The 132476-nt window shown below is 42.9% G+C and overlaps 2 protein-coding genes across 2 annotated transcripts in view; one reads left to right on the plus strand and one right to left on the minus strand.

The window, feature by feature from the left end:
* Positions 1-44219, minus strand: part of LOC129456512 (EMI domain-containing protein 1-like) — a 110774-nt gene extending 66555 nt beyond the window's left edge. Inside the window, exons 1-3 of the mRNA XM_055224038.1 lie at positions 43827-44219; positions 12224-12337; positions 11545-11651 (exon numbers count right to left, since the gene is read on the minus strand). Of these exons, the coding sequence (XP_055080013.1) occupies positions 11545-11651; positions 12224-12337; positions 43827-43999 (394 nt within the window). The 5' untranslated portion in view covers positions 44000-44219. The remainder of the gene's footprint in view (positions 1-11544; positions 11652-12223; positions 12338-43826) is intronic.
* Positions 44220-58825: 14606 nt separating this feature from the next.
* Positions 58826-118689, plus strand: arid3c (AT rich interactive domain 3C (BRIGHT-like)). Its single transcript, XM_033972440.1, has 8 exons — positions 58826-58861; positions 59260-59787; positions 96522-96594; positions 113664-113847; positions 114379-114623; positions 114712-114951; positions 117534-117623; positions 118505-118689. The coding sequence occupies exons 1-8, from the start codon at positions 58826-58828 to the stop codon at positions 118687-118689; spliced, it is 1581 nt and encodes a 526-aa protein (XP_033828331.1).
* The last annotated feature ends 13787 nt before the right edge of the window (positions 118690-132476 follow it).

Genomic DNA, 132476 nt, shown 5'->3' on the forward strand with positions numbered 1-132476 from the left:
GGCGCTCTCGCGCCAATTTAGTTTCTATCATAATGAGTAGTTTGAGGCCCGAAAGTTTTACAACTGATTCGAATTTGAACCAAAACGGACTTTGCTTACGCAAATGGGAGCAAATTTTGAAATTTGAAAATTGCAAAAATTCCGATGGAATTTTGCGGCTTCGCCGCACGGAAACCATAATAGGGATCATCATAAATTGGATAACTTTTGATGCCCCATTTGTCTAGACGCCCATTGACTCAATGTTGACGCTGACATGCTAGCAACAACAAATATGCATGCCCCATGCCTATGGCATGGGTTGCTAGGACACAGGAGTCTGTGCAAGGTGCGACGCGGCCACGAAGTTGTGCGCGAAGACAGTCGCCCATACACTCATCGTTGTGGAAGCAATAGGCCCTATGGGCTCGGGCCTAATAATAAACATCTATGTTAATATTTTGTTGCACAACCTTTTGAGGTAATCACTGCAATCAAATGATTTCTGTAACAACAATCAATGAGACTTCTGCACCTCTCAGCAGGTATTTTGGCCCACTCCTCATAAGCAAACTGCTCCAGTTGTAGCATGTGTCAGCTCCTTTCAAAGATGCGCATTAGGATTTAGGTCAGGGCTCATAGAAAGCCACTTTAGAATAGTCCAATGTTTTCCTCTTAGCCATTCTGCGATTGAGACCAAGCTTTCTGACACTGGCCAGCACATTTCTCTCTAGAATCCCTTGATAGTCTTGAGATTTCATTGTACCCTGCAGAGATTCAGGACACTCTCTGCCAGATGCAGCAAGGCAGCCCCAGAACGTAACAAAGCCCCCTCCATGTTTCACAGTAGAGACAGTGTTCTTTTCTTGATATGCTTCATTTTTCCATTTGTGAACATAGAGCTGATGGGCCTTGGCAAAAAGTTCCATTTTTGTCTCATCTGTCCACATAGGACATTCTCCCAAATGCTTTGTGGCTTGTCAACATTTAGTTTAACAAATTCCAAACTCCTTTTTTATGATTTGTTTTCAACAATGTTATCATCCTTGGTCCTCTCCCATTAAAGACACTTTGGCTCAAACAACGACGGATGGTGCAATCATGAGTTTATTTTTTTAAATAATTCTGTTGAAACATGGTTGAAAAGCAATGTCTGACTCTCATTGGTTAAATTTCATAGAATTTTTATTTATTATTACTTTTATCAGATTCAAGTTATTTCTGTGACAATTGTGAGTTTTTCTTTCATTAACCGAAGGGTACCAATAATTTTGTCCACGTGTGTATACGCAAATTGAAACATTTAGACATTTCTTTTGTGTTCTGCATACGCTTGAAATAAAATAAGAGGACGTAACTCTTCCCTTGTTTGAGTGAGATGCCCTGCTCTTACTCTGGGTACTGCCCTCAAAAAGCACCAGGAAATAATAAATAAACCATAACAACAATATCTTCAGAAAGTGGACTGTATGAATCTTTAATATGCTTTCATTGTGGAGTGCTGCAAGTTGAGTTTGACTAATGTACAGGATCTGGGTCAAAAACAATAAACTGCTTAAAGTGAAAAAGCATGGACAGCCCTATGAGAACTGACCTTATGCCCTATGCATACTGGCCCTATGCAGATCAGATTTATGTGGATTGGACTTTGCAAAGGGTCAGTCTGCGCGAGTGGCACTATGTCCTATGCAGATTGGATCTATATCCTATGTAGATTGGCCCCTATGCAGATTTCCTCTCTCCTAAAGCATGTCTTGGGACCACAATAACTGTCAGCAGAGTGTATAAAAAGAAGCAGGTGTCCCATGTGTCCAACAGAAGAGTGGCCATCACATTCCCTTGCACTACGCTACACCCATAATAGAAATTCCATAGCTATGATTGAAATGGGTATCGCAACAAAACACAGACAATTACAGTTAATTTCTCAGAGACAATGGTATTTATGAACCTGTGGGCACATCTCTGATCCTGCCGTACACACACAAGCAGCTACTGATAAATGTGGCGGACGAAAACCAGCATCATTTGAATTAAATGTCCCAAAATGTTCATATTTCAGGAGGCCTTACCCGCGGGGTTTACAGCATGAAGGGGCAGCATACAGTAAAATGCTGTGTTTATCTGAAGAGCAAATCAAAGAATTGCAACAAAAAGAAGAAATACATTGTTTTGGCTCATTGTAAAATGTAGAAAATGTGTGATATTGCGTAAAAACATAACCCTAAAAATATTCTACATGTACAATTTAATCATTTATGAACATTTGATTTTATTAAATGAATTCAACTTCCAAATCACTATAATATATATATATATATATATATATATATATATATATATATATATATATATATGCTTGCAAACTCGATGAGGTTGTAGAAAACCACCCTTGAGGCCAATGGCAAGCCACTTGCACAAATGACCATCAAATGTGGTTTTATACCAAGAAGACGCACTGTCCCCACTGCTGTTCTGCACAGGTCTGAATCCCCTCAGCCGAATCATCAGCAACACTGGCTATGGATACCGACTCAGGAATGGGGCTACCATCAGTCACCTCCTCTACATGGACGACATCAAGCTGTATGCTAAGAATGAGCGAGACATCGACTCACTGATCCACACCACCAGGATCTACAGCACAGACATTGGAATGTCATTCGGGCTGCAGAAGTGTAGACGAATGGTGACAAAAAGAGGGAAAGTAGTCCACACAGAAGGGGTCTCCCTCCCAGAAGGGACAATAGCAGACATTGAGGACAGTTACAAGTACCGTGGTATCCCACAAGCAAATGGCAACCTTGAAGAGCTTGAAGAGGAAACAAGGAAAGCAGCCACGGCCAAATACCTCAGACGAGTAAGGCAGTCAGCTCAATGGAAAGAACAAGACCCAGGCAAAATATATATGTTTTGTTTTTTAGCTCATTGGTTTCTGTGATGGTTGAGGTAGGGATCGCTCTCAATGTAGAATTCACATCTTCTAGGATGGTACTTCACTTATTCTCTGTAACTGGCGTCAGGGTTGTCTTGTGTTCATTCAGGCCATGATCTTATCTTTCAGGTCGGTCACTGCCTTGCTCAGTGCAATACTTATTGGGGCTTCATACCCAATCTCCGGTTGGGGAGTTGATGTTAACTGGTGTCCTGGCTCCCCCTTGCCATAGCATTTGTGTTGTACCTCATCAATCTCAAGTTGTGATAGCAGTTGCCGTTGGCGGATGTTGGAACACTGAGCTACTAGTTGCTGAGCCGTAAGCTTGGACTGCAGGTTTCATGTAACCAGTTTCCCCACATTCTGGGAGAAATGGTTACAATGTGCGTACGATCCTGATCCAGAAGGATCCCTCAAAGGGTACAGTCCCATCCAACTATCAGCCAATAACCTGTCTCTCCATGAAATGGAACCTCATGTCAGGCATCGTCGTGGCTAAGATAACTGGGCACATGGATCAATACATGAGCACAGAACAGAAGGACATTGGCAAAGATACTAGGGTAGCCGAACACCAGACCAAACAGTCGCCCGAAACCCATAAGACGAACCTGTGCACTGCCTGGATTGATTATGAGACAGCCTACAATTCAATGCCACACACATGAATCACTGAATGCCTGGGGCTGTACAACATCAACAGGATTCTAAAAGCCTTCATTGCAAACTCGATGAGGTTGTGGAAAGCCAGCCTTGAGGCCAATGGCAAGCCACTTGCACAAGTGATAATCAAATGTGGTTTTATATCAAGGAGACGCAGTGTCTCCACTGCTGTTCTGCATAGGTCTGAACCCCCTCAGCCAAATCATCAACAACACTGGCTATGGATACCAACTCAGGAACACCATCAGTCACCTCTACATGGAGGACATCAAGCTGTACACTAAGAAAGAGCGAGACATCGACTCACTGATCCACACCACCAGGATCTACAGCACAGACATTGGAATGTCATTTGGGCTTGAGAAGTGTAGCCGGATGATGACAAAGAGAAGGAAGGTTGTCCACACAGAAAGGCTCTCACTCCCAGAAGGCTCTCCCTCCCAGAAGGGACAATAGACATTGAGTACCTTGGTATCCCACAAGCAAATGGCAACATTGAAGAGGAAATAAGGAAAACAGCCATGACCAAATACTTCAGATGAGTAAGGCAAATCCTAAAGAGTCAGCTCAATGGCAAGAACAAGACCCAGGCAATAAACAGCTGCACCCTGCCAGTAATCAGATAACCAGCAGGAATCCTAATCTGGCCAAAGGAGGAGATACAGACCATAGTGTCAGGACCTTAAGACCCGAAAGCTCTTGACCATACATGGTCCATCCCAAATCCAGCACCCTGACATTGTACACACACACACACACATATATATATATATATATATACTATGTATGTTTTATTGTTGTGTGAACTTTGTAACACCATTAATGTAGGACAGCTAGACCGTCTGTACTCAACTCTGGAGGAATTGGCTTTTACGCCCCCTCCCGTTTACCCCCCTCTCCATCCCCATTGGCCTGTCTCATGTTTGGACTGTACACGTGTGATAAGCTCCTCTGAGACGTGCAAACAGATTACATTTCCGCGCTCATCTCCTCACAGCTGCGCCAGCCCAAGCCGAGCAGGGTGCAGTGCTGAGATATGGCCTGGGGGTAGAACAAGCTAGAATCCCCACCTCTCTCCTTCAAACACACACACATACTATACACATGCAAAGACTGACAGCATGGTACATTCAAGTGGTTGTTTATAAATGCATTGTGTTTATTCAATAGCCGTGTGAACCATTTAGCAAATATGAAGAAAGCCAATGTATATCACAAGTACGTTTAAAGAGGGTGTATTTTCCTCCTATGGAGTATTAACTGCTAAAACATATTTAGATTACCTGGTTATCCTTTATTGTTTTGAAAATTCTATATTTGCCGAAACCAAAAACAAAAAAAAGTTTCACTTTCGTATTTGACACCAAGTTCCCCCCTCCATTTGCTCACTCCCCCTTCAGAGCGTTATCACAACACAATCAGTGTGCATCCCGCACATCACATCAGGTTAGTGAATTTGCTGTGCAGTTTTATATAATGCTTTTGTATATTTATGAAAAATTATCATGTGGGAGCATAGGACACATAGGCTTGTAGGTGGAGCCTTGTACAAAAGGCATGGGCTCATACTGCTAACCGTAAAGAGGGCTCGAATAGGACCCGGGAGATATCGCTAAATTAGTCAAACGTGCATGGATGATATATAGAATGTCTTCAGGCATGTTTTTGATGATAGGATGTATATATAAGATAAGATACAAGTTTGGGTCGACAGTGGCTCAGTGGTTAGAGTGTTGGTCCCCCAACCCGAAGGTCAGAGGATCGAGTCCCGCTCGGACCAAGTTCTGTCGTTGTGTCCTTAGGCAAGACACTTCACCCACATTGCCTAGTATGAAAGTGGTGTGTGCGTGAATGATAGGTGGTGGTCGGAGGGGCCGATGGCGCAGATTGGCAGTCTCCCCAGCGCAGCTGTGGCTACAATAGTAGCTTACCATCACCAAGTGTGGAAATGAATGCATTGAAAGGCATTATTATTATTATTTATAACACATTTTAATTATATCATATTCATCTTATTTTTATTATTACCTACTATAAAAAATAGCAACTTTCCTTTTGGTGGACAGAGACAGATGACCCCCTTCCCGAGTCGTGGCTGTCGGATGCTGGAATGTGCACAGCTCTTTCTTTGTGGGGGTTGAAGACCTAAAGCAGTCCTGTTTTGCAAAATTGACTTTTCAGAGCTCATAACCATGTCATTATTGTTTCCCCTTCTCACGTGATTTGATTTGTATTTGCATGTTTTAGCAATCTTTAATCACAAATTTTCAAGACGGCATATTGCAAATAAACCCCCGTTTTCACCGCCACTGGTAAACGGCCAATGCTCTGTACTTTCTTCCTTCTCCAATTATATATTCTTAATCAGTGATACACATAGGATTAGGCAGCATCGCGTAGTCATTTTCGTACAAATGAAAAAAAAATCCACTGCTCTCTAGTGTGATGTGCACCTATGCATTGGAGGGTTTGACAACTTCACGGCTCTGTTGTGAGGACTTCAGCTCCTACTGGGAACTGCAGTTTTCTAACACAGAAGTCAGAACTTGTTTCTTTTATTAAGTCATTTTAGATGAACATTGTGATTTAAAATGTGCAAATCACAACAATGATTTGAGCAAGGCACTTGTTCTAATTGTGATTTTTGTGTTGCAATTGCTATTCAATTTGTGACTTTGGTTTTCAAATCTAATTTTAATTGACTTCATTTCAGAGCATGTTTGCAGAGGCCTAAACTAGCAGTTTCTGTTTTTTGTTTGTTTGGTTGTTGTTTTTTTACAGGGTATTTGACTGGGCAGAGGAACTTCTGTTACTGAAATAATATCTTTTGTGATTTGACAATTGCACTTAAGTGTGATTTTGATAATGTTGTGTCTGGACATATTGTGGTGCCTTTATATAAAGTGCTTTCAACAGCCTTATGTGAGTGTGCACAACCCATTTGACCCACCCTGCCTCTATGCTGCCAGCCTATGCCAGCTGGAATGCTGTGGTATTGTGGTCAGACTGGACTGGAGCCACATCTACAGGATTGGCCCCAAACCCACATGAGAGGCCCCAACAAAAGGGCCCCAGCCCATAGGCCCCCAGTACAATGTGCCACATCCACATGCATCTGGCCCTAGTTCTTGACCACATTCACTTCAAACAAAGTCACGTAAAAAGGTGCGGAGGTTCATAAAGCATCTTGTGTAACCAGTCTGAGTTTCAGTTGTTGTGAACATCCCTAGACCTGATTGTATGAAGGATCTCTCCTCTCAAACTAGTCTCAAGTAGAAGTGGGCTCAAGTAGAAGTACAATGCAAAGTCGATGAAAAAATGACTCCAGTTATGTTAACTGTGAGTTACACTGTACTGCTGTAAAGAGGGGAGAATAACTGCAGTGTGAAGGCTGAGGAGTGTGATGCCCCTGTAGTTTGAACACAACCAACCCCCTTCTTACACAGACGGACAACCACCCTGTCCAGCGGTACTGTCCCAGACTGCCACGCGATGTTACCAGCTAAGACAGCTCCACAACAGAGACTTAAAATACTCATTATAGATCTCATCCACCCCTGCAGCATTGGCACTGAGGAGCTTACCAACCACCTCAGTTACTTTAGCCAAGGATGGAATAGTCCGCCTTGGAGTCCTCAATCTCTGCATCCTCCTCAGAAGACATGACAGTGGGACTGAGGAGATCCTCAAAGTCTTCCTTCCACCATCCAACAACGTCCCCAGTCAAGGTCATCAGCTCTCAATCCGCATTGTAAACAGTGTTGGTGAAGCACTGCTCTCCCGTCCTGAGGCGTTGTACTGTTGGTTGGCCTCAAAGAAATTCTGACAAATAGTCCTACTCCATGGCCTCCCCAAACTCCTCCCTGCCTTAGGAGTCCCACAAGCCAACAGGGCCTGATAGGACTCCTTCAGCCTGAGGGCATACCTTACCTCCAACGTCCACCACAGGGTTTGGGGATTGCCATTGTGACAGACATCACAGACCTTACAACTACAGCTACAAGCAGCCACATGGACAATGGAGGTGGAGAACCTAGCCCACTCTGACTCCATGTCCCCAACCTTCCCTGGGATGTGGCAGAAGCTCCCCCGGAGGTGTGAGTTGAAGACCCTGCTGACAGAGAGCTCCACCAGATGTTCCCAACAGACCCTCATGACACGCCTCATTTGCTAGCCAGTCCAACTCACAAACAGGTGATGATTGGTTGACAGCTCTGCCCCTCTCTTCACACAAGTGTAAAAGACGCGGCTGAAGGTCAGATCATCGACCACTGACCTAGGGTGTCCTGGTGCCATGTGCCCTTGTGCTTGAACATGGTGTTTGTTATGGACAAACTGACTAGCACAGAAATCCAATAACAAAATATCACTCAGGTTCAGATCAGGTAGGCCGTTCTTCCCCATCACCCTGGGCAACATAGCTCCTAGGATCATTCGGGTAGACAAACTTCCCCACCACTATAAGGTGTCAGTTCAAGGGGGAGCTGCTACATTCATATGTTTTCTCTATTGTCTCCATGAAGATGATAATGCTGTGCCCAGAATATTCCACAGTACAGAATTAAATTATTAATCTATCTTGCATTTACAGGTTTACATTACATTACATTTTTATAACATGCATTCTTACAGAGCCTGTCCACAGAGCTGACAAGTAACTTTGACTGCTAGTGTCATTTGCTGGTCTGCAATCAACTAAATTTAAGACAAAACTGCAACAACGCAATAACATCTCCATGAAGGCAAGCAAAAAAGTTACATAGTGCACCTTTAACTGAGCAACACCAGTATTGCTTCCACCCACCGAGTAGCAGCCCCCCTCACTCTCCCACTGCTGGCATGGCACCCACAGATGGAGGGTCTGTCTGGGGCTTAAATGACAATGACAACTAAAAGAACTCAAGTCTGCATGCATTAGAAAGACAGAAATCGAGAACGAGAGAAAGAGAGAGAGAAAGAGAGAGAGGAGGAGGAGAAAGGAGAAAGTGTGTGCTGCAGAACACACGGGCGGCCTTAAGGAAGAGCACGTTCCAGCAGAACCAGGGAAATCGAAACCAAGTCCAGCCCCAGTACTTGCCTAGTGTGTGGGTCAGGTGGCTCCTTAGTCAAATCCAAACCACCAGTACCATCTCAGAGGTTATCAAGCTCCAATTACCAATATGTGATTTGAAAAGCTCATTCACAGTTACAATAAGTCTATTAAACAAGGTCAAACCAGGTCAAACTCACAATACATGGCAATATAAAATAACAAAAAATTAGGGAAAGAAGTACAAACCAAGGGTACTTTTTGTGCATTGTTTGCTGCTTAACCCCTTAACGTTTCGACAGCCTGAGCCTTTATGTTACAACTTTAGTTGTTTGCACTGTTGTTCTGATGCTGCTGTTGTATATATTTTCTACCTATAAGTATTTTTATTTTATTTTTTAAGCATATGTTTTTTTTTTACTTTGTGCATGCCCTTATTTGTATTTGTATTTATTCAGTGTGTTTTATGTTGCACTTTATCACCGAAGTATGTTCCTATTTGTGAACTGTGTTCACAAACGATGGCAATAAAAATCTTCTGATTCTGATTTACAGCAATGTACATATATTTCTGCGTCACCCACACAAACAATCTAAACATCAAATGAAAGCTACAGCACTCATTTTTCTGAATATGCAAACCATTTTCACCTTTCACCACAGTGCTGACAGGAACACTGTTTTTACAGAGAAGTCAGAAATGTGGATTTGGACATCACTTACCTTTGAGCACTCTGTTTCTGTCAAACATGAACATATTCACTGTCATGATGCCTCTAGTATCTGTCTCTCTGTGTGCCTTCCCCTCCCTCTCCTGTCTGAGCCTGGAGCTGGGCGGAGTTCCCGGCTCCTCCCGCGCGCACCTGGAGCGCATCAGCGCAATTACCTCCACCGTCTGCGGAGCATATGAGGAGCTGGAACTAAATACTCGGCGCGAGATCATCTGCGTTTCCTCACCCTGTCTGTCCTGTCGTTGTCTGCGGGATCCTACATGTGTCTTCGCCTCCTGTCCTGTCTTGGTCTCCGGCTTGTTTCCCATCACCTGCTCTGGCTCCCGCTCGCTGGATTACTCCTGCTCGGTCCTTCCTGTTCCCGCGTCTTGTCCTGTTGTGCTCCAGCCCTGGATGTCTCCTGCCCGCTCTGCCCTACGCCCGTCTGGTCTGCCTCCCGCTACCTATGTCAACTAACAAACTTGTTATCTTGTGACTGACACCAAAGTTGGCCAATAAGGTGGGGATTGTGGGTTACTGGAGCCCCAGACCAAGAATCAGTGCTACAGATGACTGAAAGAGTACGCCCCCTTGTAGAATCAAGCAGTTACATTACACACATTTAGTGATGTTTTCCCCTTAAAGCCAATGAACAGTGGAACACAACAATGCATGGCATGCTATGGTTTCCCATAAACAGACGGAGTATGCTGAGCACGAGCATAATGCTGGCATTAGCTAATGCTAATCTGCACCATCGGCCCCTCCGACCACCACCAATCATTCACGCGCACACCACTTTACTACGCTATGGGTGTCTTGCCTAAGAACACAATGACAGAACTTGGTCCGAGCAGGACCAACCTTCGGGTTGGGGGACCAAAGCTCTAACCATTGAGCCACTGTTGCATAAGTCACACAGGGTGGGTGTTTGTTAACCGTTTGCAGTGTGGTTTGTAAATATATATTTATTTTGACCCATACCACTGTCTATATTTTATATACAAATATACATTTTATATTGTTTTGATATGCTATATAAATGTACAGTAATAGAGCAACTAGGTGTGCAGATACAGATTCCTCTAAGTGTAAGCTTTCAGTAGAGCCCTCATTGATGTCTGTGGGTTGAAGCATTCAAAAGTTATTGAATTTTTTCCAAACATTCTCCAAATGTCTCCATTTGGATAGGTTTGGAGAGGCCTGGATTTACTAATGATAAAATGAGTGTAAAAATCTCATTTTTATATATATTGACCTCAAATTTGAAATATGAGTGGTCAACAATCTTTTCAGTTGAGATACAGTGTATTTGTGTCCCCTAGCTTTCTACACCTTAATTTTAACAAACAAAAATTAGGCGAGGATGAGAAAAAATATTTTTTATGTGTATAAATGCTTACCAGACATACTTACAGTGATTCTGACACCTGTGGGTAAAACTAGGGTGTTACCTTTACTAAGACCCCAAACTTGTGAATATACTACTAAGGGTTCAATAATGGTTATCATTTTAATTTGGAGAGGTCAGAACAAAGGCAATTTCACCAAAATTACCCTGAGTGGTAAGAGGTTAATACCTTTTCTTAGTTTCTGTTATGGTTCAAATTGGAGTGAGAAGTCAGTCTCAAGTCCAAATTAAGTCCCAAGTCAAAGACAGGCAAGTTCACGTCAAATCCCAAGACATCTACTTTGAGTTTCAAGTCCTTATTCCAAATAACTAAATACAGCTTGTGTTTTTAAAAAAATCTATCAAACTGAACAACACCAACACTCTCACATATATACCATGTTCATACTAAGCAAGGTGGGTGAAGTGTCTTGCTTAAGGACACAATGTCAGTTATTCCTCTGATGCCCCACTGTGGCACCTGGTATTCCCAGCAGTCTTCCATTCAAGTTTCCAGTATTGACCAGACCCAACATTGCTTGGCTTCGGAGCTCTGATGTGATCAGTCTTTAACAAGCCAGAATGGACACAAGTCACTGACAGTATGTCACAACTGAGCATGAAGTCATCTTAAGTCACATTGCTCAAGTCTGAGACCAATTTATCAAGTCCAGTCTCAAGTCTCAAAATAGTGATTCAAGTCTGACTCCAGTCTAAGCCTCCACACAAATCAACTCTGTATGCTTTGGTCGCATTAGTACAGGAGGAAGAGGGCAGAGCATTATCCACTCCACAAAAGGTCACTACAGCTTTAGAGTATGTCTATGTATAGACTCACCCTGGTCAGTGCAGGCGGCGCCGCTGTAGCCTGGACAGCACTTCCACTCCAGAGATGTTACCGAGCGGTACACAAGCTTATAGGATGGCCGCACCACTGTCCGGTAACTGGAATATACACAAACATGTGCATTTATATGCTGGAGCTCCCTTGGCTGTAAGTTACAGGAACAATCAGCAACAAATGTCTTATCCCCTGTGAACCCTATGCTCACAGAACCATGCGTTTGTGAATACAGTTTGAGCTCAGAATGAGTCCAGTGATGGATTATGGGTTTAGAGACTGCGCAGGATAAGTCCACATTTTTATCTGTGATACACCTAAATGGGCAAAATGCAAATGGAGCATATTTTGAGTGCTCAGAAAAGACAACTTTGAATTAATAGAATAATTAAACAAGTGCGGATTAAGCTAAATCCAATGTATTGCAATGTATACATGTATATATATGTTTGTGATGAGGAGACAACAGTTTAACATGAGGGTTAAGACAAAGAAGATACATTAAGCAAACATTTGAAACTAGCAAATACAGTTGTGATGCTGAGGGAGTGTATGTGTAATGCAACCTAACCCTGTAGGCCATCATTCAGACAACTTATATTTGAAACTTTAAATAAATGTATATCTTAGTAAAATAGTGATAATGCAAATTTGTATCCATTTGTTGAGTCCTGACCTGCCTCCGGAGCACCCCTGGGGCCAGCGACAGCTCTGGTACACCCTCTGCAGCACAGTCCCATTGTGCACCTTACACGTCACTGTCTTTGTCACCATGTGGGGACACCAGTTCCTGTGAACACAGAGAACATGTTAGAGATAGTGTGGCAACAGAGGACACGTTAGAGACCGTGTGGCAACACAGAGGACATGTTAGAGAGCGTGTGTGCAATTCAGATGAGGAACATGAAGTGTTTTGGTCAACTTCAGTACACAGTACAATGAATGACAGAGAGTACACTAAAAGTTTGAATGGGCTGGCACAGACCTGCTATCGCAAAAAGTAAGTATAAATATAGGTTATGATCCGTATGGTTTGGAGCAGTCAGACTTTTGTTACAATCTGGATGATTTGCTGTCATGATGCCTGTCTTCCTGTCCTCCTGTGCTGTGTTTCCCCCTCCCTCACCTGCCTGTCTCCGGAGCTGGGCGGAGTCCTGACTCCTCCCGTGCGCACCTGCTTCCCATCAACGCAATCAACACCACCTGCCGTGGATAAGAGGGGTCTGGACCAGTCACTCGGCGCCCGAACGTCCGTGTGCTCTACGTGAATATGCTCTTGGCTTAACACTTTTTGATCCTTGTATTCCCGTGTTTTATTGGAACCTTTCTGCTCTGCTCCAGGAATCCGCCCGAGAACCAGCTCCGGATCTCCCCAGCCTCTGCACCTCTGTTCTGGTATGGGCTTGTGTCTCCGTGTCTCGTCGTGCACCCCTGTCTCTCCATGTTTACGGACCCGCACCTATGCTCCCCAGCTCCTATGGATTACGACTTATGATTTACTAGACTTTGAACTAAGCTTTTGAACTCTTACCTTTGTTATCACGTGTGTGAATAAAGACATTGTTAAACATCGTGAGTCTGCACCTTTGGTCCTTACGCCACGCTGGTTACGACATTTGCCTTGCATTGAGGTGATGAATATAATAAATACTGCAGACCTCTTATTATACTGCTACCCAGATGAAAGTCTTTAAAAGCCTGGAGGCATACAACTATTTTGTATCTGGTTGGGTCAACCATCTAGGTTCAAAGGAACTTTAAATGGCTGTCACCTTGTTTTTTTCCCCGGGTGAGTAGGCAGTTCAATTCAATTTAATTTTCTAAATCCCAACAGCGGTTGTCTCTTGGGGCTGAACCAACAGAAAGTAAAAAAAATTAAAGCCACAAGCGTCATCGAACGGCCCTCGCGGGTCGTGCTTCGCACTCGGCCGACCCGCCACTCCCTGTGGGTGGCGCTTGGCCACTTGTCCCTTTTTTATTGCGGCTTTGGGCTGCACTTGTCACCAAACAAGTCAAAACACATTGGAAGTGCTGATGCATAATATGCAAAAACATGGGTTTTCCAGGCATCGCCATGGCAACACCGTGCAAAATAAAAACTTGGCCCCCCAAGCCTTTTTTGACGGGGACGACCTGAAGAATCACTGTGCCAAATTTCACATTCCTCAATAAGCGAATAAGTCGTTATAAGACTTTGAAATGTACGAAAATTTGGAAATTTTCCCATTAGGATAACATGGGCACTTTGGCGCATCGCCATGGCAACCAAGTGAAAAATATGACTTGGGTCTGATTGACTTTTTTGATCAGAATAACATGACGAGTCATGGTGCCAAATTTCACATTATTCCATGAAACTAATATTTTTCCCATGAATGGGAAAAATTGTGAGGTTTCCCATTAGGATAACATTGGCAGTTTGGCACATCGCCATGGCAACACGGTGCAAAAGACGACATAAGGTGTGATTGACTTTATTGATTGGGATGACACAATGGAATTTTGTGTCAAATTTGGTAACATTTGGGAAAACTAAATTTTTGGCCTTCCATACAAATATATTAAATGTTCTGTAGGGGGCGCTATCGCGCCAATTTAGTTTCTATCATAATGAGTAGCTTTAGGCCTGAATGTTTTACAACTGATTCGAATTTGAGCCAAATCGGACTTTGCTTGCACAAACGGGAGCAAATTTTGACTTTTGAAAATTGCAAAAATTCCGATGGAAATCGTAAAAGGGATCATCATGAATTGGATAAGTTTTTATGCCCCACTTGTCTAGATGATGTACCGTGATTTACCGCCCTGCAGGTGAAGCGCCTTCAGAGGAGTTGATTAAAATGCGACGTCAGCGAAAATGCCGAGTCAGCATTTTGGAATTTTCAATCCAAGATGGCCGACTTCTGGTGCGTCAGAGGGCGTGGCCATAATAATATTTTTGGTTTGGCATCAATTGAAGAATGCGTGTACTGAATTTCGTGGCTCTACGCCAAAGTTGATGTCGGGACGTCTCCCATTGACGCAATGTATTTTGACTTTTGCATGGGGCGCTGTCGCGCCATTTTTTTATGCCCAATGATGCACCACATAAAAAAATAAATTTTTCGGCAGACCTGAATTTTGGGCAAAATTTGGTGAGTTTTTGAATTTGTTCAGGGGGTCAAATTACTGCTCAAAGAGCAGAAGAAAGAATAAAATTAAAGCCGCAAGCGGCATCGAACGGCCCTCGCGGGTCGTGCTTCGCACTCAGCCAACCCGCCACTCCCTGTGGGTGTCACTGACGCGCCACTTGTCCCTTCTTTATTGGGGCTTTGGGCTGCACATGTCACCAAACATGTCAAAACACATCGGAAGTGCAGATGCACAAAATGGCAAAATTTGGGTTTTTCCAGGCATCGCCATGGCAACACCGTGCAAAATACAAACTTGGGCCCCAGACTTTTTTGTCGGGGACGACCTGAAGAATCACTGTGCCAAATTTTGTGTTTGTCGTTGACGGTAATAAGTCGTTATAAGACTTTGAAATGTACGAAAATTTGGAAATTTTCCCATTAGGATAACATGGGCTCTTTTGCGCATCGCCATGGCAACCCACTGAAAAATATGACTTGGGTCTGATTGACTTTTTTAATCAGGATAACATGAAGATTCATGATGCCAAATTTCACATTATTCCATGAAACTAATATTATTCCCATGAATGGGAAAAATTGGGAGGATTCCCTTTAGGATAACATTGGCAGTTTGGCGCATCGCCATGGCAACACGGTGCAAAAGATGACATAGGTCTAATTGACTTTATTGATTGGGATGACCCAATGGAATTTTGTGTCAAATTTGGTAACATTTGGGAAAACTAAATTTTCGGCCTTCCATACACATTTTTAGATGTTCTGTAGGGGGCGCTATCACGCCAATTTAGTTTCTGTAATAATGAGTAGCTTTAGGCCCAAAAGTTTTACAACTGATTCGAATTTGAGCCAAATCGGACTTTGCATGCGAAAACGGGAGCAAATTTTGACTTTTGAAAATTGCAAAATTTTCGATGGAATTTTGCGGCTTCGCCGCACAGAAACCATGAAAGGGATCATCATGAATTGGATAAATTTTGATGCCCCACTTGTCTAGATGATGTACAGTGATTTTCAGCCCTGCAGGTGAAGCACCTTCAGAGGAGTTGACGAAAATGCGAGGTCAGCGAAAATGCTGACTCGGCATTTTGGAATTTTCAATCCAAGATGGCCGACTTCCGGTGCATCAGAGGGCGTGGCCATAATAATCTTTTTTTTTTTGGCATCACTTGAAGAATGCGTGTACCGAATTTCGTGGCTGTACGCCAAAGTTGACGTAGGGACGTCTCCCATTGACGCAATGTATTTTGGCTTTTGCAGGGGGCGCTGTCGTGCCATTTTTTTATGCCCAATGATGCACCACATAAAAAAATTAATTTTTCGGCAGACCTGAATTTTGGGCAAAATTTTGTGAGTTTTTGAAAATGTTCAGGGGGTCAAATTCCTGCTCAAAGAGAAGAAGAAGCGGAATAAAAAATAATAATAATAATAATTAAAGCCGCAAGCGGCATCGAATGGCCCTCGCGGGCCGTGCTTCGCACTCGGCCGACCCGGCACTCTCTGTGGGTGGCGCTGACGCGCCACTTGTCCCTTTTTTATCGCGGCTTTGGGCTGCACTTGTCACCAAACAAGTCAAAACACATTGGAAGTGCTGATGCACAAAATGCAAAAACATGGGTTTTCCAGGCATCGCCATGGCAACACCGTGCAAAATACAAACTTGGCCCCGCGGACTTTTTTGTCGGGGAGGACCTGAAGAATCACTGTACCAAATTTTGTGTTTGCTGTTGACGGTAATAAGTCGTTATAAGACTTTGAAATGAACAAAAATTTGGAAATTTTCCCATTAGGATAACATGGGCGCTTTCGCGCTTCGCCATGGCAACACGGTGAAAAATATGACTTGGGTCTGATTGACTTTTTTGATCAGGATGACATGAAGAGTCCTGGTGCCAAATTTCACATTATTCCATGAAACTATTATTATTCCCACGAATGGGAAAAATTTGGCCCCTCCCAGAACCGCCACCTTAACGTGGTGGAGAGGTTTGAGCACCCGAATGATCCTGGGAGCTATGTTGTCGGGGGCTTCATGCCCCTGGTAGGGTCACCCATGGCAAACAGGTCCTGGGAGACGGGTCTGACTAAGAGCGGTTCAGAAGCCCCCCATGAAGAGAAAAAGAACAAGGCCAGTTACGTCGCCCGGACTGGCGTTACCGGGGCCCCACCCTGGAGCCAGGCCTGGGGTGGGTGCTCGGCAGCGAGCGCCTGGTGGCCGGGCCTTTCCCCACGGGGCCCAGCCGGGCCCAGCCCGAAGGAACGACGTGGGGCCGTCCTCCCGTGGACGCACCACCTCCGGGAGGAGTCATGAGGGGCGGGTGCGGAGAGATCCGGGCGGCAGTCGAGGGTGGGGACCTCGACGACCGGATCTCCGGACATGGAGACTAGCTCTGGGGACGTGGAATGTCACATCGCTGGGGGGGAAGGAGCCTGAGCTTGTGCGGGAGGTTGAGCATTACCGGCTAGATATAGTCGGCCTCACCTCCACGCACAGCTTGGGCTCGGGAACCCAACTTCTTGAGAGGGGTTGGACTCTCCATTTCTCTGGCTTGCCCGCGGGGAGCGGCGGCGAGCTGGTGTGGGCTTGCTCATTGCCCCACAGCTCAGCTGCTGCGTGTTGGGGTTCACTCCGGTGAACGAGAGGGTCGCGTCCCTGCGCCTTCGGGTCGGGGACAGGTCTCTCACTGTTGTGTCGGCCTACGGGCCAAACAGCAGTGCAGAGTACCCGGCCTTCTTGGAGTCCCTGGGAGGGGTACTAGACAGTGCACCAACCGGGGACTCCGTTGTTCTCCTGGGGGACTTCAACACCCATGTGGGTAACGACAGTGACACTTGGAGGGGCGTGATTGGGAGGAACGGCTTCCCCGATCTGAACCCGAGCGGTGTTTTGTTATTGGACTTCTGTGCTAGTCACAGCTTGTCCATAACGAACACCATGTTCGAGCACAAGGGTGTCCATCCGCCCTTTTGCAATTTTCAAAAGTCAAAATTTGCTCCCGTTTTCGCATGCAAAGTCCGATTTGGCTCAAATTCGAATCAGTTGTAAAACTTTTGGGCCTAAAGCTACTCATTATTACAGAAACTAAATTGGCGTGATAGCGCCCCCTACAGAACATCTAAAAATGTGTATGGAAGGCCGAAAATTTAGTTTTCCCAAATGTTACCAAATTTGACACAAAATTCCATTGGGTCATCCCAATCAATAAAGTCACAAGGGTGTCCATACGTGGCACCAGGACACTCTAGGTCGGAGGTCGATGATCGACTTTGTTGTCGTGTCATCTGACCTCCGACCGCATGTCTTGGACACTCGGGTGAAGAGAGGGGCTGAGCTGTCAACTGATCACCACCTGGTGGTGAGTTGGATCCGCTGGCGGAGGAGGAAGCCGGACAGACCTGGCAGGCCCAAGCGCATTGTGAGGGTCTGCTGGGAACGTCTGGCGGAGCCCTCTGTCAGGGGGGTCTTCAACTCCCACCTCCGGGAGAGCTTCTCCCTGATCCCGGGGAAGTTTGAAGACATGGACTCCGAGTGGGCCATGTTCTCCACCTCTATTGTCGATGCGGCTGCTCGTAGCTGTGGTCGTAAGGTCTGTGGTGCTTGTCGCGGCGGCAATCCCCGAAGTAAGGGATGTCGTCAAGCTGAAGAAGGAGTCCTATCGAACCTTGTTGGCTCGTGGGACTCCTGAGGCAGCTGATGAGTACCGGCGGGCCAAGCGTACCGCGGCTCGGGCAGTCACAGAGGCAAAAACTCGGGGTTGGGAGGAGTTCGGGGAGGCCATGGAGGAGGATTATCGGACGGCCTCAAAGAGATTCTGGCAAACCGTCCGACGCCTCAGGAGGGGGAAGCAGTGCTTCACCAACACTGTTTACAGTGCGGGTGGAGAGCTGCTGACCTCGACTGGGGATGTTATCGGGCGGTGGAAGGAATACTTTGAGGATCTCCTCAATCCCACTGTCACATCTTCCGAGGAGGAAGCAGAAACTGGGGACCCAGAGGCTGAGGTGGTTGGCAAGCTCCTCGGTGGCAAGGCTCCGGGGGTGGACGAGATCCGTCCTGAGTACCTCAAGTCTCTGGATGTTGTGGGGCTGTCTTGGCTGACACGTCTCTGCAACATCGCGTGGCGGTCGGGGACAGTACCTGTGGAATGACAGACCGGGGTGGTGGTCCCTCTGTATAAGAAGGGGGACCGGAGGGTGTGTTCCAATTACAGGGGAATCACACTCCTCAGCCTTCCCGGTAAGGTCTATTCCAGGGTACTGGAGAGGAGAATCCGACCGATAGTCGAACCTCGGATTCAGGAGGAGCAGTGTGGTTTTCGTCCTGGTCGTGGAACACTGGACCAGCTCTATACTCTCCATCGGGTCCTCGAGGGCTCATGGGAGTATGCCCAACCAGTCCACATGTGTTTTGTGGATCTGGAGAAGGCATTTGACCGTGTCCCTCGTGGTGTCCTTTGGGGGGTGCTCTGGGAGTATGGAGTCCGGGGCTCTTTGCTAAGGGCTGTCCGGTCCCTGTATGACCAGAGCAGGAGCTGTGTTCGCATTGCCGGCAGTAAGTCAGACCTGTTCCCGGTGCATGTTGGACTCCAACAGGGCTGCCCTTTGTCACCGGTTCTGTTCATTATATTCATGGACAGAATTTCTAGGCGCAGCCAGGGGCCGGAGGGAGCCTGGTTTGGGAACCATAGGATTTCATCTCTGCTGTTTGCAGATGATGTTGTCCTGATGGCTTCTTCGAGCCAGGACCTGCAACAGGCACTGGGGTGGTTTGCAGCCAAGTGTGAAGTGGCTGGGATGAGAATCAGCTCCTCCAAATCCGAGGCCATGGTTCTCGACCGGAAAAAGGTGGTTTGCTCTCTCCGGGTGGGTGGTGAGTCTCTGCCCCAAGTGGAGGAGTTCAAGTATCTCGGGGTCTTGTTCACGAGTGAGGGAAGGATGGAGCGGGAGATTGACAGGCGGATCGGTGCAGCATCTGCAGTGATGCGGTCGCTGTATTGGTCCGTTGTGGTAAAGAAGGAGCTGAGCCGGAAGGCGAAGCTCTCAATTTACCGGTCAATCTACGTTCCTACCCTCACCTATGGTCATGAGCTCTGGGTAATGACCGAAAGGACAAGATCGCGGATACAAGCGGCTGAAATGGGCTTCCTCCACAGAGTGGCCGGGCGCACCCTTAGGGATAGGGTGAGGAGCTCGGTCACACGGTAGGAGCTCGGAGTAGAGCCGCTGCTCCTACACGTTGAGAGGAACCAGCTGAGGTGGCTTGGGCATCTGCTCAGGATGCCTCCTGGACGCCTCCCTAGGGAGGTGTTCTGGGCATGTCCCACCGGGAGGAGGCCCCGGGGAAGACCCAGGACACGCTGGAGGGACTATGTCTCTCGGCTGGCCTGGGAACGCCTTGGGGTCCCACCGGAGGAGCTGGAGGACGTGTCCGGGGTGAGGGAAGTCTGGGAGTCCCTGCTTAGACTGCTGCCCCCGCGACCCGGCCCCGGATAAGCGGAAGAAAATGGATGGATGGATGGGAAAAATTTGGAGATTTCCCATTAGGATAACATTGGCAGTTTGGCACATCGCCATGGCAACACGGTGCAAAAAAAAGCATGGGTCTGATTGACTTTATTGATTGGGATGACCCAATGGAATTTTGTGTCAAATTCGATAACATTTGGCAAAACTAAATTTTCGGCCGTCCATACAAATATATTAGATGTTCTGTAGGGGGCGCTATCGCGCCAATTTAGTTTCTATCATAATGAGTAGCTTTAGGCCCAAAAGTTTTACAACTGATTTGAATTTGAGCCAAATCGGACTTTGCATGCGCAAACGGGAGCAAATTTTGACTTTTGAAAATTGCAAAAATTCTGATGGAATTTTGGAAAACTTCCATTCATTTTAGCAGTAACAAGTATGGCCCATGCCTGCGGCATGGGGGCTTGGATAGGGCTCGATGCCAGGAGTGTGTTTGGGGACATGCGCGCTTCGCGCTGCGTCAACGTGCTAGCAAGAACAAATATGCATGTCCCATGCCTACGGCATGGGTTGCTAGGACACAGGAGTCTGTCCAGGGGGCGGTGCTGCAACGACAGTCTGCAACGATCGTTGCGGAAGCAATAGGTCCCTACGCCCTGTAGGGGCTCGGGCCTAAAAAATAATAAAAATAATAATATTTTTAGCAAAAACAATATATCCGAAAACATTAGAAACACATATTATAAGTATTTTGAAAGTTCTCAACTTTCCTCACGTCACCGTGGGGTCAATGGCGAATGACGGGCGCGTCAGCGCCCGTCATTCGCCATGACGTCGAGGTCCGCCATTGACCTCCCATTGATTTCCATTCATTTTAGCAGTAATAAAGATGGCCCATGCCTGCGGCATGGGGGCTTGGATAGGGCTTGATGCCAGGAGTGTGTTTGGGGACATGAGCGCTGCCACGCAAGCAAGAACAATTATGCATGTCCCATGCCTACGGCATGGGTTGCTGGAATACAGGAGTCTGTGCAGGGGGCGACGACTCCTGCTATTCACTCCTGTTGACGCATGTCAGCGTCAACATTGAGTCTATGGGCTTCGCCCATTGACTCAATGTTGACGCTGACATGCTAGCAACAACAAGTATGCATGTCCCATGCCTACGGCATGGGTTGCTAGGACACAGGAGTCTGTGCAAGGTGCGGTGCTGCCACGCGCGCAACTTCGTGAAGTCAGGCCCTACGCCCTGTATGGGCTCAGGCCTAAAAATCAACAATGAAACAGGAACAGAAAAGACCATTTGCAGATAGAGTAGTGAAATATCTTATTTTAGCTAAATAATTAGCATAGTAACTATCTATATCTATATTACAATAGTCATTTATGATGCTGGTCTTTCTAAATAATTCTCCAATAAAAAACTCTGAAACTATGAGTTAACACATTACATAATCCTTACCTGTTACTAAGTGGTCACTGCAAACTCTACCATTGTCTGTTACTGCACCTTCTGTTTTTATTCGGAGATTGTCAATCCACTTTCGTTGTCTTTTTCGGTAAGTTTTTATTAAATTAACTACCTGGTGACGAACCCCTTTTGGGACACAAAAAAAAGTTTCTCTCTCTCCCGATTAGAACAGTTGCAGCAACCGAAGATTGGGCGTAATTTAGGTCAACAGAGGTAAATATCGGTTTACAATTTGGTGCATTATTCATTCACTCTTCACTTTGTGGTGGTAAACTACTAATGTAGGCTGCCAATCTGCAGCATCAGCCCCTCCCACCACCATGGAATGGAGCATTCAAAGCAATCAAATCTTCATGGAGACAAACAGGTTGCAGACACTGCAACAGAAAAAGTTAAATAATTCACCTTTAACTTGTATTTTCCAATCCATTTGAAATCCTCCTCGCACTCCTGTTTTCTCTCTCCTTCGCTCTGTCTTTTGCTCAACCCCAGTGCATTGTGGGAGGTGTTGACAGTGGGGTCCGTGTTTGCTTTGGGCATGAGGCAGGACCATGCTGAAAACAGGCCTAGAATAGTACATGGGACATAATCTGAAAATATGATGCCATCAAAGTGACTGTATCCAATTTTGGCCACTTATAGTAGAAATCTAGGCTTACACTTGTAATGCACTTTTTCAAAGCCTCTCAAAGTGCTACACTATAGTCATTATTCATTCATTTCCACACTTGGTGATGGTAAGCTACTATTGTAGCCACGGCTGCCTCGGAAGCAAGGCTGCGAATCTACGCCATCGGCCCCTCCGACCACCACCTATCATTCGCACACACACCACTTTCATACTAGGCAATGTGGGTGAAGGGTCTTGCCTAAGGACACAACGACAGAACTTGGTCTGAGCGGGACTCGATCCTCCGACCACTGAGCCACTGTCGCCCCCTAAATGAGACAACTGTGCGCTGTCTACATCTAATTATAAAGTGTTTCATGTGAAAAGCTCTTAAACTCATCACAGTGAATAATGAGGATGCTCTGAATGCGTAGGGTAAGTGAAGAATAACTTTGGACTAGGGTTGTCAAAGATACTAATCGAAAACTAAAATCCAAACTACATACTCATTTCAGCAGGTATTGATATTAAAAAAGTCATATTCAAAGGACTAACAAACCTTTCCTGAATTATTTTTGGAATGATCTTGAGCTGTATCAGAGTATAAGACCACATAGACTAGTATAAACACAGATGTGTAATCCCTCAGTGGTCCATGAGTCCACATTGGCATATAAAAGAAAGTACTATAGAATGTGATTTTCAACATTGAATTGTTGTCTAAAGAAAGTTTTTTTTTGGTTTTGTTTTAAATGTTTCGTATTGAGTACAGTGTTTCCCCCACTCCAGCAAAACTTGTGGCACATTGGCTTTCCTTCACTGCTAACAACAAAAAGGCAAAGAGAACCACGGAGCTTTGCCATTCATCTCTCTCTCTCAGCATGGTCTCGCGTAAGTGTGTGAGTGTCACTCCTCTCAGAGACAGCCCTCCTCGCTTCGGAGCACAGAGCAATAGATGAAGTTCAGTGACAAATACTTAACAAGCGTTATGTTGCAGATTCAGCAAAACTGTTGTATTAAATGTGGATAATAAAAACATTACAACACAAGGCTTGTCCCAGTTTACTGACAATGTAAAACACATGTAAACACCGCAGAGCGAGGGTAAGATGAATTTTAAGGGGGTATTTTAACAGGACAGGATTCAAGCGTAGCGGGCCGCCACACATGTATCAAGTCTATTCTTAATGAAATTGAGTTTGAAATGTTTCTGAACTAGTTCAGTTTTTTGTGTTTTTAAGTCAGTAAATATAATGTGCAATGCCTTTAAAACAATTGTGGGGCCGAGAACTTTAAGGACTTTTGAAATATAGTGTAAAATAAAAACCTACAAAAATATATGAAACTGTGCAAGTCCATATTAGGGATGCACTGATGCAGGTATTGGCCCCACAAACACAGGAAAAGTACAACTCAAAGTAATAGCATTTTAGATCAGTCTATTACACACAATTTGATTAATTATGTAATATAAAATGTGAATGAAGTTGTTTCAAACCTCAACCTGCATATTCTGAGCTCTGTCCTATCAGAGCAGGTGATGCAGTGCTGTTATGGGAGTTTGTGAGTGTAAAAAGACAAAGATCGAACAAAACAAGCACATTCAAATAGTCTTTGCCCCAGAACTTGTTAGACCCCTCTTGTCCCACATGGGTGAGAACTGGGGATATGAGAGGGAGAACCACATTATATCAGCAGTATAATAGTTTAAAAGTCAGTTGAGGTTTTTAACCTTGTAAGCCTCATCCGTCACTGCCCTTGCTTAACACAAGGCTGAACTAGCACACTAGCATGACAAATAGGCCATTTGAACAACACAGTGCTCAGTGAGGACAGACGGAGGTTCCATATGCTCCTGTCATGTGTACTATAAAGCCATCCAACAGTGTGCATGGGGCCAGACACACCAATCCACATACATACATGCACTGTGGGTGGGTATTAAGCACATTGTGGGGATTGCACATCATACAATATTTAATAGTTTTTACTTATTGGGTACTATTTCTCATAAGAATTCAAAGAAGACATATTGAGCTTGTGTCTGCTATAATCTGCGACACCCAAGGTGTCATAGATTTCTTTCTTTATTTGTCAGGGGCATGTACAAATTAATTACAGTGACAGTGAGAGTCTTGAATACAGAAGAATGTACAAGTACAATTAAGTCCCCTTGAAAATCTTTGTTTAAGGGACTGTTTAAGTTTATGCCTATCATATACTAATGTCAAAATAATCTGTTCATAGCCCAAAACAAATTAAAAAACGTGTAAGCTGAAGCCACGGCTTACTACAGCTTATTTAAATTTGTACACACTCACACATCATGGGTACCTGCCTCCCTTATGGAGACAAACATCAGGTCCCCATGACGTAAATCCTTTATTATTAGATCAACACAGCTTGGTTTAAAATTCAGATATGGCTTCAATAGGTTAAGGTTAGGGTTTAGGTTAAAGTAGACCTATTATGCAAACTGAACTTTTCAGAGTAACCATGTTATAGTTGTTTCCCAACACCATTTACTCATCTGAAGTTTGGTGTCTTTGATTGCATATTTTCGAAACACCATACTGCCCATCAATTCATGTTTTCAATGCCACAGGCATGCGCCCACTGCTCTATACTTACGTCGTTCTTCAATTATATTTTCTTAAATGGTGATACATGTACGATTCGACAGCGTCACGTAATCCTTTAGGCCTGGGGTGTCAAACTCATTTTGGTCTGGGGGCCACATACGACTTAATTTGATCTCAAGGGGGCCGGACCAGAAAACTCACAGCATAAATACTAGCAATAAGTAGAAACATTTGTGCAGCAAAACATGTAAAATATTTTTTTTGAAGAGAACTGTTCCTTTATAAAATATTAAGAACAACCTGAAACTGTCTCATTTTTGTGCAGTACAACTCAATACAGTAATTTTGAAAAAAAAGAATAAACATTTAGATTTTATTAGAGCATGTGCAGATTAATACAGAAATGATTTGAACTCAACATTCTGCACATAAAAACAAAAACTAAAAAAAAGATCCAGACCTAAACTCATCAGCATTTTACCTTTTTATTTTACAGGATTTAGTCATGCTTTGTTTTTGATCCAGAAACTTGGCATTTTTTAGCCTGCACAAGTGCATCAATATCAGGCATCATATCCTAAGTAGCTGCCAATTTCAAAATGTCATTTAAGTGCTTGTGTGTTAGCTTTGAGCGCACCTTTGTTTTATTAAGGTTCATTATTACAGTTTCAAAGATGATGCTATTTTGCTAGCAATCAGGGAAAAAATTTTTAAAAATTCAATTGTTGCTGAGTGTATTTTTATTTCAAATCACCTGAGGGCCGGATCAAGTCTGTAGGCAGGCCGGATCTGGCCCCCGGGCCGCATGATTGACACCCCTGATTTAGGCACAAATGAAAAAAAAAAAAAAAAATCAGCTGTTCATTAGTGTGATCTGCAGCTATCTATAGGAGGGGCCAACAACTTCAGAGCTCTTTCTTGTGATGATTGATGTTTATGGTGATGTCAGCTCCTATTGGGCACTGCAGATGCAGAAGTTTAAAATGTTAAAATTATACATATATTTAAAAAAAAAAGAAAAAAAAAAAAGAAAAGATCCATAGATTATGACTATACAGAAGACACAAGCAAAATAACTTATTTTTAATATTAGGCAATTAAGTGGCTATGGTCAAGGTTAGAATCGGTCTCCAGGAAATTAATGGAAATCAATGTAATGTCCTCAAGAAGTAAGGAAATCCAACGTAAGTGTGTGCGTATGTGTCTATGTGTGTGTGGAGATGGGGGGTGGTGCTGTGTGTTCCTCTGCCAGTGCTTTGTGGTTACCCCGGGATAAAAGTATGGAGGTCCTCATGTTTATCACACAAGCCCAGGCTCGGTGGGAGGAGCAGGGTTATAGCCCTCCATGTGAGACAGGAGCTATAAGGACCAGGTTTAAAGCCCCCACATGAAAGGGACAGGTGCAGGTTTAAAGCCCTCCTGAGAGACTGAGAGGGGCAGTCAGAAGCAGGTTTAGAATCCTCATGATAGACAGACAGGAGCAGGATTAGAGCCCTCATGACAGACAGACACAGACAGACGCAGACAGATATGACAGAGTTCACATGGAAATCCTTCACAGCCGCTACACATTTGTCATGGATCACACAGGTACAGGACTTGAAACCAACCATGGAGATATCACATTTGGTAAAGTTGGCCAGCAGCACAGCCAGAAGAAAAAGGCTTGTACATGCTTTTAGTGAGGGGGGAAACCTGCAGACAGAGGAAGAACTTGCAAACTCCACACAGAAAGCCATCATGCTACCTGAAACTACTAGGTAGTTCTGGCCTAATGGCACAATCATATGTGATCAATCAATGCAAATAAAATGATTTTTAAAGAACAATTTACAACCTTAAAGAACCTCAGTGTTAAAGGAACTGTTCATAGTCAGCGCTCTTACTGTTGTATAAAAAGAACTACAATCTCAACTGAACTGAGCTGCAGAGGCTGCACTAGCACTGATTAATGATTGGCTGCAGGTGTTGGGGTTTAGGTAGTGACCATTCAGATCAGATAGGGTCCTTTTAGGTTTAAACCAACTGGATTTTGGCATTGAACTGGCAACCCAAATGAGAGACTCATGTGAAGCTCATTCTGCTTTCCGATTGGATAATCGTCTTGAGAACCAACACACCAAATTATAATCGGCAAATACAATCAACTTGGCCATCATATCCAACACTGTAATTAAGAATAAATCAGCATTACAGTTGTAAAAGCTATTTTTGATTTGAACATTTTTAACTCATATCTGGGGGCACAGATAGGTCATGCTTATGGAATTTAAAATCAGAATCTCACAAACAGATATCTAGAACTAGGTCAGAGCAACAAATAGCATAACCTATATTGTTTCTATGGACTACTACAAGTAAGTAGTAGCAGGTAACTAATCCTATTGGTTGTAGATGGAAAATGTCTGTGCAGGCCCTGAACTTTAGGAGTGTTTGCAGTCTGGAGCCCTGGCACATAGAGGTTCCCAGGCTGTGGGGATACTCCACCTGGACAGCTAGCATCTGCCGTGGGCATGGGGGAAGCAGAGAATGGGTTTACGGGCTCTCTGCTTTGTTTTTGCTTTACTTATGCAATTATAGGCCAGAGGAAGTACCAACCACAGCCACTCCAGCACAACATTTGGATTACAGAGCCCAGGCCTCAGGCTAGCATCACAATGAGAGGAGAGTGAGCGCTCCCAGCTGCACAAACCAGCTCAGAGGTCTGCCGGCGGCATAAATGATGTGTTTATGTGACATGATTGTCAAAAGTATTGAAAATTTGCTGCAAATCCAAACTAAAACTATTATCAAAACTTGATACTCATTTGAGCAGATAACAATACTAAAAAGTCACATTCACAGGACAGAAATTAACCTTTCCTGAATAGCTTTAGAATGACCTTGAGCTGTATCAGAAGTATAAAACCACATAGACTAGTTTTCGCCTGTGGACCACTATAGCCTTATTTCCACTGGTTCTTTTTGGAGCAGAGCATTATGGGCTGCAAGTATCTCTACTGTCTAAAATGAAACACAGTGCCCTGCTTGAGGAGTCTGAAGCGGACCCTAGAGGGTAGTAGCTCCCAGAGGGGGCCAGCATGGTACAGCTCTCAAATTGCTTTAGTTAAGGTGTGGTTAAAACAACCAAACGAGATGACTGGGCAAGAGAGAACACAGAGTCAGGCAAAAACAATATGGCCAACAAACAAATATAAAATAATTATCTCTCACCAAAAGCTGACTTTATCTTGTGATAAACTGCCGTATTTCCAGTGATGAAAACTTATATGTTGAGCTGACATCCTCATGTGTCTCACATAGCAGAGCTGTGCCCCTGAAGCCAGAGCCATGGCCGGAGCAAGGAAACGCAACTCATTTGTAGGGAGTCGCACCAAACAGATCCCCTCCAAGGCGGCCCCAAGCAAAACGTGCCAGTGGAAAAGAGGCTTAAGGTATCCACCTGGACGACTGAGGAATTACACAGATATGGTAATTTAAAAGAATGTACTATGATTTAATGATAAAAATCACATCCAATAGAAAGAGTATCCTTATTATCATTGTGTATCGGAATTGGTATTCGAGTCTATTCCTTAGTATCCAAATGGAATTTGAAATTTTAGTATCATGACAGCACTATTATGTGAGCATAGGCAGGGTTCTTCATGATGGATTAGGGTGGACCTCGTTTTCAGAAAATCTAAGGAGCCAAGGCACAAGCATGAGGAGCAGCAGTTACATTTGAAGTAGGGCTGTCTATAAGATTAATCACAATCAAATTGAAATTGGAATGGATGCAATTAGCACTTTTTTAAGTCAACAAACTCTCCTGTCTTATTCTGCATAAAAACGTCTAACACTGTAGTTTAGATCTGTACAAACATGTTCGGAAATGTGATTCTTGTATTAGTTTTTCAGTTCATTTGTCAGTCTTTTTGTCAATTCTCCTGGACGAGTTCAAAATGTGAGCTAGTCCGATTATTAATTGGCCCACATTGCACTATTTTCTGATATATGTTATAATGTCGTTTCCTCATCACATACTTCGCACGAGTAAACCCTGCATATTTAGGCTGAGTTCTTCTCTCATGCACTCCACCTTGTGATGTCATGTGGTAATACAGGAAGGGCTCCTCTGTGTTTTTAAACTCCATACACCTTCACTAGAATATGGATCATTTAAGCCAGTCATGCCCAAACTGCGGCCCGGGGGCCAAATGCGGCCCTCAGACCATTTTTTCTTGGCCCTCAAGCTTCCAGGTGAATTGGCCCATATTACCTTAAACCAGTGGTTCTTAACCTTGTTGGAGGTACTGAACCCCACCGGTTCCATATGCACATTCACTGAACCCTTCTTTATTGAAAAATAAAATATAATTTTTTTCAAATTCAAGACATATGTATGTTTTACTGGTGCACAAAATAAACCATGTATTAACATCACTGTGTTCAAAGAATAAAACCAATACAATGCATAAACTCACAACAAATTACATACATACCTTTTAACAAAGACATGACCTTTTTTAATACTACCGCACTGAAATTATTTAAATTTTGTATTGTATTATGTATTCCAATAATGAACTTACTGTATTTATGCTTTTTATTATTTTTTAACATTTTAACACACACCCATCATCTAATTTCCATTAGGCTACAATAATGAATATTTACTGCAAATCAGTGTGACTTCTGTTGTTGCCTTTGAGAGACCAGGTCAGAAATGCATGGCTTCACCTTGGCCACTCTCATGTCATTTTCACAGCAAAGTCTGTTCCTTTTCTTCGTTTTTATGTCGTTTTATGTTTTTATGCTGTTCGAAGAGACAGTATTCAATGACCAATACACACTGAGAGGAATCTGTATCTCTACACCCAGCTGCTCTATTACTGTACATTTACATATATCAAAACACAATATATATAATATGTATTTGTAAATAAAATATATTCAAAACAAGTGGTATGGGTCAAAATAAATATATATTTACAAACCACACACTGCAAACAGTGAACAAACACACATTGGAAACTAAAAATACACTGTACATGTGACATGTGTCATTCTGTGACTGATTCTGAGGTTGGAGGATCGAGTCCCGCTCGGACCAACATCTGTCATTGTGTCCTTTGTTTTGTCATTGTGTCCTTAGGCAAGACACTTCACCCAAGTGGTGTCTGCGTGATGATTGGTGGTGGTCGGAGGGGGAGGGGGAGGGGGGGGGCGGGGCGCAGATTGGCATTAGCTAATGCTAATGATTACACCTAATACACATTTGACCCACAATTAAGTCAATAGCAGAATAAACCACGCTTACCGATCAGGAACAGCATCCAGTCCATCCAATCATAAGGTCCTCTGCTCCTGAGTCCACCGTGAGATCTTCACTCGGTTCCACGGACCGCTCCGGGTCCGAGATGCCTCTAGTTTAACTTGTACAAACATCCACAGTGTCCTTGGTCGCGTACTTCCTTTGTTTTGTCCGTTTCCTCATGTTTAAAACGCAAAACTGCTACAAAACAGTGCGTACAACGCAATTACGAGCACGTAATTTTACGCGCGGATCTTTGCCCGAGGGCGGGCCGTGCACTTAGAATCTTCAGCGAGTTTTCACTCCACGTCGGCCACATCGGCTAAAACTATCAAATAGTTAATGTGTCCCACTGAGGATGTGAGCATGAATAAAGGTCTAGTGGTTCAATCTAACTTGTAATAATAACGCAGATTTAAAGTATTCACTCTATTGGCGACCTATCTAAGGCCCTCAATCGGCCCTCAGCTTTGGCTGTGTTTTTATATGTGGCCCTTAATGAGAAAAGTTTGGACACCCCTGATTTAAGCTCTGGAATTCCCCATCTCTGCTGATCAAAAGGTAAAAAGGTAGCTGTTAACTTGAAAACTACTGCTAAATGACATTACAAGGTGACGTAGAGCATTCTGAGCTTTGGAGATGTAGACAGACTAATAATAAAGGGTTGCTCAAACATGTGAAAGAAGCAAAACACAACTTTGTTTTAAAACAAACCTTTAAAACAAAAATCACTAGTCCTAATTTGAAGAAAGCTCATCATAACACCTTTGTCCATCAATATTTTCAAGTAGCACAATGCAGCGATCATTTTAGACAAATTGGTCGACAATGTTGATAGCTTTCAGATTCTAGTATGTGCTGAAGTCATATTCCCAGATGAGGCCATAAAATATGAAAAAGGTAAATTCACAGATGTTGAACCTGATCATTTCTATTTGTGACTAGACCCTACAATTTCTATTTATCACATCTACAATTTTACAATATACAGATGTGGACAAAATTGTTGGTACCCTTCAGTTAATGAAAGAAAACTCACATTGGTCGCAGAAATAACTTGAATCTGACAAAAGTAATAATTAAAAATTCTATGAAATTTAACTAATGCTTCAACAGAATTACTTAAAAAAAATAAACTCATGAAACAGGCCTGGACAAAAATGATGGTATCCTTAACTTAATATTTTGTTGCACAATTGTTTGAGGCAATCACTGCAATCAAACGATTCCTGTACCTATCAATGAGACTTCTGCACCTCTCAGCAGGTATTTTGGCCCACTCCTCATGAACAAACTGCTCCAGTTGTCTCAGGTTTGAAGGGTGCCTTTTCCAGAGGGCATGTTTCAGCTCCTTCCAAAGATTCTCAATAGGATTTAGGTCAGGGCTCATAGAGGGCCACTTTAGTATAGTCCAATGTTTTCCTCTTAGCCATTCTTAGGTGTTTTTAGCTGTGTGATTTGGGTCATTGTCCTGTTGCAAGACCCATGACCTGCGACTGAGACCAACCTTTCTGACACAGGCTAGCACATTTCTCTCTAGAATTCCTTGATAGTCTTGAGATTTCATTGTACCCTGCACGGATTCAGGACACCCTGTGCCAGATGCAGCAAGGCAGCCCCAGAACGTAACGTGTTTCAGCCCCAGAACGTCCATGTTTCACAGTAGAGACGGTGTTCTTTTATTGATATGCTTCATTTTTCCATCTGTGAACATACAGCCAAGGTGCCTTGGCAAAAATTTCCATTTTTGTCTCATGTCTCCATAGGACATTGTCCCAGAAGCTCTGTGGCTTTTCAACATGTCTATCCATCCATCCATTTTCTTCCACTTATCCGGGACCAGGTCGTGGGGGCAGCAGTCTAAGCAGGGACTCCCAGACTTCCCTCACCCTGGACACGTCCTCCAGCTCCTCCGGTGGGACCCCAAGGCGTTCCCAGGCCAGCCGAGAGACATAGTCCCTCCAGCGTGTCCTGGGTCTTCCCCGGGGCCTCCTCCCGGTGGGACATGCCCAGAACACCTCCCTAGGGAGGCGTCCAGGAGGCATCCTGAGCAGATGCCCGAGCCACCTCAGCTGGTTCCTCTCAATGTGTAGGAGCAGCTCCAAGCTCCTCCCGTGTGACCGAGCTCCTCACCCTATCCCTAAGGGTGTGCCCGGCCACTCTGCGGAGGAAGCCCATTTCAGCCGCTTGTATCCGCGATCTTGTCCTTTCGGTCATTACCCAGAGCTAATGACCATAGGTGAGGGTAGGAACGTAGATTGACCGGTAAATCGAGAGCTTCGCCTTCCGGCTCAGCTCCTTCTTTACCACAACGGACTGATACAGCGACCGCATCACTGCAGACGCTGCACCGATCCGCCTGTCAATCTCCCGCTCCATCCTTCCCTCACTCGTAAACAAGACCCCGAGATACTTTAACTCCTCCACTTGGGGCAGAGACTCACCACCCACACGGAGAGAGCAAACCACCTTTTTGGTGGTTTGCTTTTTGGCCTCGGATTTGGAGGAGATGATTCTCATCCCAGCCGCTTCACACTCGGCTGCAAACCACCCCAGTGCCTGCTGCAGGTCCTGGCTCGAAGAAGCCATCAGGACAATATCATCTGCAAACAGCAGAGATGAAATCCTGTGGTTCCCAAACCAGGTCCCCTCCGGCCTCCGGCCTGGTCCCCTGGCCGGAGGGGACCAGGTCCACTCCGGCCCCTGGCCGGAGGGGACCTGGTTTGTCACCGGTTCTGTTCATATAATGAACAGAACCGGTGACAAAGGGCAGCCCTGGCAGAGTCCAACATGCACCAGGAACAGGTCTGACTTACTGCCGGCAATGCAAACACAGCTCCTGCTCCGGTCATACAGGGACCGGACAGCCCTTAGCAAAGAGCCCCGGACCCCATACTCCCAGAGCACCCCCCCAAAGGACACCACGAGGGACACGGTCGAACGCCTTCTCCAGATCCACAAAACACATGTGGACTGGTTGGGCATACTCCCATGAGCCCTCGAGGACCCGATGGAGAGTATAGAGCTGGTCCAGTGTTCCACGACCAGGACGAAAACCACACTGCTCCTCCTGAATCCGAGGTTCGACTATCGGTCGGATTCTCCTCTCCAGTACCCTGGAATAGACCTTACCGGGAAGGCTGAGGAGTGTGATTCCCCTGTAATTGGAACACACCCTCCGGTCCCCCTTCTTATACAGAGGGACCACCACCCCGGTCTGCCATTCCACAGGTACTGTCCCCGACCGCCACGCGATGTTGCAGAGACGTGTCAGCCAAGACAGCCCCACAACATCCAGAGACTTGAGGTACTCAGGACGGATCTCGTCCACCCCCGGAGCCTTGCCACCGAGGAGCTTGCCAACCACCTCAGTGACTTCAGCCAGGGTGATGGACGAGTCCGCCTCTGGGTCCCCAGTTTCTGCTTCCTCCTCGGAAGACGTGACAGTGGGATTGAGGAGATCCTCAAAGTATTCCTTCCACCGCCCGACAACATCCTCAGTCGAGGTCAGCAGCTCTCCACCCGCACTGTAAACAGTGTTGGTGAAGCACTGCTTCCCCCTCCTGAGCCGTCGGACGGTTTGCCAGAATCTCTTTGAGACCGTCCGATAGTCCTCCTCCATGGCCTCCCCGAACTCCTCCCAACCCCGATTTTTGCCTCTGTGACTGCCCGAGCCGTGGCACGCTTGGCCCGCCGGTACTCATCAGCTGCCTCAGGAGTCCCACGAGCCAACAAGGCTCGATAGGACTCCTTCTTCAGCTTGACGGCATCCCTTACTTCCGGTGTCCACCACCGGGTTCGGGGATTGCCGCCGCGACAAGCACCACAGACCTTACGACCACAGCTACGAGCAGCCGCATCGAAGAGAGAGAAGAGAGGTGGAGAACATGGCCCACTCGGAGTCCATGTCTCCACCCTCCCCCGGGATCAGGGAGAAGCTCTCCCGGAGGTGGGAGTTGAAGACCCCCCTGACAGAGGGCTCCGCCAGACGTTCCCAGCAGACCCTCACAATGCGCTTGGGCCTGCCAGGTCTGTCCGGCTTCCTCCTCCGCCAGCGGATCCAACTCACCACCAGGTGGTGATCAGTTGACAGCTCAGCCCCTCTCTTCACCCGAGTGTCCAAGACACGCGGTCGGAGGTCAGATGACACGACAACAAAGTCGATCATCGACCTCCAACCTAGAGTGTCCTGGTGCCACGTGCACCGATGGACACCCTTGTGCTCGAACATGGTGTTCGTTATGGACAAGCTGTGACTAGCACAGAAGTCCAATAACAAAACACCACTCGGGTTCAGATCGGGGAGGCCGTTCCTCCCAATCACGCCCCTCCAAGTTTCACTGTCGTTACCCACATGGGCGTTGAAGTCCCCCAGGAGAACAACGGAGTCCCCGGTTGGTGCACTGTCTAGTACCCCCCCCCTCCCAGAGACTCCAAGAAGGCCGGGTACTCTGCACTGCTGTTTGGCCCGTAGGCCGACACAACAGTGAGAGACCTGTCCCCGACCCGAAGGCACAGGGACGCGACCCTCTCGTTCACCGGAGTGAACCCCAACACGCAGCGACTGAGCTGTGGGGCAATGAGCAAGCCCACACCAGCTCGCTGCCGCTCCCCGCGGGCAACGCCAGAGAAATGGAGAGTCCAACCCCTCTCAAGAAGTTGGGTTCCAGAGCCCAAGCTGTGCGTGGAGGTGAGGCCGACTATATCTAGCCAGTAACGCTCAACCTCCCGCACAAGCTCAGGCTCCTTCCCCCCCAGCGAGGTGACATTCCACGTCCCCAGAGCTAGTCTCCATGTCCGGAGATCCGGTCATCGAGGTCCCCGCCCTCGACTGCCGCCCGGATCTCTCCGCACCCGCCCCTCATGGCTCCTCCCGCAGGTGGTGGGTCCACGGGAGGACGGCCCCACGTCGTTCCTTCGGGCTGGGCCCGACTGGGCCCCGTGGGGAAAGGCCCGGCCACCAGGCGCTCGCTGCCGAGCACCCACCCCAGGCCTGGCTCCAGGGTGGGGTCCCGGTAACGCCAGTCCGGGCAACGTAACTGGCCTTGTTCTTTTTCTCTTCATGGGGGGCTTCTGAACCGCTCTTAGTCAGACCCGTCTCCCAGGACCTGTTTGCCATGGGTGACCCTACCAGGGGCATGAAGCCCCTGACAACATAGCTCCCAGGATCATTCGGGTGCTCAAACCCCTCCACCACGTTAAGGTGGCGGTTGACACTACATGTCAACATGTAGTTTGGCAAATTCCAATCTGGCTTTTTGTTTTCAACAATGGTGTCCTCCTTGGTCATCTCCCATTAAGGCCACTTTGGCTCAAACAACGACGGATGGCGCGATCTGACACTGATGTTCCTTGAGCTTGAAGTTCACCTTTACTCTCTTCTGGGCTTGTTACCATTCGTATTATCCGTCTCTTTGATTTGTCATCAATTTTCCTCCTGCAGCCACGTCCAGGGAGGTTGGCTACAATCCCATGGATCTTAAATTTCTGAATAATATGTGCAGCTGTAGTCACAGGAACATCAAGCTGCTAGGAATTGGTCTTATAGCCTTTACCTTTAACATGCTTGTCTATAATTTTCTTTCTAATCTCCTGAGACAACTCTTTCCTTTCGTTCCTCTGGTCCATGTTGATTGTGGTACACAACATGTCACCAAACAGCAGAGAGACGACCTGTAGCCCTATATATAGGCCCACTGACCGATTACAAGATTGTAGACACCTGTGATGCTAATTAGTGGACACACCTTGGATTAACATGTCCCTTTGGTCACATTATTTTCAATCTTTTCTAGGGGTACCATTATTTTTGTCCAGGCCTGTTTCATGAGTTTATTTTTATTTTTTTTTATAATTTTGTTGAAGCATGGCTGAAAAGCAGTGTCTGACATTCATTGGTTAAATTTCATAGAACTTTTATGTATTATTATTTTTTGTCAGCTTCAAGTTATTTCTGTGACAACTGTGAATTTTTCTTTCATTAACCGAAGGGTACCAACAATTTTTCCACATGTGTATCTGTACTGGCGCATGATGGATTTTGATAAAGTACATGAGGGGGAAAAAACTCATAGAGGCCCTTAAAGCCCCAAGATGAAAAGGATATCATCATCTTTCTTCATTATTACTTTTACTAAGGGAGCAGACAAGATGAGAGGTGCTTCCTCCCGGGTTCAGAGGTCGGGGGCCAAGCAAGCAGAGGACGGGATGATGGGTAAGGATGCTCTCAGGAGACCCTATAAAACCAATGTAGTTCTTCAACTGCAGACAGAATACTTCCCTCAGTACATATACCATCTAATGATCCAACCAGGGCTGACCTCTTCACCTCCTCACTGGCATATATGAGACACAGGGCAAAATAATGTATGATGAAGTCACTTCACCTATCACACAATCAGTGTGCATCCCGCTAACGAAACTACTGCACATCACATCAAGTGTGTAAAGTTAGTTTATTGTATATTTATGAAAAAGTGCCATACTGCTAACTGTAAGGAGGGTTGGAATAGGACCCAGGAGAGATCACTAGATTACTCAAACATGTATGGATGGCATCTAAACCCCTTCAGGCATGCGTTTTATGAAGGAATAACATCATAATATGGTGGAAAGTGCCAAAAAGTCAATTTTACAGAATACCCCCCTTTTAAAGCGACAGTATATAACTGTTCAGTTGGTGGAAAGTCAAGTGCATGATTGTATGGAAATAGAAAGTTAAAACCATACTCCAGCACATTCTTCATGGAGATAGTAAAAGCCAAAAGAAAAGTCTGTCAACTGGACAAAAAGTTCTAGTAGTGAAGACATTTTGCTGCTCATCCAAGTCGCTTCTTCAGTTCTGGTCAGATTACTGGTGGATACTGCCTTATATCTATCTGAAGATAGGAGTTAACTGCAGTGAAACTGAGAGCAGCTTCTGTTTAGTTTCTGTTTGTAGGCTAGGTCTATTGAGCTACACTATGTAAGCAGTGGGCCTGAGTCCTACAAATTTTTGTCCAATTGACAGATTTTTTTAAAAAATTTTTTTGACAGACTTTTGGTTTTTACTGTCTCCATGCTTTTATTTTATTGTATCTATTTTTGTGGCAAAACGTTACAATAACTGCTGCTTTACACTAGACTGGTCATCTTCTCTAGCAGATCTGATGTATAGTGTGTGTGCATGTTCCTGTCTGGTGTTTAATCCTGTGTGTAGTGTGATCAGCCCTCAGCCCTGCTCAGACGACAGCTCTGCTCAACTGGATAATCAGGGGACTTTTTGTCCAGTTCAGTCCAGTCACAAGACTCGGCTCAGGTCCAACTGACCAGACTTACCTCAGCTTTCTTTCAGTCAATCAGTTCTCATGCAGGTGCACAACATGCCAGCACAGTGTCTTGCACAAGGACATGACATAATGAGCATCAAGCAAGATTTGAACCATGAACCTCCTGGTCAGATGGTGAATAAGACTTAATGACTTTTGTATACATTACCACAGACCACCTCAGATTCAAAGTACTACATAACATCATTAATCTGTCAGCCTCAGGGTGACAGTTGCTACACCAGTGCCTCTGTAGTAATATCTAATATTGTCAAGCAACTGTCAGTGTGCAAGTGATACATAAGGCATTATTTATAGTACACTAAACTAAATAGCTTTAGTTTTTTCAATGGCACATTTTCTGAAACTTAACGTAAATCTGGCAAATCTTTTGCACATTGCATACCTATTCACACAAGACACATTTCAGAATGAAAAAAAAATCAACTTTGTGAACAAAACATAAAACACTCTTATAAAAAGGACACTGTGGTTAAAATATAAACAGTCATAAACTTATGAGCATTTGCTCCTTGAGTCGCAAGTTTTGGAATTTGTGCCGAAATTTTGACTTTAGTGTCAAAGTGAAAAAACTAAACCAAGGAACCATACTTTCTTACAATTTGCTTTTTTACAAACTAACTGGCTATAGTATCAAACTAATAATCCAAGTGTTCAAATGAAATGTGAAGGATGCAGTGCAGAACAAGACCACTCTCTCATAGACATTATTGAAGTCCCCTACTACTGCATCATATGGTACTGTGTATGTGCTGCCTGCTCCACAAACATCCCTGATCAGTGCACACTACAAACAACAGGTGTGCCCTCACCCTCTGACCCTGGGCTCCGGGGTTCAGGGCCCATCCTGCTGTAAACTGTCCTGTCTCAGGAGCACAGATGTGGGGGACGTCCCAGCTGTGTTTTGTAAACAGAGTCTAGAGGAGATGAAGCAGGGGACCCAGTCCAGTGAGGAGTACAGACAGGACACAACACTACAAGGACAACATCATCTGTCTGTCCATCCATTTATCTGTCTATCTAGCCAACTAACTATCCCATCAGGGCTGAAAAGTGAAATTAATAGTTAATAAACAGTGATTGAAATAATCGTCAACTAGTCTAATTATGGCATAATAACAAAGCAGAACACATACAGTGTTTTTTTGATGAAAAAAACAAAACAAATTTATCTGTAAGTAATGTAGATGTTCACAAGTGGCCTTCATTTAACTTCATCTGGGTTAAGTAAAAATCTCATGTTCACGGAGCCTTTTGTGATCTATTGACAAACAGTCAACAGAAAATATATGGGTAGATGAAATGATAACTATCATTTTATTGTTTGTTGTTATTGTCTATCATCATCTATCGTCTCTCCATCTATATATCAGTCTACATGACAGATTTATGGCACAAAGAAGGGACAACCCACTGGTCTGTGATAATCTTTATTGGCGGGGCATTTCCTGAGGACAAAAGACACACTCAGTCTCTATGGGGAGACTTTAGAGTCCACACTTTACAGAGACAGGAGCACTCAGCCCCTGTGCACGTTGGACGGGGCGGCTGAGTGGTTACCCCTCATGCTCGGGCCTTTTTGTGTGAAGTTTGCATGTTTGCATGTTTACATGATGTTGATCCAAGATGGCGCCACGTACGGTCGCCCTGGTGATTTGGTTCTCTGTGTTTTTTGTTTTTGTGTGTTTGTCCTGTGTTAGCGTGCTCTTACACCCGGGAAGAGCTCTTATCAATTAGAACAACAACTCCTGCTGATCTACTGCCAGTTTTTTTAGTGCCTGCAGTAGATTTTGTTCACTCTTTGGCCAAAAGAGTGAGACGCCAAAGATGAGAAAAGTGGGCAGGGACGCGACGCTCGCACGCCCTTACCTGGGATTTTCCTATCCTAACGTTCGCTCACTCAGCAACAAGACAGACGAACTGGCGCGGCTGATGAGGAGAAACAAGGACCAGTGGGTTGTCTTATGCTTTACGGAGACATGGCTCAACGAGCGTATCCCGGACTGCGCGCTTCATCTGGAGGGATTCCAGCTCCTCCGCGCGGACAGACAACAGGGACTCTCCGGGGGAAAGATGAAAGGTGGAGGTGTCTGTTTCTACATCAACAACGCCTGGTGTACGGATGTGACTGTGATCTCCCAACACTGCTCTCCCGCCGTGGAATATCTGTTCATTAACTGTAGGCCTATCTATTCTCCACGTGAGTTCACTTCATTCATTCTGGCCGCAGTTTACATCCCTCCGTGCGTGGACACGCACGAGGCCCAGCGCATGCTCGCGGAGCAGATTCTGAATGTGGAGCGAACCTTCCCAGACTCTTTACTGATCATCTTGGGGGATTTCAATAAGGGAAATCTGAGATAGGAACTGCCCAAATACAAGCAGTTCATTAAATGCCCGACGAGAGAGCAGAAGACACTGGATCATTGTTACACAACGGTCAGTGGAGCCTACAGAGCCATGCCCCGCGCTGCTCTAGGATTCTCTGATCACGTCATGGTTCAACTCATCCCCGCTTACAAACAACGGCTGAAACTCTCCAAACCTGCTGTGAGGACTTCTAAGAAGTGGACCAGTGAGGCTGTGGAGGAGCTTCGCACGTGTTTGGACACTACAGACTGGGATGTGTTCAAGGCTGGCACAGACAGTTTGGATGATAACAGACACTGCGACGTCATACATTCAGTTCTGTGAGGACAGCATCATTCCATCATGCACCAGGGTGACTTTTAACAACGACAAACCCTGGTTCACACCCAGACTGAGACATCTGAGGAGGGAAAAGGAGATGGCTTTCAGGGCAGAAGATCGTGAAGGCTACAGGCGTTGCAAGTATGCGTTTAGCAAAGAGGTGGAAAAGGCTAAAGCAAAGTACAATACACGTCTGGAGCAGCATTTCTCCACCAACGACTCTGCTTCTGTCTGGAGGGGGCTTAGGCAAATCACCAACTACAGGCCCAAAGCCCCTCCAGCCGTGGACAACAAACAACTAGCAGAAAAGTTAAACAGCTTTTATGCGAGATTTGAAGTCTCACCCCCTCCCCCTCCTCTCTCACCATCATGGACATTACCTCCAAAACCCACCTCGGACTCCCCCTCCTCCCCCACTGCCCTCACAGTTTTGGAGCAGGACGTCACTAAGCTTTTCAGGAAGCAGAGCCCCCGTAAGGCCACGGGACCAGATGGTGTCTCTCCTTCCACCCTTAGATACTGTGCTGAGGAACTGGCTCCTGTCTTCACGGACATTTTTAACACCTCTCTGGAGTCATGTCACGTCCCAGACTGCTTCAAGCTGTCCACCATCGTCCCTGTCCCGAAGAAGCCCAGGATCACTGGACTTAATGACTACAGACCTGTGGCGGTGACGTCTGTAGTCATGAAGTCATTTGAGTGCCTGGTCCTGCACCACCTCAAGTCCTTCACCTCCCCCCTCCTGGACTCTCTGCAGTTTGCCTACAGAGCCAATCGGCCTGTAGACAACACCATCAACCTGGCCCTTCACGTCATCCTCCAGCATCTGGACTCCCCGGGAACCTACGCCAGGATCCTGTTTGTGGACTTCAGCTCTGCGTTCAACACCATCCTCCCTGCTCTGCTCCAGGACAAGCTCGCTCAGCTCAATGTGCCTGACTCCACCTGCAGGTGGATCACTGACTTTCTGACGGACAGGAGACAGCACGTACGGCTGGGGAAGAATGTCTCAGACACTCGGACTATCAGCACAGGAACTCCATAGGGCTGTGTACTTTCTCCCCTGCTCTTCTCCCTGTACAACTGCTGCACCTCCAGCCACGACTCCATCAAACTGGTTAAGTTTGCGGATGACACCACCCTCATTAGACTCATCTCGGACGGCGATGAGTCTGCCTACAGGAGGGAGGTGGACTGGCTGGTGTTCTGGTGCAGCAGCAACAACCTGGAGCTTAACGCCCAGAAGACAGTGGAGATGATCGTGGACTTCAGGAAAGTCACAGCCCCCTGCCTCCCCTCACCCTGACGGACTCCCCCATCACCACTGTGGACTCTTTCCGCTTCCTGGGCACCTGCATCACCCAGCAACTGAAGTGGGAGCTGACCATCAGCTCCCTCATCAAGAAAGCCCAGCACAGGATGTTCTTCCTGCGGCAGCTGAGGAAACGCAAGCTGCCGGTCCAGATGATGGTGCAGTTTTACACGGCCATCATTGAGTCCATCCTCACCTCCTCCATCACTGTGTGGTTTGCTGGGGCCACTGCCAGGGACAGACAGAGACTGCAGCGCATTGTGCACTCTGCTGAGAAGGTGATTGGCTGCAGCCTTCCATCGCTACAGGACCTGTACGTCTCCAGGACTCGGGGGCGAGCAGGCCGTGTAGCAGCTGACACTTCTCACCCTGGACATGGACTATTTGAGTCACTTCCCTCTGGCAGGAGGCTATGGTCCATTGAGACCAGAACCTCTCATCATAAGAACAGTTTCTTCCCCTCTGCCGTTTGTCTCATCAACACTTTATAATATTTGCACAAAACTGGACACTTTATAACACCAGTCACTTTAATAAGTCATGTTTGCACTGTTGTTCTGATGCTGCTGTTGTATATATTTTCTACCTTTAAGTATTTTTATTTGATTTTTTAAGCATATCTTTTTAACTTTGTGCATGCCCTTATTTGTATTTGTATGTATTCAGTGTGTTTTATGTTGCACTTTATCACCAAAGTAAGCTCCTAGTTTGTGAACTGTGTTCACAAACGATGGCAATAAAAGGATTCTGATTCTGATTCTCCCTGTGTCTGGGTGTTTTTCATCTGGACACTCCGGTTTCCCCCCCTAAACCCAAAACATGCATGATAGGTAAAATCCTCCAGCTAAGGCAGCCCTGACAAGACTAGCTCAAAGTCTGGAAGCGCGCATGCGCACACACACGCACACGCACACCCCCCCCCCCACACACACACACCCCCACACACACACACACACCCACACACACACAATATTGATACGATAAAAACCTGTAACAGTCTACATGAAGATGTGAGACAGGCCTCTACTTTGACAATGTTTAAATCCAGGCTGAAAACAGCTCTGTTTAGCTGTGCATACAACTGGAATGTTTTTATTCTGCACTCTTCTGTTTTAGTGTTAATTTTATGATGATCATTTGTGATTATTTATGTTTTTTGTGTAATTTTAATGTCCTTCTTATTCTGTAAAGCACTTTGAATTACTTTGTGTACGAATTGTGCTATATAAATACACTTGCCTTGCCACGCCTTGCTAATTAATTCATTAACAGTAGGTCTATAGTTGAGGGGACTTGCAATAATATTTCTATTGCACTAAATAGATCAGCTTATGAAACATGAAACATATGCTAGATAAGTGCTATTTGAAAAAAATCTCCTTATCTGTTTTTGCTAAAAGTTGTAGTTTAAATCATGCAGTCCTCTCTTGTCTTGTGCAGGCAGACAGACTATACAGGGGTATAAGTGGCCCTGTACTGTTTTGCGTGCTCCCGGTCACATCCACCACAACTATGCGCTGACGGTGCGTTCAGTCTGTACCATAGACTATGTAACTGTCCCCACAGCTGTGCTCAGGAAGTGCATGTCACCAGAACAAAGCACCGCAATGGAGATGGATGTTTACTCTTCTTTAAGTCATGGTTTACTTGTGATTTATTCACATTTATTTCATTTATTATTGGTTTAAGATTGGATAAGACCTACTTTAGTCCTGCTTGCTTTAATACCTCTGACTGGTTTAGTCTGGCTTTAGAACTGGTGTAGATTTAGAGTTTAGACCAGGTTTTTTCTTGGGTTTAGTCTTGGTTTAGCCCTGGTATAGACGTAGTTTAGCCCTGGTTTAATACTTCTCTAACTGATTTAGTCTGCCCTTAGAGATTAGACCTGGTTTACTTGGGTAAGTACTGATCTAAATGTCAAGCTGTAAAGATTGGTTTAGTCCTTTTGGTTTAGTTCTGGATAGTCCATAAGTTTTGCTTTTAGTCCCAGTGTAGTCCTGGCCATGATTTGTAACTGATGTTTATGTATGGTTACTTCAACCCTGGTTTGGTGTGACTTGAGACCTAGTCCTGGTTTAGCTTTAGTGTAGTCCTGGTGTAGTCCTGGTTTATTCCTGGTTTAGTTTTGGTATAGCTATGCTTTATTTCTGGTGTAGTCCTGGTTTATTACCGGTTAAATCCTGGGATACTCTTGGTTTAGTTTTGGTGTAGTTGTGGTTTAATCCTGGTGTAGTCCTGGTCCAGTTCTGGTTTATTCCTGGTTAAATCCTGGTGTGGTCCTGGTTTAGTTCTGAAGTAGTCCTAGTTTGGTCCTTGTGAAGTCCTGGTTTAGACCTGGCTAAGTCCTGGTTTAGAACTTGATGGATGTGCATACAAGCGTTGTGTGTCTTACCTCTTGTGATATACGGATCTTTGCACTCCCGCCGAGCTCTGCTCCTTGTCCTTCCAAGTCCCGTCGGCAGTAGAGCTCACCCAAAGTACCGCTGCGATCCACACCACCAGCGTCCTTCGCCACCAACACCTACAACTCCAACCCGCGGGCAGCGAATACTCCAGCTTCCCCATGTGATCCACGGCACAAGCGGCAGTTCAGAAGAGCGCCCCGAAAACAAGAGGCTAAATTCGGTTCAGAGCGGAGGAAGTAGCCTATGTCAGTGCGCTCCGGGACTCAACTTGGACCGCACATCCCGTTCATGCACGAGTACACTTCACACACTGCAACGGTAAGGCAGTTTCGGGAGCGACAGCTCGTCTTATAGCGTGGGCAGCTCCTCCTTCCGTCTCCTCCGCGCTCAGTTTTTGGAGTGCTTTTAAAGTGCTCCGGTGTCTTCGGGTTCGGCCCACTCCACTCAGGACAATGGTGGAGTCCTGGTGGGTTAGTTGGGGGGGGGGGGGGGCTCCTCTCCCTTCTTCCCCTTCCCCCTCTTCTCTGGGTACAATGCGCGCGTATTAGGCGGTGCCACTGTCCATCCGTCTGCTCGCACTCCAGGCTGAGGTTTGGGAGCTTCAGAAGTTATCTAACGGTGTTCCTGAACTTGGCATTTTACCCTAGATGATACAAAATCTATTCATTTTAAACCGTATATAGCCTGACCGTTTGAAAAACGTACTACTGTCGTAATGACTCGTAGATCAAAAGGAGCAGACACAGGACCCAAAAAATGAACAGGGTTTTTTCAAAGAAAATGCAATGGCTGGGTGTTGGGAGCTGGGTCAGAGGCTGAGATGATCAGTGGGTCCAAAAAACGGGGCCAGGAGAAATGAGCAGTCTTTGTAGTCCACAGGTTGAAGCTTAATTGGTGATGGGCTGCAGGTAACCTTGGTGAGGGTGGTGCCAGACTCTCCGCCCAACTCGAGGCACACAGAGACAGACGGGAGGGGGGAGACAACATAAGAACACAGGGAAAAATTGGAATCCTGATAACTACAATCACAACTGAACCTGTTTTGACAGTGCCTTAACCTGCAGATAGAGGACATATACAAGTTTTTCTCATTCTCACTATATGGACAGGCCTTGCCTCAAGTGAAAGGTCAGAACCTCCTAATGATTGGCTGCAGGTGCTGACAACGTAACAGTACTCTTGCTTGAGTAAAAGCTGTGGTTCCTCTTCTCACTGTAAGTCTACAAGTGACAAAAGCTTTATGTTGACAATATGAAATTATTTAAACAATTGTGTTCCTTGCACTCCTTCCTATATGATTTTGTATTTCTTATTTTGGTATGTCTATTCTTTGAAAAAATATGATTTTGTTTTACATGTATATCAATGTGGAATATGCAGCAGTTACATAATGCAGACATTAGCAAACACTACCAAATAGATTTTAAAAGTCAAGAAAACTGAAAGGTCTAGGCCAGGGGTGTCCAAACTTTTTGCACAGAGAGCCAGATTTGGTGAGGTGAAAAGCTGCAAGGGCCGAACATTCACCCTGATCTTTCTTTGAACCATTAATATTAAAAGCACATGAACTTTTTAATTATTTTTTACCTTTTATTGCAAATGGCTTTCACCTTTCAAAAAACAAAAATAATTATACACAGATTATAAATATGAAAAAGTGAACTTTTAATCTGTGGTTTTAATTATCACAATAAAATAAATTCAATGAGATTTTCCAATTTATTCACCTCAGAAGGCAAACAAATAAAAAACTGAGACTGAAACTGAGTGACGGCGGTTTGGGCACACAAAACGTCACGCAGGTGAGTCAGTCTTGTCCTCGCACGGTTCTTGTTAAAGTTCATAACCGAGAACCAAACAAACTCAGCTTTTTCTTAGCAAATGTTTGAATTTTTTTAAAAACCTGTCTTTATCTAGTTGACGATAAATGTCAGAGCGCGACCTCGGAGCACGGCCTGGATCCGCTGCCATCTTCTGGTGAAATATAATATTGCTTGTACATGTGTATTTTGCATTGGTCAACAGTGCAGTGGGCCACACATAATTATTTTCATTCCAGAGGCTGAGGGCCAGTGGAACTTTGTACATGGGCTGCAATTGGCCGGACTTTGAGTATGCCTGGTCTAGGCTAATGCTAGCTTGCTTGTGACTTTTATGTGTGAGAGACTTGTTTAACAGCACAAATCAGCTCACCTGTTGGAGTGTCATCTAAATCAGTTCTTTATGGTCAAATTGTGTTAAATTTAAACTAAGATTAAAGTCTAACTTGAGTAACAGAGCTTCAGACAGATCAGCGCCTATAGTTAGCATCACACCCCCAGGGGATGTTAATGACATCAGCTGCAGCTGAGTATCAATAGGGACATAAGGATCATCTCTTATCGTAGCACCTACATACACCAAACTTAGCAATCTTGTACTGAGCGTGATTTTGATACAATCCGATAAGGGCCACAGTCTCAGTGGTTAGAGCAGTGGTCCCCCAACTTGAAGGTAAGTGAAGCGATTCCCGCTTGGACCAACTTCTGTCATTTTGTCCTTAAGAAAGACACTTCACCCACATTAACTATCAATGTATTTGAGAGGGGCATTATTATTATTAGGCCCGAGCCCCTATTGCTTCCGCATCGTTGCAGTCTGTTGCGCGAAGCACGCAACTTCGTGTTCCCTGTCGCCCCTTGCTCTGACTCCAGTGCATGTTTGCATGGTAGTGACTGTTAGCATTACTGTGACGGCAAACTCTGCTCTGATCTTTGACAGCTGTGAAAAGCACTTATAACCTCAAAAATGCAAACCTTTTATTATTAGCTAGTTCTGATTTTCACATTTTTAAGACAGTAAAAATCAGCTTTAGTGCCTCTAAATGTGTATTGATGTGTTAATGTTTTCATGTTAATGTTATGAGTATAATTAGGCTCTAGCAGAGAGCCACACTGCGACTGGGTGCTGCCAGAGGCCTCAGACAGAATGAGACCATCTTCAAACCCACTTATTTTTAGCTCTGTATTTGTGTGGAATCACAGCGGAAGTGCTGGATCATCAGCGGCCCAGTGTGGAGGTGCTACAGCAAGGAAATATGTGCTCTGGATTTCACTGTTCTTCAATGCCTCTGGAATAACCTATCCAGACCAGGAGACCAGGAGATCACTTCAGATCCTGGTCTATAGGTTCATGAGCACCTAGCTTGAGGCAAAAAAGAAGCTTTACAAACAGAAAAATTGCATTGTGCATCTTTAAGTACTGAACATATATTTAATTATTAAGGCATTGGTATCATATTGGATAGGCTGTAATGAGTTTAATTTGCAATTTTTTTATTTTATTTTTTTACATAGAAATAACAAAAAAATACTAAAACTTCAGCTAATTCACTCAGTCAATTCTCCTTCCTGCTGTTGTCCCATATAAATCTTTATATGCTACAACCACAATTCCAATGAAGTTGGGATGCTGTGTAAAACTTAAAAAAGTTACAGAATACAATACAAATCCTTTTCAGCCTATATTGCACTAAATAAACTACAAAGACATGATATTGTAACATGTTTCAATGAAGCTGGGACAATAAAGTTGAGGATTGCTTAAAACACACCTGTTTGGAACATTCCACAGGTGAACAGGTTAATTGGAAACAGGTGAGTGTCATGATTGGGTATAAAAGGAGCATCCCCAAAGGGCTCAGTCATTTACAAGCAAGGATGGGGTGAGTTTCACCATTTTGTGAACAACTGTGTGAGCAAATAGTCCAGTAGTCTAAGAACAATGTTTCTCAACATACAAGTGCAAGGAATTTAGGGCTTTCATCATCTGCGGTCCATAATATCATCAAAAGATTCAGAAAATCTGAAATCTCTGCATTTAAGCGGCAAAATAGAAAACCAACATTAAATGCCCATGGCCTTCAATCTCTAGGGCAGTACTGTATTAAAAACAGACATGAATCTGTAAAGGATATTACCACATGGGCTCAGGAACAGTTCAGGAAACCATTGTCAGTTAACACAATTCGTCGCTACATCTCCAAGTGCAAGTTAAAACTGTACCAAAGCGAGTGACGCAAAGGGAGTGATGCAAAGTGGAAAAGTGTGCTGTGGTCTGATGAGTCCACATTTCAAATTGTTCTTGAAAATCATAGACGTCGTGTCCTGCAGGCCAAACAGGAAAAGGACCATCAGGGCAAAGTGTTATCAGGGTAAAGTTCAAAATCCAGCATCTGTGATGGTATGGGGGTGTGTTAGTAGCACATCTGAAAGGTACATACAGGTTTTGGAGCAACATATGCTGTCATCCAAGCAACATCTCTTTCAGGGACGTCCCTGCTTATTTCAGCAAGACAATGCCAAGCCACATTCTGCACGTGTTACAATAGCGTGGCTTCATAGTAAAAGAGTGCGGGTACTAGACTGGCCTGCCTGCAGTCCAGACCTTTCTCCCATTGAAAATGTGTGGCGCATTATGAAGCGCAAAATACGACAACGGAGAACCTGGAATGCTGAGCAATTGAAGTTGTACATTCAGCAAGAATGGGAAAGGATTCCTCCTGCAAAGCTTCAACAATTAGTGTCCTCAGTTCCCAAATATTGGAACGTGTTCCAGTTCCAGCTTTATTGGAACATGTTGCCGACATCAAATTAAAAATGAGTGAATATTTGCATAAAAACAATAAAGTTTATCAGTTTGAACATTAAATATCATGTCTTTGTAGTTTATTCAGTTTAATATTGTCGTAATGGCAGGCAAATCGGACCAAATAATGCAGCACTCAGGGAAGGTTTACAGTGTTTATTTACAAGTAGTGAAAAAGAGTTCAATAATGTGGGTGGATCTGGTGGGAAACAGGAGACAGGGTGCAGGCCAGGATCCAGGGGCGAAGTGGACAGCGCAGCGGAGCAGACATTGCGGGCAGCATCCAGAGACGTAGGGTGCGGGGAACAAGACGAGACAAGACTGTACCAGGATTAGGAGGCTGGGCTGGAGCAGAGCCGGGATGGTCCAGAGAACGGGATCTGAAGGGTCGCATACAAAATCCAGTGAGCAGGATACAAAGAGCAAAAATAGCATAAAGGCAAGCTAGAATATTCACGTGGACACGCGGACGATCTGGCACCGGGTGTCTGGTCCTGGCTCCTCTTATCCACGGCAGGTGGAGATGATGAGCTGCAGGTGCGCACAGGAGGAGCCAGGAGCTCAGCTCCGGCTCCGGCAGGTGGGGGAGGGAACTAACAGGGCAGGAGACAAAACAAGGAACAGGAACAGTGCAGATCGTGACAAATATAGGTTGAAAAGGATTTGCAAATGATGATATTCTGTATTTTTTATAAGTTTTACACAGCATCCCAGCTTCATTGGAATTGGGGTTATAAATAAAATGATTAGTCAACTAATACAAATTTTTACCAACTAAGACTCTTTCAACTGATTAATCAACTAAACGAGTAAAGACCTATAGCTCTAGTATTTGATCAATATTGCTATAGTTGCCATATTACTTGGTATCAGATCGGAACAAAAGCACTGATGTCACCAATCACCCAGTTACTACTGGGAATTAAACCTGTGAGCTTCTTAATGCAAGGTATAAAATGTGTTTTGATCTCCTTTCTTTCAAATCAGCTTGAAAAAAATATGAAAAGAGAGAACAAATCAAAATATATACAGTTACTGCATTGCCTTGGACTAAAATAGTAGTGTGCAATTTCATCCTAAAAAGCTTTGGGACAGAATGTACACAAACTTAGACTGTGCCAAACATCCTTTTACATCTGCATTTTGGCATATTTTTGGGTATGTTTTTTGGGCACATTTTTGGGAATATTTCTGGGCACAGTTTTGCTCATGTGGCTGACCTTGGCTTTGTTTTTTTGCAGCATTGGTGGAGCAGACTACGTGAGGTTCACTTGGTTCAGACATACCCCTCTGTGTCCCCTCGTTGACCTGCATGCCACCTGCCTCACACCTCATGGGCTCAGATCTTCTTCTTTATATTTATTTATACAAGGGAAACCAATGAGAACACTTTTCATGAATGCCCTGTTCAAACTACAATAAAAACAAAATCCGAACTGTTGGATGAGTGACTAAATGTAGGCCTATTCACTCAACTTTTGTTAGAATTCATGGACAACTGAGGGATGGCACATTCTACTATAAAAATAACATTTTATCTTATTTTCTTTTTATTTATTTTATTATTTTAATATATTTTTAATCCATCAATTTTCTTCCACTTATTCAAATCTAAACTCAAAACTCATCTGTTTAGAAAGGCCTTTTCACCCTGACCACTCTGACCATAACTGCTTTGTCTTTTAATCTATATTTGCTTTAATCTATATTTGTTTTTCAATGTATTTTTAATCATTTTACATTGTTTCAATTTGTATTGTGTACGTATGTATGTACGGCGACCTTGAGAGCCTTGAAAGGCGCCTAACAAATAAAATGTATTATTATTATTATTATTTGGGGCCAGGTCATGAGGGCAGCAGTCTAAGCAGGGACTCCCAGACTTCCCTCACCCTGAACACGTCCTTCAGCTCCTCTGGTGGGACGCCAAGGCATTTCCAGACCAGTCGAGAGGCATAGTCCCTCCAGCCTATCCTGGGTCTTTCTCGGGGCCTCCTCCTGGTGGGACATGCTCAGAACACCTCCCTAGGGAGGTGTCCAGGAGGCATCCTGAACAGATGCCCGAGCCACCTCAACTGGTTCCTCTCGAAGTGTAGGAGCAGCGGCTCTACTCCGAGCTCCTCCCATGTGACCGAGCTCACCCTATCCTTGAGGGTGCGCCTGGCCACCCTACGGAGGAAACCCATTTTGGCCGCTTGTATCAGTGATCGTGTCCTTTCGGTCATTACCCAGAGCTCATGACCATGGGTGAGGGTAGGACCGTAGACTGACCGGTAAATTGAGAGCTTTGCCTTCCAGCCCAGCTCCTTCTTTACATCACTGCAGAAGCTGCACCAATCCGCCTGTCAATCTCACACTCCACCCTTCCCTCACTCTTGAACAAGATCCTGAGATACATGAACTCCTATACTTGAGGCAGAGACTCACCACCCACCCAGAGAGGGTAAGTCACCTTTTTCCATTGAGAACCATGGCCTCAGATTTGGAGGTGCTGATTTTCCTCCCAGCCGCTTCACACTCGCCTGCAAACCACCATGTGCCCGTTGCAGGTCCTGGCTCAATGAAGCCATCAGGACAACATCATCTGCAAACAGCAGAGATGAGATCCTGTGGTTCCTGAACCAAACCCTCTCTAACCCCTGGCTGCGCCTAGAAATTCTGTCCATAAATATAATGAACAGAACTGGTGACAAAGGGCAGCCCTGGTGGAGTCCAACATGCACCGGGAACAGATCTGACTTACCGCCAGCAATGTGAACACAGCTCCTGCTCCTGCAGACAGCCCTTAGCAAATGGCCCCAGACCCCATACTCCCAGAGCATCCCCCAAAGGACACCATGAGGGACACTGTCAAATTCCTTGTCCAGATTCACAAGACACATGTGGACTGGTTAGGCACGATCGGGACGAAAACCACACTGCCCCTCCTGAATCCGAGGTTCAACTATTGGTCTAATTCTCCTCTCTAGTACCCTGGAATAGACATTACGGGGAAGGCTGAGGAGTGATTCCCCTGTAATTGGAACACACCCTCCGGTCCCTCTTCTTATACAGACGGGACCACCACTCCGGACTGCCAATCCAGTGGCACTGTCCCCGACCACCATGCAATGTTGCAGAGACGTGTCAGCCAAGACAGCCCCACAACATCCAGAGACTTGAGGTACTTGGGATGGATCTTGTCCTACCCCGGAGACTTGCCACTGAGGAGCTTGCCAACCACCTCAGTGACTTCAGCCAGGGTGATGGACGAGTCTGCCTCTCTGTCCCCAGTCTCTTTTTCCTCCTTGGAAGACGTGACGGTGGGATTGAGATCCTGAAAGTATTCCGTCCATCCCTCGACAACATCCCCAGTTGAGGTCAGCAGCTCTCAACCTGCACTGTAAACAGTGTTAGTGAAGGACTGCTTCTCCCTTGAGGTGTCGGACGGTTTGCAAGAATTTTTTTGAGGCCGTCCAATAGTCCTCCTCCATGGCCTCCCCGAACTCCGCCCAATCTCGAGTTTTTGCATCTGCAAACGCACGAGCCGCCGCATGCTTGGCCCGCTGGTACTGATCAGTTGCCTCCAGAGTCCCATGAGCCAACAAGATAGTCCTTCTTCAGCCTGACGGCATCCCTTACTTCCGATGTCCACCACCGAGTTTGGGGGTTGCCGCCGCGACAAGCGGAGGATCATACACCGAAGCACACAAACTCAAATATTAGTTTAATATTAGTATACATTATTTTCCTACACCTGAACATTGCAACTACTCTAATTGTAGCTTGTTAAAGGGCTTATATTTTCTGATCTGTGTTATAATGGTGTTTGCTCATCACAGGCAGACCTGGAGTTGTGTTTTGTTTCATTCACGCATGTTTAACACATGCACCCACATTAGGCTGTGTTCTTTTATCAAGCAGAAAACACTGTGTTCCACCTTGTGATGTTATGTGGTGCAGGAAGTGCTCCACTCTTCACTCATCTTCACTAGAATCATTTGGATAACTTCAGCCCTGCAATTTTCAATCTTTACTGGTAAAAGGTAAGCTGTACTGGTGTTCAGTGTCACATTGCTTAAATAATAGTGTTTGCTTGTTTTATTCATGGTTCATGGCTAACACCATGGCTAACATCAAATTTATGTTTTAACATAAGCATTATTTTAAGTTCTAAAACATAAGAGGCCAAACCAAAGGTAACCAAGAGCATGTTTAAAGGCTGATAACAATAACGATGAGCTTGAATTGTACGAGTATAAATTGAGGAAGTATGGCTATTTTAAGTCCAAAAAGCACATTTAAATGTAAGATTTGGAGAAATGCTTTAATAACTCGTAACATAACGTTAAACGTTTCAGACAACAACAGATTTTACATATTATACATTGCGCTCATTAGTTATCACAAAGCTGATTAGCCCTGAGTAAGCTTTTAAACTTTTAATATTATTTTTTTTCAGAAGGTCTATTGGAAATATCAATGGGACATTTGGTTTGGGAACCAGGCAGTGGGTGGTCACTGTTGAGCTCCATATTTTATAAAATTTTGTACCTTTATTCGTCCAGTGAGAGCACTTTTTTCATGGGTGTCCTCTTCCCATGCAGAAAAAATACAAACAAAAACAAGCAAAACAAATAAGTACATTTAAAACAGGACACATTTGCATTTGTGTCACCAAAGTATCCACTCTTGCTTGTTCTTGAAATATATTACATTTTTGTGAAACAAAATAGTCAAAAGCCCTTTTCCCCATCTCAGTTCTGGTGCTGCCAGTCCTTAGACTTATATAATCATGTGATCTTGTATTAAATGTTCTCATATCAATGTTCAACAAACAAGTGAGATATTCTAGCAGTATATGAAGTAGTCTATACTGAAATATAAATATATTTTATACAGTGTTGTTCTTTTCCGACAGGTAATGTTGCCAACTCAGTTTTCCATAGAGTGTACAGTGATGGGTTTTAAATTCATCAGCTATTATGAAACAAAGGGCTGAGTGAAAGAATGCATCTAAAAGTTTCAAAGTAGAGGCTGAAGTTAGCATGTATATTACAGTAGATGTCCATAATCCAACACAGAAAGAAAGGTTCTCGCAGCAATTAAAAATTAAATGGAAAAAGGTATATTTACATGAGGGCCTGTGTTATGTATAGAAACCACCACCAGAGGGGCCAGATCCAGGTGGTGCACTGAGGAGTGACCTAATATCCCAGTTCTACATTAGTTTAGTGCTGTGAAGGCCATATAACCTGTTCAATAGTTTCGACTTGAAGCACACAAAAATGTGGTGTGACTGGAGAAGGTGTCCTCTGCTCCTTTAGGACTGGAGCTGCTGATGGTTCAGACTGGAGCAGGTGTGAGAGGGCTTCTCTGGTCCCTCACCTCAGCACAGAACACCAGTCATATGATGTCACAAGCACCTGGTTGGCCTCTTGCTCCACTGTCCCTACTATTGACACTTTGCAGTGACATCACACTGGGGGTGTATCTAGAGTGGAATGTTCAGCAGTTACCATAGAAACATAATGCACACATTAGCAAACACAGCCAAAAAAAAGTAAAAACAAACTCAAGAAAAAATACAAAATGGATTTATCCAACACATTTTAGGGGCCTGTGATCTATATGAGCGTTCATGGTCACATTTAGATGTTTGATTTTCGATTAAAAGGTGAGAGTGACTAACTGAAAAACTCTTGCCTAATGCCAGCTAGCTTGTGACTATAATGTTATTTGAGAGGGACTTGTTTAACAGCACAAATCCGCTCACCTGTTAATGCTAAGTAAACCAACTCTTTATTTTAGGATTGTGTTAATAAAGCTCACCTTAAAGTCAAAGTATCAATAGCACCAGAAAGAGGCACTCACAGATCGTAGATCACTATGAAACAACAGAGGAGAATGTCAGTAAGACAAGGCAGGAGACAGGTAAACAGGGTTGCCTCTCCACAGAACTGACCTGTAAATTTGCATTTGGGGTTAGCTATTTAAATATACAATTGTACGTTCAACATTGCATCGGTTCTGTGCGCCCCTTTGTGGTGATTTCAGTAAGCTGCATTGGGCTCATATATTTGTGACGCCATGGTCCATAATGTCTTTTGGAGCTAAATGTGTATGAATCTCTGATATCTAATATCTCTAATATCTTTTACAATAAGATGATGTAATCAGCATGTAATGTAATCATCTTGTACACACACATGATAGTCCTGATAGTACCGAGTCCTTTCCTTCATGGTTGGTTCAGGTGGTCATTATGTACATGCCCTTTGGCCATATACAGGAACAGTGCAACTTTTTAGACGTCCACAGAAGCAGGTGTGTATGTGGCTTATGTCAACAATATGAAATGATTTGAACATTTGTGTTTCTTGCAGTGCTCCTTTAGATGTAACTTAGTTTGCCTCACTTTTGTGTTGATCTTTTGAAAATACCAGAAACACCAGCAGAGGTCACCAGTGGACTGCAGACTCCTGTCGCACTACCAGGGAGGCCACCACTTATTTAATAAATGTCTACTTTTTAATTGACTGATTTAAAATTTAAAGGTGAGATTTACAGAAAAGTAATAAGGCTATTACACTGGATTTATATAGCACCTTTTAAGACAACCACAGTGCTTTACATTGTATTATTCGTTCACTCCACCATCTATTGTGGTAAGCTAGTGTAGCCACTGATGTCGTGGGGCAGACTTTTTACACTTTGTTTATTGTATTTATTATTTATCTAAAACCCAAGCACTAACCAAGCCCAGCACCGCTTAGCTTCAGAGATGGGACCTGATTGGGCATTGAGCAGAAGAGAGGTAGGGGTAGAGAAGGGGGACAGGAATATAGGAGAAGGAGAGGAAAAGAGTAGGAAGAAAGTGGAGAGGAGCACATGAGGAGAGGAGGGACAGAAGAGGGAAATAGGAGCAGAGGGGCAGAAGAGGAGTTAAAGAAGGGAGGAAGAGAAGAGGGGAGTAGAGGTGGAGAGGAGCAGAGGAGGCGAGAGAACAGAGGAGGAGACTAGGAGAGGAGAGTAGAAGAGAAAGATAGCAGAGATGGAGAAATCATTGGCTCAGTGGTTAGAGTGTTGGTCCCCCAACCCGAAGGTTGGATCGAGTCCCGCTCGGACCAAATTCTGTCGTTGTGTCCTTAGGCAAGACACTTCATCCACATTGCCTAGTATGAAAGTGGTGTGTGCACGAATGATAGGTGGTGATCGGAGGGGCCGATGGCGCAGATTGGCAACCTCGCTTCGGTCAGTCTGCCCCAGGGCAGCTGTGGCTTACCATCACCAAGTGTGGAAATGAATGAATAATGACTATAGTGTAGCGCTTTGAGAGGCTTTGAAAAAGTGCATTACAAGTGTAAGCCATATATATATATATATATATATAAAATGTATGATGAAACCGTATATATATATATATATATATATATATATATATATATATATATATATATATATATATATATATATATATATATATATATATATATATATATATATATATGGCTTACACTTGTAACTGTACTTAACACAATATTCCTCCCAAAAGTTTGGACCATGTATGCCTAAAGTATAGTAAGTAAGTAAGTAAAGTATACCTATAGTTGTCATTTTATTCCTTCAATTTAATTTCCTCATCACAAAAATACCTGGAGTTGTGTTTTGCTTCATTCACACATCCACTAATGGACATCATAAGGTGGGACATATAGACAGACTAATAATGCTGGAATGAAATAAAACACACCTCCACCTTCTTTGATGAGGTAACAGCATTCTAACATGGCTTAAAGCTCACAAAAATCCATTTTGTGTGGTATAAGACCTTTAAAGTACAGATATGTGTGTGTGTGCATGTGTGTGAGGAGAGGGTCGGGTGTGACAACATAATGAGCTTGTTATCATTAGCCAGAATAGTCAGTTTGACGGAACCATCGACTGACCGCTGACCGCACATACAAATAAGTCTCCATAGGGGACAAATATCCTCCATTCAATATATGGCATCTGCAGTAGGTTCACAATCCTGTCTCACACTCTCCTGTCCTGTTTCACTCTGGCTGAAGTTCCTGCAGTTCAATGCCCTGAAGACAGTGGAGATGATCGCAGACTTCTGGGAAGTTACACCTGTCCCCCTGTCTCTTGCCCTTGCTGTCTCACCCCTGTTGTCCTGTATCTTCCTTGTGCCCTGTCTCAACCATGCACTTGTACTAGGATGCTCTCCTGTCTCACCCCTGCCGCTATCTCACCCCTGTCTTACATCTGTTTCACCCTGCCCCCTGTTTCTCCCCATCCCCCTGTCTCTCGCTTGCCCTCTGTCTCATCCTATCTGTGGAGAGCAGGAGCAAACATACAAATAGTAAAACTGTATGTTTCTTCAGTGTTTTTTGAGCGCTAAAAAACACCTGTAATTGAATAAATGCAAGATGGAAGTCTGATGCTGCTGTGGAACATTTCAGGTAAAGCCATAACAATATCAATTGAAGATATATTTGGACTATTAACAAAAAGTGGGAATAAGGTTTAAGCAATCTTATTGTGTTTTCATTATATTTTTGAATGCAAATTTGAATTTCATACTTTTATCAGATGTGTATATTTGTTTGCAAAATAAAATTATTTAAAATAAACATCAAGCAATATTGTAAAAACAAAACAAAAACAAACAAACAAACAAAAAAATCACTGTGTAATTTCTGAGCTTTTGCACAAGAAACAAAAACTGGCACAATGTTCAGTGTCCTCTCTGTCACTGCACATATTTATAGTCATACAGGAGTAATGATTACTCTGAAATACATGTGTATTTCTCTTCATGTGACAGGAGAGGGGAGTGTAAGAGCAGTATTTTCTCTGCCACAAGAGAGCGCGGTGTCCCGTAAGTCCACCGCCCAGAGCCTGCGTTTCTCTCAGGACGGAGCCTTTTAAAGGTTGAATTAAAGCAACTATATGTAGCCTGCGATGTTAGTTTTCAGAAAGTTACAACCATCACAACTGAACCTGTGTTGCCATTACCTTATCCTGCAGAGAGAGGACACATACAAATTTTTCTCATTCTCAGGATATGGACAGGCCATACCTCATGTGAAACCTCAGAACCATTGTTCTCGACCGGAAAAAGGTGACTTGCCCTCTCCGGGTGGTTGGTGAGTCTCTGCCTCAAGTGGAGGAGTTCAAGTATCTCAGGGTCTTGTTCACAAGTAAGGGAAGCATGGAGCATGAGATTGATAGGCGGATCGGTTCAGTGTCTGCAGTGACGCCTGTCGCTGTATCGGGATCAGAAAGCCAAAGCTCTCCATATTACCGGTCAGTCTACTTTCCTACCCTCACCTATGGTCATGAGATTTGGGTAAGGACAAGATCGCGGATAAAAGCGGTAGAAATTAGTTTCCTCCACAGAGTTGCTGGGCGCTCCCTTAGAGGTAGGGTGAGGAGATCGGACTATAGCCGCTGCTCCTCCACGTTGAGTGGAGCCAGGTGACGTGGCTCGGGCGTCTGCTGCGGATGCCCCCTGGACGCCTCCCTAGGGAAGTGTTACGGGCACGTCCCACTGGGAGGAGGCCCCAGGGAAGACCCAGGATACGCTGGCGGGACTATGTCTGTTGGCTGGCCTGGGAACGCCCTGGGGTCCCACCAGAGGAGTTGGAGAATGTGTCTGAGGTGGGGAAGTCTCTGCTGTTCCCACGATCCTGCACGGATAAGCTGAAGAAAATGGATGGATTGTAAAATTTGTTTCTTAGTTAAACTTGACCTTTGTTACTCTTGTGTTTAAACCTTGCACATTACCTTTTATTTAAATATTTTAGATTCATTTTGCTTAGTTTACCTCTTACATTCCTGTTCATTAAATGACTTCTTAATTTTTATCATTTTTCCATCTTGTTTTTTGTTACCTCCCTGACCCTAGACAATCTGGATCGTAACAGACGGACATCAATGTCATTAAAGTAAACAAAACATTTACATGGGACCCATAGCTAACCACAAGGTGAATTATGGGTTTACCGCTTTTTCTTTTCCCCCCGCACAATTCTCTCTAAACTTGAAACACATCATCGCTCGCACGCACAGGCAGAGATGAATGAAGTCTGTGCGTAAAACTCGCGCGCGCCTGGGACTCTCTGGAGGCGCGTGCATCTCAATTGGTACCGTCACACGCACGCGCACCGATCTGACGTGGTGACGTGGTGGCGCGCGAAGCCTCTCCGCGCTGACACTTGTTGCCAAAACCAGATTGAGACAGCCTCGCGCGTACCACACCCCGGACCGGACCAACAAGATCCCACAGAGATCTCCGGACCTGAAAGAGGACTGAGCCCACCGCCCTCCCCCCGGAACTAACCGGGGACCATCCTAGGACTAAGCCTACAGCAGTATGGTCGATAACACCAGCGTGGCCAACTCTGCTTTGGTAAGAGCTCCTCCGCACGCTCTGTCCGCGCGTCCTGTTCCCTGTGGGGACTCCCGCTCTCGCGGTAGATCGGTGTATTTTGGCTGCGCTCATGCTCCGGAACGCTGCGGTGACCCCGCTGTGGCTCTCCTGTCTCGCTTATCGCAACAATTTAAAGAGTATTGTTTTCCTCTCGTCTGAGTTTGATGGGTTTTCGCTTTACACGCGTCACTTTTGGTTGATCATTGCATTTATCTGATGTCAGTGACAGAAAAACCTAACGTAACTTTCTGTACATCACTCGTTGTGTGTCTGAGCGCAGCTTTTGGTCTTTGAAGTTATATAAAGTTTAAATGAAGTAATCTTTGTGAGACTCTCACTGAAGCACACACCGGTCTGACTGTTCACTCTGTCCGCAGCCCGGAACCTTTTCCAGCGACAGCCTCCTGTCCTCGGTCCCTATGCAGAGTTCAGCGGTGGCTCACAGCGCGCCTTCCGGCCCGGGGCCCGGCTCTGGCCCCAGCTCTGGCCCCGGCCCGCAGCCCGGGGGCATGCGGCTGGAGGCAGTTATGGAGAACCTGCAACGGCAGCAGGCGGTGCGGCTGCGGCAGGCGGAGAAGGAGCTCCAGAGTCAGCTTCAGCACCAGGCACTGCTGCGGCACTATCAGGCGACAGTGCGCTTCAGCCCGGGGCTCACACCGGGGCTCACGGCGGGACTGACACCGGGGCTGGCCCTGGGGCTGCGGGTAGACTCTAGAGCCAGCAGCGAGGAGCGGGACGTGGAAGACTCGGAGGAGGACGAACCGCTGGAGGAGGAGGAGCGCTTCCCGCCGCAAAGCATAAGCCGCGGGCCGCTCATCAGCAGAGTCCCGCTGGCCCGCTCCATGCGCCCGGAATCCCCGCAAAACGCCAGCCACGAGTGGACATACGAGGAGCAGTTCAAGCAGGTAGGCACGCGCCCAAGCTCCTTTTTAATATTGACATATCTCTGTGCCAGGCGCACAGTAATGTGTCTGTGCGTTGGACCAGGACGCACTGATTTTTGGAGGATCCTTTTAGGCCCCACAATTCGTGCGTGCTTTGGAGAGCATGTTTAAAGCCTGCAGGTCCCGAGCGTGGAAAAAGAGGGGATGAGACCACCCGCGGAGGGTGAGGAGATTAAAAAATAAATAGATAAAATAATAAAAATAAATAAATAAATAAAAAAAACTTGTGCAAAAAGACTGAACGGACTAATACAAGAATCACATTTCAGAACATATTTGTACAGATCTGAACTACAGGGTTAACAGTTTTTATGCAGAGTTTTTTTTTTTTTTTCACTTAAGAGACTGCAGCCTGATAATCACTCCAATTCAAATAGTGATTTTAATTTAATTGCGATTCATCTTGCAGCCCTAATAGTTGACAAATCTAAAATATACCAAGTATTTTTATACTAGCTAAATATATATATGTTATTTGTATTGCTTTCATTTCAAATAAGCATCAATATAAGTTTTGCCTGTTGTTCCCTGTTGAATTTATGAAGCACAAAGAGGTTGGCAGCTTGATTGCCGCTACATTCTTCTGCGATAGTGTCTGGGGCCAGTACCAACCTGGAAAAAGAGATGTTTAATTTCAGAAGGGCTATCCTGGATAAATGAATGGTGATATAAAAAAAATCTCTTGTACCTTCCCATCCAGGATTTGATAAATAGAGAGAATAGTGGAATTGTTGGTACCACTATATATAATTATCTACACCTTAAAGAGGGGATAGATAATTACACATAACACATTTAGATCACCATGTTACCTTTTATTGTATTGAAAATGCTCATTTTTGATGCTCTGAGTCTCCCCTCACTTTGCTCCTCCTTAAGAGCAAACACAATCAGTGCGCATCCCACTAATGAAACTACTGCACATCGCATCCATTGTAGAGTATTGTTTTGTATCATGTTTTTGTACATTTATGGAGAGTTGTCATGTGGGAGCATGGGTGACATAGGCTTGTAGACAGAGCATTGGACTGTATCTTACAGCTAACCATAAAGAGGACTTAAATAGAACCCGGGAGAGATCACTAAAATACTCAAACATGCATAGGACATCTAAAACCTCTTCAGGCATGTTTTAGATAAAGGGACAAAGTGATAAAATGGTAGAAAGGTAAAAAAAAAAAAGAAAAGCATAATAAACAAATAATAAATAGCCTTAATAAAGCATGAACAATGACTTAAATAATAATGAACAGATAATTTATTAAGTATGGTTGAACTATTTGTTCATCATGAATTAAAAGCACAGTATGTGATTTTTACCATCTTATAAACTCGCTAATGGTTTGCAGTGGTCCAAAGTTTTTCCTCACTTACCTTATGCATTATGAGCATCCTAATTACTGGATGCTTAAGATGAATAATTTGTTTTGAAGTGACAGTAAATGTCTAGCATTCTAACATGCACTTCCTAATTATTGGTCAATGAAACGTTTAGATGCCAATACATTGCAGACATATGTTGACCTCAAGAGCTGCTGATACAATATTGTACAATACAGTAGTACTGGGGCAAAACACATTTTGCTCAATTATATAGGGAAAAAATGAGTAGAGGCCATACACTGTACATAAAAGGACATAACTGACCCGCTACTTACACTTCCAGCTCCATTAACTCCAATTTGTTTTACACTGAAAAATTGTCACCCCTTTCTCTGTAACTGCTGCAGTAAATCTTGTCATTTTGGTCTAAAATGTTTGTATTAACGGGTTCTTCATTATTCTGGTATTTTTGTTTTGCTCTTGTGTCCATAACTCAAGATATGAATATTAATTACAGACAAATTAGAATCCTTCTTTTCCTGATATTGCTCCCATTAGCATTAGCAACAGGTATGATTGACAGCGTTGCTAAGTGCTCACTCCTTGGTAAACCAGCAGAGTGAACAAGAAGGGGTGTTACCTTCAACAGCCTCACTCCAGATTTGTTCTTTGGTCGCTATGACACTTGCAGTCAGAGTTCCAACTATGGCTCCAAATTGGGCCTATAGCTGCTAACCTTGATGAGCATCATTTGACTGGAGCTGAACGGTATGGATCACGTCACACTCCTTTACTCCACTTCTTTATACAGTCTATGGTAAAGGTCTATTAAGTCTTTGTTCATGGCTAAGGCTATTTACAGTGAAGTTATTATGAAGTGTAACCGGATTGTTTTTCTCTCGCCTGAACACTGCTGGTAAAGAAGAGGAGGTAGAGAGGCAGGTGGTTCTGATGCTGCAGTGGAGATTTGTTTACTCATAATTGTACACTGCCTGGCCAAAAAAAAGTCTAACTAACTAAGTCTAAATTTAACTAAGCATGCAGTTGGTCAGGTCTAGGTTCAGTAACAGTATGTGCTCAAAGAGTAAGGTCAGCTGACTACCTGAATATACTGAATGACCAGGTTATTCCATCAATGGATTTTTCCTTCCCTGATGGCACGGGCATATTCCAAGATGATAATGCCAGGGTTCATTGGGCTCAAATTATAAAACAATGTGGTGGCCAATTCATGAGTGATAATATAAATAAATAAATATATATTGTCAGCTTTTCCCGGAGGCACACCGCAAACAAAAGTCCAGTAGGCTCAAGTAGATCCATAAACCAGGTTCTTTATTTCGGCACAGGCATCATTCAAACTGATTCAACATCATGATCTCTTCATCTCCTAATTTTACATCTCCAGAGTGGGCTCTATATACTAGTAGCACACGTCACATTCTCTTAATGATTAGCTTAGAATATACAGACATGTACATGTTATCTGGGTTCAATGAAGACAAAGTCAGCATGCTGATCTGGTCTTTCTTAAGAAACACACGTCTTGCACGTTTTGGTACAAAAATGCACATAGCACTTCCACGTCCATGTATGTTCCAAGTACATTATGACATCATCGTGCCACACTGGCACCCACAAAAACATACAGGTCAAAGTATAATATATCAAGTATAATAATATCATGTTACATGAAACATTAATCTCACAATCCCCCCTTTTGATCACATTAAAAACATGTGATCACACCAAAATTAAAAACAAAACACTACTTTCACATAATAATGCATTCAACTTAAAGTTCCCCTAATGAGTAAAATATTAGCATTAGCTTTAGTCACTGCATTATAACACATCCCAGCCCTTAGGCTAACATAAAACATAAATTAACACATGACTCTCGGACAGCAAATAAGAAACAAGGAGCACTTACTAGGATTCAGAATTTGGATTTTATATCTTTTAAAACAAATGATCAATCTACATAGTTTTGACCAAACTTAGTCAATTGGTTCAGGACATGAGAATTGAGACCTTACGGAGAATAACGAAATTTGTGACGAGGGAACTTCTTCATTAGGACAGTGGCCCTGCACATGTCTTCGACCTCTACCAGCAATCTAAGACATGGCATGACACAACATCCAATTATGACTAAGATAACAAACATTTTGTAGAGCCAATTTGACCAAGTGTTTTCAGATGCGCCAGGATTTTTAGCAAATTCCATGGACAAAGACTTAAGGTGGTTCAGATCCTTAGTAATACTCCCATCAGGAGAGGTATTATTTAGTATATAAGTACAGCATTCTGCTTCAAACTTGATACATATTTATTATTCTTTGGCAAGTAACATATCTAAGGCAATCCTTTGGGTTTGGGTTTAGATTGATAAGACAACGACCTCTTAAATGCATGATTATTTCTTGAGTTAACTCTGTATGACAATTTAATTTGTTTTAAATTTAGTGAATTTGCTACACCTTATAGTGAATAGAATAATTAACATAATTGATGCACAAACACCATGTTTTTGATAGAATGGCATACAAATGTAAATTTGCACATTGCAACCACCAAATATCTGCACAAGCAGTAGTGTGTTCAGTTAAAAGCAAATTCTCCATAATTATCAGAAGATAAAGTCTAATAACAGAAATCGTTAGTAAAACTTTCCATTTCATTTTTATCATTACTTCTTGTGTCTATATGTATAACTGCATCTTTAAGGACACAAGTAGCCATTCCCATAGTCCAAGATGGTACATCTTTTAAAGCTACTACTGGTAATTTATTATATAAGTGATAGCATTCAGTTTTATCAAATGATTTTTAGTGAAGAGGTTAAGTATACAGGTCAGGTCTTTTTCATTAGAATATGGTATTGATGTAGTATTTGAGCAGTATACTGTACCCATTTTAGCCAAGTATTTTCATTCATTACATATTTCAGTTTTGTTTGTTTCAATTTGTTTCAATTTTATTTCTCTGGTTAAATCATTTTCTGGAACAGGTTTATTAGGTTCAAAATTGTTGTTTAGATGTAGCCTTCAAAATTTAACTTTATTTTTCTATTGCAGGTACAGTATCAAATCTGGAACACTGGAATCCCATGGAATATTCCAGAGTCATAAAATGTAGGATTTTTGATAGATAATATTAAAGGATTGCATCGTTGAGTAATTGATTTGCGCCCTCTACAATGTTTTAGGTTCGTTTGATAAGAAGCATAATTTTCCTATTTTTTTTAAAAGTAATTCTCTGTTGTAAGTCAGTTTCAAAATTATCTTTCTCTTTATTATATTGTCCATTGGTGCTGGTTATAACTCTGGCGATCTCTATAACTTTATCATCGTAAACATTGTTTTTGTCAGACATGTGTCCTTACAGACAACTTGTACATTTATTGCATGATCTATAGCAGGTACATCTCGCACACAGTCTAGCACTTCACATACTGTAGATTGAAGAGTATGTTGCAAGTTTGTCCCTTATAACAATATTTTACAAGTTTTGGTGTCCTTCTCTTTACTCTTTTCAGTGCCCATTGTCTCTTACCTGTATTATTGGTTGTCAGCTTGGTTTAATCGAGGCTTGCCATTTTGATTGTTGGCTGTCCGAGGCCATTCTCAACACTTCAATGAATAAGGGGAACGTACAACACTAGAACAACAGAAATTAGCATAATTAGCATAATCAAGAATACACATGGAAAATTTTCAAAACATTTTTCAAAAAATATGGCCTATACTCTCCTTTTCCTTCGTCTTCTTCTCTTTTCCTTCGTCTTCTTCTCCCCCTTTTCTCCTCCTTCTCTGGAGCCCTAGTGGTAGCAGGTGGTCGGGGTTGCTCCTCAGAGTCACCGTGTCCAGTGATGTCCGGATTTGGTCGACTTTCTTCATCCTTCACAAGTGTTCTCTTGACAGTGGCATTTATTCGTTCACAACTCCTTGACTTATGCCTTGTGGAATTCCAAATTGTGGAAAAACATCAGCAGTTAGGTGTTTGACTGCTTTCTTCTTTAAGTTCAGTTTGGTATTTCTGCAATTGCAACTTCACAGTAGTTAGTCCCCACTTTTTCTGTTCTTCAGTCTCCTTCTTTGTGTGTTGGTAGTAATGTTTGTTTAGGCTCCTCACTGAAGCAAGGGAGGGGCAGCTCAATCTCCAGGCAGCCAGTGCTGGCTTTCACATATCTCTGAGCCTCCTCAGACACTTGTTGCACAGTGCTGTGCACAGTCACATTGAACTGGTCGATGACGTAAATAAACATATCTACAACAGACTCAAAGACAGGGTTCAGCTGTTCCATATCCAGGGTGGACACTCGGTCTGCAATGTCCTTCACAGCAGTCACAACTCATCTGTATGCTGTGTTCACATTGGCCAAAAGACCATCCAGATAGTCAGAGTTGATGGAAACGACAAACTCTTGAGTTTTGTTTACAACCGCTTTCAGGGTCTCGCTGATCTTGACCAGCGTAGTATCCAGGCTCTCCATGTTGTTCACGAAGTCCACATTTGGTCAGAGATGCCTTTGCCAGTTATTTCGACATTGTCGATGATTTGACCAAAGGTCATCACATCTCCGATTGGCATGCGCAGCTCCATAGTGTTAAAGGTGTTCACAAAAGCATTTGTAGTAGTACTCCATGTTGTCATAGACAACTTGGATGGTGGTGCGAAGAACAGTAGCAATGCTGGTGGTCATATCCTTCAGAACAACAGGCAGGGTGGTCATCTCCTCAGAGCCAGGAAGACAGAACTGGGTCTCCCTGAGCACTTTGATGGCAGCATCCAGGAAAGCTTGGACATTTTCTGGAACTCAACAATGAAGTTGCGGAAAAAGATTAAGAGCTGGCTGAGCTGGACGTCGTAGTTAATGTCAGTGTTGTAGGCCTCATTGATTCTGGCCACAATAGTGTCTCTCCACTCCAGCACATTGCTTATCAGTAGGTTGTTATCAGTGAAGCTTTACAGAGAGGACAGGACAGCGGGGTACTTGTACTCAAACAGCATAGCTTTGGGGCCTCCATGTTGTAGGCCACCTGAAGAGTCATCCTATCACTGTCTTTGGGAGTGGAACACAGTACCAGGATGTCAACATCAGCATCTGTGTTGTCTTCATTCCAGCTTCGTGACCTTTGCTTTTCTTTGATGTTTTACTGCTAGTTATTTCTTCAAGAGTTGGATATATTCCCACAGCAGGTTCTCTCAGAAGTTCTTCCTTTAAGATTACCCCTTCTCCTTGTAGTAGTAATCACTTCTTGATTATGTCTTGAATGATGGACTGGTTTTCTCGAGCCTTCTTTGGATTCTGTTTCTTCGTGAAGTGCCTTATTTTTCCAGAACTCTATTAATTGGTTTAACGTGATTTAATTGGGACATTGTGATATTTTAGTATTTTGTTAAATTACCTTCTCAGCTGCTGTATAACAATTTGGATATTGCTTTGATTGAATTCAAGACGTAGAGTCTATGATTTTTATAGAATAAGTCACTATTTAATAAACGGTTTACTTAGATAGCGTGCGAAATCTATCTAGGAGCCAGCATTGCCTTATTATAGTTCTTAATTGAGATTATTTATTTTATTTATTTAATTTTTTATTATTATTATTATTTTTTTAACAATCTTAATATTTTCTTAATTTTATTTATGCATTATTATTTATTTTATAAATTTAACAAGCTTAATATTTTCTTGATAACAGTTTTATTTCACATTTATTAAGCATTTATCTATATCTTCTAATAACATCTAATGATATCAACTGTTTTCTAAATTCTTATTTATTTAGTCAATTTATTTATATGAATAACACTTTATAAGAACTATACCCCATCTGGCCACAACAAGATACAGTCACTAATAAATGCCATCCAATTTTATCCTAATTTAATCATTTCAACTGTCTTCTCTATTTTGTGTTTCAACATCCCAACTCGAGGTAGAGGCTGAAACAGGAGGATTTAAGGTCATGACCTTAGCGTTCCCTGTCAAACGCAAACACAACAATATAGCCATGACCAATATGGATCCTAAAGTTTAAAAGATAGCAATAAATGCAGCCAAAGTGTAAATAACACTTCCTTTCTTCTTTTAGATCTTTTAATATTTTAGTGATATTTGCTAAATTTGACGGACACTGTTTTAATTTTACAGTGGCAAGATAATTCATGTCCATTCTGGGTGTAATTCATTTGGACAGGTTCGTTTCCTTGAGATCTTATCATGTTGATAAAAATTGCTGCTAGCGTTACATATAGTTTTTTGGGTACCACATTTTTATGTAAACTTGATTAAAAGTTTTGTTTTCTTTTTAGTGTAAAGTTTAACCACTAAGTGTATTTTTTATAAAACTTGCTTTTTTTCTCTCTTCGTGCTAAGCCATAAACACGGAAATGATTAACTTTTTTCTAATCACACTTTACCTGATCAAAGTCTAAACTTGCTACTTATTATTAATTCCAGTGCTTTTTTTCTCTCTTCGTGCTAAGCCATAAACACGGAAATGATTAAATTTGTTTCTAATTACACTTTACCTAATCTAAGTGTAAACTTGCTACTTATTATTAATTCTAGTGCTTTTTTTCTCTCTTCGTGCTAAGCCATAAACACGGAAATAATTACAAATTTTACATAGTATTAAAGTTATAACTTAATTAATTTCACACAACGTCCCAAAAAAAAACATCACATTAATTTAGCATTAAACCAATTGACAGAAATTCTATGAAAAAAGGCCTCTGTCGTACCGTCTTTCTGGAGAGCTCATTTTTGCGATGTCTTTCTCAGGCGTTCTGTGGAGGAGATGATTTGCCTGTGCCTCCAGGATTATCACGTCGGGGGTCACCAAACTGTCAGCTTTTCCCGGAGGCACACCGCAAACAAAAGTCCAGTAGGCTCAAGTAGATCCATAAACCAGGTTCTTTATTTCGGCACAGGCATCATTCAAACTGATTCAACATCATGATCTCTTCATCTCCTAATTTTACATCTCCAGAGTGGGCTCTATATACTAGTAGCACACGTCACATTCTCTAAATGATTAGCTTAGAATATACAGACATGTACATGTTATCTGGGTTCAATGAAGACAAAGTCAGCATGCTGATCTGGTCTTTCTTAAGAAACACACGTCTTGCACGTTTTGGTACAAAAATGCACATAGCACTTCCACGTCCATGTATGTTCCAAGTACATTATGACATCATCGTGCCACACTGGCACCCACAAAAACATACAGGTCAAAGTATAATATATCAAGTATAATAATATCATGTTACATGAAACATTAATCTCACAATATATATATATATATATATAAACATAATAATAGTTTCTTGAATACATATTGAATGTTGCAAATAGTATAGTCTATTGACCTAAACTTTTTTTTTTTTTTTTTTTTAATCCAAACTTTTTTATTTTATTTTTGGTCAGTGTCATGTAATTTGTAGTCATTTTCTAAATAGAATTGTGTGTGCGTCAATTCAGTCCTTGGGCCCCATGTGCTATGGGGCCCTGATTCTCTCATAAACGGTTCACAGCAAGCTTCTCAATTAGAGGTCTTGACTTGAAGAGGGACAAGATGCTCATCAGGTAAAATCAGATCTGTCTTTTTATTTATTATCTTTTCTATTTGAGTGTAGTTAAAGTACATGTGACTTTTTTATAATTTCATTTTTTTTTCTAATTCTGATGGTATGGTGGGATAGAAAAGTAGAAAACAACTGGTTGGAAAATACAATACTTATGTCATCAATACAAAAAATTCCATCCAAAAATGCAGAGATAATGTACGCACAAGGAAGGCACTTTTCTGACATTTTAAACCTTCATTTGATTAAATAAAGGCATTGTCATTTATTTTTATTTGTCTAATTATAACTACTGTGTAATGTAGACTAAAATGTTTTGGCCGTTAAAGTTAAAATTATGGTTGCTAAGTAATAGGTATGGAATTAGTTTTACATATGTCACATTTCCTGCCCGTGTCTAACCAGAAGGTCAAATTTAATAATTTATTTATTTGCTTTTTTAGAGTTGACAAAAATCACTTTTTGTTCATCAAATCCATAGTATATTTATGAATCACTCTGATCTGAGCATAGCCACTAAATTCATACCTGATATAAACTCAGTTGTTATCAAGAATTAATCACAATAATTTTGATTTCCACCAACTCAACTCAGATTTAAACTTGTAATAACTAGGGTTGCTCAATTTTGGGGGGAAAAAGCAAATTGTGTTAATATTTTGATATATAGTTTTAAAAAACATGTCTGTAGATGTCTAAATTACAGAGTTAGCAGCTTTTGCATAGAATACGTCTCCATAAGTCTCCATGGAGACACAGGGAGGGCATCTGACACACAGAGAGATTACAGATATAAAATTTCCCACTAAAAAGACAGGATATTGTGTTCTTTGCAGAGGACAATCTGTTATCAAAATAACTGCTGCCAGAGATGGTTGTACTCAGTTTCGTTTACTCAGTTACATTTACTTGAGTAACTTTTTAAAGAAATTGTACTTTTGCTGCATGCTTTTACTCCTACTTGAGTAACATTTTAATCGAAGTAACAGTACCCTTATTTAAAAGTGTTGGTTACTCTTCCCACTGTGAGTAAGTCTACAAGTGACAAAAGCTTTATGTGGACAATATGAAATGAAAAATATTATTTGAACAATCTTGAACATGTTTCTTGCACCGCTCCTTCAGATATGATTTATTTTGTATCATTTTTGTGTCTATCCTTTCTAAATACCAGATTTTGGACATTATTGAATGTGTGGTTCTTGAAATTACATTAACTTCAAATTATAAATCAGTTATGTCCAGACAGTTACTCTTTAAGTCACTCTTACTGAGGTAACAGTTTTGAGTAAGTAGTAGCTTAGGTCATGGGTGTCCAAACTTTTTGGGCCAGATTTGGTGAGGTGAAAATGTGTGGGGGCCGCTGATCAATTTTTGAACCATTAATATTAAATGCAAATTATTTTTTGCATTTTATTGCAAATGGCTTTCACCTTTCAAAACTAATTGAATGATACACAGATTATAAATGTGAAAAAGTGAACATTTAAACTGTGGTTTTGATAATCACAATAAAATCTCTAGATTTTATTAGATTTATTTATTAGATTTTAGAATGTATTCACTTCAGTAGACTAACAAATAACTTGCCTGCGCTAATGTGAAGGGTGAAACTGAAATCTGGACTGTCAGGTGTGGCTCAAAGACAATGATTTTGACGGCCAAAACGTCACACAGGTGAGAGTCAGTTAGTCTTGTCCTTGCACGTTTCTTGTTAAAGTTCATAATCGAGAATGTCTTCTCACACAAATATGTCAAACCAAACAAACTCAGCATTTTCTTAGCAAAGGTTTGAATTTCTTTAAACATGTCTTCATCCAGTTAACGACAAAAGTCAGCGAGAGCACAGTCTCGGCGCACGGCTCGAATCTGCTGTCATCTTCTGGTAAAATATAATATTGCTTGTACATGTGTATTTTACACTGGTCAACAGTGCTGACAGGCCACATATAATTATTTTCATTCCAGAGGCTGCATGCCAGTGGAAATTTGTACATGGGCCCCCGGGCCGGACTTTGGGTATGCCTGATGTAGGTGAAGGGCCTTGCTGATAACCTTGGCTGGACTCTGATCCAGTTACACTGGACGCTGTAAGTAACCATGGAAACAAGCACCAGCCCCTCGTAAATAGTCACTTTGTTTGCCCTCCCTAAAATGTAATATGCGATAAGTGAAATGCATTGCATAGTTTAATGCCATGACATAACGATAAACACATACATTTATTACTTGTTTCCATGGAGATTTTACTTTCTTAAAAATGGCATTAGACAGAACTATCTAGCATTTATTCAACTGTGAGTGTTTTCATGGAATTAGTTTTTTTTTTTGCTCACTGTGTTTGCTAAATGATTACTGCAAATGTCCTTCCTTATTATAACCTGTTTCTTCATATAATTATTGATAAAATAACATGTAGTTCCCAATACTCTGTAAATATAACAGTATGTGGATGGGTATGCTCTCATTCCAGATGGAGGTCTAAAATGACCTGCGTGGCCCTGGTGGTCAGCGGTCACACAGATCTGGTGTAAATGGAGTTAATTCAATCGGAGATGCTGTCCCGCATTCACACAAGAGTGGCCATGTTGAAATGTGGGAAGTGAATGGTACTGACATAAAAATCACATCTCAATATTTTTGTGGCACAATACGCAGACAATATTGGCCACATGGGAACATAAAAGAAAGTATTATGATTTATTCTGTTGTCTAAAGAAGAAAGAGAGAAAGTTTTATTACCATCATGGTATCATAATCAGTAGTCTTTCCAGGGCTGCAGGGGGCCAGTCCAGCCCTGGCTGCAAATGTGCCTAGCTTACACTAAAGTTGTTCAAAAAGACTAGGAACAGTAGGTATTGCTATTAAAAGGCCATATACACAGTGTAGTAGTAAAAACTAAAAGTAGAGTTTAGTGTTCTGTTCCACTTTAAGATGGATAAGACATTATGTTATCTTCATTTATTCAGTCAGTATTACACAATCAGTAAGCTTAGGACTGAGCTTATGGGTGTTTTCCCCACATGTCCCTGAACACAACATCAGCTCTACAACTAAGCATCACAAACTCATCCTGTCATAATCTCACTCTCTCACAACCTCACCTTGTCACCCTCTCACAATCTCACCCTGCCATCGTCTCAAAAACGCACCGACTCACAACCTCACCTTGTCACAACTTCACCCTGCTACCCTGTCACAACCTCACCCTGTCACAGCCTCACCCTGACACAATCTCACCCTCTCACAACTTCACCCTCTCACAACCCCACTTTTCACAACCTCACCCTCTCCCAACCTCACACTGACACAACCTCACCCTCTCACAACCTCAACCTCTCACAACCCCATCCGTTCACAAACTTACAACCTCACCCTCTCACAACCTCACCCTGTCACCTCACCCACTCACAGCTTTACCCTGTCACAGCCTCACCCTCTCACAACCTCACCCTGTCACAATCTCATCTTGTCATAGCCTCACCCTCTCACAACCTCACCCTGTCACAACCTCACCCTGCCACCCTCTCACAACCTCACCTTGACACAACCTCACCCGCTCACAACCTCATCCTGCCATCGTCTCACAAACGCACCGGCATACAACCACACCCTGTCACAATCTCACCCTCTCACAACCTCACCTCATCACAACTTCACCCTGCTACACTCTCACAACCTCACCCTCTCACAACCTCACCCTGTCACAGCCTCACCCTGATACAATCTCACCCTGTCACAATCTCACCCTCTCACAACCTCACCCACTCACAACCCCACCCTTTCACAACCCCACCCTTTCACAACCTCACAACCTCACCCTCTCACAACCTCACCCTGACACAACCTCACCCTCCCACAACCCCACCCTTTCACAACCTCACAACCTCACCCTGCAACCCTCTCACAATCTCACCCTGACATGACCTCAGCCACTCACAATCTCACCCTCTCACAACCTCACTCTGTTACCTCACCCACTCACAGCCTTACCCTGTCACAGCCTCACCCTCTCACAACCTGATCCTGCCACCCTCTCACAACCTCACCCTCTCAACTTTTCACAACCTCACCCTGCCACCCTCTCACAACCTCACCCTGACAGAACCTCACCCGGTCACAACCACACCCTGTCACAACCTCACCCTCTCCCAACCTCATCCTGTCACCTCACCCACTCACAAATGTACCTTTTCAGAACCTCACCCTCTCACAACCTCACCCTTTCAGAACCTCACCCTGCCACCCCCTCTCAAAACCTCACCCTGCCACCCTTTCACAGCCCCACCCCGTCACAAGCTCACCCTTTCACTACCTCGACTCTGTCACAGCCTCACCCTGTCACAACCTGCCTTATTTACAGTGGCCACTAATTCCGTCATGACCCTATATCTGTGATGAAGTTAATTTTGATTCATATATCTACAGACGTGGACAAAATTGTTGGTAGCCTTCGGTTAATGAAAGAAAAACTCAGAATGGTCGCAGAAATTACTTGAATCTGACAAAAGTAATAATAAATAAACCAATGAAAGTCAGACATTGCTTTTCAACCATCCTTCAACAGAATTATTTAAAAAAATAAACTCATGAAACAGGCCTGGAAAAAATGATGGTACCCTTAACTTAATATTTTGATGCAATCACTGAAACTCAATGAAACGATTCCTGTAAGTGTCAATGAGACTTCTGCACCTCTCAGCAGGTGTTTTGGCCCACTCCTCATGAACAAACTGCTCCAGTTGTCTCAGGTTTGAAGGGTGCCTTTTCCAGACAGGCATGTTTCAGCTCCTTCCAAAGATGCTCAATAGGATTTAGGTCAGGGCTCATAGAGGGCCACTTTAGAATAGTCCAATGTTTTCCTCTTAGCCATTCTTGGGTGTTTTTATCTGTGTGTTTTGGGTCATTGTCCTGTGGTGAGACACATAACCTGTGACTGAGACCAAGCTTTCTGACACTGGCCAGCACATTTCTCTCTAGAATCACTTGATAGTCTTGAGATTTCATTGTACCCTGCACAGATTCAAGACACCCTGTGCCAGATGCAGCAAAGCAGCTCCAGAAAATAACAGAGCCTCCTCCATGATTCACAGTAGGGACAGTGTTTTTTTCTTGATATGTTTCATTTTTCCGTCTGTGAACATAGAGCTGATGTGCCTTGGCAAAAACTTCAATTTTTGTCTCATCTGTCCATAGGACATTCTCCCAGAAGCTTTGTGGCTTGTCAACATGTAGTTTGGCAAATTCCAATCTGTCTTTTTTATGATTTGTTTTCAACAATGGTGTCCTCCTTGGTCATCTCATCAAGTCCAATTTGGCTCAAACAATGACGGATGATGCGATCTGACACTGATGTTGATGATCTTGAGCTTGAAGTTCACCTTTAATCTCTTTAGAAGTTTTTCTGATCTCTTTTGTTACCATTCATATTATCTGTCTCTTTGATTTGTCATCAATTTTCCTCTTGTGACCACGTTCGGGGAGGTTGGCTACAGTCCCATGGATCTTAAATTTCTGAATAATATGTGCAACTGTAGTCATAGGAACTTTAAGCTGCTTGGAGATGGTCTTATAGCCTTTACCTTTAACATGCTTGTCTATAATTTTATTTCTAATCTCCTGAGACATTTCTTTCCTTTGCTTCCTCTGGTCCATGTTGAGTGTGGTACACACCATGTCACCAAACAGCACAGTGATGACATGTAGCCCTATATATAGGCCCACTAACTTATTACAAGATTGTAGACACCTGTGATGCTAATTAGTGGACGCACCATGGATTAACATGTCCCTTTGGTCACATTATTTTCAGTCTTTTCTAGGGGTACCATCATTTTTGTCCAGGCCTGTTTCATGAGTTTATTTTTTTTAAGTAAGTCTGTTGAAGCATGGTTGAAAAGCAATGTCTGACTTTCATTGGTTAGATTTCACAGAATTTTTATTTATTATTACTTTTGTTAGATTCAAGTTTTTTTTTGTGACAATTGTGAATTATTCTTTCATTAACTGAAGGGTACCAACAATTTTGTCCACATGTGTATGTACCTTTTCTAACTTTTATTTAAAGATGGGGCATAATGCAAAAATTGACTTCTTGGAGGTTTCTACCATGCTATAATGTTATTCCCTCATCAAAAGCATGCCTGAAGAAATTTTAGATGTCATCCATGTATGTTTGCTTAGTGTATTTGAACCTTCCTACTGTTAGCAGTATGAGCTCATGCCTCTTGTACAAGGACCATCCTGACAAGCCCATGTTACCCATGAGGAGCATGTTACCCATGCTCCTCCATTTTTCACAAATTTACAGGATCCCATCTCTGCTGTAAGAGTATGATACAAAATAATACATCACAACTTCACAAACCTGATGCGATGTGTAATAGTTTCATTACTGGGGTGCATGCTGATTGTGATAGTATTTTGAAGGGGAAGTAAGGAGAGGGGGGATTCAGAGCGTGAAAATTGATAATGAAACTTATTAAACTATTTAATACATTGATTTTCACAAATGTTTCTGTGATCTAAAAATGTTGTGTTTGCAATTAATACAAACATACTAAAGAAGTGTAATACATCTGGCATACTGGGAAGCAGCATGGAACGTGTTGGACGATAAGCTACACAAGTGATAGTTAAGAATATGAAGATCGACTCGAAGGAGATATCGGCCTGCTACCTGCTTCCCTGAAAGCTCAGCAGTGCCAAACCAGCAATAGTAGTTTGCATTGTGAACAAAAAGTTCAAAACCGATCTACTGCCCCAGGCATGTAAGCTAAAGGCAGCATGTACATCATTGAACAGGTTATCAAAAAGAATACAGATGAGAGAAGCACAGAGTTTGTGGAAACAAAAGAAGATACAAGCGACATGGACTTGAAATGGTCATTTTCTGATTCGCTTGAATGGAATGCCAGAAGATGCACGAGTAATCACGGTAAGAGATATCAAAGATTTGGAACAATTCAAATAAAACTGACTGCGTGCTGTATGGGGTAATCAATCCTGTTGACTGCTCATCTGAAGATTCAGAAAATGTATGTCTTTACTGTTTCAAAGCAGGGCCTGTCAGTGAGCCACAAAACTAAGCCTATAGCTCCTATTCCAGATTCTAATTATTTCAAGAGCCTTATGCACAGAAAAGGTCCAGATCTTGTTTTCAATTAGGAAGTGTTGTTTTACTTACTTTAATTAGAAATCTTTGTAATCTTAAATTGGCTAAAACGGCACTCATTCTTTGGAATGATGTTGCCTGTTCTCTTTTTTCATTTCAAACAAATATATTTATCATTATTTAACTGTTGTCTGGCCTTTGAACATATTTTTATTCACAATTAGTACTATTTCACTATCATTTACAGCCATCCACATCAGTCGGTGCCCAAGGATTATAATTTATTTGAATACCAATGTCTTTCTCATGGGCACTATGCTTTGGGCTAACATGAATGAGCGACTGGGTTTACAGTCATCACAAATAATGTAGTTGGAGAAAAAATACTAAATTGTCTGCATTTGCATCATTTCCTTTGAATCCTTTGACACTTTTATACATGGCACTCTACTTTGGTCTTCAGCCCCTCTTTTCACTTGTCCAAACCACCTAAATCTAACCTCTGATTTGCTTTTCCTCAAACTATGGAATAAATTAGTAAAAGTACTTGTAGCTGTTGATCAGAGCCACCTTGGACTTGTGACACATATAGCTCTCCAACTGCACAGCTTTGTATGACGACAGGTTCCGTGTCATCCAGAGCCATTTTGGCTGACTGGGATTCAGAATACTACATAAAAATGTGAGTATAATCACCAATGAATGAATGAGTTCAGATGTACGTGACTGGCAGGTGGATTAGCCAATCAGGGACACTTATAGTCTGCCCCTATTAAAACAAATATGGCTGCTTATGAGGGGGAAAAAAGAAATAAAAAAAAAATCTCAGGACTCCTGAGAAAATCTGTTTTTCCATCTTAACCACGGTGCCATCATGTCTCTACTCTCAGTCCTACACTCTTGCCTATGCATTTCTGTGTTGAGGGGTTGTAAAAGGGATTCAGTTTGGCGTTGTTGAAATAATATATATATATATATATATATATATATATATATATATATATATATATATATATATATATATATATATATATAATAAAGATAGATAGATAAATAAATAAATAAAATAAACAAAAAATGAGACCCCCTAAAGACAAAATGGCTGTACAGGTGGAGGTCATTTTGCTTCCTTCTTAAGACAATATATCAATTGTTTCAGGTTTGGGTGGACGCATAATCAATACTGCTAGAAGGGACAGACAATTCAGCTCCTCTAGGATGGCTTCAATACATAATAATAAATAATAATAATGCATTTTATTTATAAAGCACTCTTCATTCCATAGAATCTCAGAGTGCTACAATAAAACAAGATCTTTAAACCAAAACATCAACAATAAGCTTTTCTAAATATAAAGGTCTTTAGATTCGCTATAAAAAAGCCCAGGCTCGGTATGGCTCTCAGCTGGGCAGGGAGGCAATTCCAGAGTCGTGGTGCAGCTGAACAGAAGGCTCAGTCCCCCGTTGTATGGTGCCACATACATGTCAGTGATTAATTTGCTGTTTCTTCATCTCCAAAGCAGGGAGGAGACTCCAGGAGACAAAGTATGATAGAGGAGATAAACTGTTGAAGATCCTCAACCTAGAGTCCCTATCTGCTATATTATTCAAGGAGGATCAGGATGAGAGTTGCCAGAGCCGTAGGAAACTGGTAGTGAGTGTGTCTGACCAACCATCAGAGAAAGACTTCATGGACTTCACCTAGCCTTTGTTCAGACTCACCTGCGATCTCTCTGGTCTTCTTCTGTCAGGCCAAAGCAGGCACACTATTAGACAACAGTAACATAGATAGCATCTAGTGATCATATGTGAGAATTCAACATGACTGGGTCCATTCTAATTATGAATGGTAGCTTTAAATAATGATTTGGTTACTAATATTTTATTAGGTCTTACTATTGTAATGTTTTTTTTTTTACTATTCCACCCACCTAACTAGGACTACCACAAACTATGATTGCTTTCTATTTATTCAAATTTGTGCAAATAATTTCTTTAATCCAGATTAGCATTATAGTGGTTTTTTTTTATTTTTTTTTTTTAGGTGTTTTAGATGCTACTAAATCAAAACTCTGGCTATTCCAATCCAGGTATTAGTACTACAGAATTAAGGAAAACCATCCCTGCACTTGCCACTCCCCTCTGAAGGTATGTGCTCAGTGGGTAATCTGTGCAAATCTGCGCAAATCTGCGCTAATCTGTGCTAATGCTTCAGAGCTCTCACCTCTGGGAATGTGGGCCACAGCACCAGCTTCTGGAGCAGAGGGAGGGTACAAACAGGTCAGGTACCAAGATCAGGTACCAGCCCAGGTACCAGATTAGCACCAGAAGATGGCTGTGGTCTAACTCATTTCAAGAAAAACTAAAGTAAAAATTAAAAAATGGGCCTGCTTAATACTTACATGGAAGACAGAACAGTAAGTGCCACAGTGGGGAAGCTGTGACTACAATAGTAATTTATCAACACTGAGTATGGAGTGAATAAATAATGCTCCGTAAAGTGGCTTTGAATGTCTGGAAAAGCACTCAGACCAGGGCATTTTTACAACTATAATTTTCATGCTTGGATGTAGATCAACATCATTCTCATGCAGGAAAAGTGACATTTTTGTTTGACCCTTCTTAAAATCAACAGAATCACCAGCCTCGTCAGCCTCTCCATCTCCTCCTCTTCTTCATCACTGCCAGGGTCTTTTGTATCATCCTCTCACATCACCGAAGTTTCCACCTGTGTCTTTGAATGCCAAAGTAAATTGCTGGACAAATATTTAGTTGTGAAATTCTGTCTTGTTGAACATGATTGGTTTGTCTGTACTGTACCCTGAGGCAGTCCTCCTCATTGTTCTCCTTTATAAATCCCTCATAGAATAGGATTCATGTGAGAGAGTGAGAAGTATGTATGCTCCACACAAAAGCCTTTCAGATGTCTCTATTGAGAAGCGCGTGCTGATGGGGCCTTTGTCTCAGCTCTGTACACTGTGGAACTGATCAACCTGAGCAAACGGCTTTGTGCTTCAAGGACACATGCAGCATCAGGTATGTGATCCAACAGAGAGGAGGGTGTGCTAAGACAAGGATGTCCACTGTCCAGTGTCCACACATGCATTAAGTAGCAAAGAGAAGCAAATGTTCAGAGAGAAGAATGTCCAATAACCAGCCAAACATTATGTCTGAATGTAGAAGGGTCTGGAACTAGACTATAATGGGCATTGAACAACAGTCCCAACTTGTGATGGTCTAACACAACCACTGTTTTGTAGCAAATGCAGAACACATCTCCTCTTACTATCCACGTACCATTTAAATAAGAGTTTGGTGCGTCAGTTATTGATTCTGCAAAAATAAGCGCTATTTCTCAGTCCTCTGTGTTATTATTTTATTTATTTTTTATTGTTTGTTTTGACATGAACGGCTCGTGCATTTCTTTGATTGGTTAATCCACCTGTCAGTCAGGTACAGCCTAAATTAGTGAGACTCAATATGGTTCCAGATCAACATGTCTTTGTAAAATTTTGTCAAAGTGTGTGGTTTGGCTGTACAGGCACATGACCTGCCTCCTTTATGGGGACAAATGACTGATCCCCATGTCCTTTATTATTATATCAACAACATGAATTAAAGTTAGGGTTCAGGTTAAGGTTAGGGTTTAGGTTAAGGTTAAGGTTAAGGTTAAGGTTAAGGTTTAGGTTAAGGTTAAGGTTAAGGTTTAGATTAAATTTAAGGTTTAGGTTAAGGCTAGGGTTTAGGTTCAGGTTAGGCTCAGTCTCTAGAGTATTCCATCACAGCACTGGTCTGATGAGTGCTTATGGCTGTATGCACGTGACAGAACAGATATATTTAGTATTTTCAGTATATTTAATATAGTATATGCAGTATATTCAGTATTTTCAGTATACTTAATATAGTATATTCAGTATTTCCAGCAATCCATCAATTTTCTTTCGTTTATCCGGAGCCGGGTCGCGGGGCAGCAGTCTAAGCAGGGACTCCCCCCACCCTAGACACATCCTCCAGCTCCTCCATTGGGACCCCAAGGCATTCCCAGGACAGCCAAAAGACATTGTCCTTCCAGCATGTTCTGGGTCTTCCCCGGGGCCTCCTTCCTGAGGGACATGCCCGGAACACCTCCCCAGGGAGACGTCCATGGGGCATCCAGAACAGATGCCCGAGCCACCTCAGCTGGCTCCTCTCGATGTGGAGGAGCAGCGGCTCTACTTCGAGCTCCTCCCGTGTGACTGAGCTTCTCACCCGATCTCTAAGGGAGCAACCCTCAGGAGGAAACCCATTTTGGCCGCTTGTATCTGTGATCTTGTCCTTTCAGTCATTACCCAAAGCTTATGACCAAAGGTGAGGGTAGGAACGGATCAGTAAATCGAGAGCTTTGCCTTTCGACTCAGCTCCTTCTTTACCATGACAGTCTGATACAGCGACTGCATCACTCCAGCTGCTACTCCGATCTGCCTGCCAGTCTCACACTCCCTCCTTCCCTCACTTGTGAACAAGACCTCGACATACTTGAACTCCTCCACTTGGAGCACCGGTCAGATTCTCCTCTCCAGTGTGATTCCCCTGTGATTGGAGCACACCCTCCAGCCCCCCCTCTTAAACAGAGGGACCACCACCCCGGTCTGCCAGTCCAGACTACTGTCCAGAATACTGTCCCTGACCACTACACGATGTTGCACAGACATGTCAACCAAGACAGCCCCACAACAGAGACTTAAGGTACTCAGGACAGATCTCGTCCAGCCCTGGAGCCTTGCCACCGAGGAGCTTGCCAACCACCTCGGTGACTTCAGCCAGGGTGGAGAACGAGTCCGCCTCCAGGTCGCCAGTCTCTGTTTCCTCCTCGGAAGACGTGACGGTGGGATTGGGGAGATCCCCAAAGTATTCCTTTTACCATCCGACAACATCCCCAGACAAGGTCAGCAGCTCTCCACCCGCACTGTAAACAGTGTTGGTGAAGCACTGCTTACATCTCCTGAGAGGGAAGCAATGCTTGCTAGAACCTCTTTGAGGCTGTCCAATAGTCCTCCTCTATGGCCTCCCCAAACTCCTTCCAACCCAGAGTTTTTGCCAGTGTGACAACATGAGCCGCGGCATACTTGGCCCACCGGTACTCGTCAGCTGCCTCAGGAATCCCATAAACCAACAAGACTCGATAGGGTTCCTTCTTCAGCCTGACAGCATCCTTTACTTCTGGTGCCCACCGCCAGGTTCGGGGTTTGCCACCACGACAAGCAGTGCATATTCAGTATTTCCTGTATATTTAATATAGTATGCAGTGTTCCCTTGTTTATTGTGGGGGTTACGTTCCAAAAATAACCCGCGAATGGGTGAAACCCACGAAGTAGAATTTTTTACAATTATCATATATATTTTAAGGCTGTACAACCCCTCACCACACACTTCATACACTTTTCTCAGACAGGCATTAACATTTTCTCATATTTCTCTCGTGTTTAAACACTCTTAAAATTCAAACCTTCGTAGATAAAAAAAAAAAATAAGCACAGTATTATAGAACAAAACCAAATACTATAATGTACTGTAAATAAAAATGACAGCTTTTAGCAATACTGTAACAAATTTAATTTTAATGATCAACCTACAAGGTTGGACACATAGGTAATGATTATTAGTGACTCACACGTATTTCACAGTTCCTCTAACCATGCCTTTTCATCCTGGCGCTGCTCCACTGTAATGTCTCGTAATGTTCTTTTTCCTGCAGTCACTGATCCACAAATCTAACGCAGACTCCATCCTTAACCTTTTTGCATCCTTGTTAAAACGTATTGCTGCTGTCGTCTTTATGTTATTTTCCTCCATCTTTATGTGACGAACAGAAGATTCATTTATTTCGTAATGGTGCCCTACAGCCGCATAATTTATACCTTCCCTCAGCATGTCATTGCTTAAATAGACCAACACGGCAGGACAGTGAATTAAGTTTATACTTAATTCATCTCATCTCGTGTACGCCCTCTGTGCATTCACTTTTGTTACATTTTTATTGTTGCGCTCCTCAAATGCGCTGTATCACAGCAAAGTAGGAACCAATATTATTATGAAGAAAGTAAATAATGTATCCAACATAATATAATAAATAATATTGATTGTTAAAAACTAATAAACAAAATACAAATGACCCAAATAAATGTTAATACATAAAATAATATACGTCAAATAAATCAAAGGTTACTTAAATTTGGCTGGATGCATTCTGCACTGTACAGGGGACACTGCACGGAGGAGATTGATTGACAAAGGTCTGCAGTCCCTTAGCCAATCAAGACGCAGAACACAATGTGCATTCATACACTGTAAAAAAAAAGTACGTAAAATTGCACACACACAAAAAAATAAAATAAATCTGCAAAAAGCGTGACTGGAAAGGGTGAACCGTGATATAGTGAGGGACCACTATTCAGTATTTTCTTTATATTTAATTAGTATATTCAATATTTCTGTATATTTAATATAGTATATTCAGTATATTCAGTATTTTCCTGTATATTTAATATAGTATATTCAGTACTTTCTGTATATTCAGTGTTTTCAGGATATATAAAATATATACAATAAAAATAAATAAAACATTTTCAATGCTTTGTGCATATTCAGTATTTTCTATATATTTAATATAGTATATTCAGTATATGCATTATTTTCAATATTTTCAGTATATGTATTATTTTCAGTGTATTTATTATTGTATAATCAGTATTTTCTGTATATTTAGAATTTTTTATATATTCAGAATTTTCAGTGTATGGAGTATTTTTAGTATCTATAGAGGAGGAACTTAAGGAATACAAACATAAGGCACGCAGCCATACATTGTGCTCATGCCAAACACGTATCCGTATGGGGTAACTAGAAAAACTACAAGTATGTACCCCGACAAACTCTTTTGTCTGAGTTATCAAGATACTGTGATGATGATGATGATGATATGGAAACTATAGCATCATTTACCATCTTGCCCTTCTTTTATCCCCGTTCTCTTTCCCCCAGCTTTCCTCTTCTCTGTCCCTATCCCTCGCTCCTTTTGTCTCTTACTCCCCAGTTGTGAGTTGGGTGTGGGATTATTGGTTCTACCTACTTCGCTCTATCAGCTGAGCAACAGTGGCTCACTGTTTGTCCCCTGACCCAAAAACTGGCAATTTCAGCTCCCACAGATGAATGATGTCATTATGTCATTGGGCAAGACACTTAGCCCACCTCACACATACATGGTGTATAATTGTGTGTGTGAGAGTGGATGAGTGGTTTCTTGATGTAAGGTGTTTTGAAAATGTGACCATATATATATATATATATATATATATATATATATATATATATATATATATATATATATATATATATATATATATATATATATATATATATATATATATGTGTGTGTGTGGGGGGGTGCGTGTGTATGTATATCAGTCATATATATATATATATATATATATATATATATATATATATATATATATATATATATATATATATATATATATATATATATATATATATATATATATATATATCCAGTATACTTACTATATCCAGTGTATTGATATAGTCAGCTGACCTCTGCAGTCATTATCAGGCTCTGTTTGCTTTGTTAAATCCCAGTGACTTTCCCTTAACTGTGTATCACCGGTAATCAATCCTTCTTATAAGATGGCATTTTTTCTTTTGTGATATTGTGTTCAGGCAATTTTATGGGTGGTCGGCCGTTTGACACTTGAGCTGTCTGGTCACATCGAACACAAAGGATTCTCATCTAAAGATCACATCGGAGCCAAAAGAGGAAATAAACATGAGGTCTAATCATAAAACGTTTAGTGTCAACATTCTGTAGCAAACCACAATAGAACAGTTTACTAAAATAAAGAGAAGCATGTAATACATGACCTCCCATATACCTTTGTGTCAGATGGCCTCCCATCCTTCTATGTCACTGTGTCACATGCCTTTCCATCCTCATGTATTCTTGTTTGTTAGATGCAATCTCGTCCTCCTATATATTTGTGTGTCCGATGCCCTCCTTCCTATATTTCTGTGTATCAGTTGCCCTCCAATAGTCAGATGCCCTCCTGTCCTACTGTATCTTTGTGTTAGATGCCCTCCCAACCACATGTATTATCCATTTGTGTCACTGCAAACTACAACCAGGACTAAACATTTATTCACCAAAGTATGGGAATTGGAATTTATGGTTAATTTAATCTGAAGATTGGTGGTTTGAATCCTGCTCTTGGTGTTAAGATCATTAGTTGAGCAATCAGATCCACTGACCCACAGGTTGGCAACTTGATTCCAGCTCCCACGGATGAATGCATTGTGTCCCTGGGCAAGACGCTTAGATTTTACTGTCACCAGTCAAAATTTTGACACATTTTTCCTTTATGTTTCTTCTTTATTTCCATGGTTGCTTATAGTGTAGATTCTCACTGAAGCATCAAAACTATAAATGACACATATGGAATGTACTAAACAAGAAAATAAACTGCAATTAGCTCAAAAACTTTTAGATCAATAAAAATAAAAATAGCCACCCTTTGCTTTGATCAATGTTTTGCTCTCTTGGCATTTCATGAAAAGGCACAGCTGTGAAATGAAAACCATTTCAGAAGTTTTAATCGAAAAGATCACTGAGAGAAGGCCAAAGCTTTGCAACGCTGTCCACAAACCAAAGGTTGGATACTTGAGAATTTGTATATAAAATATGAAGAAAAAATTATTACATTGTTTTTCTTTACTATTCCATATATCTTACCTCATATATTTGATGTCTTTTGTGTGTATATCACATTTTGAAAGTAGTACTATAGGAAAAAGGAATGAGAGGGTGTGTCCAAACTTTTGACTGGCTGTGTATATTGTTCAAACTGTTTCCAAAACTCACAGCAGGGTGCACATTCATGAAAAAAAAAAAAAAAAAAAAAAAAAAAAAAAAGATGATGATGAAAAAGAGTTTTTTTTTTTTTTGACAAAGTTAGATGATCCTTCTGGGAGTTTAGTAAATGAACAGTATGAATGTTATGTTAGATTTTGACACTGGATTTGTCATAGTTATTTATAAAATTACAGCACAGACCAGTAGGCTTTGCTAGTAGGCATAATTTCTTTCTCGGCCAGCTATAGTCTTCAGCGATAGTCTTTAGAGAGTGTTACGATGTCACATGAACCATTGTTTGGTGGTTGTGGGGGCCCTTCAGTCTCTCAGGCCCCTCAATGCACCAAGTTCTTTCCTTGTGTCCTTTTAAAACAGATCTATTCTACAAAATCTTTGTCGTTTTGATTGTTTGTGGAGTTATTTGTGCTTGTTGGAGCAATCTTTAATTGCTTATTTTCAAGATGCCATTTTACACTTGTAATGCACTTTACAGGCTTGTCAAAGCCTCTCAAAGCGCTACACTATAGTCATTATTCATTCATTTCCACACTTGGTGATGGTAAGCTACTATTGTAGCACTGGAGCAGACTGACAGAAGTGAGGCTGCCAGTCTGTGCCATCAGCCCCTCCGACCACCACCTATCATTTGAGCACACACCACTTTCATACTAGGCAATGTGGGTGAAGTGTCTTGCCTAAGGACACAAGGAAAGAACTTGGTCCGAGCGGGACTTGATCCTCCGACCTTCAGGTTGGGGGACCAGCACTCTAACCACTGAGCCACTGTCACCCCATTTTGCTGATCTACAAAGGCTCACTGTGACGTACTTACTTTATTCTCCAATAAAATTTTCTTAATCAAAGATAAGTGCAGGATTCATCAGGGTTGTGTAATCATTTTGGTACAAATGAAAAAAAATCTACTGCCCGCTAGTGTGATTTGCAACTATCCATAGGATAGTTACTAAACAAGATATGAAAAATTCCCTCTGTATTTTTTGTATAAAATATGTCCAAAATGAAGCAAGAAATCCAAACCTGGTTATCTCTATGTCCCTAATATGGGAAAATCTTAAAGTTCCTGTACAAAAGATTTTTCCATTTATTTGAGCAAAATTTGTTTTGCCCCACACCAAATATATTGAGTAAGCATCTTTTGAGGACAAATATGTTTGCTGCATACTGTCTGCATCTATAAAGTGTTGTATTGTCTGATAATCAGGAAGTGCATAGTAGCATGCTAGTTGTTGATGGCAAAACTCCGTTCTAGTCCTGAAAGTTGTGAAATGTGCTTGTGAACTCAAGTATCCAAAAATTATACTGGTAAATGGTAAGTAAGAGTAATATTTCTTCAAAAATAATACTACTGAAGTAGAAGTACAAAGTAGTGGTCCAAGAAATTACTCAAGCAAGAATGAAAAATTATTTGGTGAATTTGTACTCAAGTAAAAGCAACTTAAAGAGTAACAGTCATCTAAGATCTAAGATGATTTATAACTCGAAGTGTATGTAAATGGAAGAACAAAACATAAATAATGCACTAAATGTGGTATTTTCAAAGGGTAAGCAAAAAAATCTGACAAACTATCATATCTGAAGTAGCTGCAATCTCTGATAATGCTTAGAATGCTTGGAAAGTGTTAGGAAATTTGAGGAGAACTTTAGACATTGCAAACTGTTTAAAATAAACTAGTTCTGCTTTTCTTGTTTTTAAGCCGGTAAAAATCTGGTGGAGCAACTTTAAGTACACCTGTCTGGGGCCTAGATGGTTTTTAGTGTGTCACCCGTAGAACTGTCCACGATGTCATGGCAATCTTACGATGAAGTGTCAATCAAACAGGAATGACAGCCTGCCTTTCAATAGCAGCAGCAGTTGCCCATTGTTAGCGTGCGTTTGTGAATCAATGTTCCATATGTTAGCGTGTTGTCTGTGTACTTGGTGATTAGCCTGCTCCACGCTACGCCCGCTTCTCCATTGATTGCGCTGCATTCTTATCCCACGTTTGTGCACTTAACATTTTTGCCGTGCCGGGCTGCTCCTGCCCCCCTCCCTCCAGTGCATGGAACCAGCGGGGGGGCTCCTGAGTGCCACCTGCCCCTCCCTCTTGTACAACCAGAGCCAGTTCATACATGTACAGAAAGGTCAGGCTGCATCGATATGGGGAGGGGGGTAGGTGAGCACGAGCCCTGGAAAAAGGCTCTTTGACTGTGCTGAGATGAACAGGACAGAGACATAATGGAGATGCCAAAAGGAGCCTCTTGATGCAGAGGTGAGGCCCCATTTATTGCAATTTTACTTTTCCTTAATCTGTGGATTATATGAACTGGTTGCAACCTGTGCGCTCGAAAAAAAAAACAAAACGTTTTAAATGTGTTTGAATGTTCATCCATTTACAAACTGAATACTGTGCATTGTAAATATTGTAAATGTCTGTCTGTTCACTGTAAATAACACAATAAGCACTACACTACACTTTGTCAGTCTCATTAAATAACCCATTTTCCTCTGAGTTGAACCAAGGTCTACTTCACTAGCCTGCTAATTCCTGTTACTGCTACTGCTACTATTACTGCCACTACTTTTGCCAAATATTTCTGATACATGCTGCAGTATTGTGCATGCTACATAAACTTGGCAAGCTGGCAAAGGGGAATTGGGTTGTGTTTAATGTGATTTTTTGTTTGGCTGAGGGCATAACAGAGGCAGTAAGGGATGAAATAGTTGACTTCCTGGAAAAATATAGTTAGATTAATAAGAATATGATTATTTCTAAACCATAATCTGAATTTGATGGCTCGCTTGTAGTTGAGTTCACGAGGGGTGCTGCATTGGAAGCATTATATCCAACATTGCCCTACACATTTTATATTTCTGTGGTTTCCACTGTGTATACAGAGCATGTCTCATAAACCTCATACCTTTCTGATTTACAGAACATGGCTAAATTTACTGGTTTAGATTACACAGAAATTTATAAAACTATGATAACTCAGATTGGACTGTCTATCACTGAGCTCCACCCTACTGTTTGTGAGAAGGAAGAACTGCCTAAGCCAAAGTCCGCTGCATTGTTTCTAAGCCATAACCAAGGTGAGGCACACAATCTCCATCTTGGATGCTCATCCATCTGAGGTCCACATTGTGAAAAATGATGAGGGCGCAGCAAATCATCAGAGGCTGAGGGTGTTCCCAGGATGGCTGTCCAGACCTGCACACGAGGCTGATTACGAGACCTGGAGGTCGGGAGTTGACTTGATATTAAAGAATCCATCTGTGTCCAATCTCCAGTGCTTCTGAAGGAATGTCTCCTCCCTCCAGCGACTGATGTGGTGAAGCACCTAAATTCTGACACCTTGCCCACAGTTTATTTGGATACTCTTGATTCTGCATACGGAATTGTTCACGACAGAGACAAACTGTTTGCTAAATTTATGGACATATGTCAAGATGTGGGCGAGAAACCATCTGCCTACCTCCAACGACTCCACGGTGCCCTAAACGCTGCTCCAAAGAGGATAGAAGTTATGGAGTCAGATATCAACTGGCATCTGTTGAACCATCTGTTAAACCATTTGTTGAAGACTCAACCAGGCTGCAAAAGCTATATGAAGCAGCACCTTGGGTCCACCTGCCAGAAACCTCCGCCCATGCCCAGTTTGCTTGTTCTGTCCATGAAGATGGAGAGGCAGTTGCTGCTTTGACCAACATTACACAGCAACTGGCACAACAACTAGCTGACATCAGCAGCATCTAGCCAACTAGCCACTAACCACCACCAGAGCCACGTGGGCAATGCTGCAACTGTGAGGTTGCTGACCCCAGTCTTGGTCACAGCAGGCCGGACCGTTGTCCTGGAGGGCTTTGCCAGGATAAGCTCACCCGGCTGAGATCCAGTGGGCTGTAGTCAAACACCACATCTTTACTTCCTGGATGGATTGTGTGTCCAGAACTACCTCATTATACAACCAACCCATCCATCCATTTTCTTCCACTTATCCGGGGCCCAGTCACGAGGGAAGCAGTCTGAGCAGGGACTCCCAGACTTCCCTCACACTAGACACGTCCTCCAGCTCCTCCGATGGGACCCCAAGGCATTCCCAGGACAGCTGAGAGACATTATCCCTCCAGCATGTCCTGGGTCTTCCCCGGGGCCTCCTCCCAGTGGGACATGCCCGCAACATCTCCCTAGGGAGGCATCCAGGAGGAAGCATCCTGAACAGATGCCCGAGCCACCTCAACTGGCTCCTCTCAACATGGAGGAGCAGTGGCTCTACTTCGAGCTCCTCCTGTGTGACCGAGCTCCTCACCCTATCTCTAACGGAGTGCCCAACCACCCTGTGGAAGAACCCAATTTCGGCTGCTTGTATCTGCGATCTTGTTGTTTTGGTCATTACTTAAAGCTCATGACCATAAGTGAGAGCAGGAATGTAGATTGACCGGTAAATCAAGAGCTATTTGTGGGACCTGCTTGGCATCACCAGGAATCAGAGTCACTCTGTGCTTCCCCAACTGTGGAGGTCCATGAGTGAAGCAGTCGATTAGTTGTCTGTATCGATTAGTTGAACCTACCAACGGCAAAAGATGCCTACGCTCTGCCGAGCCTTGAGGAGTCATTCTTTGCTCTTACTGGCTGCAAATAGTTTACAGCTTTGGATCTGAAGTCTGGGTGTTAACAGATTAAAATGGAAGACACTGACAAGACTAAGACCATTTTCGTTACTCTGCTGGGGTTCTGGGAATGGAATAGTATACCGCAAGGGTAACCAATGCTCTCAGTACATTCCAGAGGCTCCTGGAGAAATATATGGGGGCTCTGAACGTCAAAGAAGTCCTGGTGTTCCTTGAAACTGACCCAGAGAAGATATCCTCTCTTAAATCCTGGCCAGTTATTAGAAACCTCAAGGAGCTATGGTCCTTCTTGGGTTTTGCGGATACTATCTGAGTTTCATCAGAGTTTATGCGACCCTCGTGAAACCACTCAATACCCTTACTCATGGGTATGCACCAGTCCACCAGTCCACCAAAGACAAAAAGCCAGTCATTAACTATCTCGATCCGAAGCAGTCTTTTGGAGAAAGATGGACTCCAGACTGTCACGTTGCTTTTAATGCTGTGATTGAGAAGCTAACATCTGCTCCTTTGCTTGGTTTCATCAATCCCAAGTTGCCTTATATCCTGCACATGGATGCTAGCACCACCCGGATTGGGAGCATCCTCTATCAAGAACAAAATGATCAGCTCTGGGTCATCGCCTATGCAAGCTGATGCTTGTCTCAAAGTGAGTCATGATACTTGCCCCACAAACTTGAGCTTCTCGCCTTGAAATGGAGTGTCACAGAAAAGTCTCAAGACTATATCTATGTTTCAGACTTCACAGTGGTTAAAGACAACAATCCTCTCACTTATGTTCTCACTTCTGCAAAACTTGTCACAAGTTGCCACTAGTCACCGATGGTTAGCTGCATTATCAGCATTCTCATTCAATAGCATGCTGGCAAACACTATTATGATGCTGATGCTTTGTCAAGAAGAGTCCATGCTGACTTTCCTGATGACCTCCGCTCATGAAAAGAGTGGAACCTCAGTCATCAATTAGTAGAGCAACTGTCTGATCCAGGCGAGACTGCAGAAATCCCCCCTGATATTGTCAAAGCCATCTGTCAAAGCAGTCCTGCATGGGCGTTCCACCAGTCCGGATTCATTCAGTCCAATGTCCCTCTGGTCGAATCCCTGACAGTCTCTGTTTAAGTCATGCCATCTGTTTTTTCTAAAGAAGAGTCACACGGCTTACCTGTACTTTCCTTTTTGTAATTCCCTCAAATCAGTGTGTGTCAGAGTGCCAATTCCGCATTTCAAGAACTCATCCACCAACTCAAGACTGGAGAAACGATTCCCTCTGCTGTTCAAGAAGAACTTCCTGAGCTTCCCTTGCTGTTGCAGGAGTAGAATCGATGGGATTTGGAGGATAATGTTCTGTACAGGAGGAGACAGAAAGAAAAAGTTGTCCTGCTGCGGCAACTTTTTTTCTGCCTGAAGATGTAGAGCACTACATCAAAACCTGTGGCCAGATATCTAGGTATTAACAGGCACAAAATTTGCTGTTATAATTCCAACTGCAAACCTGAAGGCAAAAATTGTAGCAAAGTGTGGAATAACTTCATGGTCTATTACACCATACCATCCAAGAGGAAACCCTGTTGAGCGCTTCAATCACACTATATTAAGCATGCTTGAGACACTCAAGAACAAGCCGAAGTCCAAGTGGAAGGAATATATGAAACCACTCGTTCATGCATATACAGTGGGGCAAAAAAAGTATTTAGTCAGCCACCAATTCTCCCACTTAAAAAGATGAGAGAGGACTGTAATTTTCATCATAGGTACACTTCAACTATAAGAGACAAAATGAGAAAAAATCCATAAAATCACATTGTCTGATTTTTAAATAATTTATTTGCAAATTATGGTGGAAAATATGTATTTGGTCAATAACAAAAGTTAATCTCAATAATTGGTTGTATACCCTTTGTTGGCAATGACAGAGGTCAAACGTTTTTTGTAAGTCTCCACAAGGTTTTCACACATTGTTGCTGTAGTTTGGCCCTTTCCTACATGTAGATCTCCTAGAGCAGTGATGTTTCGGAGGTGTCACTAGGCAACACAGACTTTCAACTCCCTTCAAAGATTTTCTATAGGGTTGAGTTCTGGAGACTGGCTAGGCCACTCCAGGACCTTGAAGTGCTTCTTACAAAGCCACTCCTTTATTGCCTGGCATTGTCATGCTGAAAGACCCAGCCACATTTTTATCTTCAATACCCTTGCTGATGGAAGGAGGTTTCCACTCAAAATTTCACGATACATGGCCCCATTCATTCTTTCCTTTACACAGATCAGTCGTCCTGGTCCCTTTGCAGAAAAACAGCCCCAAAGCATGATGTTTCCACCCTCATGCTTCACAGTAGGTATGGTGTTCTTTGGATGCAACTCAGGATTCTTTCTCCTCCAAATACAACAAGTTGAGTTTTTACCAAAAAGTTCTATTTTGGTTTCATCTGACCATATGACATTCTCCCAATCCTCTTCTGGATCATGCAAATGCTCTCTAGCAAACTTCAGACGGGCCTGGACATGTACTGGCTTAAGCAGGAGGACACGCCTAACTCTGATTTGAGTCCCTGGTGGCGTAGTGTGATGCTAATGGTAGCCTTTGTTTCTTTGGTCCCAGCTCTCTGCAAGTCATTCACTAGGTCCACCCGTATGGTTCTGGAATTTTTGCTCACCTTGTAATCTTGCCATCATTTTGACCCCGCGGGGTGAGATCTTGCGTGGGGCCCCAGATAATAATTGTTCCCACAGTTTATTTCTTCACACCAAGAAACCTTGCTTGTTTGTAGGTGGCCAAATACTTTTACCAAGGGATTTACCAATTAATTAATTAAAAATCCTACAATGTGATTTCCTGGATTCTTTTCCCCATTCTGTCTCTCATAGTTGAAGTGCACCTATGATGAAAATTACAGGCCTCTCTTCTTTTTTAAGTGGGAGAACTTGCACAATTGGTGGTTGACTAAATACTTTTTTGCCCCACTGTAACTGCACACGAAATGAGGTGACGGGGTTCACACCCTATTAACTCCTGTTTGAATGATCCCCACAACTTCAAGTTGATCTGGGTTTTGGTTTGCCAGTGCATGAATTACCTTCTCCAATCACAGTCTAAAAGCACGTCTCGAAGAGAGTTACAAGCTTGCTTCCCAGAATGCCCAGAAATCTGCTCAATACAATAAAAGCCGCTTCGATCAGCGTGTAAAACCTGCCAGCTTAGAAGTTGGCTATAGTGTTCTTGTTTGTAATGTCCATATGAACAATATTCAATGTTTGTAAAGCACAAGCTCGAGGACAAGTGGGAACAAGAGGGTTATGAGGTTATTCAACATGCCGGAGATCTCCCAATCTATGTTGTGAAACCTGAGACCAGGGATTGTCTTCCTCACTTGCTCCACCGCAATCTCTTCCTGCCATTTGAGTTTCTGCTAGGCTGTACTACTGAAGACTTCACAGAACCTGTTCTGCTCACAGACAACACATTCGTAGTCAGAGTTGACATGTAAACCCTGTTGATCTTGTCCTGGAGGACAGAAATGAAGCAGATGCTGAATTTGCTATCGTTGAATGTTCTCCTCAGCTCCCGATGACCTTCCGTGTGGAACAAGGCAGTGAACACAAGCAGATACCAAAAAACAATGCCACTGATTCACCAACTTCACTGCTCTGAAGCTTCTAAATTCCCCTCAACTGCACCACCATCTGAGAACCACTTATCTGGAAATGGAAAATCCATCCAATAGCCAGTCGCTGCTGAAGGTCCATTGATGCCCAGCTGTGATGAGTCAGACATTCCTGGAGAAGATGACAATCCTGAAAGTAACCTACCCAAACCTACTTGTGGAAAGAGAAATCCTGACCAATGTACCTGAACAGTGTCCACCTGATGCTGAACTACACCTGGAATTCAATGATGCTGAGCCGATCCAATCTGACTCATCTAAGGGTGATGAAGGACCTAGATGTACGTGGCGTCATCGCCAACCGTCTTAACGTCTTCAGTATTTGACATTAGGAAACCCGTTAATATCAGTTGTTTAAAGCTTGTTTTGTTTAAAGCTTGTCTTATTCCAAAGCCTTTAGTTGTGCCGCGGCAGCAGACTCTGCTAGACCCTACAGCAACAGGGATGTGCATGATCTAAAGGGGGGGGTAACTGAGGTATTTTTCTCGCTCGTGTCTGTTTGGCGTGAACTCTGTGGATTATATGAATTGGTTGCGGCCTGTGTGCTCAGAAAGAAAGGACTATTTAAACACATTTGAACGTTCATTTCATCCATTTAGAAACTGAATACTGTCAAGTGTGCATTGTAAATATTGTAAATAATGCCTGTTTGTTCACTGTAAATAACACCATGACTAAGCACTGTCTCTTAAATACCCCATTTTCCTCTGAGCTGAACCAAGGTCTTCTTCACTAGTCTGCTACTACTATTACTGCTACTGCTACTACTTTTGCCAAATATTTCTGATCCACTCTGCAGCACTTTACATGCTACGCAATTCTGATATAATACATGTGTGGAGGCCATGTAAAAATGTACTGTTTGCTGGATGTAGTCCAGGACATAAAAAATATGAAAACAACAGATGGCATCACACAGCCGCAGTTGATATTTCTGGAGTGTACAGAGAGTAAAAAGCAAATTTACACATGCAATCTCAAACATTCGTGACACGCAAATGAAGTGAGTGAATGGGGCTTTAATCTTTGAAGTACGTGGAGTGATGTTAGAGCTCATTCCACAGTCAAGTGTGAGGCTACAGCTCATAGTGTGCTCAGTGTGCTCAGTGTGCTGGAGTAAGGGTGAAGCTAGGAAGGGGCGAGGACCCACACAGAACCACTGACACAGGATTTGGACCTAAGTGACATGCACAAGTGCAAAATACAGGTTAGCTCCAACTGTGCCACAAGTGTTCTTATAATAGCTAATTTTGAATATTGGAGAGAAGCAGCCTATAATCATAATGTATAACTAATAGACAGAAATGAACTACTGTAAAACATGTATTGGTTGATCTTATTTAGCCCAGATTACAGGAAATTACTTCTGTTTTCTTCAAAAATGTCCTGGGGGACCCCAGATCCCCTACTTTAAATGTACCCACTACAAATCAATTAAGAGTTTTTCAGGCATCCTAATAAATGGACTAAAGAGTAAGTATCCAATATTTTGACTATTTATTATTGTGAGTTAGGTCAGCAAGCATCAGAAATCTCTCCTAGAATGCCAAAAAAGCTAGGGCTGGCACTGAGTCAAAGCTACATTTGATTTGAACATGTATACCTTAAATGTAGGAACACAGAAAAGTCAAGACATATGCTTTTTCCGGGTATTGAGTAAGCTATAAACTATAGCATACATAGATCATTATTTATACATTTTGATCGCCGTAAATCTAATTATTGATCTAAACCGGCTTAACAATGAAAACTGGTCCAATGACTTCCTGTTCAGAATTGCTGAGCTGACAACTCCTCTTCATAGAGACATTTGACTGTAATAAGCAGCAGATTTTCATGTACATTTTTTATTGATAAAAATGTAGCATGGGGGGTAGTTGAAAATAGGATTTTTCTGAGCACTCATAAACCTCAAATGAAGGACAGTACATGATTACTCAAACATGGAGGAATCAAAAATACAATTCAGAGTAAGTTAATAATCATGTCATGATGCCTGCAATGTCTGTCCTCCTGTGTTCTTCCCCCTCCCCTACCTGTCTGCCTGGAGCTGAGCGGAGTTCCTCACTCCTCCCGTGCGCACCTGGCAGCCCAATTACCATCACCTACTGCCGAGTATATGAGGGCTCGGCAGAAGACACTCGGAGCCAGATCGTCCGTGTGTCAACGTATATACCTCAGCCTAGCTTTGTATTTGTGTTGCCTGTCCGCCCGTTACTTACCGGATTTCTGCTACCTTCCAGATTCCTGCTCTGGCTCGTCCCTGCTCCTGCCTCCGCGCTCCAGCTCCGGTACAGTCCTCCTCACTGCCTTTCCTCCTGTCCCGTCTTGGCCTCCGGCTTGCTTCCCGTCTCCGGCCCTGTCTCCCGCTCTCTGGACTATGCCTGCTGGGTCTTCCCTGGTCCTGTTCCTGATCCCGTCATGCTCCGGCCCTGGCTGTCTTTGTGCCCGTTCTGGACACCTCTGCCTGGCTTGCTCTGGTCTCATCCTGATCCTGTCCTCGTCTCGGTTCTGGTTTCCCATCCCTGCTCGGCACCACTCCCGTCTGGTTCGCCTCCCGCTCCCTGCTCCCTGTGTGTGTGTTATATGAACTATTAAGACTGAACTTTCACTACCTGTAAATAAAACACTGTAAACCTGTCCCGAGTCCTGCACGTCTTTGGTCTGCTACACCCACAGTTACGACATAATCAGGGTTTTGAAAGTGTATGGAAAAAAAAGACAATATCTCCCCTTGCACATGAATGTAAGTCAATGTGATGTCCCCAAAGAGCCAGTAAACTCACCATGTCCGTATGTGCCCAGCTTGGCCACCTCCAGTCTGGTCTAGTCTGGTCCTGTGTGATCCAGTCTGGTCCAGTCTGGTCTTGGGACAGCTTGTGTGTATGTGGACAATGTCAAGTGTGGACAGTCTGGTCCCATCTGGTCCTATCTGATTTGGTCCTGGGACAGCCTGTAGACCTATGCTGTGTGCTCTTTAGTCTGAAAGATGAATATTTAAAGAGATGACAGGCGTGCTATTGATTTGCATGAATCATGGTTTTACTGCGCCTCTTAAAAACAACATAAAAGCGGGTTTGATGTGTTCAGCTGACAGGGCATCTGACACATCTCCAGCAGGCCAGGGACAAAATGTCTGCTCAGCAATGGTGGAAAGTAACAAAGTACAAAAGTACTTTTAGAGTGGATACTTTTTAACTGTTACTTCACGTTGCAACTCTAAGCAAACATAATATGTAAACATAGAAAAATGAAGAAATCAATCCATTCTCTTATGTTGAATAAAACTCTGCATAACTCTACATTTGATGCTTTAATACATTAATACTCAAAATTTGTGTGGAATACATTTCTACTCTAAACTTTTACTTTACTATTTTTAGCTCCTGGATCTGTACTGTCCCTGTCTCTGAGCTGTGCCTGTCTCTTGGCCACAGTCTGACCTGTCCCTGTCTCTGTTCACAGTTGTATGAGTTGGACAATGATGAGAAGCGCAAAGAGTTTCTGGACGACCTATTTGGATTCATGCAGAAGAGAGGTACACACACCCTCACAGACACACACACACACACACACCCACGCACGCACCCCCCCCCCCCCCCACACACACACTTCTCTTCCTCTCATCATCTCTCTCTTTCTGCTCCCTCCTCTCTTTTTTTCTCCTTTCTCTTTTTCCCCTCCTATGTCTTCCTCTCTCTTTCTGTCTCTCTCTCCTTTCATTCTTTTTGTCCTCCGTCTCTTCTGTCTTTCTGTTTCTCCCTGTCTTTCTCTCTCCTTCCCTATTTCCTTTTCTTCTATTCTGACCACATCAGTCCTTCACAGTTGCCAAGTTTAAATTTGCAGTATTGTAAATGTGTAAAACATTTAGTGACATTTGGTGGAGGAGGATCAGCCAGCAGATGGCGCTGAGGCACGGGGGCTGGTGCATTGTGGGAGATGTAGTTTGTATATATCATGGAGTGTGCAGTGTAGTGCCATCTAGTGGTCATACTCAACAGCTGCACAAATGTTCCTGTCAAACAAACTCCATTGCACGTGAATATGGCAACAGTGGCTTAGTTGGTAGAACAGAAAGTTAGTTCATTTATTTATATTTTTTTATTCTTTATTTCAGACACAAATATTATTTGGTCCATGGTTAAAAAAGAACATGGTAAAAAAAAGAAATGTCCATAAAGTTCATTAAAGAGTGTGGAGCCCAGTGCTTTCTTAGAGCAGAAGTGTGTAACAGCGTGATTGAGGATTGATTTGGGGCTTAGCACAGACCTGGTTAGATATGAGGTGCTCTGACAGCCCCACTCCCTCCTGTACTGCTGATGCTATCTCCTGAAAGCACTCACAGTCACTACACACACAGAAGGTCAGATGACATTTAATATGATAACACATGCACTAGCAGTCAAAAGTTTGGACACATCCTCTCCTCCTCTCCAGTGTTTTTTATTTTTATTTTTATTGCTTTCTACATTTTAGATACTTGTAATTATGTGCTAAAGAAAAAAGTTAAATAACTCCAAAATATTTTTCAACACAGAACCAAACAGAACTGTTGAACGTAGGTTCCTATCCTCACCTATGGCCATGAGCTCTGGGTAATGACCGAAAGGATGAGATTGCGGATACAAGCGTCCAAAATGGGTTCCGTAGGATGGCCCTTAGGGATAGGGTGAGGAGCTTGGTCACACAGGAAGACCTCGGAGTAGAGCCGCTGCTCCTACACGTCGAGAGGAGCCAGCTGAGGTGGCTCGGGCATCTGCTGTCCTGGACGCCTCCCTAGAGATGTGTTCCGGGCATGTCCCACCAGGAGAAGGCCCCGGGGAAGACCCAGGACATGCTGGTCCCACCAGATGGGCTGGAGGATGTGTCTGGGGTGAGGGAAGTCTGGGAGTCCCTGCTTAGGCTTCTGTCCCCACGACCAGGCCCCAGATAAGCTGAAGAAAATGGATGGATGGGTAGTTTTCAACAAAGCAAAGGGTGGCTACTTTGAGGATTTACCCCCTCTTACATAACTGACAAAAACATGATCACTGAGGGGTGTGGCTGAGCGGTCCATGGAGTAACACGTGAGTTTGTGAGCTCCTGCTAATACCGAATAAAATGGTTATTTTCTGCACACTGAGTCACTAATTTAGTACATTTTTTCTCATCGAATTTCAAGGCAGCTTAAGTCAACTTCAGAATGGCTGGAAAGAGTCAGATTAAGACCTGTAATACTATTCAAACGCAACTGAAGCCTAGCGAAGCCTAGCTAACCCGCCAGATGCACCGCTAGCTACAGCCGAGCCTGAGCCCGCCTCAACACCACCTGTTGAATCTGATCCCATTTCGGACACCGCTACACTTAAACTCGAGCTCCTGGCATCGCTGAAAGATGACATTGCAGGTATCATTAAGAAAGAACTCCAGGATGCTCTCAGTCTTGCTCTATCTCCCGTTCGGGCTGATCTACAGTCATTGCAAGCGCAGCTAACGGCTAATAAAGCTGCTACCGAAGCTACACTGGCTGAGTTGAAAAACACTATGGGGGGGCGTGGAGACGGTCCTGTCCGATTGTACTGATGACATCGCTGATATGAGAACCACTATCACACGCCTCACTGCAACAGTAACCAGGCTCGAAAATAAATGTGAGGACTTGGAAGCCAGGTCACGGCGCAACAATATTCGGATTGTGGGAGTCCCGGAGGGCCCCGACACCAGCTCCACTGCTGCCGTTGCCGCTCTGCTCAAAGAGGCCCTCGCACTGGAAAATGAGCCTCGCTTGGACCGGTCCCATCGTACCGGACCACGTCCATACAAACCAGATGAACGACCACGTCCGCGAGCTATTGTCTGCAGGCTTCATTACTACAGTGACTGTATGGACATCCTGCGCTGTGCGAGAGAGCGCGGGCGGATAAAGGTAGGAGGCATGGCGCTCTCCATCTTTCCGGATCACACGGAAAACGTAGCTCGGGCTCGAGCTGCATTCAACGAAGTGAGGCGGCAACTTCGGGACATTGATGGTGTTCGTTATGGTCTGTTCTACCCTGCTCGCCTTTGCATCACCTACAATGATGTCCAGAAGGAGTTTGTGTCTGCAGAGGAAGCCAGACAATATGTAAAAACTTTGACTCCGCGGTAAGCTGTTGTGCGGTCATCTGTTCCACTCTGTAGTGTAAACCATTGTGGGTCTTTGTTACTTTTGTTACTTTTGTTATACATACATGTGTTAAAATATTTATCGTATGGGTTGATATTTTACTCACTGATGGCTGACTTTCAGCTGTGCTATTTTGTTTTGTGACCACTGGAAGTATAATATCATAGTCTAATATTTATTACTGCGCATACTGTTATTTAGACTTTAAATTGGTAGGAGTCACTTTTTCACTTTTTCTAATTTTTTTCTCTTTCTTGATGAGAATAGCTCATTGGTCCACATCGCTGAGTTGTTCACATCTTGTGGGCATTTTTTTTCCAGCTGTCTCCACTGTTCTGATGTTTTATGGGGACTTTGGGTGTCGTTTATGTTTTGAGGTTTTTGGGGGGAGGGATCCCATCTCAGCTCTCTATGTTTTATGTATTTTCTTTATCTGGTTTAAATGGCTACCACCACTTTAAATCCTAACATGGCTAGGGCTGGTGCACCTCTCAGATTTGTTAGTTGGAATGTTAGAGGTATGGGCAACCCTGTTAAGAGGTCTAGGGTATTTTCGCACTTGAAATGTCTTAAATCTTCTATAGTGTTTTTACAGGAGACCCATCTTCGAAATAAGGATCATCACAGGTTACACTGTTCTTGGGTGAGTCAAGTCTTTCACTCAGACTTTAACTCGAAGGCGAGAGGAGTTGCCATCTTAATTAGTAAAAATGTACAGTTTTCATCTACAAATGTTATAGCTGATGGAAATGGTAGATTCTTAATAGTTGCAGGTACCTTAATGCAGAAACAGGTCCTATTGATAAATGTATATGCCCCAAACTTTGATGATGTTGGGTTTGCTAATAGATTATTAAGCAGCCTTCCATTCTTGAATACTCATTCTATTATTTTTGGAGGTGATCTAAATTGTGTTTTTGACCCAACTCTAGATCGATCAAATCCCCGCACCTTGACACTATCTGCTATGTTGCACGTATTCTCTGATCTCATGACACATAATGGTCTGGTTGACCCTTGGAGATCCCGTAACCCTTCTGATAAGAAATATTCATTCTTTTCTCAGGTGCATCACTCTTACTCTAGGATTGATTATTTTTTTATCGACAGAGCCTTAAATACATTTGTAGTTTCTTCAGACTACTCGAGCATAACTATATCTGATCATGCACCATTGCTATTAGATTTTCAGTTTACATCCCAGACGCAACGTCCACCTCGGTGGAGATTTAACTCTCTCTTGTTGACAGGGGAGTTTTGTGCGTATATTTTTAATGCAATTGATGAGTGCCTTTTGTTCAATCAGAATGACACTACTTCATATTCACTATTGTGGGAGACACTTAAATCCTATCTTAGGGGACAAATAATTTATTACAGTGCTTTATCTAAAAAAAAGATCTGCTTCTAGACTCAATGAGTTAACCAATGCTATCAGTGACATTGATCAAAGATATGCGGTGAGCCCAACTCCAGAACTGTTTAAACAGCGTGTAGATTTGCAAGGAGAATTTGATCTATTGTCTACTAGTGAGGCAGAGCGTTTGCTACTACAGAGTCGCGGTACATATTATGAATATGGCGAGAAGGCCAGTCGTCTTTTGGCCCATCAGTTACGACGTCAGGCTGTTTCCCGCAGGATAACTAGCATTAAAAATACCCAGGGCACTGTTATTACAGACCCTATTGAAATTAATGAGACCTTTAAGTCATTTTATTCTTCATTATACAAATCTGATTTTCCATTAGACAGTACTAATATGAATGATTTTCTTCAAAATCTTTGTAATCCTATTATTGATTTCGACACTGCTGGACACTTGGACTCTCCTCTTTCCCTTGCTGAAGTGACTAAATCAGTTGAAGCTATGCAGTCTAATAAAGCCCCTGGCCCTGATGGGTTTCCAGTTGAATTTTACAAGAGGTTTGCTGAAAAATTAGCACCACTACTTTTGGCTGTGTTCAATGAATCACTAGAAAAAGGTACTTTACCACCAACACTTACACATGCTACAATTACTCTCCTCCATAAGAAGGACAAGGATCCTACAGTATGTGGTTCTTATAGACCCTTATCATTGTTAAATGCAGATGTAAAAGTATTGGCAAAGGTAATTGCTTCCCGGTTGGAGAATGTACTTCCCTTGATTATTTCCAATGAGCAAAATGGTTTTATAAAGGGCGTCAATTATTTTTTAATATTCGCACCCTTCTGAATATAATTTATTCTAAACATTCATCTGATTCTCCAGAATTGGTTATTTCTCTTGATGCGGAGAAAGCTTTTGATAGGGTGGAGTGGGGGGTACCTCTTTGCAGTTTTGTCGAAATTCGGATTTGGTAATAGATTTGTTTCTTGGATTCGCCTCCTTTATTCCTCTCCTAAAGCTAGCATTCATACCAATGATACTTTCTCAGACTATTTTAGTCTTAGTCGTGGAACGCGTCAAGGCTGCCCCCTGTCGCCTTTACTTTTGGCTATTGCAATTGAACCATTGGCCATGTCATAATGGGTGAGTGTAGTGGACCAAGGGATGCAGACTCGGGGCAGATTTACAGTGTTTATTGACAAAAAGGTGCAGAAATGGGACAAAGTACGAACAGGGGGTGATCCGGAGGTGAGCAGGAACACACGAACACTGGAACCGACAGGAACCGACAGGGATCAGGAGACACGACAAACGCAGCACAAACAGGGTGAGTCCAAACAGACGATCACGCCCTGAGTGTCTTCCCCCATCTCCTGTTATCCATGGCAGGTGTGGTGATTAGCCAGATGGGGAGCAGGTGTGCGCGGGGGGGGGAGCCGAGAGCTCCGCCCAGCTCCAGGTACAGGCAGGTGAGGGAGGGGGAAGAGCACACAGGGAGGAAAACCAGGAGGAAGTGCGGATCATGACAGTACCCCCCCCGGGTGGGCGGGGGGGAGCCGGACGGAGGGCAAAAATGTCACTGGTGCGGGCCGGTAGACTGTCCAGTGGGGCAACAACGGTCCAGGAAACGGGCGGACGACACAACGAGGTCCCTGGACGGAAAGCTGAGTCCAGCGGAGCTGCGAGGGTCCCACCGAGGGGGCAGAGGACACGAAGAGGTCCCTGGACGGAGAATGATGTCCAGCGGAGCTGTGACTGTCCTGACGAGGGAGCAGAGGACACGAGGCGGTCCCTGGACGGGGAACAGTGTCCAGCGGAGCTGCGACGGTCCAGGCGAGGGGCAGATGACACGAGGAGGTCCCTGGACGGGAAACGGTGTCCAGCAGAGCTACAACGGTCCAGGCGAGGAGAGGACAGGTTGGGAGTGGACCGGTTGGTACAGGACAGCAAATGGGGAACAGGCCCGTGAACCGGAGACAGACAGGTGAGCAGGGTGGGCAGGTTGTATTGTCCGATGAACCCCGAGCCTGCTTGGTCCATAGTTGGCGAGATCGTTCTGTCGTAACGGGACAGCGGACCTAGGGATGCAGACTTGGGGCAGATTTACAGGATTTATTTTAACAATTGAACAAGTACGAACAGCGGGTGATCCGGACGTGAGCAGGTGAGCAGGAACACAGGAAACACAGGGACCGGGGACATGAAGGGACCACAGGACGACAGGCAGACCAGACGGGCGTAGAGCAGAGCGGGCAGGAGACATCCAGGGCCGGAGCACGACAGGAACACAGGGACGACAGGAACGCAGACACAACAGGAACGGAGACACAACAGGAACGCAGACACAACAGGAACGCAGACACAACAGGAACGCAGACACAACAGGAACGCAGACACAACAGGAACGCAGACACAACAGGAACGCAGACACTACAGGAACGCAGACACTACAGGAACGCAGACACTACAGGAACGCAGACACTACAGGAACGCAGACACTACAGGAACGCAGACACAACAGGGTGAGGACATGCAGACGATCTCACCCCAAGTGTCTTCCCCCATCTCCTCTTATCCACGGCAGGTGTGGTGATTAGCCAGATGGGGAGCAGGTGTGCGCAGGAGGAGCCGAGAGCTCCGCCCAGCTGCAGGTGCAGGCAGGTGAGGGAGGGGGAAGAGCACACAGGGAGGAAAACCAGGAGCGGACAGTGCGGATCATGACAGTCCATCACTTTACGCTCTTCCTCTCAATTTAGGAGGACTGCTCGTAATGGGATCTATTACAAACTGTCGTTATATGCAGACGATTTGCTATTATATGTATCTGATCCTGCTATTTCTATCCCTACAGTTTTGAACATTCTGAATAATTTCGGCTCTTTCTCTGGGTATAAATTGAACTTGGAGAAAAGTGTATGCTTCCCGATAAACCTCCCTGCTTGTAATCTCCAACAGTCCGAGTTACCTTTTAAATTGAGCCCCACAGGGTTCAAGTATTTAGGAGTAAATGTGACCCGCTCTTTTCATATTTTGGCATCTGCCAATTTTACACGTCTTATTTCTAAAATTAATTCTGACTTTGAAAGATGGCGCAGTCTCCCCCTTACCCTGATTGGTAGGATTAACATTGTTAAAATGAATATTTTGCCTAGATTTCTTTTCTTATTCCAGTCGATTCCTCTTTTTCTGCCAAAACATTTTTTTGAATTATTCAAGATTATTGGTGTTTTTATTTGGGATGGGAAACCACTTAGAGTCCGAAAATCATTGTTGCAAAGATGTAAATTGAGCGGAGGTCTTGCATTGCCCAATTTTCAGTCATATTACTGGGCAGCTCATATCCACAAACTTGGCTATTGGTTGAAATCACTAGACTCCTCTTGGTGCAAGTTGGAACTTCTGTCTTGTAGAGGATCATCTATTTCAGCTCAAATTTTTTCTTCAATACCCACAAAACCGTCATCATACACTGATAATCTGGTGTTTCTTAGCACGCTTAAAATTTGGTACCAGTTTAAACGGCGATTTAGATTTATATCTGCCTCTTCCCAAGGCCCGTTAACCAACAACCACTTATTCCCTCCATCTATCTCTGACTAATTTTTTTCAATTTGGTACAACAGTGGTATTAAGCAAATCAAGGAATTATATACAGCTGGAGTGTTTGATAGTTTTGCTGCTCTCTCCTCCAAGTTTAACCTACCTCGTACTCATTTGTTTCGTTACTTTCAGGTCCATAATTTTGTTAGTGAGTGTTTTCCTCATTTCCCCTCCGCACCTCCTACAGAGTCCTGGGAAAAATTGCTGTCATATAATCCCCATCAGAAAGGGCTGATATCTAAGATGTATAACTTCATTTTGTCATTAAGTGACAATTCAACCATTAAAATTAAAGATGCATGGGAAAAGGAGTTGGGAATATTACTGAGTGAGGATCTCTGGGAGGATGCCATCGATAGAATACGATCTACTACTACCTGTGCTCGTCTGTGTCTTATCCAATTCAAAGTTGTACATAGGGTGCACTTTTCTAAATCAAGACTCTCTGAAATGTACCCAGAAATTGAAGATAAATGTGTTAAGTGTAATGGTTCCCCTTGTCACCTTAGCCACATGTTTTTTTTCTGCCCTAATCTTCACTGTTATTGGTCTAGTTACTTCACCACTATGTCTGCTATTCTTGGTTTAAACCTGCAACTTTGTCCTCTTGTTGCCATATTTGGGATCACTGACTCATCACTTGCATTGACTTCCACACAGAGGGGCATTATAGCATTTACGTCTCTAATTGCGAGACGCTTATTGTTACTACATTGGAAATCGCCTAAAGGCCCTTCTTTCTCTCTATGGCTCAGAGATATGATGCATTTTCTGAAACTTGAAAAAAATTAAATACACATTAAGAGGACGTACAGACAGATTTTTCCAGGTGTGGCAATGCTTTATCTCCTATTTTACAAATTTGCAGGTGTTGTCGATATGAACGTGTGCTTGTACCTGGCTCTTGTGTTGTCTGTAGTATTTGTGAATACTTAATTGGTGGTATGCGTTTTATATGTTGGGCTGAGATGGGGTGGGAGGGGGATGTTCATTAACAAAAACAAAAACCAGGGACAACTAGATGTTATTCCAATGTAATTTGTTTTCTTTGTTGATGTTCCTAATAAAAACATTTGGAAAAAAAAAACAAAAAAAACACGATCACTGCTAGTGTTCTTGTTAAACAATGGCTAGGGTTGTCTTTAAGGTTAGGGAAGTAGCGTGCGTGTGTTGTATAGACAGTTGTACTTGTGAAGTACTTTGTCTTACAGTCTTCTCCTGCAGCAAAAACAAAAAAAACAAACACTTGAGACAGTTTGATCGGCAGCAGTGTGTGGGTTCATTTGTGGTGGATGATCAAATCTGATCAGACTTTACCAGAAAAGCATTGATTGAGTAATTACTGAACTGTGACTAAAACTGTTAATTTTAAACATTTGCAGTTGTCCAAAGTTATTTCTTTCCTACTTTATATATTTCAAGCATCCTATTTATTCACCACGATGAGTGTATCAGTGCTTTTCAGAACTTTCAGAGACAAAAGTGGAGTTTACCGTTACAGTAAAGCTAGCAACAACTAGTGTTCTAACAGTAAGCACTTCCTGAATTGTTTTTGTGTAGTATACAAGCTCTTGCTGAGTAATAGACTCAAAATTATCATGTTTCACCATTAGTTCACCACCTGCTTATCTCCATGGCACCACCAGACCAAGTTATAGGTCAGATATGTGGGCAGGCGAACCAAATACATTTTTAGCATTAAAAATGGCTGTAATTGAACGAATGATAGATAGATTGATTGATTGATAGATAGATAACTTTAGTAATGACATACAGTGGGACATTCCATTCTTTGTTTAGGTTAAGGTACACACAAAACTAGGTACAATTTTGAGTAAAATCTTAAATATAATGATGTTACCTATGTTTTAGTTAACACACACTACAGGCTTATTAATATTTATTCAAATTTAAACTTTAGTTTTTAACTACATATATATATATATATATATATATATATATATATATATATATATATATATATATATATATATATATATATATATATATATATATATATATATATATATATACTATTCATCTATTTTAGAGATTCAAATGTCTCAAAAATGGTCCAAATTGGTCGGTTTTACATAAAATGCCCAAATTTTATATGAAATTATTACATGATGAAAAACTTGTAGCATCTTTTCTTACATTTAACAAAGTAAAAAACTGCAGAAATTTCTAATTTCTATCTCCAAATTCAAGATTTTTTCCAGTTCACCTGCAATCTCGCCTTAAGAGTAGACATGCACCTCCTTTGTGTGGTGCTGTGATTAGCTGTGATGATGAGATGATAGACCAGTTCGCACTCATCTATAAAACTATCACTCAGGCTCAGACACAATAGCCCACCCACCTGCACCTGGCCATAAATAAGGGGCCGCTCATGGCAACCATTTTGAGCACACGACAGGCCTCTTCAGCGAGATTTATAGGCCTTCGACGCGCCGCCTGATCTATGCCCTAGTGCGATTCCCTGAAAGAGATACGGAGGAAGGTGCTTTTGTCAGCTAGGGGCTCGTTAGACTGTTCATCATAATGAGGTACAGTGCAGTGCTGAGGTCCACACTTTGAGACAAAGTGTGGACCCCCCACCACCACCACCATCAGCACCACCATCATATTGACCTATATTAACTGCACACTGGATTTTAAGAAAAATTTTAAGAACGATGACTGACATGAATGAGGCCTTGTATTGTTAGTGTTATATGGGGTTTAGTACTTCTGTTACTAGGTCTAGGTGATTGAATATTGATCATGTTTTTTTTTTTTTATTATTAATTTCATATTGATCAATCACAATTTTCAACTTTTTTGTCTTTCAATATTCATTTACATTTAGTTGTCCTTTCTTACCAAGCTCTAAACCATATGCTTTTACTGATGGCTGTAGACTTCTGCAATCAAAAGGCCAAGCTGATCAGAAGATGATTAGAAAGGAATCTTTACCGACTGATTTTATTTGGACTAATTGCACACCACTATAACAATACACAATAACAATAATAATAATCACAATAGCACTTAAAGCGGCATCGAACGGCCCTCGCAGGCCGACCCAGCACTCCCTGTGGGTGGGGCTGACGCGCCACTTGTCCCTTCTTTATTGGGGCTTTGAACTCCATTTGGCACCAAACAAGTGAAAAGACATCGGAAGTGCTGATGCACAAAATGGCAAAATTTGGGTTTTTCCAGGCATCGCCATGGCAACACTGTGCAAAATACAAACTTGGTCCCCAAGACTTTTTTGACGGGAACAACCTGAAGAATCACTGTGCCAAATTTTATGTTCATCGTTGACGGTAATAAGTCGTTATAACACTTTGAAATGTACAAAAATTTCGAAATTTTCCCATTAGGATAACATGGGCTCGTTCGTGCATCGCCATGGCAACCCAGTGAAAAAAATGACTTGGGTCTGATTGACTTTTTTCATCAGGATGACATGACGAGTCATGGTGCCAAATTTTACGTTATTACATGAAACTAATATTTTTCCCATGAATGGGAAAAATTGGGAGGATTCCCATTAGGATAACATTGGCAGTTTGGCGCATCGCCATGGCAACACGGAGCAAAAAAAAAAATACATGGGTCTCATTGACTTTATTGATGACCCAATGGAATTTTGTGTTAAATTTGGTAACATTTGGAAAAGCTAAATTTTCAGCCTTCCATACAAATATATTTGTTATTCTGTACGGGGTGCTGTCACGCCAAATTTATTTCTTTCACAAACATTATAATTAGGCAGGAAAGTTTTACAACTGATTCGAGCTATGTTTTAGTTAACACAGCAAAATCGGGCTTTGCATGCGCAAACGTGAGCAAATTTTGACTTTCGAAAATTGCAAAAATTCCGATGGAATTTTGCGGCTTCGCTGCACGGAAACCGTAATAGGCATCATCATAAATTGGATAACTTTTGATGGCCCACTTGTCTAGATGATGTACAGTGATTTTCAGCCCTGCAGGTGGAGCACCTTCAGAGGAGTTGACGAAATGACATGCTAGCAAGAACAAATATAATATAGGAGTCTGTGCACGGTGCGACGGGGCCATGAAAATTATTTTTTTTAGCAAAAACAATATATCCAATAACATTACAATGACATATTATACGTTTTTTGAAAGCTCTCGACTTTCCCCACGTCACCGTGGGGTTAATGGCGTTGGGGTCCGCCATTGACCTCCCATTGACTTCCATTCATTTTAGCAGTAATAAAGATGGCCCATGCCTGCGGCATGGGGGCTTGGATAGGGCTCGATGTCAGGAGTGTGTTTGGGGACATGAGCGCTTCGCGCTGCGTGCATCAACAATGAGTCAATGGGCGAAGCCATGCTAGCAAGAACAAATATGCATGTCCCATGGCTTACGGCATGGGTTGCTAGGATACAGGAGTCTGTGCACGGTGCGACGGGGTCACGAACGCTTCACGCGCAACTTCGTGAAAACAGTCTGCAACGATGAGTGCATTGGCATCGTTGCGGAAGCAATAGGCCCTACGCCCTGTATGGGCTCGGGCCTAATAATAATAATTTCAAACTTGTTATCAATACTAAGAAAAGTCTCAATAATCGATACTACAGTTATCGTTAAAAAATGTTTTGAAAACATTTTTAAATGTATAAAATAGAAACACAAATGTATAAATGTATAAAATAGAAACACACGCACAAAAACTAAAATAAATAGGCCTTTCATTATTACACATGTGGACAAAATTGTTGGTACCCGTTAATGAAAGAAAAACTCACAGTTTTACAGAAATAACTTGAATCTGACAAAAGTAATAATAAATAAAAATTCTATGAAATTTAACCAATGAAAGTCAGACATTGCTTTTCAACCATGCTTCAACATAATTATTAAAAAAAAAAAAAAAAACTAAACTCATGAAACAGGCCTGGACAAAAATGATGGTACCTTTAACTTAATATTTTGTTGCACAACCTTTTGAGTCAATCACTGCAATCAAATGATTCCTGTAACTGTCAATGAGACTTCTGCACCTCTCAGCAGTTATTTTGGCTCACTCCTCATGAGCAAACTGCTCCAGTTGTCTCAGTCAGTTGTTTGTCTCATCAGTGGTGCCTTTTCCAGACAGCATGTTTCAGCTCCTTTCAAAGTTGCTCAGTAGGATTTAGGTCAGGGCTCATAGAAGGCCTTTTTCCTCTTAGCCATTCTTGGGTATTTTTAGCTGTGTGTTTTGGGTCATTGTCCTGTTGCAAGACCCATGGCCTCTGACTGAGACCAAGCTTTCTGACACTGGCCAGCACATTTCTCTCTAGAATCCCTTGATAGTCTTGAGATTTCATTGTACCCTTCACAGATTCAAGACACCCTCTTCCAGATGTAGCAAAGCAGCCCTAGAACATCACAGAGCCTCCTCCATGTTTCACAGTAGGGACAGTGTTCTTTTCTTGATATATTTCATTTTTTTCCATCTGTGAACATAGAGCTGATGTGCCTTGGCAAATAGTTCAATTTTTGTCTCATCTTTCCACAGGATAGAAGCTTTGTGGCTTGTCAACATGTACTTTTTATGATTTGTTTTCAACAATGGTGTCCTCCTTGGTCATGTCCCATTAAGTCCACTTTGACTTAAAAAACGACGGCTGGTGCGATCTGACACTGATGTTCCTTGAGTTTGATGTTCACCTTTAATCTCTTTAGAAGTTTTTCTGGTCTTTTTTGTTACCATTCATATTATCCGTCTCTTTGATTTGTCATCAATTTTCCACCTGCAGCCACGTCCAGGGAGGTTGGCTACAGTCCCATGGATCTTAAATTTCTGAATAATATGTGCAACTGTAGTCACAGGAACATCAAGCTGCTTGGATGTATCGATATCTATAGATGTCTTATAGCCTTTATCTATAATTTTCTTTCTGATCTAGGAAGAAGTAGCTGTAAACCAAGTAACCCTGCTATCCACTCACACATTTGTTTAGCCAGTGTAGATTTGTGTGCAGTCGATAACACTGAAGTTGTCAAAGTTTTTCAGTAACTCCCTCTCAGAGCACTTTTAGTTAAGAAATGAGACAGCCATTGTTTCAAAGTGTTCCCCTTTCCCTGCATGTGTGTGTGCACGTGTGTGTGTATGGTGGTGTGGGTGGAGGTAATTGGTGTAATCCCCCCCCCCCCCCCCCCCCCCCCCCCTCCGTAACTGACAATAGACTGTAGTGGCGCTTGTTTGCACTATATTTCTGCACGCTTCGATCTCTCTTATGGCAAATCCAATGGGCACAATGGAACTCTCTCAGCAAAATGGAGGTTAATGATCTTGGGTCAGGAGATAGTCATCTGCTCTGCTGCTTTACGGCCTCTCATTACACCTTCTATACAAACCAGGCCTTTATTTCTCTAATCAGACCATAAAACACTCATTGTAGGTCCAAGCTGTGGAGTGGGGTGCAAAAGGGGACTATCTGATCAGCTTCAACTATATACAGTTGAAGTAATATGTGTATATATATATATATATATATATATATATATATATATATATATATATATATATATATATATATATATATATATATATATATATATAATGTGCCCCTCAGACCAATTTTTGTTAGTCCTTATGCCTTCTGTTCAATTGGCCAAAATGATCACATAGGCATACTGGAAACATGTAGGTCTATTACTATAATACAATATAATACAGCCCTAAAATAAGGTTCCAATTTTAATTAAAACTGCAAGCAGTGATAAAGGCCCTCGCCACCCCTTGTGACCGCGGGGCACACGCCACCGCGGAGATCATGCCTTTCGTACCCACTTTCGTAAAATGGGGTGGGGTCATAATATAATTTTTTACTTGTCTTGACATGTTCTATGTTTGTACCATATTTCTTTTGTGTACGATGAAAAAGGTTTCTCATTGCCGTAATGTATTTCAAACTTTGAGGTGGCGCTATTGATTCATTTTGATACGTTAATTTTTTTGAACATCAAAATACAACTTTTTTTTGCTAATTTTGAATTTTAGGCCATAGTTTGGTGAGTGTAGAGTATCTCTTGTCTACAACAAAGTCCAGTACTCTGAACCCCATTCATTTCAATGACACATTTATTATGTTACATAGTTGCAGACAGAGGTATGTTCTTATTGGCTTTTTTGTTCAGTTTGCCAAGCCACATGTCCTTGCCGAATTTCAAATGTTTATGTCAAAGTAATTTTTTTGGTCCAATTCAAAAGTTCAAGGGGGCGCTGTGGAGCAATATAATGTCTGACTATGCAAATTGTATATGTATGTGTTCAGATCCACATTTTGAAAAAAATGTATATTAATGCCGGGAAATAGGATACTGCATGTGTGAGTTATGCTCACTTTAACACTTCAGAATATTGTTTTTTTTTCTTTGATTGGTGGCCACACCCACATTTTATGATGTAGAAAAATCCAAGACAGTTCCCTATAATCCCACATGGGTCTAGTTAATTTGACCAATTTGCAAGTTACTTGAATGAAAATCCAAGGCGCAAAAAATCCAAATGTGAGAGGTAAAATTTTGGAAAAATGGGGTTCCGCCCACAATGGCCGACTTCCTGTAGAGTTTAGGGTGGGGTCATAATATAATTTTTTACTTGTCTTGACATGTTCTATGTTTGTACCAAATTTCATTTGTCTATGATGAAAACGGTCTTTCATTGACGTAATGCATTTTGATTTTTGAGGTGGCGCTATTGAGTCATTTTGAAAGAATAATTTTTTTGAACATCAAAATAATAAATTTCTCGCCAAACTTGAATTTTGGGTCCAATAAAATTGAGTTTTCATTAACGTTCAGGGGGTCAAAAATGACTTCAAAGCGGTAAGTATAATAATAATAATAATGGACCTTTTTTTTTCACCCATTATTTTTCTCCTAACCCATAACAGCTACAGTCATGTGACTTTCTCACATTGTGCCCCATCACAAATAAAGCCCCTGTGAATTTTTTCACAAGTCCATGAAAAATCGATTGTCTTCTACGAATTTTTGAAAATGAAATTTGAAGAGGGCGCTAGAGAGCCATTTTGTGAGAGAGTGCCTTGATTTGCATATCATTGCGTTCAGCTCTCAAATGTGCATAAACGCTGTATTAGCATTTTCCCAACAAAAAATGTGTGAAAGAGAATTTTTTTTTTAATATTCCAAAATTTGCGATTTTGTTGAAAATTCACCCTGACCACACCCGAAGTCATAATCAAAATGTAATTGATAATCTTTAATCACATATGGGTTTAGTGGGATTTGGCCAAATTTAAAGTGTTTGTGATGAAAACTGTGCGAGAAAATGTCCTGAATGCGAGGGTGTGCACTTTTGTCATTCCTGTGTTTGATCCAATATGGCCGACTTCCTGTACATTTTAGGGCGGGGCCATAATATCATTTTTGTCATGTTCTGTCCATGTTCTATTTTTTTATGTGAGTTTCAGATTTTTCCGTTGACTTTTTTCCAAGTCGGGCTCCCATTGGCCCCATGAAAATCAAAGTTTGAGGGGGCGTTACTGAGTCGTCTTTCGTTATTTTTTCTTGGGGTCTTTTGTGACAATTAGAGCTGGTCGAGTTCTAATTTTTGACACCACTCACTGCCATGTTGGGGCGTGTTTACTACTTGATTTTTGCCATTTTCCATGCTCCGGATGCGGTTTTAATGAGTCCCTCGCCGGGACGTAGTCCCAGGCTTGGACCTAATTAAAGGTACAATGGCTCTGTCAAAACTAAGTAAACTGCATCCCTGCCCTATTGGAAGCCCTCCACTTCCAATATATCTCAATATGCATGCCTCAGTGAAAAAAGTTTGGACACACCTGCAATAGAAAGTGTGAGCCCTGTCCTATGACCCCAGCCCTGTGACCCTTGTCCTGTGACTCCACCTGTGACCCCAGCCTTGTGACCCCTGTCCAGTGGCTGGGACTCAGTGACTTGCATACTCAGCACTGCACATTAGCATTGGCTATTCCAGCCAAGATGCAGTGCATTGCAGGGGATACAAAATTACACAAGACCAGCCAATGATCCCTGGCCTGTGATCCCAGTCCTGTGAACACCCCTCTGACCCCTGTGTTCTGACCTCACTCCTCTGACCTCTGTCCTCTGACACCAGTCTTGTGACCCCAGCACTGTAATATCAGCCCTCTGACCCATTCTCTGACACCTGACCTTTGCCCTCACTCCTTTGGCCCCACTCCTTTGACCCCTGTCCTCTGACCCCACTCCTCTGACTCCAGTCCTCTGACCCCAGTCCTCTGACCCCTCCTCTGACCCTCCCCCACACACTGACCACTGTGGCACTGTGATTTGACACAAGCTCAATACTCATGAAGCCTTTCTATAATCCCTCCACATGTTCACGCAGAGGAAAAGTAGAGCTGAGTTGTAAGAGAGCTGTCTGCAGTGTCTCAGATAAATGAGCATCGCACTGGCGTATTGACCAGGCCGGGACCTGTTAATAGCATTGATCCGGGGCCTGTGTGTGTGTGCAGGGACCCCTGTGAATCGGATTCCCATCATGGCCAAGCAGGTGCTGGACCTCTACATGCTTTACAAACTGGTGACCGAGAAAGGCGGATTAGTTGAAGTCATCAATAAGAAGATCTGGAGAGAGATCACCAAAGGGTTAAACCTGCCCACGTCCATCACCAGCGCTGCCTTCACGCTGCGCACACAGTGAGTCCAGAAACTTTTATTCACTTTATATTCTGGTGTATAGTCATCTACTTTCACTATATTCTTTACAACCTAATCTGAATTTGAAATGGTGAAAACTCCAGCAAGTGTGAGCTTAATTTTTGACAGTGACAGCTGCAACATCTGCTCCATGGCACCTGCCAATATTTTCTGTCACCTGGCAGTATTTGTGCTACCTGATGTGGCACCTGCCAGATATTTTGACATTTTCTGTGGTACCTAATTGTAGCTAGATGCTGCAAAAGGTAGCCTAGGTGAGTAATGCTGGCTAGGCGGGTGCCATGGAACAACAGTGTCAGCTGCCAAAGTAAGAAATGGAGCTGTCACTCAAAATCTTGTCCCTGGGTCTCCAGGGGTCTTGCTCTGTTGTGAAATGTAAGTCTTTAAATGTGCACATGGAGAAAGTGAAATGCTTATCTAAATCTCATGTTCCTAAATGCTCTGGGCAGTTACATGTTTTTGTATACACTGAAGTTAATGCTCCTTGTGCTGCTGCCCCCTGGTGCCCAGGTACATGAAGTACCTGTACCCATATGAGTGTGAGAAGCGTGGTCTCAGCTCACCCTCAGAGTTGCAGGCTGCTATCGACAGTAACCGTCGTGAGGGCCGACGCCAAAGCTATGGCTCCCAGCTCTTTAACTACTCTCCTGTGAGCACACCCACACTCCTATCTCCACCCAAAATGCACCTGCCGCACCTGCCCCTTGGCACGCACCCCAATGGACACCTCAGTCAGCTGGCCAGCATCAAGAAGGGTAAGACTGTGTGTGCATGTGCATTTATCAAAGTGTAACCTTAGTTCATAAATGTGAGATACACATATGTGCATATGCATGTGTTTAGAGGAGCCACTCCTGTCGGGCTGCCTGCCAGGCCGCCTGCCAGGCCCCAGGGCCCACTCCCACCACATGGGGGCAGTGCAGGCTGCTGCTCTAGACACGCTCAGAGAGAAGCTGGACCATACAGAGCCCCCAGAGAAGAAGATGATGATGGATGAGCAGCGGCTGATGCAGCAGGCGCTACAGTGCAACCTACTGGCCATGGCAACACAACTGCCACTCAGCATCTCCCTCAGTAACAGAGGTACACTGTGTGTGTGTGTGTGTTAACTATAGAGGTACAACGGAGGTATGCCTGTGTGTGTTAACTATAGAGATACAGAGGTACATCTGTGTGTGTGTGTGTGTGTGTATGGGTGTGTGTGAGTGAAAGAGAGCGAGAATGACAGTGAGTGAGTGAGAGAGAGAAAGAGAGAGAGAGAGTCTGCTAACTACAGACAGAGGTACACCCTGTATGTGGGCAGGCATTTATCACACTGTGAGAACTAAAATAAATAAATATATCATAAACCCATTGCCAAAGCACATTCCTAGTTTGTGAAATTTGGCAATGGCAATAGAAACTGTGATTGGGGTTAAATATATTTTACATCCAAACTGTTACTCAGTAATCAAGGAGTCGTTTCTCCAAATGCTTTTTACTCTTATTGGAGTCATTAGTTGGGTTACTAGGTGTTATGTTTTTAAAGTAACATTATGTTTATCCCACTCTGCTCCTGTCTGCTCGGCTTTGCTCCTCTGGCTTTGCTCCTCTGACTCTACTCCTCTGTCTCTGCTCCTCTGTCTTGGCTCCTATGCCTCTGATACTCTGGCTCTGCTCCGCTGCCTCTGCGTCTCTGGCTCTACTCCTCCAGCTGTGCCTCTCTGCTCCTCTGGCTCTGCTCCTCTTGCTCTGCTCCTCTTGCTCTGCTCCTCTGGCTCTACGCTTATGCTTCCCTGGCTCTGTTCCTCCAGCTGTGCTTCTCTGCTCCTCTGGCTCTGCTCCTCTTGCTCTGCTCCTCTTGCTCTGCTCCTCTGGCTCTACTCTTATGCTTCTCTGGCTCTGCTCCTCTGTTTCTGATCTTATTTTCCGGTGATGATTATAAATATGATGTTGTGGTTATGACAGAGCTGATCCTCTGATGCCTATGTGTGTATGTGTGTGCTCTGTGTGCATGTGTGTGTGTGTGTGTGCCTGCGTGTGTTCTCTTTGTGCATGCACGTTTGTGTGCTTGTGTGTGTGCGCTCTGTGACCATGTCTGTGCCCTCTGTACATGTCTGTGTGTTATGGACAGGATAGCTCCCCAGACTATTACGCCTCCTCCTCATCAGTCTAAATGATAGTGAGGCGTGGATCACTTCTTCCCTGTTACCCCCTTCTCACTCGCTCACCCTGTGAGGAGGTGTGCATATGAATGTGTATTAACACATGGACACACACACACACACCCCCCACACACCCACACACACACCCCCCCCTACACACACACACACACACACACACACACACACCCCCGCACACCCCCACCCACACACACACACCCCCACACACACACACACTGACTCTTTTAGTCATGTTAGAGTGTTGTTACCTCATTATAAACATAGTCAGAGTTGTGTTTTGTTTGTTTAACACATGTTTGAGTTTGAGTCCTAGTTCATTAGTACACATCTCCTTCTGAGATGATCCTGCTACACTTTGTGATGTCACAAAGAGTAGAGTAGGTAGTTTTCAAGTTAACAGCTACCTTTCCAATGAAACAAAACTCAACTCCAGGTATGTTTGTGATGAGGAAACATCATTTTTACACAGATCAGAAAACAGCATAGTCCTTTAAAAAATAAGCAACAATTACAGTTTCTACCATCAGATATATAGATTTTTATTTATTTATTATTAAGTACACCTTAAAATAAATCAAATTAATCAGGTCCTCTAAGAAGTAACTGAACAGGTGCCTGAAATGACCCATGACGTCTGAGAAGGCTAACCTGCATATATAAAGGATTCATTCAGATTCATTCAGATTCATGTAATACATTTTTGATCGTCCTTCTTTGCAGCAGCCGATGCTACTTTCAGTGGAGGATGCTAAAAACACCATTTTCTTTTTTACAATTAGATAGCATTATTTGGATGAAAATTGTGTATCATGAAACAATGACCAAATTATTATAGCTTTCCGATTTTCAGACCATAAAGCACATTATAATTAGAGACAGGGGACAGCAGGCTTATTTTGACCTTAAGAGTTGCTTATACAATATATCTGTACTAAAGCAAGACATATTTTGCTCAAATACATGGGAAAAAGTCAGGTACTGTGATCCCCCCACTTAGTACCTGTAGTATTTTTGAATTTCTCATTTGGATTAGTGTATTGATACTTTGTCCACTCAAACCCCTGTCCACTCTGTCTTAATCACTGCTCTGTGATAATGGCCCAAGTGGGGCATGGAAAAATTTACTTTTTAATTGACAGCCCCTCTCCCCCTCTTCCTCTCCTTTCTTACCCTCTTCTCACTCCCTCTCTCTTCTATCTCGTTCTCCTCTCCCCCTCTCCTCTAGCTCTTTGTTCTATCCATCTCTCTCCTCTCTCTCCCCTTCTGTCTGTCTCCCTTTCTCCTCTCCTCTCTCTTTCTCCCTCCATCCTCTCTCTCCTTTTCCCCTCTCTTTCTGCAGATTTGAGCAATGACAGGTGCACTCTTAAATCCATGCGTCCTTATCCTGTCACTCAGCTGATCATCTCCGATAGCTCTCCACTCTCCCACCTCCTCTGTTCCCTCTTGTCTAAATGCTCCGATCGAGTTTTCCTGCCTCTCATTCTGGGCCTCCTCTCTTGACAGATGATAGACAAGAGGCCGCATTGAACCTGTCTACCGACGGCATTAGCAGCATCAACATGTCAATAGAAATAAATGGAGTTGTCTACACAGGTAAATAGTCGGCTCGGTCGCTGATGTAATTGCGCGCAGGAAACTCGATAAGTCATAGCAGCTGGCGGTGCTCAGTCCTCTACGCAATTTGATGTGTTCTCTATAAAATCCATGGTAATGAAGTGGCGGGCCAATGGGCTGGGCGGGAGCGGAGTTGGTCGATGGGGCTTATTGTCTTATATAGTGCAGGGTCTGGGATGAGTGGGACTGACTGAAGAATGGAGGTAATCGGCAGCAGATAGGAGATATAGAGAGTGCTGGTAGAGCTGTCAGTTTTTGTCATATTTTTGAAGTGGAAATCAAAATTAAAAATAATTTATGGAAAAAATAAATAAAACTAATGAAACACTTTGACTTATGGCATGTACAAAGGAACTGGATGTAAGATTTTATAAAGACTCTCTGATCTGAACTATGGCAGCCAAAATCCCAGCACCCGCAGCCATTCATTAATCAGTGCTAGTGCAGTCTCTGCAGCTGAGTGAGTTAATTCTAGAGGTTCTCAGCTTTCACATGAGGCATGACCTGTGAATGAGAAAAACTTGTATGTGTCCTCTATCTGCCGGTTAAGGCACTGGCAACACAAGTTAACTTTTTTTTAACAGTATGAGCGCAGGCTACATACAGTTCCTGTAACAAATCTGGTTCCTGTGCATGAGGGATGTTGTGGATTTTTAATACTAAAAACTAAACTGAATTATTATGTAAAATATGTTTAAATAGTAGTCTATTTAGTTTCATAATTGTTAAATCACATCAAATTTCAAATCCCTGTCTACAGTGATACAGACAGCTCTGTAACTATCACAGCTGTACCATACATTTTCTTTGTGTAAAGTGTCTGTGTGTTTCTGTAAAATAATGTCCTGTTCCTCTCTCAGGCATCCTTTTCGCTCGGCAGTCTGCTCTGAGCACAGGGGCCCATCGTCAGGGGCCCAAGCACAGTGGCCCCCACACTCAGGGAATGAGTAGCCCCGTCCTGCCTGTCCACTTCAGCCATCAGCCGCCTTCCTCTGCTTCCTCCTCATCCTCCTCACTGCACGGACGCGGAGGCCCTTCCCCTTGAGACTCCTTTTCCTGGTGACCCACCCACATGAGCCCCTCCCCCTGAGATTCCTCCACCCTCTGAGACTCCTCCTACTGATGACCCACCCACATAGGCCCCTTTCCCGAGACTCCCCATCCTGCCGACCTGCACAATTTATTTTTGTAGTACTTTACAACAATAAGAGTTGACCAAAGCTTTTAAATCTGCAACTATAATGCTTATTTAATCATTAATGAATTGATTTGACAAACATAGACATCAAAGCACAAAGCATTCTGTATATGTTTTGCCTCCCTCTGTGATGCCCCACCCCCGGTGATATGCCCCACCCTCGGTGATATGCCCCACCCCCTGTGATATGTCCCAACCCCAGTGATGCCACACCCTCAGAGATCTGAAACCTTCCTGACTTCCTCCTTTCATATCTCGGTCCACTGAAGACTTTGACTTTGTGGAGTGTTGAACATCTCAGCCCCAGCTCCATAACTGTGTGTTTGTACTGCAGAAGCACAACCAGCCCTCAGACAACCATCCCTAACACAACCAGCCTTCAGACCACCTTGTGTGAGGGCCTCATGAAGAGCACAGCATGACCTCAAACAGGAGCCCTTTACAAACATCTCCAAAATCCATGAGATGAGACCTACATAGATATGTTGGGTTTATACTGCAAGTTGGGTGCAGTTCAAAATCCAAACTGATGAAGTTGCTATACCTATTTTTACTGTCCTAAAAATGTGACAAACAGATATAGTTCATTTTAAACAGTTTCCAGCGGCCCAGAGTTATTCCTCAATAAGTGCTTTTCACAACTTTCAGAGGCATTTACTCTGTGTGGTCATGGCACTAGCAGAGAATAAAACACTTTACAAGTAGATGTAGAGTCAATGTAAGTCAATTTTATAATCTGATAATCAGAAAGGTTCTCACTGTCTCACTCTTGGTTCACTTTTATTCACTCGCTTCGGTTAAGGGGAGCTCATACCTGAGGAGGGTCAGAGGGACCGAAATGTTTTCTTAACCTTTCTGAATCAAGTGCTTCTCCTCGCAATCTACACAGAAATGACTCTAGTGTGATAATCAGGAACTGCGCATGTTAGCAAGCTAGTTGTTAGTATTACTCTGATAGCAAAACACATGGACCTATAACTCCACACTGGTCTCTAAGAGTTGAGAAAAGTGCTAATTAACTCATTGCTGTGAATAATTTGAATGCTCGGAATGCTATTTTCATGTTTCTAAGACTGTAAAAATATGGTACAACTGTAATGCCAAACATTTCAGTCTAAGCAATAATATCTCCATGGAGAGAAGCAGGTGGCAGACTCCCATCCAGAAAAGTTACATAGTGTACCTTTAAGATTTGAGATTATGTGGAATTGCTCTTCTTTGAATATACCCCCACAGAGCACGAGAGCCTTGGAAATATCTCCTTTGCATTGGAACAAACATTTTTGTAAAAGGGCTGTAAATACAGTCAGAGCTGGGCAGAGGAGCCCAAAATTGTATTCAACTCGTAACTCAAAATAATATTACTCAAGAAGTACAGAATAAAATGAAGTGTCTGATTTATAATTTGAAGTGAATCTATTTGGAAGCACAAAACATTAAATAAGCCCCAAAATCTGGTATTGTCAAAGGATAGACACAACAGTTAGCAGTAGATAGGAAGTATCTTTTGTCACTTTAGATTTGCTCACAGTGGGAAAAGTAACCACAGCTTTTACTAAAGAGTACTGTTACACTGGACAATATATTACTCAAGTAAGAGTATGAAGTCAGAAAACTACTTTCAGAAGTACAATTACTGAGTTACTCCAGTAAATGTAATTGAGCATGGCCTATTTCCCCCAAAGACAACAGTACTAATGGTTGAACACATATCTCCGTTCTATGAGATGCCATCCTGGTGTATTTAAATGTCTGCCTCACGTGTACTGTCCTGGTCTCTCTGGCACCCTCAGACTGGCTCTCTAGAGCTAAGGACATTTTAAATATGTGTGAACAGAGGAGACAATCACCGCGTGAGTCAGTGTAAGCACTGCCTTACTTTTGATGCGGTAATCGTTTTGTGCTGTTGTGGTCACATTTGAAATGTTGGTGTATTTCTTGTTTTAACTGGAGTCCAAAGAACTTCTTGGGTGGTCGGACTTGTACATAGTTGAACACACAATACCTCATGAGTTTGGATCTGATTTGGATTCTTGTATGGTGAGTCTTGTGTTTGGAGATATCAATGAATGTATTAGACTGTACCAAAGAGATTCTGCTGTCCAACATCTACCTCATCTGATCTGTGCCAATGTTCTGATTTCACCAGTGCTTCATGCTGTCTCATATTTATGTATTTATTCATGTAATAAAGGCTAATCAAGACCAAACTACATGTCTGGTGTCACTAATGATAATAATTTCAGGTACTCCTGAAGGAGTAATAACCTGTAAACTTATGTAGCAATATGAGTCCATGCAATGACCGAAAGGACAAGATCGCAGATACAAGCGGCCGAAATGGGCTTCTTTTTACGAAGGATGGCTGGGTGCTCCCTTAGAGACAGGGTGAGGAGCTCAGTCACACAGGAGGAGCTTGGAGTAGAGTTGCTGCTCCTACAAGTCGAAAGGAGCCAGCTGAGGTGGCTCGGGCATCTGCTCAAGATGCCTCCTGGACGCCTTCCTAGGGAGGAGGCCCCGGGGAAGATCCAGGACACGCTGGAGGGTCTTTTTCTCTCGGCTGGCCTTAGAACACCTTCAGGTCCCACCGAAGGAGCTGGAGGATGTGTCTAGGGTGAGGGAAGTCTGGGACTCCCAGCTTAGACTGCTGCCTCCCGGCTCCAGATAAGCGGAAGAAAATGGATGGATGGAGTCCATGTCTATTGTACAAGATTCATGACTGAAACTAATTAAACATTATAGTGGGAATATAGCATTTTCAAAACAATAAATGGTAACATGGAGACCAAAATATATTTAAAAAAGACCTATTATGCAAGACTTAGAATTTAAATTAAAAAGTTTGTCTTTCTTCTGATGCATGTCCACCTCCCATGACAAAACAGCACCAGTGCAGACAGGCATAACAGCAGCAGTCCAGACAGACAATGGCCATGTCCCAATTTGCCAAATGCACTGTTCGAAGTACCCTTTGATGTACAGTTCGAAGTACCCTTTGATGTACCATTTGAAGTGCCGTTTGAAGTACCCGCCCGACGAAGGGTACTCTTCCATGCAGCCGCCTTCGTGACGAAATGAGACACGAAGCGTACTTCAACCGCTGTCTGTGCGCTTGCTGAGGATTTGGCACTGGTGCATAATTGCCCATTCATTCTCTCCCCTTAGGCAGATAAATTCCGCCGCTGCTTGTCGCTCCCTAAAGACAAAAGAATATTCTTAAAGAGGATGAATATTAAACATTGCGATAGCTACACTAATATACAAATGTAAAGGATAATTCTGCTAATCGCTTGGTCAGTTACAGAGCAATAACTGTAAACCCAAATTAACAGGACTTCAATAAGGTTGAATCGCCTCATACAAATCTTTACTCAAATTTTAACAGTTTCATGTAGCACTGTTGTAGGTGACGTAAACCAGTATTTATATTTGAATGTGTATTGCGTAGAGTACTCCATTTTCTTCTCTTTTTTGCGTAGGCATGGGGCATGATGGGATATACCAGTCAATCTCCATGGAAATGCAGGGCACATTTTCGTCTACATTCATCGGGTGCATGAAATGGGACACTTCTCGTTTCGGAAGTTACATAAGCCCTTAAATGTGCGAATGGTACTTTTGGCAAATTGGGACATGGCCCACAAAGCACCAGAGCAGACACACATAACAGCAGCAGTCCAGACACACATAACAGCACCAGAGCAGAAACAAATAACAACACCAGAGCAGACAAACATAACAGCACCAGAGCTGAGACGCACAACAGCAGCAGTGTAGACACATATAACAGCACCAGAGCAGAAACAAATAACAACACCAGAGAAGACAAACATAACAGCACCAGAGCTGAGACACACAACAGCAGCAGTGCAGATACACATAACAAAACCAGAGCAGACACATAACATCACAGTAGACAGTAGATATAACAGAAATGGAGCAGACAGACCTAAAAGCACCAGAGCAGACGCACATATCTTCACAAGCACAGACATACTTAATAGCACCAGAGCCGACACATAACAACAGCAGTCCTGACACATAACAGAACCAGAACAGACACACATAACAGCACCAGAGCAGACACAGAATACAGCACCAGTGCCGACACATAGCAGCAGTGCAGACACACATAGTCTCTAGCCTCTGTAAGAGGATCCCTCTTAATCTGTTTACTGTTGCAAACAGGACACGAGAGTTGTTACTGCAACTTCCAATAATGTCCGAAAAATACCTCTTTCTTTTTCTACATAAATTGTGGTTGTGCATGTACATCTTTTCTCTGTAAATCTCATAATGAACCTGACGCTTTGACTTGCACCATTCCCGCTCAGCACTCCCTTTTCTGTGCCCTGACCGAGTCATTGTTCCTCCATGGCGCTTTCTGCTTATATTTAATGGGGGAATGAACATTCAAAACACTTGAAATCACAGTCTAAGAAATCATCAACATTAGAACATGATGCATTTTCAAAGTGTATCATTTCCATCTGTGCTATCATTTATGAGTCTCCTTCGAACCACTGCAGGACCAGCTACAGAGACACATACCAGTTCAGACACACATATCGAACCAGATCAGACAGACATAACACCATCAGAGTAGACATAAAATACAGCACCAGTACAGACACACATAACATGACTAGTGCAGACACATATAACATAACCAATGCAGGCACACATAACAGCACCAGAGCAGACACAGAATACAGCACCAGAGCTGACACACAAAACAGAACCAGATCAGACATACATAACAGGATCAAAGCAGACACACATAAGAGCACCAGAGTAGACACACATAATATCACCAGTGCAGACACGCAAAACAACACCAGTTCAAACACACATGTCAGAACCAGAGCAGACAGACATAACAGCATGAGAGCAGACACACATAACAGCACAAGAGCAGACACAGAATACAGCACCAGTGCAGACACAGAAAACAGCATCAGAGCAGACACACATAACAGAATGAGAGTAGACACACATAACATCACCAGTACAGACACACATAGCAGAAACAGTGTAGACACACATAAAACAACAAGAGCAGACACACATTTCATCGCCAGAGCAAACACACATAATAGTACCAGGGCACACAAACGTAACAACACTAGGGCAGACACACATAACAGAACCAGTTCAGACACACATAACAGAATGAGAGTAGACAGAATACAACGCCAGTGCAGACACACATAACAGAACCAGAGCAGACACACATAACAGAACCGGAGCAGACACACATAACAGAACCAGTGCACTCACACATAACAGAACAAGGTCAGACACACAACAGAACCAGTGCAGACACACAAAACAGCACCAGAGCAAATACCTACAACAGAATAGAGCAGACACACGTAACAGCTGCTGTCCAGACACACAATAGGCAAGGCAAGTTCATTTGTATAGCACAATTTGTACACAAAGGAATTCAAAGTGCTTTGCAGAATACGAAAGACATTAAAATCACTCAAAATGAAAATATAAATAATCACAAATGATCATCATAAAATTAACATTAAAACAAAAGAGGGCAGAATAAAAAAAACTTTCAGTCATATGCACAGCTAAACAGAACTGTTTTGAGCCTGCATTTAAACATTGTCAAAGTAGAGGCCTGTCTCACATTTTCAGGAAGACTGTTCCAGGTTTTAGCTGCATAAAACTGAAACACTGATTCCCCATGTTTAGCACAAGCAGAGCTGCTTTAAAGTCTATTCTTTGAGCTACAGAAAGCCAGTGCAGAGACCTGAGCACAAGACTTATATGCTTGTACTTCCTGGTGCTAGTCAGGATCCGAGCAGCAGTGTTCTGGATGAACTGCAGCTGTCTTAACACTCGTTTGGAGAGGCCAGTGAGCAGGCCGTTACAGTACTCTAACCTATTGGAGACAAATGCGTGGATAAGTCTCTCTAAGTCTGGCTTTGACAGTAAACCTTTGATTTTTGCAATGTTTTTAGATGGTAAAAAGCTGCAGCTGCATGTTATTGATTTGATGTGGTTGCTAAAGTTCCGCTCTAAATCCATTATTACTCCTTGATTTCTAGCCTAGCCTTTCTGTGGGCCAAAGACTATGACTTCAGTCTTGTCTGAGTTTAGCTGGAGAAAGTTGTTTTGCATCCACAAAGTTGTTTACTGATCTGTCAAGCAGATATCATTTGTTACCAGTGGTGGGTGGTGTGTGGTGTGTGGGTGGTCAGTGATGTGGTGGGGTCTAATACCTGGACTGGAAAACATCAAAGCTAATAAGCTGTTGGTAAACAACTTTTTCAAAGGACTTTGCCTAAAAATGGAGGATTTGAGATTGGTCAGTAATTGTCCAATATTATGGCATCAAGACTCTCTCTGCTCTTCTTTAGGAGAGGCTTAATAACTACAGTTTTCAAAGCTCCTGGGAATGTTCCAGTTTGAAGTGACATATTAACTATGCAAATGAGTGGTGACAGTAAACTACTGAGCACAGATTTTAGAAATGTAGATGACCTCAGACTGGTGATGACCTCTTGAACAATTTTGTCAGGTACAGGTGCAAAGTGAGACAGCTCTAAGTGTCTAGGTGGGTGCTGGGTTATTTGTGTCATGGAATTGATGGCATTTTTAATGCCCTGAACCTTGTCATTAAAAACAGCAACAGAGTGGACAGACATAACAGCATGAAAGCAAAAACACACAAAAGCACCAGAGCAGACACAAAAAATAGCACCAGAGCAGACACAGAAAATAGCACCAGAGTAGACACAATTAACAGCAGAAGGGCAGGCACACATATCATTAACAGAGCAGGCACACATAACAGCACCAGTTCAGACAGACATATATATCAGAACTAGAGCAGACAGACATAACAGCACCAGAGCAGTCACAGAATATAGCACCAGAACAGAAACACATAATCGCACCAGTGCAAACACATATAACAGCACCAGATCAGACAGACATAATAGTTCTAGAGCAGTCACACATAGCAACACCCAGTGCAAACACACACAACAGAACCAGTGCAGACGCAGAATACAGCACTAGACACAGAATACAGTACTATTGCAGACACACTTAAAAGAACCAATGCAGACACATATAACAGCAGAAAGAGCAGACACACATAACAACACCCAGTGCAGACACACATAACAGCACCAGTGCAGACACATATAACTGCACCAGAGCAGACAAATATAACTACACCAAAGCAGACACACATAAGAGCACCAGGACAGACACAGATTACAGCACCAGTGCAGACACACCTATTAGTACCAGAGCAGAGAAACATAACAGTAGCAGAGCAGACACAGAATACAGCACCAATGCAGACACATATAACATAACCATTACAGCCACACGTAACAGATCCAGTGCAGGCACACATAGTAGAATCAGAGCAGACACACATGACAGCAGCTGAGCAGATACTCAGTACAGCACCAGAGCATACAGACATAACAGCACAAGAGCAGACACACATAACAACAACAGAGCAGCCACAGAATGCAGCACCTATGCAGAAACACAAAACAGAATCTAAGCAAACAGACATAACAGCAACACAGCAGACACACATAAAAGAACCAGAGGAGACAAACACAACAGCAACCACACATAACAGACACATACTAGAACTAGAGCTAACACACATAAAACCAGTTCATACACACACAACATAGCCAGTGCAGACACACATAACAGAACCAGAGCAGACAAACATAACAACACCAGACCAAATACATATAACAGCAATAGAGCAGACAGACATATCAGCATCGGAGCAGACACATAACAGTACCAGAGTAAACAGACATAACGGCACCAGAGCAAACACACAGAACAGCAGCAGAGCAGACACACATAACAGAAACAGAGCAGACACACATAACAGCAGCAGAGCAGAGACACGCACAACACCAGAGCAGACACAAGGCAACACCAGAGCAGACACCGAATACAGCACTAGAGCAAATACAGATTTCAGCACCAGTGCAGACATACATTACAGCAGCAGAGCAGACACACATAACAGAACCAGTGCGCACACACATAACAGATCCAGAGCACACACACACATAATAGAACTAGAGCTAACACACATAACAAAGCCAGTTCATACACACATAACAGAGCCAGTGCAGACACATAACAGAACCAGAGCAGACAATCATAACAACACCAGACCAAATACACCTAACAGCAATAGAGCAGACAGACATAACAGCATCAGAGCAGACACACATAACAGCACCAGAGCACAGGTCGCAGACATGATGTGAGGAAGTCCACACTAGAAGACTGCTTCTGGGCCTCAGAGCCAGTCAGAGGTTTGTGGAGCTCACATTTATGCAGCAACATGAGGAGTCTTTAAACTCAAACATGACGGACACCCTGAACTTGATACATTTATTAAGGCCTTTGAAACTTTTTGTCATCTTTGACATTTCACATTTGAACATTTGTAGTAGCCAACAATTCAATACAATTTATTAAGCCCAAAATCACAACAGCAGTTGCCTCTTAGGGTTGAACATAATTGATTTAACCAACAGAAAGTTAGAAAATCAACACTGAAACAGAAACAAGTAAATGGATAACTGTGCCAGAGTAACCTTTGTCCTTAGACCCTCCTCCTGCAGGAATCACTATCCCAGAGTGCTCCTTGTCCTTAGACCCTCTTTCTCGGTAAGGGAAAGTTTTTCGTGTGCATGTGTCCCCGAGTCTTCTTTTCCCTTTAAACATGGATGCCGGATCCCTGGGCCATGATAAGAGGACTGTCTTCCAGCCACCTTCAGCTGCCTCCCTCCCCATTTAAGAAGACTGACACCTGTTTGGGGCTGCTGGCCTGGAGTGGCCAGTATGACTTTGTGTGTGTGTCTCTTTGAGGATAAGTCACTACAGGGGTAGTGACTTTTGTGTTATGAGACAATTGTTGTCAGTACTGACCGTTTGTTTGTAAAATTTTGTCATAGTGAAATTTGTGCTTGGTTAACTTTCTTTGTTTTTGGTTTAAATCCTTGCAAGTAATCCTTTGTTTATATATGTTTGGTTCCCTTTTGTTAAGTTCACCCTTACATTCCTGTTAATTAAATTACTTATTTTGCTATCTCTCCACCTTGGTTTTCTTTTTGTTACTTCGTTTCCCCACACGAGCTGGGTTGTAACAATGAGGGTTTTTTTTGTTTTTTTTTTTGATGGAGAGATCCACTCCTGGATGGGCAGGCTGCAGATGTGTCCAGGACTAAAGGCCATCCATTTGCAGATAGAGTTCAAGGCTAGAGGGTCAGAGCCCACTTAACTAAGGGACAGAAGGAGGCTTATGCACAGTAGGTTGGGGTCATCCTAGCAAGGTATTGGGCCATCCAGCCAGATGAAGGATGGGAGGATCCAGGTCCACGGAACAGGATCAGGGCACAGAAGGGGCAAACCTTGTCTTGTGGACAGAATTAATTTACTGAAAATCTGAAAAAAGAAAAGAGACAGAGAAAGAGATAGGATGGCTGCCAGTCTGTGGCCAGGGCAGGCCTGGGCCCTGTCATATCTGTATCTGCTGTAACAAAGAATAAACATTTTGTCTGTATTTCAAAACTCACTGAGCTTCACAAATTTGTTATTTTTCATCCAGAATTGTAGTTGTTCCACAACAATACTCAATACTGATTCTGATACCACAATGATGATGAAAAAACACGCTATATTGAGTAAACAGAATTAAATTTTCAACATTGACTTTATTGTTGTGACAATGTCCCACGGCCACCGGCTTGACAGCACCACCTAGAAAATTCCAAATTTTCAAATGAATTGGGAGCTGACACGCATTTTTCGCCATATCAAAGCCAAATTCGTACCAGTGATAGAGCTCATGGAGACAAGCAAAAAAGCCAATCATAGTGCTGCCCTAAGGTGGACAGGAAGTCAGCCATATAGAATCGAAAATTCACCAATTTTTCTACTGTATGTTTTCAAAACCTATCTAGTCCCAGGTTTTTGGTCCAAAGGAGCTCAGATTTCACATGCCACATCTAGACACATGGGTTTTCATAAAACATCCACGTTTTCTCCAAATTTCACATGGTTCGCCCGTACACCGTCGCCGAAAAACGCTTTCATTTCCTGTTTTTTCGATGTCCTCTCATGATTAGGGGCATTGGTCTACAGAGCTCACATTCACATCACATATGTGTGATTGGGGCATGAATGGAATGAAATATAAATTTTTATCAAAATGAACACTATAGCGCCCCCTACCATGGGGGTGAAACGCCAACATTATCGTATTCCTACGAAATTTGGAGAATAAATTGGCTGCAAGACATGGACTAAAAAATAATATTATGGGCATAGGTCATTTTTCACGCTTGGCCACCAGGGGCGCAAAGACTCCAACAAAAACATTAAAAAATATCTTACACGCACATACATTGGTCTAGACAGCTGAAATTCTCATCACACATGTGATGGTCTAGACAGCTGAAATTCTCATCACACATGTGATATGAGGGTATTAATAGAATGCACTAAAAACTGTTATCAAAATGAACACTATAGCGCCCCCTACCCATAAGGTGAAGCGCCAACATTATCCAATTCCTATGAAATTTGGGGAATCAATTGGTGGCATGAGAAGAACCAAAAAATGACATTATGGCCATAGGTTACTTTCCACGGTTGGCCACCAGGGGTGCAATGAATTGAAAAGAAATTCTCATGGCACTTTGACTTGCATGTCTATGAAACATATCTAGTCCTATGTTTTTCATCCGAATGAGCTCAAACTCCACATGCTACATCTATAGAGGTTGTTCATCAATAACACTGGTCAACAGTAAATTTATTGTCTAAGATTTTTTAGCTGATTTAGGATAATTTTGATGTGCTGAATCCAAAAATCACATTGGTTTTGCTCAATCAGGTCAACGTTCTGAACTAAGCTACATATTTGTTTTTGGATGATTTTGTTTACATGTATGAGTATTTTCACGTCATATGATGCAAAATTCTGTTATATTTCTCGCTATAAACAAATTCTGAAGATTTTGCATGTGCCAGCTTATGACTAATTGTTGTTTTTTTATATTACAAGTGAATGAAATGGCTTCGACTAGAAGATCTTGCAAAAATAAGCCTGACATATTCTGCTACATCTGCGGTTAATACACCAATGTTCCTAACAGGAATCAAGTCACAAGTTTCATAAAGCATGCGTACCATGCTTATTTTGGTATTAAACTTGGTGACCAAGATGAAGCTTGGGCGCCACACATGGCATGCAAGTCATGCACCGAGTATCTGCGTCAGTGGACTAAGGCAAGAAGAGTTATCTGAAATTTGGAATTCCCATGGTTTGGAGGGAGCCGACATCAATAGCTACTTCTGGGCTATTGATGTGACTGGGATCAACAGAAAGAACCGAAGCAGCCTCAAGTATCCTCACCCTGAATCAGCACGTCATCCTGTAGCTCACTGTGATGAAATTCCAGTACCTGTCTTTGTAGAAGTTCCTGACATCAGTGACAAAGATTCCTCCAGTGTGGTTTTAATGATGATGCTCCACATCCTTTTTCCCAAAAGGAGCTAAATGTTCAGGTTTCCTGAGAATCTGGGATCACTGAGTGATGAGCAGGTGGAGAGATTCCATCAGGACATACAAGAGATGGAGACCAGGTATCAGGGACGCTGGGATGCAGTCATGATGGCTGATTACTGTTGGACTCTGAAGAGAGACATCCTTGCCACTGAGCATTCAAGGGGTTCATAGAAACAGAAGTTCATGTCCTGAATTTTGCACAGATAACGTGATGTTCCAATTTACATGTACTTACCTTTATCAATTAACATAACGTAACATTTAATTAATACATTCTGTTAGAAAACAAAAAAAAAAAAAAAAAATGTTGTGGTGAAGAAGAAGCTGAGCCCAAAGGCGAAGCTCTCGATTTACCGGTCAATCTACGTTCCTACCCTCACCTATGGTCATGAGCTCTGGGTAATGACCGAAAGGACAAGATCGCGGATACAAGCGGCCGAAATGGGTTTCCTCCGCAGAGTGGCCGGGCGCACCCTTAGGGATAGGTTGAGGAGCTCGGTAACACGGGAGGAGCTCGGAGTAGAGCCGCTGCTCCTACATGTTGAGAGGAACCAGTTGAGGTGGCTCGGGCATCTGCTCAGGATGCCTCCCTAGGGAGGTGTTCTGGGCATGTCCCACCGGGAGGAGGCCCCAGGGAAGACCCAGGACACGCTGGAGGGACTATGTCTCTCGGCTGGCCTGGGAACGCCTTGGGGTCCCACCGGAGGAGCTGGAGGACGTGTCTGGGGTGAGGGAAGTCTGGGAGTCCCTGCTTAGACTGCTGGCCCCGCGACCCAGCCCCGGATAAGCGGAAGAAAATGGATGGATGGATGGCATTCTGTTAGAAAACTATTTTTTATCTCCTAAAACATTTTTTGGATGAGAAATATTAAGAAAATCAACTGATAATGTCACAAAATTGTAATCAATTTAGTCAGAAGATCGGATTTTTCAAATCAAATTAGCATAAAAACCTGACCTGACTGAGAAAAATGGATATCATTTTTGGATTCAGCGGTGCAAAATGGTCCTAATTCAGTTGAAAAACGCAGACAACTTTCAAAAATGTTTTTTTTTGTAACCCAGTGTAATCATCCACATTTTGGAAAAATTCATTATTATTTTGGTGTAGTTCGCCATAAAAAAATTACTTCATTATTGGATTGAAATTCCCAAACCACTTTCACATACGTGACACCTATCTAGTCCTAGGTTTTTCATCCAAATTACCTCATACTCCACATGCAGCATGTACACATGTTGTTTGTCAATAATCATCCACGTTTTGTGGATATTTTTTACGGTTTACATGTAGCAGGCCCTCAAATATGACTTCACCATTGGATTGAAATTCCCACTCCACTTTCACTTAAGTGCAAATGGAACCTATCTAGTCCTAGGTTTTTCATCCAAATGACCTCAAACTCCACATACAACATGTACACATGTTGATTGTCAATAATCATCCACGTTTTGGAGATATTCTTTCTGGTGTATGTGCAGCACGCCATCAAAATATGACTTCATTTCCTGTTTTTGATTTCTGCTCACAGGCACATGGATCAGCCTAAAGAGCTCAAATTCTAATCACTGATGCAGAATAAAACTGTGAATAGAGAACCATAATGAGCACGTGGCCAGTGGCCTTTATAGCGCCCCCTACAGTACAGGGCCATCATCGCCGCTTGCGGCTTTAATTACAATTGAGTTTCTAGTTTGGATAATAGTTTTAGTATCTATTAGTGTCTGATTTTTGATACTTTTGACAAACCTAGACCTTTCCACAGCGCTCTTGTAGCTCGTATTAAAATAAATGACAAAGGTTTATTAGTCTATAATCGTTTCTGTAACACAATTAATCCTCCAGCACACGTGTCTGCTCGGGTCTCCCCGTCACTGCCCTGCACATCTGATGAGCTGCACTTTCTAGACAGATATCGGACAGAATCAAGTTGTATTCAGCAGAGCCAGGCAATTTAGCACAAACTGCCCACTGGAGCGCGCCTTAAGCAGCTAAATGGGCTAAAGATTGCTTAATTAAGTCTGAGATTCCTGATGTATG

This window comes from Periophthalmus magnuspinnatus, chromosome 9, assembly GCF_009829125.3.
Source record: "Periophthalmus magnuspinnatus isolate fPerMag1 chromosome 9, fPerMag1.2.pri, whole genome shotgun sequence".
NCBI lineage: Eukaryota > Metazoa > Chordata > Actinopteri > Gobiiformes > Gobiidae > Periophthalmus > Periophthalmus magnuspinnatus.

Bases quoted from the DNA above. Each gene is read 5' to 3' on its own strand.
- arid3c (XM_033972440.1), top strand. From the start codon at position 58,826: ATGGTCGATAACACCAGCGTGGCCAACTCTGCTTTG. The intron at 96,595-113,663 runs GTACACACACCC...GTGTGTGTGCAG, and splicing joins TGGATTCATGCAGAAGAGAG to GGACCCCTGTGAATCGGATT. The intron at 114,624-114,711 runs GTAAGACTGTGT...GCATGTGTTTAG, and splicing joins GCTGGCCAGCATCAAGAAGG to AGGAGCCACTCCTGTCGGGC.